Here is a 144,179-nt window from a genome sequence, read left to right on the forward strand (position 1 = left end):
ATGCTCATCCCATTCCTAGAGCTGATGAGCTAATAGACAAATTAGGGGCTGCCAAATTCTTAAGTACCTTTGACTTAACAGCAGGGTACTGGCAAATCAAAATGGCCCCTGGAGCAAAAGAAAAGACAGCATTCTCCACACCTGATGGGCATTATCAGTTCACTGTTATGCCCTTTGGTTTAAAGAATGCCCCTGCCACCTTCCAAAGGTTGGTGAATCAAGTCCTTGCTGGGTTGGAATCCTTTAGTGCAGCTTATCTTGATGATATTGCTGTCTTCAGCTCCACCTGGAAGGATCACCTGGTCCACCTGAAGAAGGTTTTGAAGTCTCTGCAATCTGCAGGCCTCTCTATCAAGGCATCCAAATGCCAGATAGGGCAGGGAACTGTGGTTTACTTGGGACACCTTGTAGGTGGAGGCCAAGTTCAGCCACTCCAGCCTAAGATCCAGACTATTCTGGACTGGGCAGCTCCAAAAACCCAGACTCAAGTCAGGGCATTCCTTGGCTTGACTGGGTACTATAGGAGGTTTGTGAAGGGATATGGATCCATTGTGACAGCCCTCACAGAACTCACCTCCAAGAAAATGCCCAAGAAAGTAAACTGGACTGTAGAATGCCAACAGGCCTTTGACACCCTGAAGCAAGCTATCTGCACAGCACCAGTTCTAAAAGCTCCAGATTACTCCAAGCAAATCATTGTGCAAACAGATGCCTCTGAACATGGGATAGGGGCAGTTTTGTCCCCAACAAATGATGATGGCCTTGACCAGCCTGTTGCTTTCATTAGCAGGAGGTTACTCCCCAGGGAGCAGCGTTGGAGTGCCATTGAGAGGGAGGCCTTTGCTGTGGTTTGGTCCCTGAAGAAGTTGAGACCATACCTCTTTGGTACTCACTTCCTAGTTCAGACTGACCACAGACCTCTCAGATGGCTGATGCAAATGAAAGGTGAAAATCCAAAACTGTTGAGGTGGTTCATCTCCCTACAGGGAATGGACTTTATAGTGGAACACAGACCTGGGACTGCCCATGCCAATGCAGATGGCCTTTCCAGGTTCTTCCACTTAGAAAATGAAGACTCTCTTGGGAAAGGTTAGTCTCATCCTCTTTCGTTTGGGGGGGGGGGGGTTGTGTAAGGAAATGCCTCCTTGGCATGGTTACCCCCTGACTTTTGTGTAAGGAAATGCCTCCTTGGCATGGTTACCCCCTGACTTTTTGCCTTTGCTGATGCTATGTTTTGAATTGAAAGTGTGCTGAGGCCTGCTAACCAGGCCCCAGCACCAGTGTTCTTTCCCTAACCTGTACTTTTGATTCCACAATTGGCACACCCTGGCATCCAGATAAGTCCCTTGTAAGTGGTACCCCTGGTACCAAGGGCCCTGATGCCAAGGAAGGTCTCTAAGGGCTGCAACATGTCTTATGCCACCCTGGAGACCCCTCACTCAGCACAGACACACTGCTTGCCAGCTTGTGTGTGCTGGTAAGAACAAAACGAGTAAGTCGACATGGCACTCCCCTCAGGGTGCCATGTCAGCCTCTCACTGCCTATGCAGGTATAGATAAGTCACCCCTCTAGTAGGCCTTACAGCCCTAAGGCAGGGTGCACTATACCATAGGTGAGGGCACAAGTGCATGAGCACTGTGCCCCTACAGTGTCTAAGCAATAACTTAGACATTGTAAGTGCAGGGTAGCCATAAGAGTATATGGTCTGGGAGTCTGTTTTACACGAACTCCACAGCACCATAATGGCTACACTGAAAACTGGGAAGTTTGGTATCAAACTTCTCAGCACAATAAATGCACACTGATGCCAGTGTACATTTTATTGTAAACTACACCCCAGAGGGCACCTTAGAGGTGCCCCCTGAAACCTTAACCGTCTATCTGTGTAGGCTGACTGGTTTCAGCAGCCTGCCACACTAGAGACATGTTGCTGGCCCCAAGGGGAGAGTGCCTTTGTCACTCTGAGGCCAGTAACAAAGCCTGCACTGGGTGGAGATGCTAACACCTCCCCCAGGCAGGAGCTGTAACACCTGGCGGTGAGCCTCAAAGGCTCACCCCTTTGTCACAGCACCGCAGGACACTCCAGCTTAGTGGAGTTGCCCGCCTCCTCCGGCCATGGCCCCCACTTTTGGCGGCAAGGCTGGAGGAAACAAAGAAAACAACAAGGAGGAGTCACTGGCCAGTCAGGACAGCCCCTAAGGTGTCCTGAGCTGAGGTGACTCTAACTTTTAGAAATCCTCCATCTTGCAGATGGAGGATTCCCCCAATAGGATTAGGGATGTGACCCCCTCCCCTTGGGAGGAGGCACAAAGAGGGTGTACTCACCCTCAGGGCTAGTAGCCATTGGCTACTAACCCCCCAGACCTAAACACGCCCTTAAATTTAGTATTTAAGGGCTTCCCTGAACCTAAGAATTTAGATTCCTGCAACTTACCTGAAGAAGAAGGACTGCTGAGCTGAAAAACCCCTGCAGAGGAAGAACAGAAGACACCAACTGCTTTGGCTCCAGACTTACCGGCCTGTCTCCTGCCTTCCAAAGAAACCTGCTCCAGCGACGCTTTCCAAGGGACCAGCGACCTCTGAATCCTCTGAGGACTGCCCAGCTTCAAGAAAGACTAGAAACTCCTGAGGACAGCGGCACTGCTCCAAAAGAACTGCAACTTTGTTACAAGGAGCAGATTTAAAGACCCCTGCAACTCCCCGCAAGAAGCGTGAAACTTGCAACACTGCACCCGGCGACCCCGACTCGACTGGTGGAGAACAACCAACTCAGGGAGGACCCTCCGGCGACTCTACGACTGTGAGTAACCAAAGTTGTCCCCCCTGAGCCCCCACAGCGACGCCTGCAGAGGGAATCCCCAGGCTCCCCCTGACCGCGACTGTCTGAACTCCATTTCCCGACAGCTGGAAAAGACCCTGCACCCGCAGCCCCCAGCCCCTAAAGAAACGGAACTTCTGTGCAGGAGTGACCCCCAGGAGGCCCTCTCCCTTGCCCAGGTGGTGGCTACCCCGAGGAGCCCCCCCCTTGCCTGCCTGCATCGCTGAAGAGACCCCTTGGTCTCCCATTGAAAACTAAAGGAAACCCGACGCTTGTTTGCACACTGCACCAGGCCGCCCCCGCGCTGCTGAGGTTGTACTTTCTGTGTGGACTTGTGTCCCCCCCGGTGCCCTACAAAACCCCCCTGGTCTGCCCTCCGAAGACGCGGGTACTTACCTGCTGGCAGACTGGAACCGGGGCACCCCCTTCTCTCCATTATAGCCTATGTGTTTTGGGCACCTCTTTGACCATTGCACCTGACCGGCCCTGAGCTGCTGGTGTGATAACTTTGGGGTTGCTCTGAACCCCCAACGGTGGGCTACCTTAGGCCAAAAACTGAAACCTGTAAGTGACTTACTTACCTGTTAAAACTAACATTATTTTACCTCCCCCAGAAACTGTGAAAATTGCACTGTGTCCACTTTTAAAACAGCTTATTGTGTTTTATGTGAAAAGTATACATGCTAATGAAATGATTCAAAGTTCCTAAAGTACTTACCTGCAATACCTTTCAAATGAGATATTACATGTAGAATTTGAACCTGTGGTTCTTAAAATAAACTAAGGAAAGATATTTTTCTATAACAAAACCTATTGGCTGGATTTGTGTCTGAGTGTGTGTTCCTCATTTATTGCCTGTGTGTATGTACAACAAATGCTTAACACTACTCCTTGGATAAGCCTACTGCTCGACCACACTACCACAAAATAGAGCATTAGTATTATCTCTTTTTGCCACTATCTTACCCCTAAGGGGAACCCTTGGACTCTGTGCATACTATTCCTTACTTTGAAATAGTGCATACAGAGCCAACTTCCTACATTGGTGGCAGCGGTGGGATACAAGACTTTGCATTTGCTGGACTACTCAGCCAATACCTGATCATACGACAAACTCCAAAAATTGTCATTAGAAATTGATTTTTGCAATTTGAAATTTTTCTAAATTCTTTAAAGTCCTGCTAGTGCCTTGTGTTAGTCCCTGTTAGCATTTCTTTTACAGTTTAAAAGTTTGTTAAAAGTTTGAATTAGATTCTAGAACTAGTTTTAGTTTCTTAAAAAGTATTCCAACTTTTAGAAGCATAATGTCTAATACAGATGTGAATGTGGTGGAACTCGACACCACACCTTACCTCCATCTACAGATGAGAGAGCTAAGGTCACTCTGTAAAATCAAGAAAATAACAATGGGCTCTAGACCTACCAAACAACAGCTCCAGGAGCTGTTGGCAGAGTATGAAAGAGCCAACCCCTCTGTGGATGGCAACACAGAGGATGAGGATAGTGACTTGGAGGAAGATTCCCCCCTACCAGTCCTATCTAGGGAGGGCAGGGCCTCTCAAGCCCTGACTCCACAAATACTAGTCAGAGATGCTAGTTCCCTCACAGGAGGGACCAATTTCTCTGAAATCACTGAGGATAACTCCAGTGAAGAGGACATCCAGTTAGCCAGGATGGCCAAAAGATTGGCTTTGGAAAGACAAATCCTAGCCATAGAAAGGGAAAGACAAGAGATGGGCCTAGGACCCATCAATGGTGGCAGCAACATAAATAGGGTCAGAGATTCTCCTGACATGTTGAAAATCCCTAAAGGGATTGTAACTAAATATGAAGATGGTGATGACATCACCAAATGGTTCACAGCTTTTGAGAGGGCTTGTGTAGCCAGAAAAGTGAACAAATCTCACTGGGGTGCTCTCCTTTGGGAAATGTTCACAGGAAAGTGTAGGGATAGACTCCTCACACTCTCTGGAAAAGATGCAGAATCTTATGACCTCATGAAGGGTACCCTGATTGAGGGCTTTGGATTCTCCACTGAGGAGTATAGGATTAGATTCAGGGGGGCTCAAAAATCCTCGAGCCAGACCTGGGTTGACTTTGTAGACTACTCAGTAAAAACACTAGATGGTTGGATTCAAGGCAGTGGTGTAAGTAATTATGATGGGCTGTACAATTTATTTGTGAAAGAACACCTATTAAGTAATTGTTTCAATGATAAACTGCATCAGCATCTGGTAGACCTAGGACCAATTTCTCCCCAAGAATTGGGAAAGAAGGCGGACCATTGGGTCAAGACTAGGGTGTCCAAAACTTCCACAGGGGGTGACCAAAAGAAAGGGGTCACAAAACCTCCCCGGGGGAAAGGTGGTGAGACAGCCAAAAACAAAAATAGTAAAGAGTCTTCTACAGGCCCCCAAAATCCTGCACAGGAGGGTGGGCCCAGAGCCTCTTCACAAAACAATTCTGGGTACAAGGGTAAAAACTTTGATCCCAAAAAGGCCTGGTGTCGTAGCTGTAGTCAGTCTGGACACCAAACTGGAGACAAGGCCTGTCCCAAGAAAGATACCACTTCTAACTCCCATCCAGCTAAAACTGGAATGGCCAGTCTCCAAGTGGGATCAACAGTGTGCCCAGAGCAAATCAGGTGTCACACTGAAGCTACATTAGTCTCTGAGGGTGGGGTGGATTTAGCCACACTGGCTGCCTGGCCCCCTAACATGCAAAAATACAGGCAGCAGCTCTTAATTAATGGGACAAGTGTAGAGGGCCTGAGGGATACAGGTGCCAGTGTCACTATGGTGACAGAGAAACTGGTTTCCCCTGGCCAATACCTGGCTGGACAAACTTATCCAGTCACCAACGCTGACAATCAGACTAAAGTACATCCCATGGCAATGGTAACTTTAGAGTGGGGAGGGGTCAATGGCCTGAAACAGGTGGTGGTCTCCTCAAATATCCCAGTAGACTGTTTGCTTGGAAATGACCTGGAGTCCTCAGCATGGGCTGAGGTAGAACTGAAAACCCATGCAGCCATGCTGGGTATCCCTGAACTGGTGTGTGTCAAGACAAGGGCACAGTGCAAGGCTCAGGGTGAAAAAGTAGAGCTGGAGTCTGGAAGAAAGGCCCAGCCTACCAAGAGGAAAGGAAAGTCAGCTGGGAAACCAGCTGCAACACAGCAAGAAAAAGAGAACCTCGCTTCTCAGGAAGAAGTTCTGCCCTCTGAGGGAACTGAGCCTATGGAGCTGGAACCTTATCAGGTTGAGCTCTTAGGCCCAGGGGGACCCTCAAGGGAAGAGTTGTGTAAGGGACAAGAAACCTGTCCCTCTCTTGAAGGCCTTAGGCAGCAAGCTGCTGAAGAGTCCAATGGCAAGAAAAATGGAACACATAGGGTCTATTGGGAAGATGGACTCCTGTACACTGAGGCAAGAGATCCCAAACCTGGTGCCACTAGGAGAGTGGTAGTGCCTCAGGGTTTCAGAGAGTTTATTCTGACCTTAGCCCATGATATTCCCCTTGCTGGGCATTTGGGACAAACCAAGACGTGGGAGAGGTTAGTCAACCACTTCTACTGGCCCAATATGTCCCAGAAGGTTAAGGGGTTTTGCCTCTCCTGCCCCACCTGTCAAGCCAGTGGTAAGACAGGTGGACATCCAAAGGCCCCCCTTATTCCACTTCCAGTGGTGGGGGTCCCCTTTGAAAGAGTGGGTGTGGACATAGTTGGTCCACTAGAACCTCCCACAGCCTCAGGAAATATGTACATCCTAGTAGTAGTGGATCATGCTACTAGGTATCCTGAAGCTATTCCCCTTAGGTCGACTACTGCCCCTGCAGTAGCCAAGGCCCTCATTGGTATCTTTACCAGAGTGGGTTTCCCTAAGGAGGTGGTGTCTGACAGAGGTACCAACTTCATGTCAGCATACCTAAAACACATGTGGAATGAGTGTGGGGTGACTTATAAATTCACTACACCATATCATCCACAAACTAATGGCCTTGTTGAGAGATTCAACAAGACATTAAAGGGCATGATCATGGGGCTCCCAGAAAAACTCAAAAGGAGATGGGATGTCCTCCTGCCATGTCTGCTTTTCGCTTACAGAGAGGTGCCTCAGAAGGGAGTAGGATTCTCACCCTTTGAACTTCTGTTTGGCCACCCTGTAAGGGGACCACTTGCTCTTGTTAAAGAAGGCTGGGAGAGACCTCTTCATGAGCCTAAACAAGACATAGTGGACTATGTACTTGGCCTTCGCTCAAGGATGGCAGAGTACATGGAAAAGGCAAGTAAAAACCTTGAGGCCAGCCAACAACTCCAGAAATTGTGGTATGACCAAAAGGCTGCACTGGTTGAATTTCAACCAGGGCAGAAAGTCTGGGTTCTGGAGCCTGTGGCTCCCAGGGCACTTCAGGACAAATGGAGTGGCCCTTACCCAGTACTAGAAAGGAAGAGTCAGGTCACCTATCTGGTGGACCTGGGCACAAGCAGGAGCCCCAAGAGGGTGATCCATGTGAACCGCCTTAAGCTCTTCCATGACAGGGCTGATGTAAATCTGTTGATGGTAACAGATGAGGACCAGGAAGCTGAGAGTGAACCTCTCCCTGATCTCCTCTCATCAGACCCTAAAGATGGCTCAGTGGATGGAGTGATCTACTCAGACACCCTCTCTAGCCAACAGCAGTCTGACTGTAGGAAGGTCCTGCAGCAGTTTGCTGAACTCTTTTCCCTAACCCCTGGTCAGACACACCTGTGTACCCATGATGTGGACACAGGAGACAGCATGCCTGTCAAAAACAAAATATTTAGACAGTCTGACCAAGTTAAGGAAAGCATCAAGGTGGAAGTCCACAAGATGCTGGAATTGGGAGTAATTGAGTACTCTGACAGCCCCTGGGCTAGCCCAGTGGTCTTAGTCCCCAAACCTCACACCAAAGAAGGAAAGAGAGAGATGAGGTTTTGTGTGGACTATAGAGGTCTCAACTCTGTCACCAAGACCGATGCTCATCCCATTCCTAGAGCTGATGAGCTAATAGACAAATTAGGGGCTGCCAAATTCTTAAGTACCTTTGACTTAACAGCAGGGTACTGGCAAATCAAAATGGCCCCTGGAGCAAAAGAAAAGACAGCATTCTCCACACCTGATGGGCATTATCAGTTCACTGTTATGCCCTTTGGTTTAAAGAATGCCCCTGCCACCTTCCAAAGGTTGGTGAATCAAGTCCTTGCTGGGTTGGAATCCTTTAGTGCAGCTTATCTTGATGATATTGCTGTCTTCAGCTCCACCTGGCAGGATCACCTGGTCCACCTGAAGAAGGTTTTGAAGGCTCTGCAATCTGCAGGCCTCTCTATCAAGGCATCCAAATGCCAGATAGGGCAGGGAACTGTGGTTTACTTGGGACACCTTGTAGGTGGAGGCCAAGTTCAGCCACTCCAGCCTAAGATCCAGACTATTCTGGACTGGGCAGCTCCAAAAACCCAGACTCAAGTCAGGGCATTCCTTGGCTTGACTGGGTACTATAGGAGGTTTGTGAAGGGATATGGATCCATTGTGACAGCCCTCACAGAACTCACCTCCAAGAAAATGCCCAAGAAAGTAAACTGGACTGTAGAATGCCAACAGGCCTTTGACACCCTGAAGCAAGCTATGTGCACAGCACCAGTTCTAAAAGCTCCAGATTACTCCAAGCAAATCATTGTGCAAACAGATGCCTCTGAACATGGGATAGGGGCAGTTTTGTCCCAAACAAATGATGATGGCCTTGACCAGCCTGTTGCTTTCATTAGCAGGAGGTTACTCCCCAGGGAGCAGCGTTGGAGTGCCATTGAGAGGGAGGCCTTTGCTGTGGTTTGGTCCCTGAAGAAGTTGAGACCATACCTCTTTGGTACTCACTTCCTAGTTCAGACTGACCACAGACCTCTCAGATGGCTGATGCAAATGAAAGGTGAAAATCCAAAACTGTTGAGGTGGTCCATCTCCCTACAGGGAATGGACTTTATAGTGGAACACAGACCTGGGACTGCCCATGCCAATGCAGATGGCCTTTCCAGGTTCTTCCACTTAGAAAATGAAGACTCTCTTGGGAAAGGTTAGTCTCATCCTCTTTCGTTTGGGGGGGGGGTTGTGTAAGGAAATGCCTCCTTGGCATGGTTACCCCCTGACTTTTGTGTAAGGAAATGCCTCCTTGGCATGGTTACCCCCTGACTTTTTGCCTTTGCTGATGCTATGTTTTGAATTGAAAGTGTGCTGAGGCCTGCTAACCAGGCCCCAGCACCAGTGTTCTTTCCCTAACCTGTACTTTTGATTCCACAATTGGCACACCCTGGCATCCAGATAAGTCCCTTGTAAGTGGTACCCCTGGTACCAAGGGCCCTGATGCCAAGGAAGGTCTCTAAGGGCTGCAACATGTCTTATGCCACCCTGGAGACCCCTCACTCAGCACAGACACACTGCTTGCCAGCTTGTGTGTGCTGGTGAGAACAAAACGAGTAAGTCGACATGGCACTCCCCTCAGGGTGCCATGTCAGCCTCTCACTGCCTATGCAGGTATAGATAAGTCACCCCTCTAGTAGGCCTTACAGCCCTAAGGCAGGGTGCACTATACCATAGGTGAGGGCACAAGTGCATGAGCACTGTGCCCCTACAGTGTCTAAGCAATACCTTAGACATTGTAAGTGCAGGGTAGCCATAAGAGTATATGGTCTGGGAGTCTGTTTTACACGAACTCCACAGCACCATAATGGCTACACTGAAAACTGGGAAGTTTGGTATCAAACTTCTCAGCACAATAAATGCACACTGATGCCAGTGTACATTTTATTGTAAACTACACCCCAGAGGGCACCTTAGAGGTGCCCCCTGAAACCTTAACCGTCTATCTGTGTAGGCTGACTGGTTTCAGCAGCCTGCCACACTAGAGACATGTTGCTGGCCCCATGGGGAGAGTGCCTTTGTCACTCTGAGGCCAGTAACAAAGCCTGCACTGGGTGGAGATGCTAACACCTCCCCCAGGCAGGAGCTGTAACACCTGGCGGTGAGCCTCAAAGGCTCACCCCTTTGTCACAGCACCGCAGGACACTCCAGCTTAGTGGAGTTGCCCGCCCCCTCCGGCCATGGCCCCCACTTTTGGCGGCAAGGCTGGAGGAAACAAAGAAAACAACAAGGAGGAGTCACTGGCCAGTCAGGACAGCCCCTAAGGTGTCCTGAGCTGAGGTGACTCTAACTTTTAGAAATCCTCCATCTTGCAGATGGAGGATTCCCCCAATAGGATTAGGAATGTGACCCCCTCCCCTTGGGAGGAGGCACAAAGAGGGTGTACTCACCCTCAGGGCTAGTAGCCATTGGCTACTAACCCCCCAGACCTAAACACGCCCTTAAATTTAGTATTTAAGGGCTTCCCTGAACCTAAGAATTTAGATTCCTGCAACTTACCTGAAGAAGAAGGACTGCTGAGCTGAAAAACCCCGGCAGAGGAAGAACAGAAGACACCAACTGCTTTGGCTCCAGACTTACCGGCCTGTCTCCTGCCTTCCAAAGAAACCTGCTCCAGCGACGATTTCCAAGGGACCAGCGACCTCTGAATCCTCTGAGGACTGCCCAGCTTCAAGAAAGACTAGAAACTCCCGAGGACAGCGGCACTGCTCCAAAAGAACTGCAACTTTGTTACAAGGAGCAGATTTAAAGACCCCTGCAACTCCCCGCAAGAAGCGTGAAACTTGCAACACTGCACCCGGCGACCCCGACTCGACTGGTGGAGAACAACCAACTCAGGGAGGACCCTCCGGCGACTCTACGACTGTGAGTAACCAAAGTTGTCCCCCCTGAGCCCCCACAGCGACGCCTGCAGAGGGAATCCCCAGGCTCCCCCTGACCGCGACTGTCTGAACTCCATTTCCCGACAGCTGGAAAAGACCCTGCACCCGCAGCCCCCAGCCCCTAAAGAAACGGAACTTCTGTGCAGGAGTGACCCCCAGGAGGCCCTCTCCCTTGCCCAGGTGGTGGCTACCCCGAGGAGCCCCCCCCCCCCTTGCCTGCCTGCATCGCTGAAGAGACCCCTTGGTCTCCCATTGAAAACTAAAGGAAACCCGACGCTTGTTTGCACACTGCACCCGGCCGCCCCCGCGCTGCTGAGGGTGTACTTTCTGTGTGGACTTGTGTCCCCCCCGGTGCCATACAAAACCCCCCTGGTCTGCCCTCCGAAGACGCGGGTACTTACCTGCTGGCAGACTGGAACTGGGGCACCCCCTTCTCTCCATTATAGCCTATGTGTTTTGGGCACCTCTTTGACCATTGCACCTGACCGGCCCTGAGCTGCTGGTGTGATAACTTTGGGGTTGCTCTGAACCCCCAACGGTGGGCTACCTTGGACCAAAAACTGAAACCTGTAAGTGACTTACTTACCTGTTAAAACTAACATTATTTTACCTCCCCCAGAAACTGTGAAAATTGCACTGTGTCCACTTTTAAAACAGCTTATTGTGTTTTATGTGAAAAGTATACATGCTAATGAAATCATTCAAAGTTCCTAAAGTACTTACCTGCAATACCTTTCAAATGAGATATTACATGTTGAATTTGAACCTGTGGTTCTTAAAATAAACTAAGAAAAGATATTTTTCTATAACAAAACCTATTGGCTGGATTTGTCTCTGAGTGTGTGTTCCTCATTTATTGCCTGTGTGTATGTACAACAAATGCTTAACACTACTCCTTGGATAAGCCTACTGCTCGACCACACTACCACAAAATAGAGCATTAGTATTATCTCTTTTTGCCACTATCTTACCCCTAAGGGGAACCCTTGGACTCTGTGCATACTATTCCTTACTTTGAAATAGTGCATACAGAGCCAACTTCCTACACCCGGCAACTCTGCTTCCTGTTGAAAACACTGAGATTAACAATACAGAGGAAGTGGAGCAGGACTGTCTTGAGGTAACAGAACTGTGCACCAAACCCAGACCTGACATTAAAGATACGCAGTTAAAAGAAAATGACTGCATTATGTTTGTTGATGGATCATGTTTGAGAGACTCAGTTGGAATACTGAGAACTGCATATGCTGTGTGTACAATCACTGGTATTTTAGAAGCCTCCTGGCTTGAAAGGGTGTATTCTGCACAAGTGGCAGAATTAATTGCCCTTACTAAGGCATGCCACGCAGCTGAAAATCTGAAAGTCACTATCTATACTGACAGCAGATACGGATTTGGCATTGTACATGATTTTGGCCTATTGTGGTCACAGAGGGGTATCATGACCTCTTCTGGTTCACCAGTGAAAAATGGTGAACAGATTAAGGACTTGTTGCATGCGATTCAGTTACCTCTTGAAATTGCCGTGGTGAAATGCAATGCTCAGGCTAAGTCACAGGACTTTGGGGGTTATTCCAACTTTGGAGGAGGTGTTAATCCGTCCCAAAAGTGACGGAAAAGTGACGGATTTACCACCAGCCATATTACGAGTCCATTATATCCTATGGAACTCGGCTGGTGTTATATCCGTCACTTTACCGTCACTTTTGGGACGGATTAACACCTCCTCCAAAGTTGGAATAACCCCCTTAGTGTCAATGGGAAACGGCTATGCAGATCAAGTCGCAAGGTTTTGCGCATTGAACTGTATATCGTTCAAAGATCAGTGAGAATTGTTACCGCAAACTGAAAATGAAACATGTTTGAATTTTGCATTAAGAGTAGTTGATACATTAGATGATCTAAAATCACTGCAGGGTTGTGCAAGCAGGGACGAAAAACGCTCCTGGCAAAGAATGCAGTGTGTACAGAGAGCTGACGACTTGTGGGTCTCAGAGGAGGGAAAACTGGTTTTGCCAAACAGTCTTTTGTCACAATTTGCAAGGCTTTATCATGGACAGGCACATCTTGGGAGAGATGCAATGATCAGGTTATTCAAAATTGACTGGTTTAATCTGAAATTCAGAGAAGCCGCAGAGGTTACCTGTCACAGGTGCATCATCTGTCAAAAAATGAATGCAGGAAAAGGAACTGTGGTGACTTTGAGCCACATAGGGAGAGCTGGAGGTCCATTTAGGAAGATGCATATGGATTTCATTGAGATGCCTGTATGTGGAGGCTTGAGGTATATGTTGGTGATTGTGTGTGTTTTCAGTCACTGGATTGAAGCTTACTCTACACGTAGGAATGACAGTCTCACAGTAGCAAAGCTGTTGCTTAGGGAGTTAATACCACGGTTCGGATTTCCGGTCTCTTTAGAATCAGATAGGGGCAGACACTTCGACAATGAGGTGATAAAGCTCTTGTGTGCTGCATTAGACATTGAACAGAAGCTGCATTGTAGCTACCGCCCTGAAGCATCAGGATTAGTGGAACAGATGAATGGTACCTTGAAGTCGAGGATGGCAAAAATGTGTGCAGCTACCAATATGAAATGGCCAGATGCATTACTAGTGCTAATGTCAATGAGAAAAACACCTGATAAGAAGACAGGACTATGACCCCATGAGATACTCATGGGCAGAGCTATGAGGTTGCCCGCAGTACCTGCAAATGCTCTTGTGAATATCACGGATGATATGGTGTTGGACTACTGCAAGGGTCTGGCTGATGTGGTCCGCTCTTTTTCCCACCAGGTGGAGGCTAACACATTGCCACCGATCAGTGATCCAGGTCATACTCTGCAAGCCGGTGACTGGGTGGTTGTCAAGAAGCATGTAAGGAAGTCGTTCTAGGAGCCGCGCTGGAAGGGGCCATATCAAGTAATACTGACAACAACCACTGCTGTGAAATGTGCAGGCGTTCCAAACTGGATACATGCCAGTCACACAAAGAAGGTGACATGTCCAACTGATGAGGAACTGGAAGTGCCCGAAATAACAGCTCCAGAGAGGGGAGTCTCAGGGCCGGAGAGTATTCAAAGGAAAACTGAGACTGTAGTAGAGCCCACTGAGGACGGCCTAGTCCCTCAAACAGTAAACGAGTTCAAGAGAGGTGACGGTGAGCATATCTCACTAGAGGCAGCAGGAGAACCGCAACATGGAGAGGTTCTCCCAGAAGTAGACGAATAAGGGTTAGAGCTTGAACCGTTACAGACCCAGAAGTCGAGGGGGAGAGAGCAGAAGGAGGTCAAAACACACAGACACCCCCTGAGCCAATTGCAGGTCCGTCAAGAGAAAACACAATAGCACAAGAGGAGGGTGCTGTTCAGCGTCCTGAAAGGCCAAGCAGGAAGAAAACGCATAAAGGTGATAACTGCCCAAAGAAGTTGCAAGGGAAAAGATCGTTCCAGGTGAAACAATAGAGGAAGAAATCGACACAACCAGAAAAGAGGATCTAAGTGAAGGAGAGCTGCAGAGTGAACGCAGGCTGAAAAGAAAGTTGCAAATAGAAGGTACGCAGGTCCTGAATGGGCATATGCAACGACATCTGAATGGCAGCAAGAATTCTTAGCATTTTGCTTTGATTGAGAAGTACCAGGCCAATATTACGGTACCTGAATTCAAACAGAAAAAGAGACTGTGTTAAAATTTAGATTGAAAATTGAAAGCTGAAAGCTGAGAAAAGAGATTTATAAATTACCGGATGTGACATTGATAACCTGAATTGACTTTGAGAACCGATAATGACAAGCTGCTAACCTGATTTGACAAAAGGGTCCTGGGGTGAGTGAAACGCTGTAAATACACGCTGAGAGAAAGAAAGACTTTGCATTGAAAAAAAAATAAAGAGCTTTAAATCGTCCTCAAGTTGATTGTTTGTATTGACTTGTTCTGCTGTCTGATTCTTTACAGATCATGGCTTACGCTAGAGGCAGTAGCAAAAGGGGTAAAGTGTGTGGTTGGTTAAGTGTTATATTGGGTATTGTGTGTGCAACAATAATTGTAGGTGTGATAGTGGGAATGCCATGGTTGAATAAGAAAGTGACTAACAATGCTTCAAAACCTGAGACTGCTACATTAACACCGTGGGAAAAATTCAAGCAAGATACAAAATATTTGCATGAGGGAACTAATTCAAAGGGGGAACTCTCTACTAATGTCTTCTATCGCTTACTGAATGAGTATGTTGATACTTACTATGGATGAGAGGAACTGTTATGTGTGCACAAAGATTCCTTTGTCAGTACAAGAGGGGGTCACTTATCATAGTCTGCCTTTAACCTACGGTATAAGTTGTAGTTTGCTACTAACAAGATTCTATGACCAGGAACATGTGCAATATTTTTATTCAAATTTAGATGTAGTGTTTTCCTTTGTGCCTGTGATTGAGTTTCTGAATAAGTTAGCTAAAGATCATAGTATAAAATTAGTTAGAGGTTTCTTTGAGCCGACACTGACATTCGGGACAGCTTATGCACACCGCAACAATCTGACCTGCTTATTAACACCTGTAGAGAAAAGCTTTTTAGATCACACTGATGATAGACGCAAAGCATTGAAAGAAAGATTAGAAAAGGGATTAGAAAAATGCACATATGCAAATGATTATGCTTACACCGCAATAAAAACGCAGGGCAAATTAGTTATAGATGCATTACATGTAGGAAGGCTTTGTATATATAGGCCAAAATCTGATCATGACACTTTATTTGTGGGAACGAGTGAATGCAGGCATGTGTTTTTGTTTCAGAGTAAGTGGACATTCATGTTAAATGGACAGGATCCAGCGATCCCTGGGATCTATTATATATGTGGACTTAAAGCTTATTACGGTCTCCCTAAGGGATGGTATGGGACATGTTATTTGGGGATAGTTTTCCCCAAGATTTACCAGATTGATGACTTAAAGCAAATACCTAAAATGTCTGAATTACAACATGCTAGACAAAAACGAGAGACAGCGGCTGCTGTCGTTGGTGACATATTTGGAGCCATAATTCCTTCAGTAGGGGTTATCTTAAACTCCATAAAGATTCAAAAGTTGTCTGCTATTGTGGATAACATGCTGACAAACTTCACAGGGGCTATACTCCTGATGGATACTGAACTTGCTGCGGAAAGAGCTATGACTCTTCAAAATCAGCTTGCGTTAGACATTCTTTTAGCAAAGAGCGGCGGAGTCTGCAAGATGCTTAACGAGCACCATTGTTGCTCGTTCATTCTGGACAACAGCAAAAAGATTAGAGGTATGCTTACTAACCTAACTAGAGATAGTGCAGATTTAAAAGATTTGAAAGAACCTGGAGTTTGGGAGAAAATTGGAAAAGGAATTGCCAGAGTAGGGAGCTGGTTTAGTAACATTTGGAACGGGGTTCTCGCAAAAATATTAGGAGGTCTATTAATTGTTTTGATTTGTTTATTGGGTTTATGGGGAGCATGCAAAATTAATGAAAGAATTAGAAGAAATTGGACGAAACGAAATAAAAGAAACGAAAAAAATGAAAGGGAGAAAATGTTTAATGGAATTTGGGAAAGTTCACACAAGGGGCAAGATGTTGAAATGCGCATTATGCGCAAAGTGAAAATTTTAAAGTGAAAGGTTGAAAGGGAAAGGTTTGTGTGATGACGAACGTCATCAGAGGAGGGACTGAGAGAGCGTGGCTTATATAATCTATATTAACATGAAATGTTTATGAACTAATGTGTAATAATGCCGCATAGAAACTGTATTTTGCTAAAACATGCACTTGAAATGTGACCACGGGGAGTGGCTGCTAATTTATACGGAGACTAATGAAAATGTCTAATGTTTATGAATTATTGCATTTAAATGGTTTTATACTAATTATTAATGATTGTGTTATTAAAGTTTGCTAAATAAATGTTATAGGCCATAGTTAGTATGAGTCGAGGCCTAGCTTCCTGGCTTTCATATTAAATGTGTTTTTCTAACATGCAGTGTGCTGACTCGCAAAAGGACATGAACTCTTGTTTTTCCTTCAAGCTAGAAGCTGAATGTAACTATAGTAGATCCGTTCTCATGAAATTCATATTGCTTGTAGAAATGTAATAACTAAAATGCAACAGTGTAGATTAGTATAATGTACAAGGTCGTTCAAACCGGTACATACAATGGAGCTACTGACCAAAAGATGTGCAAAATATTACAGAAGGATGAAATCATACCGGACGTGCTACCTCTGAAGACGTCAATCATATGGACCAATAAAATGCTTGTGAACTGTTGTGGGGTGACAAATTTGATGAGCTAATTCAAAGTTAATTGGGTAGAGATAGTGGGGTGCAGCCCCTTAGCCAATTAGATTTTAGGGGAATGCACAATGAAAAAGGGATAAAAACCCATGACACGGGGAGCCATTTAGGTGGGTTAGGGAGATGTTATTGATTTGATCCAGAAACTCTGTTTAGTGACTTATATGGTTTTACTTAAACCATCCTTTTCCTTAGATTGCCCAGTTACACTTTACCTCCTTATGAGGGAAGTGCCCCTATTTTCCCCGAGAGCTGAATCGTTGGCTGATGGTGAATAGACTGATGTCCTGAAGACGAAGACTGAGCCTGAGTGCTGACCTAAACCTTGGAGGGTAACTATGACAATGAAATTGTGATTTGTCTGTTTGCTTTTCCTTTCTAGGTACCAACTACTTACTTTTGACAGTGACCATAGCTAGATGTTTTTGAAATTTGTGTTCTAAATTGTTTTGCATGAAGCCCAACATGCCAATGCTAATCAGTGGTTAGGACAGGGGTTCACTAAACTGACGCAAATAGACAAACAACTGAATCCATGCTTTGTTGAACTGACGCGTTGATGACACTCTGCTAAAATCAATCTATGTTGACACTGTGATATGTTTTATTAATTGCTTACCTTGCTTTGATAAAGTCTTATTCGAGTTGCCAAATTATGACAATGTTGTTGAGTGTTTGGTTTTGAGATTAACACACCTGCTTTTAGAATTGTAATTAATAGGGAATAAAACTCATAAAAATTCTACTAAACTGGTGTGGTTATTCATGACTGCAAGGTCATGGTGGTGTCTCGAGTTGATTAATGTCTTTGACTAAAGTGAAATGCATTGTGGTAATAAATATTGATGACATTATTGACGTACTGATTGACATACTGATTAGCTATCTCGTCCTAAGGTGTCTCTCAACTGGGTCAAAAGATTCATTGGCCTAAAACGAGTCCTGATGTGTAATAAGTTATCATAAAGGGACGCGTTAGCAAAAGCAACACAAGGGCTTGGGGAAAGGAACACAGACAGTATGTGGGGGAGAAGCAAATGGGCTAATAAATACAAGACGCGAGCAGAAGCAGTCAGGTACCAGAACAACATTAAGTATAGGGAGGAGGTCTGCACAAGGGAGACAGCTCAAAAACGATCACATTGTAATGGAGTGCTTCACACAACAACAAAAACAATAGTGCTTGAAAAGCAAGCAGTGGAAGCAACAATGTCAGTCAGTCAGGGACTGTAAACAGGCAAAGCTCCATGTGTGGGACAAACACAAGGTTGACAAGCTAGTACACCAGTAAGATGCAGGTGAGTGTGAATGACAAGAAAAGCCAACTAATGGTACGCAATGACCTTGGGCCACTTGACAACTATGCAAAGGTAATGGAATATGTATCTTACAAGCTGGCTTATGTGCAGAGTGTACCTTCAGTCTTTTTTTTATTTATTTTTTAGCGAACAGCAATTTGCAAGCAGGGGTTTTAGAACACATACAAACAACTTTAATAAGCCCCATAATCATAAGCTCTTGACTACAAAATAAGGGAAGAATGAGGTTCAGTGATTACTTAAGACGCATGACAGCTATGTTGACCCAGCTGCAGGGTGGCGTATGGATATTTATTTTGGAATATGTGTCGGGTGGGAGATAATATGACAAAACAATTGCTGTGGGAGGATAGCTTCTTTCAGGGGCGCTGTGCACTGTAATATGTCTGAATATACTGGAGCGTGTGTATTTCTGTGGTTCTGATAGCTTTCCCTCCCACTTCCTCCCACAGCTGCAGGCATCATTTCGAAGCGAGGAAGTGAAAGCGCTGCGCACCCTCCATCCGGCCCAGAGAACAGCTACAGCACAGGAAGAAGAAGGAACCACTCCGAAGGATGGTAAGTGTCTTTTATTCAGAGGGAGACAACCCGGGCCTCCATCTACAAATCTGTAAAGTCCGAACAGGCGCATTTTGTGACCAAAAGATAAAGGTTGTTGCCCCCCCCCCCCCCCCTCAAAACGCGGGCATTTTGCAACTTCCCTGTGAAAGGCGCTGTGCGGCAAAAATGGACGCGATAATAATGGCGATTGTTTATTGCCAGAAAGGTGGTCTGCGCGGAGACCCATTGCCTAGGGACCGGTCAAGCTGCCGTGCCACGCAGCTCGCAGGTGTGCTGTTCCGCTCTGTTCGCTGACCTTCCGGTCCGGCCGTTTAACCGGGAGAAGTGTCGTTGTCAAAAGAGCCCCCCCCCAACTTGACGAACGCTGGGACAAGGCGGGCGTGTCCCGTGAGCAGAGTGGAAATACCCCAACTGCCCGTCTCACCCCTCCGCCCCAACGGGCTGAGGGTGCAGGAAAAGGGACAGCAGCCCCTTTAACTGTACATTACTGGAAGTTTCCAATAGCGGCAGTTGGTTTACATGGTGCGGTTTGACATTTTGTTTTCTTTCCTATCGTAATGTTCTTAGGTCCACGCGTGAGGGACAATCCAGTCCAGTCTTTTGCTTGCATTCTGGGGTTTGTAGTCTTGTCTTTACTGACTCATGGAACCTGGGGTACGTATCTATGAGGTCGCATTCACCCTTTTACTTCTCACAGAGAGTGGCCCAGCCCTTCAGTAGAGGTGGGTGGGGTGATTGGAACGGCAGGGCCACTTTTCTTGCACGAGTGTTCTTTCCAAGGAAACCGTCACTTTTAAAAAACCCGAAAATAAATAAGTTCTCTCATGACACAACGCCATCCACTGTTGCATTCCGGGAAATGGCCCTCGACATTCCGTAGATGGATGCAAGACAAATCATAAACTCGTCTCAACGCCTTGAAGCTCCTGTTTCCTGTTAAATGACATACCCTGCAAACAAACGTCAATGCTCTGAGGAAATGCGGGGTATTTTAGGGTCGGAAATTTCAAATATACTTTCCTTTCGAATACTTTTGACCACGTGGCGTACATTCTGACCTGTCCCTGGAAGAGTGGGTGTCTAGAGGTACTAGGTCATTTGTTTCCTGGTGCCCTTATTGTTTCTTTATGTGTTTTTTAGGTTTCCTGTAAGGCAGCGCATGTGTGTTATTTTACAGTGGACTTATTGCCCTCCCATTGCTTACCATTGGTTGGCTTCAGTGTCACTCTCATTTGCTGGGTTCTCATTAGTTAACTATGTGGGCTTTCCTGCATTTGTTTGTCCCGTCCACTGATCATGGGTGCATTATTGTTGCCTCCCACTGCTCACCTTTTCTGGTTCTATATTTTTCTTTTTGCCTAAGCACTCTGACAGCATTTGTTTTCCCGCTCTCTTCCTCGTGTCCCCCCAACACCTGCACTCCTTTTAGTCCTCTCTCACCCATGTGTTTTCTCCCCCAGCTTCATATTATTCTTTTGGCAATTTTGATCTCTCCACCTGCGCCCCTTTGTTACTTCTGACCCTCCTCCATTTTCTCCCACATCCTGTTTCGCTTCCCCCAAAGGCATCAAACATCTTTGGCTGATAATCTCATGCCTTATTTAGTGGCAGTGCATTTTGACTTTTTTTCGTCACAGCCCACAATGCAAGCACACTGTCCGCATTTAGAAACATGATTCATGACAAACACAGAAACAAGACTTTGGGGTAGGGGGGCGAGGGGGTCAGATGACTAGAAAATATAGAAACCCACAGCGATATATTGAAAAAGGCCTACATGTCGACAATGCATTTGAAATTACTATAATTTCACATAATTTAATGTTACTTATCACGTTTCAAAATGTATCTTGGGAAAATATTAGATTAGTAAGAACAAAGGTAATGGCACTCCGTTTCAAGTGTACGACCAAGTAATCATTATGTGTATGTCCTGGGGTCAAGATATTAGAAGTTCATAAACCAGCAATTTGACATAAATATACAGATAAAATTGGATATTCACTGTTAATGTATGAGACTATGCATATTAAAAAAAAAAGCCTAGTGGCTTCTCATGTCAGGGTTTCTTCCCAAATTGCCTCCATTTGTTAATTTGACAATACCAAAACACCAACCAAATACCCATCTATTATTTAACATTCCAAGAAACAGGGTGCATTTACATTTTCTTGCTTTGTTTTTAACATAACCGAGAAGGCCAATATGGAGCACTTTGAATGAACCAGGCAATTATGAAGTCAGTTCTGGTCTCAACTGGGGCCAGAAAAGTTCTTTAAGTATTTGGAATTATACGGTCTGATTTTTCTTTCTTTTCTTATAGATTTTGCCTGCACAGCACTTCCAAAATTTCTTGTTAAAACCCCTCCCCCCCCCAAAAAAAAACTAAAAAGCGCTTTGAGTCCACCCACTACTTACTTCTTACCATTGGTTGACTTCCACGTCACTTTTGTTTCTTTGCTTCTTATTGCCTCTGGATTCCCCTTGTAGCTTCATTAGTGTCCCTAGCATGGACCAAGTAGAGTTTCCTATCTGCAGCCAGTGTCCATCCACTGGCTGCAGGCTCTGCAACACACTTTTTTTTTTTACTTTTGTACATGCATACTTAGAGAGTGCATGTGTCTGCAATGCCTCTTTGTCACCCCATCCTCCTCCCGCTGTTGCTGCTCCCTCCCTTGTGTTACTTTCCCCCACCCTCCTGCAGTCTGTTGTCTTTCCTCACCCTCCGCCATCCTCCTGCTGTTATATTGCCTCACCCGCTCTCTTCCTGCTCTGTTCCCTTTTGCCTCCCTCCTTCCTATCTGTTCTCTTTCCCCACTTTGCCTTTCTCCTACTCTTTCTCCAACCCTGCCCTCCCGCCCTCCTTCTGCTGTCTGCCCCCACCCTCCCGCCCTCCTTCTGCCGTCTGCCCCCACCCTCCCACCCTCCTTCTGCCGTCTGCCCCCACCCTCCCACCCTCCTTCTGCCGTCTGCCCCCACCCTCCCACCCTCCTTCTGCCGTCTGCCCCCACCCTCCCGCCCTCCTTCTGCCGTCTGCTGTCTTTCCCCACCCTCCCGCCCTCCTTCTGCCGTCTGCTGTCTTTCCCCACCCTCCCGCCCTCCTTCTGCTGTCTTTCCCCACCCTCCCGCCCTCCTTCTGCCGTCTGCTGTCTTTCCCCACCCTCCCGCCCTCCTTCTGCCGTCTGCTGTCTTTCCCCACCCTCCCGCCATCCTTCTGCCGTCTTTCCCCACCCTCCCGCCCTCCTTCTGCCGTCTGATGTCTTTCCCCACCCACCCACCCTCCTTCTGCCGTCTGATGTCGTTCCCCACCCACCCTCCTTCTGCCGTCTGATGTCTTTCCCCACCCACCCACCCTCCTTCTGCCGTCTGATGTCTTTCCCCACCCACCCACCCTCCTTCTGCCGTCTGATGTCTTTCCCCACCCACCCACCCTCCTTCTGCCGTCTGATGTCTTTCCCCACCCACCCACCTTCCTTCTGCCGTCTGATGTCTTTCCCCACCCACCCACCCACCCTCCTTCTGCCGTCTGATGTCTTTCCCCACCCACCCACCCACCGCCGTCTGATGTCTTTCCCCACCCACCCACCCACCCTCCGCCGTCTGATGTCTTTCCCCACCCACCCACCCACCCTCCGCCGTCTGATGTCTTTCCCCACCCACCCTCCTTCTGCCGTCTGATGTCTTTCCCCACCCACCCACCTTCTGCCGTCTGATGTCTTTCCCCACCCACCCACCCGCCCTCCTTCTGATATCTTTCCCCACCCTCCCGCCCTCCTCCTGCCGTCTGTTCCCACCCTCCCGCCCTCCTCCTGCCGTCTGTTGCCCTCCTCCTGCCGTCTTTCCCCACCCTCCCGCCCTCCTCCTGCCGTCTTTCCCCACCCTCCCGCCCTCCTCCTGCCGTCTTTCCCCACCCTCCCGCCCTCCTCCTGCCGTCTTTCCCCGCCCTCCTCCTGCCGTCTTTCCCCGCCCTCCTCCTGCCGTCTGTTCCCCACCCTCCCGCCCTCCTCCTGCCGTCTGTTCCCCACCCTCCCGCCCTCCTCCTGCCGTCTGTTCCCCACCCTCCCGCCCTCCTCCTGCCGTCTGTTCCCCACCCTCCCGCCCTCCTCCTGCCGTCTGTTCCCCACCCTCCCGCCCTCCTCCTGCCGTCTGTTCCCCACCCTCCCGCCCTCCTCCTGCCGTCTGTTCCCCACCCTCCCGCCCTCCTCCTGCCGTCTGTTCCCCACCCTCCCGCCCTCCTCCTGCCGTCTGTTCCCACCCTCCCGCCCGCCTTCTGCCGTCTTTCCCCACCCTCCCGCCCTCCTTCTGCCGTCTGTCTTTCCCCACCCGCCCTCCTTCTGCCGGCACTTCCAAAATTTCTTGTTAAAACCCCTCCCCCCCCCAAAAAAAACTAAAAAGCGCTTTGAGTCCACCCACTACTTACTTCTTACCATTGGTTGACTTCCACGTCACTTTTGTTTCTTTGCTTCTTATTGCCTCTGGATTCCCCTTGTAGCTTCATTAGTGTCCCTAGCATGGACCAAGTAGAGTTTCCTATCTGCAGCCAGTGTCCATCCACTGGCTGCAGGCTCTGCAACACACTTTTTTTTTTTTACTTTTGTACATGCATACTTAGAGAGTGCATGTGTCTGCAATGCCTCTTTGTCACCCCATCCTCCTCCCGCTGTTGCTGCTCCCTCCCTTGTGTTACTTTCCCCCACCCTCCTGCAGTCTGTTGTCTTTCCTCACCCTCCGCCATCCTCCTGCTGTTATATTGCCTCACCCGCTCTCTTCCTGCCGTCTGTTCCCACCCTCCCGCCCTCCTCCTGCCGTCTTTCCCCACCCTCCCGCCCTCCTCCTGCCGTCTTTCCCCGCCCTCCTCCTGCCGTCTGTTCCCCACCCTCCCGCCCTCCTCCTGCCGTCTGTTCCCCACCCTCCCGCCCTCCTCCTGCCGTCTGTTCCCCACCCTCCCGCCCTCCTCCTGCCGTCTGTTCCCCACCCTCCCGCCCTCCTCCTGCCGTCTGTTCCCCACCCTCCCGCCCTCCTCCTGCCGTCTGTTCCCCACCCTCCCTCCTCCTGCCGTCTGTTCCCCACCCTCCCGCCCTCCTCCTGCCGTCTGTTCCCCACCCTCCCGCCCTCCTCCTGCCGTCTGTTCCCCACCCTCCCGCCCTCCTCCTGCCGTCTGTTCCCACCCTCCCGCCCTCCTCCTGCCGTCTGTTCCCACCCTCCCGCCCTCCTTCTGCCGTCTGTTCCCACCCTCCCGCCCTCCTTCTGCCGTCTTTCCCCACCCTCCCGCCCTCCTTCTGCCGTCTTTCCCCACCCTCCCGCCCTCCTTCTGCCGTCTGTCTTTCCCCACCCACCCACCCGCCCTCCTTCTGCCGTCTGTCTTTCCCCACCCACCTGCCCTCCTTCTGCCGGCACTTCCAAAATTTCTTGTTAAAACCCCTCGCCCCCAAAAAAAACTAAAAAGCGCTTTGAGTCCACCCACTACTTACTTCTTACCATTGGTTGACTTCCACGTCACTTTTGTTTCTTTGCTTCTTATTGCCTCTGGATTCCCCTTGTAGCTTCATTAGTGTCCCTAGCATGGACCAAGTAGAGTTTCCTATCTGCAGCCAGTGTCCATCCACTGGCTGCAGGCTCTGCAACACACTTTTTTTTTTTTTTACTTTTGTACATGCATACTTAGAGAGTGCATGTGTCTGCAATGCCTCTTTGTCACCCCATCCTCCTCCCGCTGTTGCTGCTCCCTCCCTTGTGTTACTTTCCCCCACCCTCCTGCAGTCTGTTGTCTTTCCTCACCCTCCGCCATCCTCCTGCTGTTATATTGCCTCACCCGCTCTCTTCCTGCCGTCTGTTCCCACCCTCCCGCCCTCCTCCTGCCGTCTTTCCCCACCCTCCCGCCCTCCTCCTGCCGTCTTTCCCCGCCCTCCTCCTGCCGTCTTTCCCCACCCTCCCGCCCTCCTCCTGCCGTCTTTCCCCACCCTCCCGCCCTCCTCCTGCCGTCTGTTCCCACCCTCCCGCCCTCCTTCTGCCGTCTGTTCCCACCCTCCCGCCCTCCTTCTGCCGTCTGTTCCCACCCTCCCGCCCTCCTTCTGCCGTCTGTTCCCACCCTCCCGCCCTCCTTCTGCCGTCTGTTCCCACCCTCCCGCCCTCCTTCTGCCGTCTGTTCCCACCCTCCCGCCCTCCTTCTGCCGTCTGTTCCCGCCCTCCTTCTGCCGTCTGTTCCCACCCTCCCGCCCTCCTTCTGCCGTCTTTCCCCACCCTCCCGCCCTCCTTCTGCCGTCTTTCCCCACGCTCCCGCCCTCCCCTCCCGCCCTCCTTCTGCCGTATGTCTTTCCCCACCCACCCTCCCGCCCTCCTTCTGCCGTCTGATGTCTTTCCCCACCCACCCTCCCGCCCTCCTTCTGCCGTCTGATGTCTTTCCCCACCCACCCTCCCGCCCTCCTTCTGCCGTCTGATGTCTTTCCCCACCCACCCACCCTCCTTCTGCCGTCTGATGTCTTTCCCCACCCACCCGCCCTCCTTCTGCCGTCTGATGTCTTTACCCACCCACCCGCCCTCCTTCTGCCGTCTGATGTCTTTACCCACCCTCCCGCCCTCCTTCTGCCATCTGTTGTCTTTCCCTACCCTCCCGCCTTCCTTCTTCCGTCTGTTGTCTTTCCTCACCCTCTCGCCCTCCTTCTGCCGTCAGTTGTCTTTCCCCGCCCTCCTTCTGCCGTCTGATGTCTTTCCCCACCCGCCCTCCTTCTGTTGTCTTTCCCCACCCGCCCTCCTTCTGCCTTCTGTTGTCTTTCCCTACCCTCCCGCCTTCCTTCTTCCGTCTGTTGTCTTTCCTCACCCTCCCGCCTTCCTTCTGCCGTCAGTTGTCTTTCCCCGCCCTTCTTTTGCCGTCTTTCTTTCCCCACCCTTCTTTTGCCGTCTGTTGTCTTCCCCCCTCTAGCCCTTCTCCTGCTGTCTGTTGTCTTTCCTGCCTTCCTGTGATGTCTTTCCCACCTCCTGTTGTCTTTACCCTCCTGCTGTCTGTAGTCTTTCCCCGCCCCCACCCTCCTCTTGCTCTCTGTTGTCTTTTCCCAACCACTTCCTCATGCTGTCTGTTGACTTTCTCTACCCTCCTCCCATTGTCTTTTCCATCTGCCCTCCTCCTGTTGTCAGCCTTCCTCTTGTTGTCTGTCCCCACCTATCCACTCACCCGCCCTCCACCTGTTGTCTTTCCCCCACCCACACGCCCTCCTCCTGTTGTCTTTAACCCCCCCTCCTCCTGTTGTCTTTGACCACCCGCTCTCCTCCTGTTGTCTTTCCCCACTCACCCACCTGCCCTCCTCCTGTTGTTTTATCCACTCGTCCTCCTCCTGTTGTTTTATCCACCCGCCCACTCTGTCTTTATCCATCCACCCTGTTTTTGTTGTCTTTCCCCACCCACCACCCTCCTCTTGCCTTTCCCCACACACCGACCTCCTCCCACCCACCCTCCTTCTCTTGTCTTTCCCCACACACCCGTCCTCCTCCGGTTGTCTTTATCCTCCCACCGTCCTCCTCCCGTCGTCTTTATCCTCCCAACTGTCCTCCTCCTGTTGTCTTTACCCACCTGCCCATCCTCCTCCTCCTGTTGTCTTCACCCACCTGCCTGTCCTCATCCTATTAGCCGTTGTCTTTTTCCACCCCTGTCCTTTCCCTGCTGTCCATTGTCTTTCCTCACTGCTTCACCCCCTACTGTCCCTTTTCTTTCCCCACCACTGTATCCCCGCTGTCCCTTGTTTTACCACACGCCTGCCATCCTATTGTCTTTCCTAAACCCCCGACTTCCCTCCCTTTGTCTTTATCTAACCTCGACTGTTGTCTAGAATCAGACGTTATATTTCCCCACCCCTACTCCCCCTCTCTGTTGCCTTTCCCCACCTCTACTCTCCTCCCGCTGTCCTTTGTGTTTTCCCACCCTCCTCCTGCTATTTCACTACCCCATCCCACTCCTGCAGTTTGTTGTATTTCCCACTACCTTCCCTCCCTTCCCTCTTGACCCCGTTACCCCTCCAAAACCCCTGTTCTGTTTTTAGACTGATTGTACAGCAGCATGGGCTACTCTGTAACATGGCTTAATGGGGAAAAAGCGCTATGAAGCTGTCAATGCTGCTGGCCACGTCAAAGCACTTTGTGTTTTTTTTTTTTTTTTTTTTCTTTTTTACTTTAAGCCTCATTGCACTGTTGTGCAACATGTAAAAAAACGGCAATGCCGATAGATCTTGCATAGGTGAATCCTATTGGCCGTGAAAATTTTGTTGTTTTTATTTTGGGGGGGGAGGGGTTTTGAAGAGTTTGGCAGTCTGGTTTTGAGGAAAGGCATAACAGGTTTTGAAAGAACTGAGGGTGGGAAGTAAGTGCCCTCAGGGTGAGAGAAGGCTAGGGCTTGAACTCTTGCCCTGATGTCAGTAAACTGGATATACAGTTTTAGTTTTTGGTGGAAACAGTAGGACTGTTAATTTTGTGATATTGGTCACTGGTCGATATTGAAACACAGCAATTTAGCAAGAGGGTGTGATGCTGAGGATTGAACGCTGAAGAAATAAATTTTTGTACTTTGGGCAGGAGGGTTTCCTTGGAGTAGAGAAGGATGAATTATGTTTTTGCTGGATTAGCTTCAATAAGGGCAAGTAATCATTTTTAGGAAGGATTTCAGAGCTGTAATAATGGCTGGAGTAAATACTTTAAGCGCTTTTGTATCTTTAGCATATATGTTAATCTATATTTACCTCAGGAGCTTTTGAATTTTAGGATGAGCCTGCCAAACTGCACAAGTTTACAGCCTGTTCATTGCTTACTATTGGTTGGCTTTATTGTCCCTTTCATTTCCTTCCTTCTTACTAAATGGCTTTCCATGTCCATCTTGGTCTATCAGCTGGAGCATAGCCTCTTTACATCCTCTTGACAGCATGACTCGGTTGTGTTTCGTAGAGTAGAATAGAATTAGTGAAGATGAAATGACGGAATCCCGAGGGATTCCAAAGTTTACAGGAAGGGTAGGAGATCTGAAAGTACCCAATCTATTTAACTGATCTGTAAGAGAGGCGAGATGCAAACCAATTCAGAATTGGCCCTTAATTCTCATTCTGATATGTAGAGTATATATCTTAATGTATATGTATAATAATTTATTGTACAGATAATAAAATCCAATACAAATAAGCAAAGCAAAAAACAATAACAATCGAAAATAAGTACCCTCAAAAGCTTAGTTCAAACTAAAAGCACACCATAAATTGTGCATGCAACATATTAAAAGACAAACCACCCAACCCGGAGCCCCGCATAAAACACAAGACAATATACATAGGCACAGCCATAAAATGCATGGTGCATAAAATAATAATTGCACTAAACGTCAACTTATACTGTTAGAGTACCTCATCCTAACCAATAACGGACAAATGGCAAGAGCGTGGAAGGATTCCAACTAAACGTGTTCATTGCTCGCAGTGCCATTAAATTTAGATCGTGCGATTTTCATAAATTTGGTCAGTAACACATTTAACATTTGATTGCCTGGGTCCAGAGACTGGATAATTGCCAGTCGTCAGGAGCGGATTCCCAATTCATTCCATTTACTCTGGAGCAAAAGTCTCCGCTCCTTTAACAGAGCTGGACACAGGCAAACCACGTGGTCAATGGTTTCATCTGCATTGCTGCAGCCTCTACATGTCACACTGTCCCCAGGGGGTAGCAGCCATTGGGACAGGTGTTTTTAAAAAAAACAATCACCCATCCTTAGGGCCAAAAAGGCCTTTTTCAACCAAAACCCGGATGTGCAAGAGAAAAAACTGGAAGACATACCCGGCTTTAAAGAGCCAATTACTGCCCAGGCATGCTTCCGATGGACAAGAAGAGAACGGTCTGAGTGATAAGAGTACAGTTGAATAAGCCTTTTAATCTCTGATTTAAACAAGGAGTAGGGGGATTGTTTTCCCAAAGATCCCCAGCATCCAATCGCCGTTTACATTCAACCAAAATTTGGGAATAAATGCACTTTGGTTTTAGCCCACTAATTTCTTGCCACAGGACTGCCTCCAGGTGGCCGTCTGAGGCCTGACGCAGTTTATAACACAGCTTCAGGAAAGCGCCAGCATCAACTGCCACCAAATCCAGAAGCCTGAACTCCAGCCGTACCTGCGCAGGTTATGCCAGGTGCGGAACATGAAAGACTCTTTTATAAATTTTGTTAACCAACCTATTTAATAGGCACGAGCCTTTGCCCAACAGAATTTCTTGACCGTAAGCCAACAAAGGGGTAATCTTTGCTCTCATGACTTCAATTAGGGGCAGAAGTGTTGGCCCCTTTAAAACCTTAGCTAATTTGGAAAAGGCCACCTGCAAGGCCACAGCTTTAAGTTCGATTTCCTTCTTATGTTTAACAAAACTGCCCCTGGAGTCAAAATGTATCCCTAGGTATTTGTAGGACTGGTTGGAAACAATTTTATGGTTTTTATAGTACCAGCTAAAGCCCGAGTGTTTTTTCCTCCCAAAGGGGACCACTTTTGTTTTCAACAAGTTAACTTCTAATAGGTTTGCGGAAGTATACATCGCGAGTTGGTAAGCAACCGTTGAAGGCCGATCTTAGTACAACTAAACAAGGCTAGATCGTCAGCATAAAGCAGGTGACTAAACCTGAAGCCACCAATTTGCATCTAATTACATGGATGCGGACTGGACTGTGGGCCACACCACAAGGCAGATGATGGGCCGCATAAGCAGCTAATGCGCTGCTGAGCCACCTGTTAGCTCAGTGCACAGCCTCCTGGCACTGCACAGCCACTTGTACTCCATGATGGGGAGCGGCATCCCCCGCTATATCTTTGATGCCTGGGGCGAGGCTCTGTGCCACTCGTTGGCCGGATCTGAGGGCCTACAGCAACTCTTAAAGACGCAGTCTGTGGGATGAGGGCACGTGCACAGCCTTAGGGTGCGGCTGTGTGGTCCATCCATAATCATCGCCCTGCCCTCACAGCCTCTTCGTAGGAATGCGGAGCCCCTTTGGGCCCTCAGTGCAGAGATCGGGACCTTGAGGTGACCTCGCGTAGAGGTGGCCCTCGCCAGAAGCCCTCGTAGTTCCCATCCACTGCCCCAGGACTATCATTATCGACCCTGATGCTGAGAATCACAGCAGCACACGCCTAGGAGTAGCCCACCCAACAGAGGACTTTCACATCACCCTGCAACCCCCCTTGTGCGCTCTCTACCTCCTGCTTCTTTGGGCCATGACCGATGCCAGGTGCCGTATTCGATAGATTTAACAGGTTTGGCTCCCACGATGATACAAGCTACGGTTACATAGATTGCTTGGGCCTCCCCGCCTATTACTGTACTCACCTCAGTGGCCCTCTACTCCGGCTAGAGAATAAGTGGCTCTGTGTGGCCTCAGGTGTCCATATTGGGGCACAGCCCATGGACAGGCCTCCTCTACCACCGTACTGCCTCCAGTCCACTTCACACAAAGCCCAAACTATCTTGAGCAGTGGTCACGCTAGAGCAAGCCACCAAGCTACCTTGGGCACTGTCTGTGCTCACCTGCAGGGGGGCCCGCAGTACTCCTGGGAATATGCTGCCCCGCTTTCCTGGAGCTTGCAGCAGCACACAAGTGGCTTACAGTAACACTCGATGCCTGCGCTGATGCACACTACATCACTGGGCGTCTAGTGTCTGTGTCGGGACATGGCCTAGCTGTCACTATCGTTGAGGGATGCCCCCACTTCAACCCACAGAGTACAATTTCTGCTGTAGCCCCCTCACCCCCAACCAGAGGCACCCCACATAACAGTGGTGGGGGCCCCCTTGTTGACAACCTGGACAGCCTCTCTATTTGACACCTGCTGCCACCCCACATACAACACGCTGCCCTTTGTGCCTGAATCGGAGTGCAGTGCACCACCGGATTCCTCTTGCCGCAGATGATTCCTCTGCTTCCTCACCAAATGACCTTTGCATAGGAGGGCGATCACACCTGTGGTTGCTTAGGGGTCACTACCTCTACTGAGCAACCTTTCATGCCCTATACTGTACTGGTCAATATAGTCGGCACACGTTGTGTAATGGATCGGCCACTAGCCCTTTCATCTGGATATCACACACATCTTGCCTGTGTGTCATCTCTCATACCTCCCATTCGGCGCCTCACGGTCCTCGTCCTTCCTCCTTTCCAATTGAGCAACTTAACACGGGTACGCCGTGACACTGTGGGATCCTCCCCTTCGTGCTGAAAACAGTGGGTCACCTCAAAGCCGCCATGTCCGTGGGGGGACAGGTCCTGCCCAACCCTTCTTCTACGGTGCCAGTTTCCCCATAGCTGGAAGCTCAGGGTGGTCCTCGAACCGGAGCCGAGTTTCCTTAGAGACGATCATTGGAAACTCACCAACCAAATGGCTGACAGCGAGGGGAAAAAACTTGAAACGCTACAGTCTCGTACAACAGGCAATCAGCCTGCCATCTGAAACCTACAGGAATGAGTCCACACACCTGAGGAGAGAGCTTATGATACCAAAGGTTGCGTCCGTAGAAGCAATATCCAGATTCTTGGCGTACCTGAGGAACTGAAAGGTAAAGATCCTTTTAACATTCCTTGAAACTTGGTTCCGATCATTCTTGCCTGCCTCTGACCTTACTACTTTCTTTTGGTTGGAAAGAGCTCGTGTCCCAGCACGCCTCCCCTTTACAGAGATCCCATCTCAACCCATGATGGCAAAACTTCTCCATTTCTACCCATACTTCTAGAGAATAAGTGCATTATGCTTTTTCCAGATGCCACTTTGACAGTTCAATCCAGTGTACTACCTCCTTGGAGGTCAAGAGATGCCTTAGACAGATGGGGGGGGTCCATTATTTCTTGATATTTCCAGCGCATATCAAAATTTTGCACCAAGTTGAGTCACATTTCTTCACTTATCCAAAGGAAGTTTGGGACTGGATTGACAAGCACTCTGACACTTCCTCGCCTAAACAACCCAGCGGATCTTCCACAGTCCCTAGACTAGGCTGGAAACGACACTCTCACACAAAACAATTCCTTCCCCCATCCCCACGATCACTGCCTCTTAAGGCCCAAGCACTGGAACAGATAATAGAGAACTGCAGACAGGCCCTCAAGGCTTTCTCCTCTGACCAGACCACCCCTTCTGCAGGTGACCACCCATCCTGCAGGTGACTCTCCAGACAGCAGAAACCAATATATGACCAGGTTGAGGGTTCTTGCATCATTCCACCCTATCAATAGTCCACTCACTCGACACACAAATATTCAACCTATTCCCACAGCAGTCCGACAGATAGCTGAGCCATACTGTCACAATATGCTCACGCAGCTGGAACCAGGCCGCTCAACATGTTGATACACTAGGTGGATTGTGCGCCCATCCTCCACCACCTCTCACCATGGCCACCTTCCACTCATTACAAGTTGTTATTACGGACACCCAGTTTGGGCATACCACCTGTTACAGTAGGCTCTACTTCATGTTTGAACATCTACTCCTGTATGTTCCATAATTTTTGTTCGCACACTAAGGAGGCAGACAAACTTGACTAACCACCTCTGCTCTAGATAAGGCGGTTCGATCGCAGGGCAGGGTTCACTATTATCCCCCTATCCCAGAGTAGGGCACACTTCCATCGTATAAGCAATAGCACAATTGATCACCACTATATTCTTCACACTCGGTCAGAGGCATGCACACAATGCGAAAGTGTTACTCCATATACTTCTATCTCAAATGATAGCAACCACAGATTATTTTTTCTTCAAGCGATGCACACTACTTCAGCAAGACTGCTTGCCTCCAGCCTCCAAAAACGCTGTTGCGGGTCAGTATAAGCTATTTCATACTCTGCATATGCAAGGGGCACCATGGTATGGGTTTGTCCTTTCCATGCCTCGCACACCATTATAGACAGGAGGGGTCAATACATACTACTAGAGGGTCACCTCAACAGCCTTCTCACCCTCTTTGGAAGTATCTATGCCCCAAGTCTGACCAGGGCACATTCTTGACAGTGCTTTGAGATGTTGGCCCAAAAAACCAATGTACGATGGATCTTAGGGTGCGATTAGAACTTTGCCCTAGATCTGCAGCTAGATCGCTCCCACCCCCCACTTCCACGCTCCCTCCCCTATACCCAGATGGGTTGTTTTACCAATTGGGGTTGTGGAGAGGCCCCCACTCTTTCTCCTGTATTTACTTCTTCCACTTGGTTCCCAGTGACAAATTCGTTTGCCTTGACCGTGTGCTAGGCTCCCACACTCTATTACCTTCGTTCCATGCTGCAGACTACCTCGGCTGCGTAGTGTCTGACCACGATTTCCTTATCTTGGATGTGCATTGGGGTATCCCTCATCTCCAACCCCTGCATGGTGTCTACCCCAAGACTGCTTGGAGGACCACACTTTCTGATATACTCAAGAAGTACATCTACACAATTACTTCACTAAGACCAAAGGTATTGTTTCTAACAAATTCCTTGAATGGGATGCTTTTAAAGTGGTAACGTGCAGTATTTGTATTCTGGTAATACTGAGTCCCGGGAGAACACTTGTTAGGGAAATCACTGAGGCAGAAGAGCATCTGCCCCCCCTTAGAAAGCCAAGCCAAACACACTGCTTCCTGTCAACCTCCGTTGGCCGGGGCCAAACTCCAACATGCAGCCCTTCTGAAGTGCTTACGACGCTTTAACCCTACCACGCCTGCGGCTAAAACGCATATGGAAGGCGATAAAGCTGTTCACCTTCTTGCTGGGCTGATTCGCCAAGAATAGAGGGAGGCCCCCAGCCTTGAATTATCCTTTTGGGGTGCGATTCTATGTACACAGTGCAACATTCTCCTGGAATTCTACAGGTATTATTCCCACATTTATAAAACAACTCTTCCTGATGTGGAAAGGGCTGGAGACTCATTTCTCACTCGCCTCTCCTTCCCACATCTCACCACATCCCTCCACGACACTTTAGATGCTGTGATAGCTAGCAAAGGTTAAACAGGCGATCCAGGACCTAGCCAGGAACAAGGCACCCAGCCTTGATGGTCTCCTCATAGAATACTACAGCATCTATGCTCGTAGTTTGGAACCTGACTGGCTGACGTACAATGAGACCTTGAAACTGGCTGAGTTACAGGCCTCCCTTTGAGAGTCCCTTCTGGTCTCTCTTCCCAAACCGAATCAGGATCCTACCTTTGTGTCTTCCTACCGCCCAATCCCTCTTCTGGGGGCGGACTACAAAATAATGGGCCAGATCCTATCCACAAGATATGCCCAGTCCCTTCCGGAACATATTCACCCGGATCAAAACAGGTTTGTCCCAAGGCACAGTACTTCTCACAATCTTTGGCGTCTGTTTCATGTTCAGGATCAGGTATAGAGGCAGTTCCCTTTCGATGTGTGCCTCATTTTGGACCTGGAGAAGGCGTTCGAGTATGTGGACTGGAGCTACCTGTTTCAGGCCCTGATGTGGATGGGCATTGTTGGATGCCTCCTAGCACACAAATGGCTCCTGTATATAAACCTCCTGTTGCTGGTCTGGATGGGCAACCACACGAGCGTCACACCCAGCAGCGATGCCCCCTCTCGCCCTTGCTTTTTGTGATGGCTATGGATTCCCCAGCTATCCGCCTCTGTCAGGATGGTGGCCACTGGAGGATCGCTCTCGCAGACCAGATACTGGCAGCATCATTGTATGCTGCTGACTGCTTACTGTTTATCCATGATGCTCGGGAAGACCTCACCCTCATTCAAGACGTATTTCAGGCATTTACCCAATCATTCAGCTTCACAGTCAACTTTCGTAAATCCTTTGTTTTCCTGCTCCACTCAGATTTGGCCCCACTGGACATCACCCCTTGCCTTTCAGAACTCACTGGTCAGATACTTCGATATCTGTCCCTACCAATCGCCAACTGACCTCTTTGTTGGCAATCTACGACCCATCGTGGTGCTATTGAAATCTCTGGTGTCCTTCTGGAAGAGACTTACGCTGGCAATGACGGGGAAGATCGCATAGTCATAGATGGTAATCTACCACATCTTTTGGATTATTTCGCTAACCTTCCGGGGGTACCACCCTGTAGTTTATGTTGAGAGCTCAGCTTACTTCTCATTGAACTCTTATGGGGAAATGGTTGTGGCTGGATAGCATTGAGGAAGCTCCAGTTACCTACCGGATAAGGTGGACTGGGAGCTTTTTCATTTGAAGCCTACTTCCTGGTGGCACAGCTTCAATGGTTATCTAGATGGGTAGCCTACTTCCTGGTGGCACAGCTTCAATGGTTAACTAGATAGCTAGCAAATTGGAATTTCAGGGAGACCTGCCACCACTCCCCACCCCTTACCACCACCACTGTCTGCGGCTTTCACAGGTGTCGGTAGCCCCACATGCTCATTATAGGTCCAAGTTGCCCACAAATGCATCACCTGAAGCCACTTTCTCACCCAACATGTCCTGTACACTCCGGGGTTTCTCTTTACAGGGTCTCTTGCACTATCCAGGCTTAAATACTCATAAACTGCCACTTAACTGCATTCTTAGAAAAGGCTGAGGTGCTTAATGCACGACAATCAGGATTCCGCCCAAAATACTCCACAGAGACTGTTCTTCTGGAAGTTTCAGACTCTCTCAAACCTACCATGGATGCTGGGATGAATGTGGTGTTAATTCTATTGGATCTCTCTGCCGCATTTGATACCATCTCTAATGACATCCTGCTCCAGCATATTAAAGAATGTGGTGTTGATGGGCTGGCCCTTGCATGGTTACGTTCTTACTTAACTGATCATAGGCAAAAAGTAATGCTAAGTCTGTATGTCTTACCTGAAACAGCAGTCATATCTGTGGTGCCACAGGGATATTCTCTCTCTCTCCATATATATATATCCCAAATTACACTTAGTTCGTCATTTGGGATTAAGACCACCTCTTACGCAGATGACATCGTCTGCACACGCGTTGCTGGGCTAGCCCTACCCCTACTGCTGGCTAAGCAGATGCTCACTATGCAGTGGAGGGCCCTGTTCCCTCCACCCCTTACGGCTTGGCAGGGTGTAGTATGTAAATCGGGGACTGCTGAGGGAACTGCCCCTCGTTATGAAGAAGCACACCACATTCGCAAAAAACCCATATCCCTGGAGTGGGATAAGCTATTAACACAATTCCTCAACCTCACGCCCCAGGATGATCTCACTCTGTGATCCCTCCATCCTGACGCCCTATTCTTCAGAACTCACTTTGAATGACCCCTTTATTACTCCGAACTGCATATGCTCACCCCCTCGTTCCACTCTCCCCTTGCTTCATCAACTTCCCACATACCATAGATCTGTCCAACCTCCCGTCCTGCCTTTGCAACCCCTTCAGTAACATACACATTACTACTAGCCCTACCTGCTATTTGCCAATACATAATGGACTATGGCTGCCTCCAAACCTATTACTCTCCCAAGTTCTTGTTTTACGGGTTACACACGGCATTAGCCATTTCCCTTTTTCATGTAACCGATATTGCATCATTGCCTGCAGTATGCTATGTACAGGTTATGTTGCACTGTTAAGCATCATTGCATATCTTTGTAATTTCCAGAATACAGATTCACTGCACCAGTGTATTCATGCGTCTTGTAAAACTCTTAATAAAAACATAAAAAAAAATAGAGAACTGTGATCCCACACAGAATAAATCAGAGGTAACCCTGTTTACTGCCAGGAAACTAAATATAGTTGTACATGTCCAGGGTACCTTTTTTATTTCAAAAGTGTTTTATTGGGATTTTATACAATAGGAAAATTAATTAACCTAAATGAAAAGAAACAATACACTGTATGGCACCATCAAATCAACAGTAGCTTAGGGTATAGCATGAGGAGTCGGTCCACATTTATAAACGTAGAGGGTAGAGATACGTGTATTTGTTTGCAGTGGTGAGGTTAATCAGTGGATATATTGTGACTGAGTGGTTTTTGATGTTTTGGTGAATGATTAAGGTGTCTCAGTTGTAGATGAATGAGTCTGAGTAAAAGAGCACAGACGAGAGAAGAAGGCGACGGGGTGAAAAATAGGGAGAACATGGGGAGGGTTTGGGTAGGGAGTGGAGGAGGTGGGAGAGTGGTGAGAGGATGAGGAGGGTGGGACAATGAGTGAGTGAATGCATGAATGATCGAGTGATCAGATGAACATGGTTACATAGACGAGTGAGGCATAAAGTTGTCTAGTTTGCACCAGAGTTTACCAGTCTTTATTGGTGTTGTCATCAAGCATACATTTAGTGAGTTACAGACAGTTCTGCTAAAATTGGATACATTCTCACCATGTGTGGGGGGGATAGTTGGATGAGTCTTTCCATTCTTTGAGGATAACTTTAAGGACAGTTGTGACTAGAATGTCCCTTAGGAGACAGTCTTCTTTGTTTAATGCCTGTTTGATGTCAGTGGGGAGGATGCCCAGTGTAATAGAGACTAAAGAAGGAATCCATTTTGTATAAGGTATTTGAGATATTGTATTACTGATGTCCTGCCAGAACTTTTTGGTGGAGGTGCACTCCATTAGCATGTGTTTTAAGTCTCCTGTTTCCTTCTCACAGCTCCAGCTTTTATCGGAGGCCTAGTTTATAAAGTTTTGGCCGGAGTCCAGTGGGCCATATTGGCAATCCAGTATCTGCTTTGTGCTAGCGATGGAGCTATCATGTTGGAAGTGAGGATAATCCAGATACATGGCCAGTCTAGTGAGACCTTTGGAGTTGTTGGAGTCTGATAGTAGAGTTCCCCACTTGTCTTGTGTTGGTTTATTTAGTGAGGTTTTTTGTGGGGGATAGGAGGGAGTATAGTTTGGAAGCTAAGTGACCGCCTCTGGTACGTTTTTCTAATGTGTGAGTTAGGTCGAGGTTGGCTATAAGTAATTTTATTTTAAGAAAATGGTAAAAGTCTAGGTCATTTAGGTCAAATTTGTCTTTAATTTGAGAGAATGGTATGGGTTCTGAGGGGGTGCCGGTATCTCTCACTAGCAGAATATCTTTTTTTCTGCCCATTTCTCTATATACATCAGTCTCCCTCCTAGTTTTAAGTTTTCATTGTGTCATAGCGAGTCTAGACATGAGAGTTTAATTTTGTTGGGTAGTTTGTTGTCAGATTTTCAGAGTGCCTATGCTGTGCTGGGTATAATGTTTACAGAGTAGTGTGTTTAATTTATTTGATGGTTAGAAATGAAGTGAGGGATAAGGGTTTAGTAAGGGCGAATTTAATAGTGAGCCATGGCAGCGAGGGGTTGGTGGTGGTTAGGAGCCATTGGCTCCCCTGTTTCGCTAGGAAAGCATGTTGGTATCTCCGGTAGTTGGTTAAGTTTAGGTCGCCAAGTTTTTAGGAAGTCACTGTTTCTTTTGGGCAATTCTGGCCTTTTTAGACTTCCAGAGGAACTCGGTAAGTACAGTGTCTATTTTGGTAAAAAAGGTGTCTCAGAGGTATATGGGGGACATGCTGATTAAAAAGTTAATGAGGCGGGGAATCATCATTTTGGTCGATTCTATTCTACCCCCACCAAGTAATGAACCTGGTTGACTATTTGCCTAAGCTATCTTTAATGTTATCTAGGGTTTTTTTTCTGGATGAGATCGATGGAGTCTTTAAGGTTATGGGTGAACCATATGCCCAGGTACTTTATCTTATCTGGGGCCCATTTGAGTCCATAGGGCTGTTGTGTTAACTGTTGCAGTACACATGAAAGTAAGAACCTCTGTCTTTTCCTTGTTGAGGCAGTAGCCTGACATCTTAGAGTAGCCGTTGATGGTGGATATGATGTGCGGCAAGGCAGAGTCTGCCTAGGTGGTAAAAAGGAGAATGTCATTCGCGTAGGCGGCTAGTTTTTGTTGGCCTGATGAGAAAGGGATTCCGGGGATGAATAGATTTTCTCTGATCAATGTAAAGAGGGGTTCTAGCGTTAGTAGAAATAGTAGGGGGGGGGAAGAGGGCATCCTTTTCTGGTTCTTTGTTGGAGTTAAAAGGGATTAGACAACTTTCCATTGATGTTTATTCTAGCTCTCGGTTCTTTGTATAGAGCAAGGATAATTTTTGAGATAGCACTGCCAAAGTTGAAAGAGGTGAGTGAGGCTTAGAGTTTGGTTGGTGCAGGAATTTGCCCTCTTTAATCACATGGCTAAAAAGTCATATTATCCACGCTGAATCTCCCTTTGATAATTTCTTATTGAGAGGGATGTATTATGTTTTGGAGAATGGGCTCTATTCCGAGGGTTAGGATCTTTGTGTATATTTTGCAGTCTGTGTTTATGAGGGATATGGGTCAGTAGTTCTTGGGATTGGATGGGTGTTTCCCTTTTCTGGGTATAAAATTATGGTTGCCTCTGCAGCTGAGCCCTCAACAGAGCCAGTGTAGGAGAAGTGGGCAAATAAGTCTTCTAAGAGAGTGGTTAGGGAGGTACCCCAAGTTTGAAGCAATGATGCCGGGAAGCTGTCTGGGCCCGGGGCCTTCCTGGCTTTCATTGTTTTGATCGCATTAATGATTTCTTTGCAAGAAATAAGCTGTTCTAGTGATTCTTTTGTTGACTCATCAATCTTAGTTACTTTAATTTTGTTGAGGTAGTTTAAGCATATGTGATAAGATGTGGTATTACTTTTGGAGTAGAGGGTATAGTAATTAGGATGTCCTCGTTTGGCGATGTGACGCCATGTTCGTTGGTTATAGAGGGTATGCTCGTCTTCTGACGGGTCGGTTTTAAATAAGACTCCAGCATTTTGCCAGCTTTATTATGTCCACAGAAATTGATGCCTTTGTATTTTTGGACTATTAGGTGGGCCGTGATACTCAGAATCATGTTGTATTCATACTTGAGTGTAATTAGATTAATTGAGTTTTAGTATATAGAGAAAGTGTAGTATTTGTAGTGAGTGGGGTGGGTGTTAGTTGGTGACACATGTCATTATTTGTGCTGAGTTAAGTTTTTATGTCAACAGATAGGGTTGTGAAAAATGGTACCTAATGTGCTTCATAATTATGGATTACAATGTGCAGTTTGTAATAACTTCTCCACTTACTGTCATAGAATTGACATAATACCAACATATTGTCAAAAGAGCTAACAGAGTCTTGAGTTATCAGTAAGGTGTCTAACTAGAACCAACATATTATCAACCTAGTACCAGCATAATGTTCACATAGTGCCAGCATATTCTCAACATAGATTCATCACATATCGAAGTGAGTCGTATTGCAGATAGTGTGGGCAAACGTTAGAGATTTATGTCTTGTCCAACATGTGGATCAAAACGCAGTTTTGTTGGCAATTGGACAACAGCTAAGTACCCATTGGATGGTACTATATTGGTATGATACTATCAGCGTGAGGCTGGTATCAATATTAATGTCAATATGAGATTTGAATAATCTAAATTATGTTGAAAGTGAAAAGATAAAACATTGCAAAACATTTGTCACTGGGTTGAAGGCAATTATGAAACCTCTGATTTAACAAGAGCAGGTTGAAGGTCATTCTAGAGGTACAGTACCAGTTATTAACCCCTTAGCTGCTGGGCCTTCTCTCTCCCCCCCCCCCCCCCCCCCTCCCAAGTGCTGAGCCCTTTTTCGGCTATTTGGGGTACATTGCGCTTAGGTCTTAACTTTTTGCCCACATAAGCTATCCATGCCAAATTTGCGTCCTTTTTTTCCAACATCCTAGGGATTCTAAAGGTACCCAGAGTTTTTAGGTTCCCCTGGAGAATACCATGATATTAGGCAAAATAAAGCTAAAAGATTTTTTTTTTCTTCAGAAAAATGGGGAAAAAAGGGCTGCAGAAAAAAGCATGTGTTTTTTTTTTCCCCTTGAAGATGGCATCAATATAGAGCTTGTGGTACTAAAATCACCATCTTCCCAGCTTTCAAGAACAGTCAGACTTTAATCAGAAAACCACGTTTTTCAACACATTTTTGGCATTTTGCTGGGACATACCCCATTTTTACTATTTTTTTGTGTGCTTTTAGCCTCCTTCCAGTTAGTGACAGAAATGGGTGTGAAACCAATGCTGGATCCTGGACAGCTAAACATTTCTGAAAAGTAGACAAAATTCTGAATGCAGCAAGGGGTTAGATCCTACAAGGTTTTCCTACAGAAAATAACCGCTGAAATAAAATTATATTGAAATTGAGGTGGAAAAAAACAGCCATTTTTCTCCACGTTTTACTCTGTAACTTTTTCCTGCGATGTTAGATTTTCAAAAGTAATATACCGTTCCGTTTGCTGGACTCTTCTGGTTGCGGGGATATATTGGGCTTGTAGGTTTATCAAGAACCCTAGGTACCCAGAGCCAATAAAGGAGCTGCATCTTGCAATAGGTTTTCATTGTATACCGGGTGTACAGCAATTTATTTGGTGAAATATAAAGAGTGAAAAATAGGTAATCAAGGAAAACTTTGTATTTCCAAAATGGGCACATGATAAGGTGTTGAAAAGCAGTGGTTATTTGCACATCTCTAAATTCCGGGGTGCCCATACTAGCATGTGAATTACAGGGCATTTATCAAATAGATGTCTTTTAAACACTGTCTTACATTTGGAAGGAAAAAATGTTGAGAAAGACCATGGGCAATAACACTTGTTCTGCTCTTCTGTGTTCCCCCAATGCTCCCGATTAAAAATGGTACCTCACTTGCATGAGTAGGCCTAATGCCTGCGACAGGAAACGCATCATGGACACATCACATTTTTACATTGAAATCTGACATGTTTTTTGGAAAGTGCAGGCCTCTAGCTCAGCCGGCACCTAGGGAAACCTAGCAAATCTATACAGTTTTGAAAACGAGACATCCAGGGGAATTCAGAATAGGGTGACTTGGGGGGGCTCTCACCAGGTTCTGTTACCCAGAATCCTTTGCAAACCTCACAATTTGGCAAAAAAAAATACTTTTTCCTCCCATTTCGGTGATGGAAAGTTTTGGAATCTGAGAGGAGCCACCATTTCCCTTCCACTCAGCATTCCCCCAAGTTTCCCAATAAAAATGGTACCTCACTTGTGTGGATAGGCCTAGTGCCCGTGTCAGGAATAGATTACACAATGGTCAATGTTGGTCCTTACATGAGGGCAACTGTTGACCCTGGGGTGATTCATTCCTGATGCAGGCAGTAGGTACAGGCAGTAAAGTGGGGTAGTGTTTTTATCAGGATAGGTGGGGAAACACTGGGTGGTAGGATTTTTGTGGATCCCAGCATATTCCTGTAGTTTGTGTGACAGAAATGCAAGAAAAAAAATGAGTTTTTATTGAACATTTCACCTTTGCAGAGGGTGTTTTGGGTACGAAAACGTTGGGGAATCCACACAAGTCACACCTCTGTGGACTCCCCCGGGTGTCTAGTTTCCAGAAATGTCTGGATTTGGTAGGTTTCCCTATATGGCCTCTGAGCCCAGAACCTAAACTGCAGGTTCCTGCCTTTTAAAACTAGGTTGTTTTGTGATACATCATTTTGAAGTCTCCACAATATGATTTGGGCGGTGGAATTTGGGCCTGAACTAAATTGGGGAGCTCCCACGAGAGCACTCTCTCTGTGCTTGCCTCCGCATGCACCTGCTCTCTGGTTTGGGCTATCCCGCTACTGTCCTGCTGCACAGACTGTGCTTGCGAAGGGACAGCAGGACTGTCCTCATCACCTCCCTCATAATCACTGGTAGAGGAGTTATCGACTGGGAGTCCTCCACCTGAAAAATCACTCCCAGAGTCTGCACCATTGTCCTATCCCTCAGATGCTGTCTCAGTATCTGCTGTCTGTCTCTGATCCTACGTCAGAGCTGTCCTCTATAACCGGAGTGAGGGCTTGAGCAGCAGTCATCCAACGAGATGCCATCTCTGCTACTGGCTAAACTCTTGCTCTAAAATACTAGCCTACGTAGACAGTCACAAAATTGCCTGGGAATGTGTGTGTGATACGTAACAGTAGAGGTGACCTTACCTTCGCTTCTTCCCTCAATCAGCATGTTCTCTCAAGACACTCAAAAAAAGACACACTATTACTCTACCTTGTCTCATACCAATTGTCACAGTCTTTAGCGCCCAGTCCAGCAATCATTATTGGTGCTCCCACTCCTGTTGCCTCCTCCTCCGATTCCCTCACCACCACCCAGCAAAATTGCCCTTCATCTCTCCATAGCCCCCCTCGCACATACATTTCATTTGAATTAAAGTGCAGGTAATGGCTGGCTTTACTAATCTACTCCGATATTTACATAAAATACAGATTTGATCTTTGCATTAGGTACATAAACCTTCTGCGCTATTCTATGGCATCAAAACTGCCATTAGACAAAAGTCAGATCCTTTTGTAGCAGAAATGTAATCACAAGACTTGACTATTTTATTGCTGCCTAAAAGCTACAGTTGAAATGCGTCAGTTGAAGTATGTGAATTACTTTGAAGACGCAAGCTGCAACTGCAAGAGAACTGGTGGCGAAGATATATATATATATATATATATATATATATATATATATATATATATATATAAAGAGATCACTTTATATGTGGGTGTGGTTGTCCTGGGGGCCGATCGCAGCCCCCAGGAAAACCACATACGTGTTGACAAAAGTGTTTGCTATATATATATATATATATATATATATTTTTTTTTTTTTTAAAGCTGTGTGGTTTCCTTGGGGGCCACAGTGGCCTCAAGGGAAATCATGCAACTATTAAAAAAAAAAAAAAAAAAAAATGCCCCTACAGTGGTTGCCCTGTTCATGGGCCACCCCCTGTCAATTCAGTTTTTAAAAAATGTATTTTTTCATTTTTTTAAAGCCCTGGGGGGGGGTGCGATCGGCGAGACATGGACGATCTGTGTCTCCCAGGGGTTTTCTAAATTTAAAAAAAAAAGTCCTCTGGTGCGACGCACTGAAGGATTTTTTTTAACGCCCTCCCGGATGTCGGCCACTGGTCGTGACCCGCACCAGGGAGGTAGTGGCCGACACCTGCACCCAAGAGTTTAAAGAAGGGAAGAGGGTTAGCAGTAGATTGTTATGTTTATTGTTAGGTTATTAGTAGGTTAGTAGGCGCTAGTTCAGTGGTTACCAACCTTTTGACTTCTGTGGATCCCCACTTTATGATTACTGGAAACTGGGGGCCCCCATTGAATCATTACTAGAGTCCAGGGACCCCCCCACTAAGTCATTACTGAAAGCTTGGGACCTAATCTGTTAATATTCTTTAATTTTCTAAGCAGTCCCAGACCCCCTGAGGAGGCTTCGCAGACCACAGGGGTCCCCAGACCACAGGTTGGGAACCACTGTTTAGTTTAGTTAAAGTTTTGTAGGTTGCTGACCACTTTATTTAGTCTGTCTCGATTTGAAGAAGTGGAAGCAACTCAAACAAATATTTCGGCCTGTTATAGTTACAATGGAAGAATGAGATTGTACGCCAATGTGTCTTACCCCGTGGGTAGATCAGAGTTCTGCAACGTTATGGGAAGAACGTGAATTGGGTTTTGTTTATGCCGTGTGTGGGCAGCCTTGATTATTGTATGTTACTAAGTGAGTAGAAAGTTAGTAGGAAGAATTTGTGTTAAGTGTTAGCCATTCCTTCTGAGTTTTTAAAGACGCAATTTGCAGGTCTTGGATTTCAGCAACATAGGAGCCCAGTTTCTGAGGGTGTTAAAAAATGATGGTTTTGCCATTGTAAGTTGGTTTTATTCGTGCAGGACCAATAAACAAAAATGATATTGACAGAAATTTCAGCGCTTTCCTTTGGGAAAGGAATGACTTTTGTTTCTTGATAGTATCTTTGGAGTAATCTTGAGAGATCCCATTAGAGGCACCTTGCCACTTAATTCTCTGTATTTTCTTAATCTGTGTGAGGATGGCTTCAGTATGTGAGTAGCGAAGGGGCTGGAAAATGTGGGCTCTTGGAGCTTCGCTGTTTATATTGAGTACTTGGGGGGGATCCATTTTTCAATGAAGGTTGCACAGGAAAGAACTTGGTTTTCGCTACCTTCAGGAAGCACAAAAATGTGCAAGTTGCCCCTTCTATTTCTATCTTTTGAGCTTGGTGATCTTCCTTTCCAGTAGAGCCAGTCTTGCAGTGGTGGTTGATAATGTTTTATAAGAGTTGTGTTTGTGGTCTTTCAGGAGGTTTATCCGTGATTCTATTTCAGAGATTCTGCCACCCAGTTGTATAATTTCTTGTTTCAAAGATGCAAGGTCCCTCGCTACAGATTCTGTGGTAGATTTTGTTGATTGAGCAAGCATGTTTAGCGTGTCGAGTTTCTGCATAGTTAGGTCTAGAGTTGCAGGGTTCTCAGATTTTGATTTTATAGGGGAGTCTGGGGACGGAGGGTCCTGCTTGTGTCTCTTTTGTGCTGGTGTGGTGTCCTTCAGATCTCCCCTTGCTTCTTTGGGGTCGTGGAGTGCGGACCTTACTGTATACCTCGCGTTGAGTGTACCTAGTGGGATTTCGGTAGTCCTTGAGATGTTTTACGGAGGTGCAGAATGTTGGGAGGTAGAGTGAGATGCAGAAGTCTGTATCCTTCCTGGGTTAGTAACACTTAAATAATTTTATATTCTGCTGCAATGCAGATTGTTGAATAGCAAGGTACAGCACTTTGGAGTGTAAGGGATTATTCTCAGCCCCCTCCTGTCTGCAATTTGGGTTGCTGTTGAGGTGGAGAAATTCAGGATTCCAGTGTATGTAGGTTAGAAGTAAGAAAGTTCTGGAGCATGCTTTAGAGAGAGCTATATTAAATAGAGGTGGCCATCTTAGGGTCAGGCTTAGGATGGGAGGGCCCGTGCCATATTTACTCTGATCGGTAAGTTAATTTTATATGTTATAGGCTCCTACCCCTATAAGAGCATTGTACAGTAGTGCCACTAAGTGCTCACCTCTAGGGGTAGGATGTTCATAGAGTCGCTGAGGTAGTTGAGTAGAGATTCATCCATGTGGAGTCCTTGTGTTGGCCATTTTAGGGTCAGGCAGCTTCTGGAGCCCTTGTGTATAAAAGAGGTTTCTCTCAAAAAAAAATGTCACCAAAAGTGGGTTGCTGAAAGCACCACACCTTCCTATATGACCTGCGCAGTTAAAGCGTCCTTGGAGGAGGTGTATCAGCAGAGCAGGCCACTTTTGTCCCTCAGCACGGCAGAGCTCTCGGATTATGTGACCATTTCCCTTGGGCGGTAGCCGCCCCCCCAGGTAACTTTATTAACCTTCACCGCATTTGTCAAAATAATTTAAGCAAATGCCTTATTTGCAGGCCCGATTTCTAAATCACAGTAAGATTACTCTCCAAATGCCTTGGGCCTGTGTGCTTTCTTCATGAATAACACCTGCTGTGCTTTCTGCACCTTTCCACTTCTGAAACTCAAAATAAAAGCCTTATACTAAGCATAGGACATTCAATGAGACCCGCGTTCTTCTAGTGCCATACCTCGCAAGGGGCTGGCCAGGTAGTGCCTACTTTTAATGCGGCCTTCTACTGTATATAAAAAAACAGTGCTCCATCCGGCCCTGCATTGGTAGCAATTACCAACCATTGGCATTCTAATACGTTTACTTTTTTCTGACGTCATCTGGAGTTTTTGGCACCTACTGTGACATCATTCACCTGATGGCCATCTAAAATCCAGACAGGCCTCCACTCGGAGCGAGGCATTTCATATTCATTTGCCACAGGCAGACTGTGAACCAAGATGTTTCCCTGCAGTGAGTTGCTTTATTTATTTTCTAGTTATTTATCTTGGAGCAGGGTTGCGTCATGACATTCCAAATGTCGTAATGCAAACCTGTTCTGTTTTGTCATAGAATGTTTGCCTCTTGTTGCCAGGTGAGAGTCAGTTTCCAACTGGCCTCTCATCTGGATGGCAGAGACGGCCATGGTTCTATTATTGCCTTTGCTTAAGAAAATAAACATGGTCATTCCTGACATCTCTTGTGCGGAGTTCTTCTTCAATGCTAATACCCCCTACTACATGCCCTTTTCTACTTTCTGACTTTTTTAATTTTAGAAGCTCGATTGCCTGTTTTTCCATCTAGTAAAGGTGTTTTACAATGTTGGCATCTTATAATCTCCACTCCAGTTTTGTGCTGCATTCCATCCGCTCCCAGGTTGCACCAAACGTATTTCTCCATATTTTTTAAAGGTCTTCATCACCATGAGATGTGATTCACTACTGTGCATCTGTCTATAACGGACCCACAAGTGATTGTCCATCTAGGATATTTTGGGGATAATTTTGCCTTACCCATGACATTCTACCTCTGCTGCAATCCTGGTACTGTGTATTATGTTACTTAGGAAATCGGCACCAAACCCTTCTCTCAATTTAAACGTTTGCCACATATTTTTCCAGGACATTGTTTGTCTAAGGTGTAGGTAAAGATAACCCCTCTCAACAATTCTGTTATCACAGGGGAGGTAGTTGATTGCCATTTTTTACCTAATCAATGTGAAAATAAAATCTTTTTAGTGTAGCAGAATTCACAATGGAGTATAATTAAGTGCTTAAGGATACTTGCAATAGTGTCCCCATGTCTTGGCAAGCATCTTTCACAATTCAAATAGGACAGTCTCCTCTTCCCTTCATCCCCTGAACATAACGAGTCTTGCAATACCGATACCTTCCATGCTTTGGTTCCTTGAATCACTCATTATTCCGTAACCTCAACATCTTGTTGATTCTAATTTTGACTGGTGTACCATGGGGATAGATGTATATATTTAAACATTGATACGTTTGCCAATTTTCTGAACCAGAGTGTCCCAAGGTTGTAGGCCAGTATTATTTATGTATTTGGGGGTTTTTGTAAAGTGTGGATACCACTCTAGATGATTTTTATTTTTTTGTTCCAGCATCTATTCTCCAATTATTGCACAAACTCAAGTCTCGTACAATGTTCTTAAGTCAGTTTGAGTATTTCAGTGAGTTTATATGGTCTTGCTTAGTCGCTCTATCCAGCTCAATCTCGGGTGGCATATTGTAATCGCCCCTCATAATACCAAATTGCTTTTTTAACAAGTGCAATAAGACATTTTCAGAGGTTACTTTCGCAGGAATGGGAATACAGTGGGCATTTAGGCATTGCAGGCTCTCAGAGCTCTTTGTGACCCTCAAACAGCAAGAGATGTACTCCTGCTTCTGAGCAGAAGTAAATAATTCCAGAACTGAACAAACTCAAACTTAGTGTGAGTGCCGCAACAGTGGCAGGAGTATACACCACTGCTAGTAGCCAGTTTGGATTTTAGAAAGTAAATGCTTATTCTCAAACTGTTGGCTCACATTGAGTCATCTTGAGAATGTCTGGGCCATTGGGGAGAAAAGGTTGAAAAGGGTCGGTGTGTCAAAAGGGCAAGGATGGCACAGCTTTCTATACCCAGTGGGACAACTTCAGTCGCAGATTCTCATCATCCTGTCCTAACTCACCTACAACATCTTGATTTTGAGTATGAGAGACCTACTAATATAAGTTTATTATATGGTTTTGGGAGAACAGTAGAGTGTAGTAGAGGGAACAAAGAACATTTACATTATTTAAAAAAAATGATTGCACTTGATGTCATTGTTTATTATGTCCATGCACGCAGAATTAGTATGGTGCCATTTATATGTATTTTCAGTATATAAAATCTGATTTCCTAATTTTTCATTATATTTGTATTAGGTCAAAACGTTTTCTTACCGCCACCCATGCTTATGACACAATGTAAGAGTTGGAGTGATTAGGCTAAATAGACTACTTTAATTCTGTTTCAGATGTGAGCAGCTCATGATGACAGAAAAATGCACAAATTACTTTGCCTCACTTTTCTGAATAACGTGTAATTCTTCTGATGTCAGGATTTGCTCCTCCTTGGAAAGTGTGATTTTGAATTTGTAGAGTAAACCCCCCCCCTTTGACTAATCAGCCTCTTAATTTACTCTGGTTGGGCACGTAAGACACAGTTTGTGCGCACATAAATCATTGATAATGATGATGTTTGAGAATTGTGCACATTTTGTGCGTAAGCAGAGTGCAAGGTTTTACCCTCAGCTTATCCACTATGTGTCCGAACATGATTTTGTGAGTCTGATGCTTAGTGCAGTGGAATTTGCAAACGTTGTGCGCACAAAAAGAAAATGATATATATGTTGTTTGTAACCATGAAGCCCATAAAAAACCGATAGTGCAGAAATCATGTCTCTGGTTATGTCACATAGGAAGTCCTACATGCAAGTGTCCAGTGCAGGGTAATTCATGACACAGGTACAAAGGGAGCTGTCATGCTGCGAGGAATATACATGTACTTTTCCATATGATTAATGGTCTCTGCGTTTTTTTCCCAGTCGGACTCTCTGGTTGTGTGCGAAGTGGATCCTGAGTTGAAGGAGAAGCTGAAGAAGTTTCGCTTCCGCAAAGAGACTAACAATGCTGCTATCTTAAGTGAGTTCAACCTATCATGCCACCGACATGACTGAACCCTGAGCTTGTTAGGGGGATGTATTGCCCTGTATGCTGCTCCCTTAAGCACCCATCGCACCTCCTTGTATCCCTTTGAAGAGACCCTTTGGTGCATAGGAGTATTTTTGGGATGTACAGACTCCGATATAAGTTCAGCTGGAGGCTGGTGTTTCTTGCAGACCATTCGGACTATGACAGTTACTTAATAACTACAGATTGTCTGAACCCACAGAGAACACCCTTCTACTTAATGTACCCCAGTCCTAGGGGGACATTCTCCCTTTCTAGACCGCCCTTACTCCCTGTGTTCTGGACCTAGAAAGCTGGGGCCGAAGCTCCTATGTAGGTATTGATATTGTTCAGAGAGATCCATTACCCATATTGTAGATGTGCACAGTGCCGGGGTAGACCTTTATTCTGTTGCAAGTCCATGCATTTCTGGTACAAATCTCCTGACCTCACTAGTGCAGAGACAGAACATCTGTGTTATAGTTCCAGATATCTGTCAACGCAATCCACCCCCAATTTAGATTTCATTCCATGGACGTAGTATCAGTATACATGTGTACTGTGCTGGCACATGACTGTTCTTGCACATCATAACACCATTCTAGGTTCCCAATGATCATGTACTGCCTACAGCTCCTTTTACTGGGTCATGACCTTTTAGTATTGGATATAGTTCCCTTTATTCAGCAGTCTCACAGCTCCTATTGAAGGTTTTAATCTGTTCTTTGATTGATTCCCCAGTGAAAATTGACAAGGACAAACAGCTTGTGATTTTGGAGGAAGAGTATGAGGTCAGTCTTTCAGCCCTCTTCCCTCCCTCCGAACCTCTTCCACCACCGTTTCGTCATGTATTCCTTTTCAATTGTTACTCCCTGTTTCTTTTCTTCCTCATTACCATGTAAATCCTTCCACTTCCTTCATCTCTTTTCACTAACCCTCAGTGAGCTGTACCTGTTGCCTGCAAGGGGCTGTAACTGCTAACTTTAAGGGAGCTGCATAATTTTCTTGCAGGGTGCTGCACTGGTGGTTTGTTGCTGTTTGTGCCAGAGATGTGTTGGAAACCACACTATTTGCCTGCAGAGAGCTGTTCAGGTTGTTTGCACGAGGTTTGGTAGGTTGCCTCTAGGGAGTTGCAGTCCTACCTCTTTCTGCAAGGATCACCTAGATCACCTTGTGCTTGGTGCATGTGGCTATGTTTTTCTATTGCATTGTATCTCCAGATGGTCAAGTGTCCTCTATCCTGCAATTGAGACTGACCTTTAAATGTTTGTTGTTTGTCAACGAGTGGTTTGCTACCTTGGCACTCCATTTTGGAAGGGGCTCTCTGTCTCTTTCTTCAGATTTATATTGCTCATAGTCTCTTGTCCTTCTTACTGTAGTTCCTGACATCAAGCAGAACAATCCCAGACAACCTCTGATCTCTCAGTCCTATTTGTTTAGTTAGATCATTTGAATTTTGTATGGCACACCTCTGGCATGGCCACTGGCTCCGGATGCTGTGTGCTGCCTGAAAGGTATAGTTTTTCATGTCTCCAGGAGCGAAGTGTCTCTCTGTCTTCTTAGATGTTGTGTTGCTCAAAAGCCGTTATGTCCTATCCCTGACTACCAATTTGTGATTGCAAGAAATGAGTGCCTTTAGAGGCAGTCATGGAATCCATTTCAGCTTGTCATTCTCAGACAAAACAAGCATTTGCAATGCAGTGGGTCTTGCGTTTGCTTGAGTTAGACCTATTAGTGTTGTAAATTCTAAACCAGACTTTTCTTGCCGTATAAATTGAAAATGAAAAGTAAAACAGTTGACGTAAGCAAGCCAATTCAAAGCGCCACAGCTACCATGAGCTTGAGCGCGAATGGGAGATACAAAAGTAAAAAGAAGTTCGCTCGTAGTCAAACGCATTGGCACACGTGCAATTATCCATGTAACGGGGTCGATGGCCAAGACGGTAACAAAACCGCCCCAAGGATTGTTTCAGGTTTATTTGTAGTGAATGCAGAATGCCTTTCTGCAGGCAGCATAAAGGCCAATGCTCTACTCCAGCCTGTACTTTTGATTGCCTCCACAAATATTCCCACGTGATGCAGGAATATAATTGGACTAATTTGCAGGAACAACTCCAGGTACTATCAGCTAGACCTTACCACCAAGCTGATTTGATCTTTCCTAGACCGCAAGGAGTCAAAATAGACTATGATAGTTTAACTTGGATAACGTTTTAGTTGCTAAAACTGAATCAGTGGTTTGTGCACTCTTGATTTCACACATAAGATCCTCAATCTTAACAATTCAGATTTAGCCAGTTCTTCTTCACCTTGATCCGAATTGTCTTCTTAATAACCTGCAGCTTCCTCAGATGTACAATGGATGTCTATTTGAGCACGTGTAGAGGATCTGCATATGTTAGAAATCGCAGCCATAGGCCATAAAGCCTCTTGTGTAGTGGCAGTGTATACTCAGTCTATGCTGATGACACATTTGGATCTCTGGGAACCCAGTACTTGACTTTCAGTCAGTTGCGGCATGGGAGGGGGATGGGGATGAACATAAGAAAAAACATAATAAGTTTAAAAAAAAACAAAAAAACCTTACCTTCATCCCCACCGCACCACCGCTCTTCAGGTCTCCTACTGTCCACTACAGGCAGGCACAGGCTCCCAGTCTGCCCTGTGGCCAATCCTAACGCTACTCTCATGCTGCTGGAAGCATGAGAGCAATGTCCGGATTGGCCTGAGCGCCCTGGCTTTGCACTCCCAGACAGACTGGGAGCCTGTGCATTCTGTCTCCAACCCTGCAATGCAGCTTGGGTTGGAGACAGCTCAGTGTGCATGTGGGTTTGGCCGTCCTGAGACGGCCGGCCAAACTCACGTGCGCACTGAGGGTAGTGCACACCACTCCCTCTCCCTGCCTGTCATCTCACATGATCCCATCCCTATGAAAAATAAAATGATGATAAACACAGTTTATTATTGTTTTTTTTCTTCTTCACGTTTTGAAGCAGCCCGGTGAGGTGAATCGAGGAAGAGGGGTGGGGAACGCTCCTCCACTATAGCAGAGGAGCTGCGGCTGTTTTCAATTAGCCTCATTGAAGTCCATCAGTGTACCCTGAAAGAGATGATATCTTCCAATGGAGGAAAGCGAGAAGTGCTTTAGACAATGAAAACTAACATTACCAGGCACATATGGACTCTGGCTCTTATTCCTGTATAATAATACTTTCAATACGCCACCACATCAAACCACTGTCATTGTCCCAGTAACCATATGGATTACAGGAAGGCAATACCCCTCTGATGCAGAGGGATCATATTCCTAAAGTCCTCGCTCTAGACTTAAAAGGCATAAAATCTTAGGGCCTGTATTTAGAGTTTGGCGGAGGGTTACTCCACCAACCTCTAAATCAGGCCCTTAGCCAAAGATGAATGCAGTTAGTAAGAGAAATGTGCTCCCTTCTATTACCAGATCCAGATGTAAGTTAGGTCAATATAAGCAGAAAAGATAAAGATCCTCCAGAGCGATAGGCGCTTGGAATGCTTGTTTCAGGTCAGAAAGCAGCTTTCCAAAACCCATACCCACCGATTTACAACATTATTGTTGAAGGGGATGCAATATTTGTCCCATTGAATGCTTATTATACAGATTATTTTATATGGTCATCAGAATGAGTATGGATTTAGTGTGCATTGTGTTAAGGAAGAAGTTCTGAAGTCATAGTCTCCTTTAAGATCTGAGACTTCTTAACCCATTTTCAAATGAGAATTTCAGTATGGCAGTGCCGAAAACTGTTCTCATTGAACTTGGAGCCACAATTCACTGTCGTTTATCTGTGACACCTAAGCCATAGATAGAATTTCACTTTCCGTCTGTGTAGAGCCCAAAACATCTTTGGTTTGTGCCATTTATAAATATGGTCACGCAAAGGTGCTTTTGGCTGACTCCATTTAGTGTTGAATGTGTAAATGGTCATGGATGCTTGGGTACTGTTGTGGTTCATAATAGAAACCTAAGAGAGTGAGTTTGAGACAGACAGCACTGGGGGACTCTCCTGGTATGTTGACCCCTTCATGAGTTGGGAATGTTGAATAACTGTGATGATGAATGCGCCCTAACACGATTTGGGAGTTCCTTCCGGAGAACCATCCCGTAAGGAACAAAATAACCACTCATCGATGCCTTATAGTGGAGAGAAGTAAAACCAACTTTCTGACAGTTCTCTGTACTTCCTGATCTAGGAAATAGTGAATAATCAAACTGTCAAAAGAAGGGATAAAAGGCCACAAACTTCCTTACTCGATGTACAGTATCTGTGAATATGACACCCACAAATCAAGCAAACCTACAGTGGACTATATTCCTAAGGTATGGCATAAAAGGGTAGGTGACTTAAGCCAGTAAATATAAGCAAGCCACTAATCGTAGTTGTCCCAGCATCAACTGAAGCTGACTTTTGCAAATTCAGGCTAATCCTTTTTGCACGTGGTGTCGCTTTGTAGGTATAGTTTGAATCAAAACATTAACATTTTCCATTTAGGTGTCCAGAGACGGGATTAATTTGAGACCTGCTTTTGATTAACAGGAGTGTGAATTACTTTAATTCTTTCCTACCCTTATGATTACACATTTTGTGCCATATATATTGCATAAAAACAGATGCAGAATTTTTGTGATTATGTCAACCTAGGTGACAGATATATGTAATTTATTTGTGGTACTGCACTGACTGCTCCAGGCAGATATCCTATTGATAAAAGTAAATAATGATTTTGAGTCACAGGCTAGCATCTGTGAACCTGTTAGTTATTGAATAATGGAGTGTATTTATTTCAATCCTATTGTGCTTGACTGGAAATCTTGCAGGGCAAGTTAATTACACCACAATATCTTTTGTTCACAACTACATTCGTTTCTGTATACAGTATATCTCGGAAACACTCTTTCTATCAATAATATACCTCACCAGCTCCTACTGTACCTTCAGAATATACCACATCAAGGTCTTCGTTGCATATATATTCAAGTCCATAACTGGAGCATCATTATATGCAGGTATAAACTTTGAGGCTTCTTCCACTCCAGGATTTTGGCCAATAAAATATTCTTCAATTGATTGAAAAAGAAGTTTCCTCCAAACAAAAGATGAGTTTAGCTGTTTTTACGGCTGATATTAAGCTTGTGAACTTCTGTTTCTTTTCTAGAAGAATGCCTTCATTATCCTTAAAATGTCAGTAAGGTTTATGAGTGAAAATCTAGCCTGGTCCATTGGCGTCTAGTTATTTTCACTTTATAAAACTGAGCTTAAAATTCACTTGAGACTTGCCACCAAAGATGCTATTGGATTTTGATGTAAATGAACAGAGTGCACTTTCTGTATTCTCCAGATTCTCTAGTATTACACATTGGATGCCTAAAACAATATGCTCCATTGTGTAGAACTCTTGTATGCAGCAACTTGTTTGCATTCTTTGGAATTGTGATATAACACCTCTGTCGGAAGCACATCACAAGATGGATTGTTGTCTCCATCCAGTACCTTATTTAATGTCTCTAAGGCAGAGACTTGGTGATCTATTCTTATGTTCTGCAAGCACTACTCTTTAGAACTTTATGCAGGGAGATACTCAACGAGTTTGCCAGGCTGTGTTGAAGGATGATTGCAAATCTTTATCTTTTACCATTTGAGTAGGGACTGCCTGGTAATCCTGTGGATTCCTGCAAGAGACTCATTACCTTTAGCCATGATTCTCCAGTGCTCCCGTCTGTTACAGATTCAGACGCAGTTCTCCTGATCACCCTGTGGGGTGTAAGGTTTTAAGTCTTTGCTTGTACATGTTTATGTGGATTCTGAAAACTGCCAAATAGGCACCTCCTTATGGCTTTTAGGCTGGCGTTCAGCGTTTGGGCTTTTTCTGGTTGGGCGGTAAATGATCAACTGCAACATTAAAAGAAACGTGTAGCATTCTACAGCTGGCCTCTAAAAATCTACTTGATCACTTGCGAGTCATAATTTATCAGATCGAGCTATTTTTAGGACCTACTCAACCATTCTGGTGAGTTGACAAAGAATATGATATTCTGTTCAGTCAAAGTGAAAGAGCTACAAAGACTACTGTAAATCTTTTTATATTGACACATTTGCTTTGTGTTCAGAGACAGGTCAAAAGTCAGTTAGTCTTCTTCCAATTACCTTTCCTTCTTTGACTCCGGGTCCCAGGATTTTGTAAAGTGAAATATCTGACCTTCTGTACAAAGAGTGTGAAATGGAAGGTAGTAGGGTGTCAAATTGTTCGTAATACACATTTAAATAACTAACAAGTCAACTGTAAAAACATTTCGAAATATATTTCAGTAGTTGTGAAAAGCCCATTTTTTGTACTTCTGAGTGATGAAAAAATAGGATGAAAACAAGTCAGAGCACTTTATTTGGTGATGTGCAAATATTAAATATGTTTTCTGAAACCCATTTGTCACTGATTATTGATAACACATTGTATATTTCTACCAGTAGAGCTGCAAGTTAGTGGAAAAGCTTTCGGCCATTTCTTGGAAATGTACTGTCTGTAAATGACAGTGCGCTACCAGAGCATGCCTTAGAACTATATTTATTAAAAGTGAGTGTTGGAACATAAACTGAAAAACGCTACTGCCCCTGCCCTGACGGCAAAGCAATTATTAAACAAAAAGACCCTATATGTGGGCTGGATTCTTAAGACCTCATTTATTTGGAAGTCATACAGGGCAGCAAGTCACCTTGTTGCACTGCACTGCATGACAGGGAAAGGGCAGGAATGTGCACTATTTAAGGCAATACGTCACTTTCCTGTCCTTTCCATATGCAAGGGTGCCTGGATTGAATGCACCATTGTTTTTGTGTAGAAAGGGATACTTTCCTGCACAAAAACAATTCCCGGGAGTCTTATTCCTCTTTCTTTGTGTGCAGCAGAATGCAGCATGCACAGGAAGATGAAGAAACAAGGAGAAATAGAGAGATTTAACTTTGTTACGCATCCTCTGGGAAGGTGTAAGATTTTGGCACATCCCCAGGTTTACAAGATATTGTAAATCTGGGGATGCATCAAAATCCATGAGAGATGTGTGGGAACAGCCATGCAATGGCCATAGAGCTCCTTCCCAGGGCAGAGTAACGCAGCGATTAGTGCTGCAATGGGTTACTTCAGATTATAGCCACTCAGAACCACGCAAAGTGACATTGCGTTGCTTCAAAAACCTGTCTTAAGGTTTTCATCAATCTTGCATCACATTGCGTGGTGCAAGAGCGATGCAAACAGCCTCAGAAATAGGCGCCACATTATACATGGAGCAGCAGAAATGCTGAAATCACCCATTTGAAGGTGCACTCATTTAAGAGAATGAAGAAAAAGACAACTGTAAAATAAAATATTTGCCTAGGATCGCACAATTTGAGACCCGGTTACGGGTCAAGTACATTACAGTTAATTCGAGTAGATTATTCAAGTTATTCAACCTGCAGGTCTAGTAACAATTTTATACTTTTTCGAGGCAAACTGTGCAATGCAACAAAAAAACTAAACAAAATGTACATCTAGGAAAGGACCAACGCTGAAGACCAAGGGTTAAACTCTGGCATGCTGTATAAATAGAGGACAAAATCAGACAGTAAAGCTCCTTTGCTGTGATGTCATTGACTCACCTCATGGCTATGGTGTTTCAGACACACAATATTTAAGTGCTAGTCTCTTTAGCTCATTCTATCGTTCTCGACCGAATCGTTCTCAACCCCTACATCCAGCATGCCATTTCCTCACGCTTTATTATGTCATACATTTTTTCCTAAAATTTCCTGTTCTGTTTGTCTCAAAATCCTCAGAGAAGTGTGTGTGCTGCTTCCCCCTGCTGTTCACAACATGCACTGTTCTAGCCCAATGACCTGCGCTCTCTGCTGATGCACCTCATTTTTTGTCATATTGGCATCCACTTACAGATGTGCGAATGCATGTGCCTTCTGGCTTCTAGAACCCATCACACTTTGCAATTTCTCTGTTAGGACCCCTACAAGCACTGTCTTCAAGCCTTTTCTCAGGCCTGCAACACTCGTTGTATTTCAGCAGACAAACCTGCATGCACAGCTTTCCAAAGAAGTTTTCCCTTTTGCCCCATTTCAGGTGTGCACATCAGTACACCCTCCCAGATACCCCCTTCCCTTCCTTTGTTTAGTACTGGGGCCCCACTATGTATCCTTATATCCGATGGTAGACTCAGCTACTAACAGCTGGGCTGTATGTGGAATAGTAGCATATAGGCATTCAGACGTCACTGTGTGTTTGTTTGTATGTGTATACTATATCTGTTCTTTTTACTCCCCCCTCCCACACCCCTTAGTTTCATTTACAGTTTTCTCCCAATCCTGCCTTTTGCTTGCTACTTACCGTCATGCCCTCTTTTCATTCCACGTGTCTTGTCCTTTTAGGCCACCCGTACCCTCTCACTTCTCTTCTTGTTGGTCTAGGTTGTGCCTTTCCATCAGTGTAAAAGATAGCCTCCTGAGGCGGCAATAGTCATTCGAGGCCAACCTCCGGAACAGCGCCCCCTTCAACTCAGGCTCCAAGTGTTCATGACATCTTTGCGGAGCTTCACTCTCACCTAACCGCCGCAGCCTGTGGACGCTTTACTGCTGTAAAGCTGTCTGACCCACTGACTGTCACTTAAATGATAAGCAGGCCCTCCACGGAAGTGTTTTAAAGCATTTGAAGTGGTGTGTGCACTGTACAAAAGGCCTGTGTAAAATAAAAAAACAAGTATACCTGTACACTCTAGGTATTGTAAGGTTAACTAACTGACCGCATTAATCATTAAAGAGACGGGAAGTGTTGAGGTGCTTGGGATCGGCAGGAAGAAAGGAGAACCGGAGAGAGGGGTAGCAGCAGTCATGCTCTCGAAAAAACATGTAGCGAACGGCATGAAGAAAGGTTGTGCTTTGTTATTACATATCGCAGTGGCAGTGGGCAGGAGGGAAGTACATTCAAGACCAAGTGTGGAGTCGGGTGCTGTTCAGCGAGAGAACGACTAAGAAGTACCAGGACAAAGTTGGCGAGAGGAGCGGCAAGATTGTGTTTCTTTATGCTTGAAGTGTTGCATAGCTTTTGTGAGTGCCGTTTCCGCCACATTAAATGGCTTTCTGACAGTATATATCTGAAAGGTTCATTATACATTTTGGAGCAAGTAGCATATTCATGGATGATTCCATGGGCTGTGCTTCTGTTTGTGACTGTTAAGGTTCCGTTATAGTGGGCATTAGGCAATGGTTGATGTGGAGAATATTAAGTAGCCTCAGTCTTTCTTCCATGTTACCATGTCCCCAGTCAGCAGTTGTCTGGGAGAACAGTGGTGTTGGTGGTCTCATATGGTTTGCCACCTGGCTGCAGATTCTGGTACTGAATGGACTCGATCTAATGCACACCAGTGACATTCAAAAAGAACAGATGATGAAGGGAATGCTGAACAATGTCAAACAGTCACCCCCAGTCAGAGATCTTGGCCTAAATCCATAGTTTTTTTGTACATCATGTCATCCGAGTTTGGACCCAGTCATATGCAAATCAGACTTCATCCTGCTGGCCAAGGCAACAGTCCTTCTCGAACTGCCAGGCCAGGTCCTCCCTGGACCGGTAACAAACATCCTGGGACCGGTTTCAGGTATCGCTCCTCAACAGCCAGGCTAGCTTGAATCCACACAATGAGCCTGAGACCCAGGATCAAGGCTGATTTGCATATGGCTGGGTCCAAACTGCAATTACGTGGTGAGCAAAAATAAACGATGGATTTACGCCCAGATCTGTGAATAGGGGTGAATGTTTGACAGTGTTCAGCATCCAGTCCATCATCTTTTCTTTTTGTACCCATAACTTTCAGCATTCAGAGGCTACCTGAGATGTTGGTGGTCTGGTTATATTTTCCTTGTCTGGCTGGGGGAGCTTCAATGTTTGGGATGGTGGACTCCAAGGTGTCTGTCCTCATGCTTCTTGACTATTTGTTGGCTGATTGTACGCGGGTCGACTATCCCAATGACTCTGGATTGTTTGTAAAGAAAAGTTTGCTTTTATAGATTGCCTGATCCTTTGCCCCAGCAGGCCTTGCGTGTGATGAATATGATTGAATTCGATTTTAGCTCCCACTGGCAGACAGAGTATTTTTAAGGCTGTTTGATGCATTAATACCTTGTTAAGTTTGGGTTCAGTGTACATGTCTGGTTGTGAACCCATGGAACTCTGGATTTTTGTGTGGGAGGTGGAATGGGCAGTGATGAAGCTGTGCGAGCATCAAAAGTTTTTGTTTGTTACACTGGATGGCTTGTTTGAAGACACAGCAGAATGTTTCTGAGCAAGAAGGCTTAATTTAATTATTAGGCCAACTAATAATGACACCCATAGTTTTAACCTTCTGGTTTGGGGTTGTGGTTGAGGAAGTCTTGCGTGATGAGTTATAATGGAGAGATGGATATTCCCTCGTTCCAACCCTCTACAGCAGTCATTGGTGTGGTACAAGATGGGTATTTTGTTTTCATCCAAAAGAATGTATGGTCTACTCCAGGCACTTTCTCTCTTTACACATTTACATCGTTTTCTTATTGTCTGCTTGTCCTTCATTTGCTCAAACTTCGCCCTCCTCTTCCTTTCTTATATCATTTTTATTTTTTTATTTTATTATTCCATTTATTTCATCCACTCTGTTCAGAGCCTCAATGTTAACACTGCAGTTTTTCTTCTGAAAGCGCCTCTCTGCATCTACATGTGCCATTGTTAACACACTCCCTTCTTCTCCCTCAGCTGCTGCCACTTTCCTTCTAGCCGCTGTCGCCTTCCCCCTCTAAATTTGCTATTTTTCCTCCTGTTGCTGTGTTCTTTTCAACCCTGCTGCTACCACCTTCCCTGATCGCGTATCGTCTCGGCCTAGTTACTGCCACTTTATCCCTTTCTCTGCCTTCATGCAACTGTCATCCTCCCACCATGGCTACCACCCCTACTTTCTCCTCCCCACTTTACCTCCACAGCCACCGTAGCTGCTATGACTTCCTCCGGAAGCGCCATTTCCCAGCCGTTCTCCTGTCCTTTCGCTGCAACCTCCAGCTTTGCCTCCACTGGTCATCTCCTTGAGTAGCTCCACGCCACAGCCCTGCACTGCTGGACAGGATACCTTTCTCGGAAATTTGCCGAGGTCCGTCAGAAAGAGAATTTAATCTTTTTTCATGTCTGTTTTCTTCTCCTTTCCGAAAACAAAGATGTTTCACGTGTCACTGTTTTAATCTTGAAGTAGCTCTGGAATGATTTCTGTCTGGGTCAACTGTTTATTTTCAACAAAAATAAGTCACAATAGCTCACTCTTTTTATTCCTACAATCGCACTCATTTATTCCTTCTCATCTTTGTGCATTTCATTAACATTCTTTTACTCGTGCATTTTTTCCCTTTTGTCTGGATTTTCCATTTTGTCTCTAGTACTCATTGTTCTGTTGCATTTTTTTCGCAGTACCTTAATATTTTTCCACTCTTTGTTTTAGGATATCTCCCCAGAGGAGCTGAAAAACGAACTGCCAGAACGACAGCCCAGATATCCTTAAGTTGTTTATGTAAATCTGTGTGCTCACTACAGAGTCCAGTGGGTACAATACTATGATACTGCGGGATGGACAGGATATTTTACAGATAAACCGCATGTATACAGTGCACTGGCTTTATTTGCTGTTCGATTCTAGGGAAAAAGGGATGCATTACCCTGGGACGATAGGGAGCAAAATGTGTGATACCCTAGCACTCCTTGACATAAGAGGTGCAGGACCTGATAACCTTGAACACCAAGGACAAGCAATACTCTTGAATAGCAGACTTATAGAAAACCTCTGCTTTGGGGCAGCAGGTCATGATCCTATGGAATACCAGGGCAGTCGAGTGCATGGTACCCTGGGCATTTGTATGTAGACTCTTGGGATGCACTGAGGTGTTTGGTTTCTAGTGGCTGTGGTTTCTAAAGGTATAATGGTACTTCAGGCGAGACCATGAGTGCTTTACCATGAAAGTGCTAAGGGCTTTACTAGCGATCTGTAAGAAATCTGGTCAACTTCCACAAACCCCAAAACTCCACATTCTTTAGTTTTCCAAGCATATAGCTGTGATTGTGTTCTATGCACGCTCTAGGTCAGAAATCTGGACAGCATCGCAACTCAGATGCTTGGAGGGGGAACACTGTTTTGGGAATATAAGCTATATGGTCAGTGTATCGTGCACTGTGTAGGATCCTAAGCTGCAGTGGTATAAAATACCGTGGGATGGCAGGCCACAGGCAAATACTATTGCCTGGAAAGGCAATTCTTAGGCGTTACTGTAAGGAGGAAGGCAGAACATGTAAGGACACTGTGGAAGAACCCGAGTCACACACCATGCCAGTACATTGATTTCTGGAATAGTACAATGCAGCATCTGTGCTTTCATTCCAGGAGTGTATACTGCTTCAGGCTTCTTGGTGGAAAAGTTGATGAAGTATCTGGTGTAGCTTCCTTGACTGCATTTTTTTACATTTCTAGTTTACAGTTATAAATATGATCACAGCGATGGCCGTGTATCTTACCCTCTCTGCTTCATCTTCTCCAGTCCTGTGGGTAAGTCAGTCTTGTTCTGTTCCCTCTAACACTGTATTTCTGTGGCTGTGTTACCGAGTGATATGTGAGAGTTTAAGATGTTTCAGCATGGATAGGAAAAACTGCGGTGGAACAAAAAAAAATGATTATTAGTGATGAAAAACGTACTAGGTCTACTATCATTGAAGAGCACAGGTCATGAGACATTACTGATGATGGTCTTGAGTTTGAATACAGTCCTGAAGGCTTGGGCTCTTTTCAAGGCTTTATTGACCTTACTAGGTATTCAAAACCAGAAGCATTGTGCTGGCAAATGTCAAAGCTCTGTGATGGCCCAGGAGGTTTTCTTTACCGGGCCCGGTGTAGTCCAGCTCCCTGATTCTCTCATGTTCAGTGTTCTGTTGAATTTTTGTGGTGCTCGGGCATTCTTTGTAGATCTGGAGTTCTCTGAGCCACTTGAACTTTGGATTCCCCTGGGTATTTCAGTGGTCCTCTTGAGTTCTACAAGTATTCAAAGCCTATTGTAATCTGGAGGGCAGCAAATACATTATTGTTTAAATACATTGCCTCTTAAAAGCTTCCTTGCTGTAGAGTTCAGCATTTCTTTAAATCTACAACATGTTTTCACACTCATGTATCACAGTTTGCAGTGTTAGCACATGCCCCCAGTTCTTTTACTGTTGTATTTCTGTTTACCGCATTGTCCCTACAACTTCATATACCATCGCCTTCATAGACTCTCTGAGCAAATTCCCCATTTCCTGTAAACATGTTTAAAGATCTACGGTTCGACTATAGTGCGTACTATTAAGAACTGCAGTTTTGCTGATTACAAAGCATCTTGTTTCATGATGCCACTTAGCATGTTTCTCTTGTGCTCTTTTTCTGACGTGATCATGCTTAGGTACACGTCTTCTCATGTGCTTGCTTTTCTTGTTTTCTATTCATAGAACTCAGAATCTTAATAAGAGTAGATGATCTTGGCATTGTTTTTTTGTGACTACTACTTGTGTAAAATTGTGGATTCCTCCCAAACAAAGGATTGCCCTGTCCGTGGAATTTTTCTGATCCTTGCAGAAAATCTGTCTGGTGATCAAACTGCACCCAGTCTACTCCATGCACTTATACACCTAAACAAGAAAGGTGTGATTACATAATAATGACCGTTTGTATTCTATAAAAGTGCTAATTAACAATAACAGTCTCATCAGGCAAATGGCTCTTCTTTTCAACCACAAACGAGTTTTGCATTTAGTTGTGCCCAACAATTGTTCAGAGTTGTCAATGTATGCAAGATTTCATAGGCTGGTGAATGTACAAAAGAAGAACTATTGTACCTACGAAATTAAAGCAATGTACAAATAGCCAAATGAAACCTGTGAATCTGCCTCCTCATAAAGCCCCTCAGGTACCTCACCAGTTTCCCAGCGGGTCTTCATTTACACACCCAGTCTGGCTTAGTTTTCTCATATTCTTGTTTCCTCTAATCCTACTGTTCACTCTAACATATTTCAAATTCCGTGAATAGCAGCCTTATCAATGCTATTTCTCATTTTTGGATGTTTCCCTCTCCTAGGGCATGATTTCTGGTAACCCCAGTTTGTCAAGCCTTTTCTTTCCTAAAAATCCAAACCTGGATGGTGAAAATCAAGACGGATTTCATCCACGTACTGACCTTCTAAGCCCACTTGGATCCCAACACCAGCTCTCTTCTCTCTTAAAAGCAGGGGTCCCTCTTTGAACATAACACTCCTGAAAGGATCCTTTAGGTACACCACCATTTCTGGATCTTTCAGAGTGTTTGATGTTAGTCCCCAAGCCTTTCAATGAACCCCCTCGAAGATCTCGTTTGGGACACTTGCCTCACTGGCCCTCAGTATGCTTACCACACCCAACTCTGTCATAAGGTGCTAGCCTTTGCTTTGTTGCATTGCCCTGAGGTAAGATTTGAGTGTCATTGAGGACTGAGTGGTGCACTGAGTGCTAATACTCCACCTATCAAAATCATTGATTCTAACAGCCTCTTCTTTGTTTCCTCTTGTGGCTTTCTTTATCTTGTATCGTTTTTTTAATTAATTTTAACAAAGCATACTGAGAATATTTTATTTCGAAAATTCTTACTTAAGCAGTAAACAAAACCATTTCCCCTACCTGCCACTCTGTAACCCCCTCCTCAACGGCCAACTTCTTCCACTGTGCTCATTCTACACTACTGATTCCAAAAAAGATGAAAGCTTGAGTAAATTACAGAGATGGACATGATGGAAAGAAAAATAAAATAATTGAATTGTAACTCCCCTTGAGAGGTATTTTAGTATTAGTATCTTTTTGTCTTTTTACACTGAAACAACTCTGGTTACCCCAGTTAGGTGGACAGGGTCATGGTGGATGAAAGAGTGGCTCCACTGCATACATATTCACTTCGTAAAAGAAGGGAGAGCTATCCTCACACATCTCCATGGCGGAAAAAGTTTTTTTGTTTAAAAAAAAAAAAACAACCAAAAAAAAAACCAAACAAAAAAACAAGTATGGATCACAGATAAACAAGCCTTTGCAGTAGGTCTCTCCTTGGCTTTTCCAATGATTTTAGCCCTGCTTAAAGCATCCCAATGCTGAGGTGCATGGCTGGAGGGCTATTATTGAGGCACACTTTCACGTGAAACTCACTTTAGGAAACTTTCTATTTAGGCAGAAAATGTTGCCACTGACTAAATCAGCCAAACTATTAGAATATGGGCAGTTAGTGATCTGTAGTGAGCCTCTTAGATAGATACACTACAGCCAGTAGCCAACTATATAGGAACACACATTCTTTTTATTGATATAAACCATTATCATGGCATGAAATATCTTTTGTGATAAACAATAGCAAATGCAATTGTGAAAGAACTGCCCCCCAAGTGACAAAAGGACACCACAAAAGAAGAACAAAAAACATGAAATTGCTGGTCTTTCTCCAATCTCTGGTGTATCTCACAGAAAAAGCCTATTTAAAAATCTCAGCACATTTGTCCGTACAGTAATTTTTCTTCATTTAAAACATAAAAGGTAAGGTCTGTCTTTTAGATTGTTAACGACGTTCCGACCTTAAAGAAGGATACTGGGGTCTCATCAGGAAAAACAGTGACCTGGGAAACTAATAAGAAAAGAGATATTGTAGAATGGAAAGGTGCCATGAGTTTTGTGAAGGGTAAAAACAAATTGGAGATTTACGTACTGATTGTTCTTAGAATCTCAATTGAAAAGGAATACAGGACCACATCTTGGCTTCGTACATAAATATCTGACAAAATATAGAATACCAGCTATGGTCAGGACAGATATGTGTATGTACACCGTGGAAGAGAACCTTTCTCCCCAGTGCTTAATTTGTAAATAAAAAGGTGCCGGTGCCCAAAGCCCTCCTCTTAAACAAGCGGCTGCTGCAGTTAAATGTGTGAACACGTAATACTGAGGCAGCGTAATCTTAAAGCCATCTCGGGCCTCTTTAATCCATATAAAGCCACTCCCTGCTCCTTCAGCTCACTCTAGCAGCTTTCTCCTTTCTCTCTTTGTGACGCTTTTTCATGTTTCCCTTCCTCCGTCGGTCCATATCTCTGTTTTGCTTGCAGCAAATGCTTGAGGCAGAAGAATAAGACCTGACCCTCAAAAATAAGTGCCGGTGCTCAGCACCGGAAACAACAAGCACAAATTAAGCACTGTTTCTCCCACTGGGGTATAGCTTACCCAAATGCTGTGACATCGAATCCATTTCTCTATGGTACTCAAATTAGCCTGCAATGACCAAAAAGCCAAGTGTCAACCAAGTGCTAAAAAATAAGGAGTAAACTAAATAAGGAGGGCTCAAGAGGCAAGATTACCTTTTGTTTAAAAATTTGGCCTTTACATAACTTGAAAGATTTCCACGATGAGGAATGTTTTCCAGCAGTGCCTCCCATCAGAGAAAATGAGGAAGAGCATTGTTGCTTTTCTCTTTAAATCAACACTGATAAGAGCAAGCGCAACGTTCGCGCTTGCCCAAGGGCAATTTCAGCACAGCTGAGAGGAATCTAAAACGAGCATTTGCAATGCAGCGGGTCTTGCAACACGTCGAGTAAGAGCTATTAGCGTTGTAAACTCCTAACTGGACTTTTCTTGCCACATTAAATGAAAAAAAAAAAAAAAAGCGATTGCGCTGTGTTTTACACAGCGCGATCATGCTGCGAAATAAAGAGAAAACGTAGTCCAGAAACCATATGGAAAACATGGAGCCTCGTATGTTTCCAGTAATTTATTGGTGCTCTTGAGGAAGGCTAAACACCGGAAAAGACATGACGTATGCATGATTTTAAAAGGCAAGCCCGCGAACAAATGAAAGTGACTGACATAACATGGGCGTGGTTAAAATCCCCCTAAAGAGAGATTAGAAGAGGGGCGGAGTGCTTTGTGCTCGCCCCTAAACAGATCACGCTCCGACCTGCGCACTGTTAATTAAGAAAGAGTCCTAATCAATTGTGTTGTGGAGGAAAGGAGCAGCAAAAGTGTGAGGGGGGTGGAAAATATTTATTAGCTCACACTTCGTATTTGGTATAAACATATTGGAAAACAAGATTTTTTTTTTTTTTTTTTTTTTTTTTTAAATATATAGGAATGTTCCGTTCCATGCTAGGAATCAAACCCTAGGTGTCCGACCTAATAAAGAAGCAGCAAGAGAGAGCCTACCCACATTGGCTACTGCATTTGCTAGCATTTGATACAGAATACTAGTGAAAAATGGACACATCTCCTTGTGTTTGTGAAGGGCTCAAAAAAACTGCAAAATTGCTGCTCTTCTTAAACACAAGTAATATTGACCATGGGAGGTGGATAAACAGACTGCTGCTTATTGTGGCATCTGACTTTATATGGGAAAGGCTTAATTATAGGAACACATTTTTGAAAGGAGGAATGGTCCATGCAAAAAATTTGAACCCTGTGTACCAGCGGCTCATGAGAACAGGTTAACATAATTGAGCTAAACCTGAGGCGACAGAGGAGAGCCTCGCTGTATTGGCATCAATATATTCCCTCAATGGAATATACACAAATGGAAACAGATAGGAACATAAGAATGAACAGCACCCTTTGTTGTGTAAAGGGCTGAGAGTTCAAAGGAACGAATATGCTGCTCATAAAAAATATACTTAATGTTGAACATAGTAGGTAGACAAACAATCCGCTACTGTCTTTGTATTGAAAGGCGGAATGGCTTATAACATAATGTATGTACGGGCCAGACCATTTGTTATTGGCAAGGCAGAATGTGCTGAACCCAATATTATCTGAGTGACTGAAGGGTGGGATACCAGTCAGACGTATAAAGGATAGTGGTGTGAGGGAGGACTGGAAACACTGCAATCACGGTACATCTATAACTCCAGATATAATTAGAGAAAGGGCAACAAAAAGACATATCGTTGTGTAAAGTACTGAAGCTGAAGGGAACGTAATTGTTTAAAAAAAAAAAAAATTATTGACTGGTTTGGATAAGTAAATTAAAAAAAAATAAAAACCAGATAATTAGGACTGTAACTTTTCTTTTGAAGTGTGGATGGGAGTAACACAGAGGGCTGATGTGGAGGGGCTAGCAACACATAGGTCCTGGGTTATGGGAAGCAACACGGAGGGCACAGATGGAGGAAAGCAATGTGGAGGGCATGGGTGGGAGGAAGCAACATGGGGATGGAAGCAGCATGGAGATGCAACAGCTCAGGGAGGAGGACGCAAGTGTAGGTGGCAACACAGAAGGCGGAGAGGAGAAACAGTTGGTGAGAAAGAAGGATAATGTGGACGAGGGAAATAATGTGGAGGGTGGGGATGGGGAGGAGAAGCAAGAGTAGGAGGTTGCAGGTGGGGGAAACAATACAGAATGAGGTGGGGAGGAGATTCAACGGATGAAAGCAACATGGAGTCGGTGGGGGAGAAGCACACAGGGGATATACAACAACGAGTGCAGGGTGGGAGAAGTACATGAGAGAGACCTCTGGAAAACACGTTGAAGTCAAGAATGGTGCTCACCCTAAAAGAAAAAGAGTGATTGAAAACCAAGCAGAGAAGCTAACCAATCTAAAAACAATATAAAGAGGCTGTGCCCCATGGGCGGGACAAACACAAGATTGACAAGCTGAGTCACAAATAAAAAGCAAGTTAATGAGAGTAAGAGGAAAGCCAGCCAGTGGTAAGAAATCAGCAGGCTCCATGCCTATGTATGTTCTTGGTAAGCCCATAATGTCTTGCAACAGACAGAGAATGCTGTATCTGTTAAATTTAACCTACAAATAATAAAGCTCATACCTTGGAACATGAGTGGTGTTGAGTTATTGAAGGACATGGAAAAATAACTTAACCTATAAACCAGTCTGATTGAAAATAATTTATTGATTCACAAAAACTTCAAGCATCAAAGCCTGTAACAGTCTGAAGAAGTTATTGAGTTTCCTCCCAGACCATTCTATTATATGTCTGTCCATTTTCTTTGGACTCTGTGGCGCTGGCAGGTTGGAAACATCTGCCTTACAGCTATCAACACCTTTTGTGGAAGCTACAGAAAAGGACTGGGAGCCAGCTGGAAGCAGATGTTACATACATCCACTGAACAGTTAGGCTCGCACTAATCTCATCTTCTTGAGCTCTGACCTGGAGTGAGCCGAGAATAGAGACAGCCTGTTATGGCTGCTGGAACCAGTGGCAGCATGAAGATAGTCACCCCTGTTCTCCAAGTGCCCTGTATTGTGTACCCACGCAGGGCATAGGGCTGGGGTTTGAGACTTTGAGCAAGAAATACCAATGCTGAAGCTGATGCTAACCTAGACCCTGACGTGTGGAATGAGATAACTAGCTCTCTTCACGCGCAGATTCTCATATACTTTTCATTTTCATGTTTCCTTTGCTTTTAGTGTACTGTTGCTGTTTCCACTGATGTGCAATTGTTAAAATTCCCCTTGTTCTAAGTACTAATAGTCAATGACTAGGTGGAGGTTATAGTCTTGGTCATGACTGGCTGCTAAGGATACCTTAGGCTTGTGAAATAATGGTTGAAGAGAAGCATTGCTTTTGCGTATAGAGAAGTTAAGGTTTTTGTTGTATTCCCCACACCCCTAAACTGCTCCCTCTAGTCAAAGTCCACCATTATTCCCTTTTTGATGCAGGCCATTATTCCTCCCTAAGGCCTCCTGTTAAACTTCGTGAAAATTAACTCAAGGGGCTTTGGAAAGAAGATGGTGTGGGAGGTGCAGTACAGAAAGGTTGTGCGAGTGGCCTGATGAAAACTTCATTCAAGCTCTAAATACTACCATTCAGTGTTACAGAATGCCACTGTATTTGGTTACCCTCACAACTTAATTGTTGTTGTATATGTTTTGGAACATTTTTAGGTAACTGTTAGAAATGGGGTTTTTGGTTGGCAGTCAGGTTGCCCTCTGTCCAAGCAAGAACCCTCACTCTAGTCAGGGTAAGTCACACACAATCCAAAATCAGCCTGTGCTCACCCTCCGGTAGCTTGGCACGAGCAGTCAGGCTTAACTTAGAAGGCAATGTGTAAAGCATTTGTGCAATAAATCATACAACACCATAGCATCACACCACAAAAATACACCACAGAGTGTTTAGAAAAATATATAATATTTATCTGGGTATCTTCAGGTCAAAACGATCAAAGTTGCAATATGAATTTGTAAAGATATCACTGAAAAGTGATATAAAGTGTCTTAAGTCTTTAGAAAGTAAACAAAGTCTCTTTCAAACACAAAGTACCTGGTTTCTGGTGGAAAATCTCCTCAGAGGGCCACAGGAGAAGAGGTATGTGGAAAACTGGTATGTGCGTCGATTTCTCCTCAGCACACACGGACTTGCGTCGTTATTTTCCACGCGGGGAGTCGTGCGTCATTTTCCGGCGCGCGGACAGTCTCTTACTGTGGTTTGCTGGGAGTACCAGATGTCCCGGGTCCGTGCATGGATTTTCCTGCTTGTTTTCTGGCTGCGCGTCGTTCTGCGGGGCTGCGCGTCGAAGTTTCGATCTCACGGCAGGCGTCGCGTCGATTTCTCCTGCGGAGTCGGGCGGCGTCCTTGCGAGGCCGTGCGTCAAAGTTTTGATCTCACGGCAGGCGTCGCGTCGATTTCTCCTGGGAAGTCGGGCGGCGTTGTCCTTGCGAGGCCATGCGGCAAAGTTTCGGTCGTCCCGAAGGCATCGCGTCGATCAGCGTCGGTGTGCGGCGTTTTTCTTGCCGCGGAACAAGCTGTGCGTCAAAAAGTTCGGCGCACGGAGCGTCCAAGAGGAAGAGAGAAGTCTTTTTGGTCCTGAGACTTCAGGGAACAGGAGGCAAGCTCTATCCAAGCCCTTGGAGAGCACTTTTACAGCCAGACAAGAGTTCAGCAAGGCAGCAGGCCAACAGCAAGGCAGCAGTCCTTTGTAGAAAAGCAGACAGGTGAGTCCTTTGAGCAGCCAGGCAGTTCAGCAAGGCAGCAGGCCAACAGCAAGGCAGCAGTCCTTTGTAGAAAAGCAGACAGGTGAGTCCTTTGAGCAGCCAGACAGTTCTTCTTGGCAGGATGTAGTTTCTGGTTCAGGTTTCTTCTCCAGCAAGTGTCTGATGAGGTAGGGCAGAGGCCCTGTTTTATACTAAGTTGTGCCTTTGAAGTGGGGGTGACTTCAAAGAGTGTCTAAGAAATGCACCAAGCCCCCTTTCAGTTCAATCCTGTCTGCCGGAGTCCCAGTAGGGGGTGTGGCAGTCCTTTGTGTGAGGGCAGGCCCTCCACCCTCCCAGCCCAGGAAGACCCATTCAAAATGCAGATGTATGCAAGTGAGGCTGAGTACCCTGTGTTTGGGGTGTGTCTGAGTGAATGCACAAGGAGCTGTCAACTAAACCTATCCAGACGTGGATTGAAGGGCACAACAAGATTTTAGTGCAAAGAAATGCTCACTTTCTAAAAGTGGCATTTCTAGAATAGTAATATTAAATCCGACTTCACCAGTCAGCAGGATTTTATATTACCATTCTGGCCATACTAAATATGACCTTCCTGCTCCTTTCAGATCAGCAGCTGCCACTTCAACAATGTATGAGAGCAGCCCCAATGTTAGCCTATGAAGGGAGCAGGCCTCACAGTAGTGTAAAAACGAATTTAGGAGTTTTACACTACCAGGACATATAACCACACAAGTACATGTCCTGCCTTTTACCCACACAGCACCCTGCTCTAGGGGTTACCTAGGGCACACATTAGGGGTGACTTATGTATAGAAAAAGGGGAGTTCTAGGCTTGGCAAGTACCTTTTAAATGCCAAGTCGAAGTGGCAGTGAAACTGCACACACAGGCCTTGCAATGGGAGGCCTGAGACAAGGTTAAGGGGCTACTGAGGTGGGTGGCACAACCAGTGCTGCAGGCCCACTAGTAGCATTTAATCTACCTGCCCTAGGCACATGTAGTGCACTCTACCAGGGACTTACAAGTAAATTAAATTGTCAATCATGGATAAACCAATCAGTAGTACAATTTACACAGAGAGCATATGCACTTTAGCACTGGTTAGCAGTGGTAAAATGCCCAGAGGTCAAAAGCCAACAACAACAGGTCAGAAAAAATAGGAGGAAGGAGGCAAAAAGTTTGGGGATGTCCCTGTCAAAAAGCCAGGTCCAACAGTAACACTGGAAATTCTCCAGTTACTGGCTCAAATTTTCCACCTTCCCCAATGCAGTTGCACGTGGCACCTGCATGTAACCTATGGGGAGAAAATCCACGAGAGCTCTTTAGTTGACAAAATACCTTTAGGTCACAGAAAGCTTCCTGTGAACCCCACCGAAAATCCAAACTCCACCCATTCTCACAGTACCCTCCTGCACCATTGCCCTCTTTCTACATGTCACACCATGATCTCCACAGGCAGTGCGCTATGAATTCAACTCTAAACGGCGCGAATATTGCCATGAGAGCATTCTATAACTGTTTTGCTGCTTCCATTACTAAATATATTTGAAGATACCATGATGTTGTGTCACAGTTATGTTATCTTCTGAAACATCCCACTTATGTGGCTCATATCATCCCTCTCCTCCCTCCCACCCCGTTTGTGTCCACCCTGAATCCGTTATTTCATATTCAGAGAAATTGTTGATTTCCCTTTTGTGCAGTATTGCTGATCCCGAGTGAATAGCCGCTACATTGCATTTCCTTCATTCCTCTACATTTCTTAAAAATACAGATGGCTGTGAAAAGCAACCCCGTATTTTTCCTAGCAGAAATGGAACTCCCTTCCCCAACACAGAAATGAGGCTGTTATCCACAGAAACTTTGCAGCAAAAGAGCCAACAATAGAACTTCCTAGTAACTTTATACTGCAGACCTCCACTTCCTTTTTCTAAGTTTTCTTTTCAAATATGCACGACTCCTTAAACAAGTATTTGTAAAGCCGGTTGGTCTTAGCCAAGACAGCTGTTGGCTTTGCATGCGCACAAGCAGGTTGCCATCTTGGAATGGTCATATACCCAATTTAAGATAGAGAAGTGAATGCCAAAAAAGTAAAAACAGTTAAAAAAATCAAATGGTGGCAAGAACATTCTGTGAGATGGGGTAAAGGGCCTGGGGAGTAAGGGTGTAGGAGGAAAGGGAGACAAAGGGAGAGGAAATGGTCCCTCCAGTGGACAAAAGAGGTCTAAAGTCAGCTGTGTAAGGATACTAATCCAATCAAACCATGCGAAACCGAAATGCTCTTGGAGAGGAGCGGGTGGACAAACACAAGAATACGGAAGAAAGCCATTGAATCTGTAGCAGGTAAGGGAAGCAGACAGCAAAGCTATCCAATCATGATCAAGGGGCTGATCCAAAGCCCATAACTATATTATGTTGATTGGAAGAATGGGACTTGCCAACTGACAGCTAAAGCTGTCTGTAACGGAGACTTAAAAAGGAGGCGAGGTTATTTTTCTTTTAATCTTCATTATGTTTGATGTAGACTCCCATCCACTGTCCCTGAGGCACAGCTTTGTTTCCGTGCTTGTAACCACTCCCTAAATGGCTTAACATTGTAAATCATGTTGCTGAGCATGGGTGGACCACCTGTTACTAAGGAAGATGTCCTAGTCTGGAGAGTGTTTACTAAATGTATGCAAGTTTGCTGCCCTTGCAAGAATCAATCCATGCAATTTCAATATGATTATAATAGTAAGCGACCAATGGCCATTCTCATAGAAATATCGATCAAGGCCTGCTCAAAGAAATAATTTGTTTGATTGTCAAAAAATTGCATGGGCCAGAAAATCTTGCGGCAAAGGTATCTGCTCATTCAGAATGTTCAGTTCATCTTAGAGTATATCACAATAAGGAGATGCTCCAGATTAAGAAAAGGCTCAATAGCTTCTAAGTGCAGATTTAAGATTGCTTTACTTCATAGATAACATGTCTATAAAAAAAGGTCTCCCTGTCCAACTTTGTGAATTGTCTGAAAATATGCTCAAAGCACTAACAAATGCTACTGCATACAAAGCCTTTTTAGCATTTGCGCTACCATAAATACCATGCACTTGCACAGCGACTAACTGATCTTTTATTAATAAAATAACTCTAATTTACGGGCATTCCAGTTTTGCACACCACTATCTTTTTTTCGCACTGTCTAATATGTATACCTCAGTGTGACCTCCCTGGTTCTGCCGCCGGTTTATACACGTGTTATACACAGATCTACATTAACCCCTGTCCCCCTTGCCTTTTGCCACACTTCTGTTTCATTCAAAACCATATTTATTTCTTACGCAAACACATGCAGATACCGTTAGACACACATCATAAATTGCTCCCTCATAATCTGAATTTACCTCATAGCCCATATTCACAGTCCCCGCTCCCTTCCTAGCCGATTCCTCCTGCAGAATAATTATACTTTGACTTTCTTTCCTTTTCTAGGCTGCAAGCCAGAGCAGCAGATGATGTACGCTGGCAGCAAGAACCGGCTGGTCCAGACAGCAGAGTTAACAAAGGTACATCCAGGGTTACTTTATCGGTTTCCAAGAATCTTCACAAACTCCGGCCATTGCATTAATTTGGAACCCTTCTGTCTGTCTGGTTTTTGCTTAAGTTATTGTCCTCTCTCTTTGTTTCTTCTTGCGTTTCACTCCCGTTTTCTTTTTCTACTACGCTTTTTGCTCTCTCTCTTGCCATATTTTACTTTACCCCCTCTTAGACTAAATGCACTATGCTAATACTTTTGAGGTGTAACATAAGGAAAACAGTGTTCTTGTTGCTTTGTTGCAGGAGAAAATCAAATGGGCACTGGATATGTGGTGTTACCCTCTCGGTATCGAACCCAGTTTAATATGACGACAAATCTTGTAAATTATTGGTGGGTAGGATTGCCAAATACGACCTTTTTGACGGAGCTAGAATTAGAAGTGAGTTTTTCACTTCTATCTTTTTGGTGTCGCTAGTTACACCTGTTTTGCGGGCTAGATAGAACCAATGAACGCTTTACACTTGGAGCTACCAGAGATGTGAAATTTGACTTCCGAGAACAGCAAAATATACCCTCCTCTTGTAACTTTTTGATCTTCCTGGGCTGTCTCCTTCACTATGAGGGACCTTAAGGAAGTTCCCATTTTTCCTATAACTTAACCATGAAATAGCTGGATTGATTCCCATGAGAGTGCATTTTCCTCTCTGTTGCGCTCCCCACTCGCAAATCCCAAAGAATGCGGCGCACACTTCAAGGGAATCTCAGTTGCTGCCTTTCTGATGACTGCGTGTATCCTCAGTGACCTGACCTGAATACCACTGAGTTTCAAATCTCTCTTTATTAAGCTCGGGCCATTTCCTTCTGGCATGTGAATTTACTTTCCTGTTTAACATTGCTCCCGATCTCTCCCGTGCCATCAAAACCGTCATCATTGGAAACTGAAGTGGCCAAGTCTTGAATTACTGTATCATCCAGTCTATCAACCTAATGCCATCTGGAAGGTGCTGTTTAATTTGAAGGCACATACATTTCAGAGGGTCTTTCTGTAGCCAGTGAATGAAACGTTTTGTATTTGGCCCCAGCGCGTTTAGACTTTGGACGACTTCATTTTCCACATATTGCACTGTCTCATAAACAGACCACAAGCAGTTCTTGTGTGCATTTAATTCTTCCCCTTCTTAATGTGATTTAGCACCTTATAGATATGTCTTTGCATTCTTATTCTTTTTCAACGGTACTTCTGTGCACAACGGGAATAGACACCTTTGAAATACAATAGATATGGTTGGCCTTCTTATCTGCGCCTCACCAATAGAAAGTATCTGCAAATGGCTAAGTCAGTGTGCGTACCAGCACTCTGTTTTGTTTCCGGAGTGTTACTGCCATGGTATCTCATAACCAGCATGCCCTCTCCATTCACCCCAAAGGGCTGGAAAAACAGTATTGAAGCTGGCATATACCCTGTCCACTTCATCTGCCTCAGTGTGAATGGATCAGTCACTTTATTAATTTTCGTACTTTATGCTGTCTTTCAGCCCCTTTCTTTGAAGAGCAACTTCAACTCAGAATTGCAGTATATGTTTTCCCTTTCACATGCCATCCAGTATTTGAAAATCTCAAAGTGGAAGACTATCTGAATCCACCCCAAATCTTGGCCGCTCACGTAGGGAAGGGCAGTCCGTTCACGTTCTTAAGTATTTGATGGGAGCAGTGCAGGTGAACGGCTGCTGAACTACCCTTTGGCCTTGTGATACTTTCGCGGAAATGTCCTTTGTGAATATGAGATTGAGGCTTTATCCCACTTGATGCAATAAGATGGCGCACGGTGAATAGAATAAAACTACCATTGCGTACATTTGAGAGATCCATGTGCATTTGCAGTACCTCAGATTATATTTTCTTTTCTTCTTAATAAACCTTTTTATTGTTTATCAACAAGAACAATGTAACCGATGAAAGACATTGCACTAGAATGGATAATTACGTAGATAGAAAACACACAGTGAGTCCAAATCAACAGAGCCCTCCATGGCCAAGGGTGGCATTTGCAGACTTAAATGAATAACAAAATCATCAATTTGCCTTATCCCCTGTTGAAGAGTCATAGTAATTGAGTCCGATCCTCTGATACACACTTAATTGCTGCCACACCCCCAATCTATGTAAATAGCCTTTTGATCCATCCCCCAGCCATTTATCTTTTGTGGGAGCTTCTTTTTCCCTCCATCTCCTGGCAGTGTCTCGCTTGGCAGTTAGGAGCCGCTCTCCCCCACCAGAACTGGGCCGCCATTGGTGAAACCCAGTCTCTGATGCCAAGCAGAGCCATCTTGGGAGCCAATGAAATACGCTGACCAAGGACCTCCCTGAAGATCTCATGTATTCTCTCCCCAGTACTGTATAATTGTTGGACATACCCAGATTACATGCTCAAGTGTGGTGTCGAGGTGCCTGATTCTAAGGTAGACTGGGAGCTCACCTAAGTCGCCCTCCCATCTCGGTCACAATTTGCCAAATATACTAGGTACACTGACGATCAAGGCTGTATATATTCTTGATACACCCTTGTTCCCGAGGGTTCAATCGTAAATTTAGTTTTGAGTGGATTAAATACAGGCACCTGTGTTAGCTTCTCTTTATAGGCCCCAATTGCATGGTGGACTTGAAGATGCTGGTGTAACAGTGACTTTGAGAGTTTAAATTCGTTTGAGAGTTTTTCAAAACATTTAATATGGGTTGATGTCCGTATGTGCCTCAACTTGCAGAGTCCTTTGAGGTTCCAGGCTTTTAAGACCACTGGACACGACATCAGGGCAACCACGATCCACACCAGAGAGGGTTTAATTTGTAAGGTACCTTCAGCAATAGGGGCGTTATTGCTCCTTGCGCCAGAACTGCAGAGGCAAAGTCGTACCTAAGGGAAGCGCAATTGGAAGTGGAAAGCCAAACAGTAGGTAATGTATTGCACAGGACTCTAACAGTTCCAATTACAGCCTTACCTTTGGATCACGTCTTTCCCCAAAAAGCTCATCATTAAATGTAACCAGTTGCAAAGCCAGTGCTTAATTTGAGTCAGTGGCTGCTGATGGGGCCTACCAGCACACATTTTTGGGACCGGTTTGGAACCGGTGCTTAGTTTTCCTCATCTGACATTTCCCGAGAGCAGGGGAGGGGGGGGAGGGAGGAAGAGGGGTAGGGGGACAAATGAAGGGGAAAGAGAAAGACGGAAAACTGTCACAGAGGGGGAAGACAGGGACGAGCACTGGTGAGAGAAAGTGACAGCGAATGTCTGGTAGTCGATTACAGAAGCATGATGTGAATTTCAGACCAGGCAGCTTTGGTATTTGTTGTGCTGACATGTAATGGCGCCGGCTGTGAGCTTTTAGGTAGAGCTTCGGCCATCAGCACTCATTCTTTTATAAATCAAGCACAGTGTGCAGCCCAGTAGTATGCCCGAAGGTCTGAGGTCCTAAGCGCCCCATCATACTCAAGTTCTGTCCATTTTATCATGGAAAACCTCGGCAGCTTCCCCCTGCCACAAGAACGCATGTTACGGGCACTATGAAGGTTGGCGGGGAAATTCTGCAATGTATAAAAAAATCGTCTCAGGGAAACAAACTTAAAGAGAGTGTTCTGTGACCTAGGATGATCAATGGCGGGGTGGACCAGCTCTACAGCTTCATCATATTTAATCTGATGAACTTCGCCGTGTTCAAATCCCAGTCTCTGGGCATCCCATAATCCACATCCCTAGGTACTTAAAATGGTCACTCACTACCTTGAGTGACGGGCATTGAATAGTAGAGGTGGGTGAGCCAGCAAATTAAGAGGAGAACTGAGCCAAGTGTCAGGCTCGGACCTTAGAGCCTTTGCATGAGCCGAGCCCTGAAAATATTTGCTGTGTAACTCATACAACAAACATCATATAAACTATGATAAAGTATTTTCAATTTTTTTTTTTTTTTAAAGTGTGTTTCTTTAACACGTGGAAGCTTTGACATTAATAGGGCACATTATAGCACTGCAGTAAGAAGTACTCCATAAGAATGTACTACTGTTAGTCTGAAGTCACCTATTTGAAAGTTCTTTCCTAGGCGATACTAAAGAAAAAAGAGTTTTAGCGAAATAAAATATTTGCCTAAAATCACACAATTTAAGCTGCGGTTCATCTAGTTAGTCTTCATCTAGGTTCATTTTGTACATCTCAGCCAGTAAATGGGTACCTATTTGTCTTTCCTTTTGTTAAGGCTTTGTTTTTTTTACCTCGTAGTGCATTTTTATGCAATTTTTGAAATGTAGCGCAAACTCAAACCAAAGGTATTGGAGCTCTTTACGTGAGCACCAGTTAAATTACATTACACAAGGTCACATGCATTGTTTATAGGCATGAGGAAATTAAATGATTTGCCGAGAATCATAGGATGTTGATCTGATGCAGAGACTCGAATTTGGTCCCCCAGCAACACACTCTGCAGCTTTGGCCATGATACCAGGTCCTGGATAGAGGGCAGAAGGTAGGCAGAAGCCATATGAAACCATGGCTTGTTCTGGGCTCAGAGTTCCAAAAGATCCTTGAGTAGAGCCAGGCTTCTTGCTTGAGCCTGGCTCAAGCTTTCAGTGGCTCGCCACATCTAATGGAGAGCCACCAAGGGGGCTCACCACACTGGAAAATATATTGGCCCATTTACCTTCAGGATCTGTCCTATTTGAAGCAGGTAAGCACTGGGGTGCTGGACATATAATACAAAGGAATGAATGAATTATATGATTTGTAAATTGCACAACTTCTCCAAACAGTGGCCATGTACTAAAAATCAGAGGGGTAAGGAGAGTAGGGGCGCCATTGGATTAAGACACAAATAGATGAGTTTTAAGGGACTTAGGAAAGGCTAGCTCCTGAAGAATTCTGCACAACGAAAGAAGAAGCTGATTCTAAGCAGCACCAGCTGGCACAGAAAAGGAGCGGCCTCCACATCTTGAACTGTGAAATCTGTGGCTGGAGCGAAGCATGGCAGAAGCAGGGCGCAGATCTCTTCTAGGCACATAGTGACACAAGAGGTTGTCTGCATACAGAGAGAGCCTGTCCTCCGTCTTCCTAGCGGCAACCACACAATGGGACATCACATCTAATCCAGTGGGAAAGGAGGCTCCATTACTATGACAGACTAAAGAGGGGAAAGTGGACATCGCTGATGAGTGCCATGCTATATGTGAAAAGATGAGGAAAGTATCCTGTTGACTATGACCCTTGCACATGGGCTTGTATAGAGGTCTGTACAAATTTCTGAAAATAATAGCCAAAAGCTGTCCTCTGCAGCAACAAACGGAGGAAGGGCAAGTCCCCTGTATTGATGGCTTTTTTTTTTTGTTTTGTTTTGGTCTACCTGTATGAGGTATGCCTCTCCCTTAAGCTCATGTGCTCAGGCTAGTGCAAATTCAAGCATGAAACTGTTCTGGGCTGCAATGACAAGCAAATGTATGACCTTGGATAGTTTAGTCACCAGATTCCAGGCCAGGATCTTCATGTCTGTATTGAGGGAGATTGGGTGATAAGAGATACATTCCCTGGTTTCCATTCTTTCAAATCATTGCATTGTTGGCCTACCTAACAAGTCCTTTTGAAGAAGGGAATGCTATGAGAAGAGAGGCGAATTTCTTTAAAAAAAAAAAATCTCTGGTGGGAATTCATAAGGGCTTGGCTTTTTGCCTGAGGGCAGTTTTGCATGCTGAATCTCTTCTGGGGTGATGGGAAGATCCAGTTCTAGACTGTCTGCCACTGCAATAGCAGGAAAGGGGATGTCGTTCAGTTTCGGGAAGTCCAGCTCCACTGTTGGGGGTGGGGACATTCTAGCATATAAGTGCCAGTAGTAATGTGTGATGACCAGCGCACCGCCTTGTTTGTAAAAGATGGAACTATCCACTCCTTCAACTCCTGCTTCGCCAGCCAGTTTACCATTTTATCTTGCCCTCACCCAGTTTAGTTTCTGCTCTGTATAAATAGTCATTCTGTACAGGCCAGTTCAACAGTCTGCCTCTGCATAGATTGGATTTGTTCAAGCTGTCTAAGGACCTCCTCTGTGGGAGAGTGCAACTCAAGGTCGCAGATATTATGTTCCAGGGAAATCCCCTTCTTTCCTTTAATCTATGACACTGCTTTACCTCTGATCACTGCCTTATAGACCTCTCAACATCAAAATGGAGGAAACTGGCACTTATACTGAGCAGTGGCCTCCCTGAGTAGATCTGAGAAACTATCATCCTGGCGCCATCATGCATTCAGTGTCCAGAGACCTCCTGAGCCTTTGTCCACGCTGTGGACCCCCAAATCAGGAGCTTCTTACCAAACGTTGTACCTCGGTGCTTTATTAAAAATACTGAGCTAAAATAATTTATTTAACGATTGGAGAGTGTTGGTGCAAAGATACACTTCACGATGTTACTGTTCTCTCTGGTAGTTTACCCCCCACTTCAAGTCATTATTTTATCCTTAAATTACTTCACATCTTTTCTAAATAAAAGATTAAAGGGTTGAGTACCTGCCTAGGTCTGACCGCATAGACTAATGCAGCACTTAATGACACTGTTGAAAGCCGGACACGATCCATCAAGGCAGTAATGAGGCTTGTCCTCTCTGCCCCCACATATGTTAGCACACAGCAGTAAAGGCAAAAGCAGTGGTCCAGCATGCCAGTCCTTACTGAAGTCCTGGCCTGCTAGCTACTGCACAACAAAAGGTAACTCTGTATGCCGAAGGACGTAACTGGTTTCATATACTCAAAAAATGTTTTTATTGCCAATCTACTGTTGGATGCTCTGCTCCTGCCAATCCTGAATCTCTTTTTGTTAATGTAATTTTGCTGAATAACTTTATTCTACAGTGTGAAGCAGATTGATCTGCAGCAGGAAGCATCTAATCTGTTTTAACTTTTAAACATTAGCATACCCGCCACATTCTTCTGCAGTGCAATTGAAGCGCCACCATTCAGGATTCTGCTGACCATTTCCACCATAAATGGCTGCAGTACGTCTGAGCTATCCTAGGCTCTGTCTTCTTCTGGTGCTGCCTTACTCTTTTTATTTAGAGTTCATGGCTGTTATTTCCCCAGAATAAACAGGGGCAGTAGTATTAATAAACAGCGTTAGAAGACGCATCTTGGATATCATCAGTTTACTTCCTTTCTATCATTTTATTTCAATTAAAGTAGAATGTGAAGCAGAGTTTGTCGGAAAAAAACGTGCTTGACAAGTTTCTCGTTAATGCTTCAGCCAGGCTTCCACATTAAGATCGTGCTCAATGCTTGCACCGAACTCCATTGTTTATATCCCCCCTTACCTCCCCCCGTCCCCATCATCCAAGCATTTGTATTGTCCAGCCCTCCCTTTAATAGTTTTTGTTTCTTTCTGAACCACTTACCTTCTTGCACGTGGCAACTCTCTTTCCCTCTGAAGGCTATTCATGGTCTACATTGTGCCTGTTAGTAGTATGTACAAAATGCTATTGCTTTGTTTTCCAAAAATGAGCATTTTCGAACCTTGTTTATTCAAACTACAGACTTTGAAGTATTATTTAAATAGAACACTTTAGAATATTCCGCTCTACACTTAGCTTCTTTGTTGCCTTCCATTGTTCAGAGGACCAACTCTGAAGGTCTCTCAATCTCTGTCCCTCCCCAGGTGTTTGAAATCCGGAATACCGATGACCTGACAGAATCCTGGCTGAAGGAGAAGCTGTCTTTCTTCCGCTGAGCGACTGGAAGTCAGATTACAGATGCACTGATTTGGAAAACGAGACGTACTCTGGGATGTTTTGCAGTCAGAGTAGTTTTAAACCATCTCTAATAAATAACTGGATGTATTGGATTTTGTGTTGTATTTGCTCGTGATTAAGTCTTGGTCCTGGGCAATCGCATTCAGGGAATATGGACACTTCCAAAAGGCAGAATCTGTTTTCTGAGAAATTTGAGGTTTCTGATGGTGGATTTCTTTATTAAAATTTTATTGCATCAGGATGATATTTGCAGAGTAAGAACTCACAGAAAAGGAAGTACATTTAAATAAAGTTTGATTACATTAACTTTAATTAAATTAAATATCTGTTTATCGTTACAATTTTGTCTACAGTACTTACTAACAGTGTAAATGTTTCTTAGAATGTAATGATATATAGTAAATTCCACATTGGGGGTCACTTATTAAAACAATAAATACCCCCTGTTCCTGGAGGTAGACTGCTCCGTGCAAAATGCATCAGCCACCATAATCCACTACAATCTTTCCGTGGGAGGAGTTTACTTTTTCCACTGTTTCACAATTGTGGATTTCTCCAGTGTTCATCATTAACTATTTCAGTCAATAAACATTCTGGTTCATTAGTAACTGTGACATTAATATGTTTTATCAGGTGTGTGCTCAGTAAACCGTTAGGTGTGGGAGTGTGAAGTGAATGTGATATGTGCCAACCTTATCCTGCTGGCAAACGCCAGCACCTCAGAAATGGTAGACTACTTCAAAATTCATTACATTTTATTCGGGTATAATATAGATTGTATATCATTATAAAGTGTTGCACCTTAAGGTTAGTTGGCATCGAAATCGGTGCAATGTAATAATTCCCTTACTTTTCCTGAATCAATATATTTTTGCACTTCCTCTTTCCATTTTTTTTAACAAATGATAAGATTGTTGGGCAGTTCTTTTTATAAAGCTGTACACTTTTGGCTAGTTATCCTTTGCATGAGGAAGGCCTTTGTTATGGGATCAACCTAACTAGTTAATTAAAGTTACTTCTCAATTAAGCAAATTGTCCCTTGACTGGAGAAGTAAAGTTTGTGCAAAGATTTTCCACCCCACGCCCATTTTCAGGCCACTGAAAGTCCCCAATTGTAGATGCCTGATTACCTAGTCTTGAAAGGGTTAACCAAGAATTTGACCAATGGGTGGTATTCTACTCCCCTGTCTAATCTGATCAGGGCTGCATCAGGGCATATCTTTAGGAGGGGACATTTGTATGGGGTGGAACACGCCCGCTATTTTTTGGAGTCGGGTCCTGTCATCGATTCACTGTAGTTGGGTGCATAGAGTGTTCACCTGTGCAGCGGCATGTGATGTGCTACTACTGACAACGTACAGAGTGGTAAATTTGCATTTCAACAGGCACCTGTCCCACTGACTATCACCTAACAGTCTAACCAGTAGTGGTGGACTAGGGAGTGTTACATGCTAGTAGTTGTTTGGAGCAACCTTGAAATGTCACAAACCACTGTTATGCTGGCCTTATGAAAACCATGGGGGTGTATGGTTCCAGTGCGTGCAGATGGTAAACTCCATCGCCTCACCAGTGTGCAATTCGGTGTTTTTAGGGGCTGCTACTACTTAATGTGAACCATTTATACAATATAATTCAGAAACTGAATTGTGCTTGGAATCAACCTATGAAGGATAAAAGACAAAGTCGACTATCCCAGAATTAAAAAATCACTTTTACAGGGTACTCGCGGATGTCTGTAGCAGGAATAGAATACTGCAATCCACCTTCTGTGCAGAGAAACGTAGTGCCATTTATTTTACAGGTAGAGAGCAGTGACAACAACATGGTATTAAGCTCCATTAGCAAGTGCATGCAAAATACACATTTTAACACTTGCTTCTGAATGAACAAGGACTTTCATGGGTGTTAAGGGCTGTTTTACATAAAGTGCTTGAGCACCATAAATGTAGAAACTGCATTGCCATTGAAATCGAGTATATTCCACACTGCTCATGCATTTTGCAATACCTAATGATGATGAGAAAGTATTGGTTGTCTGATTTTCATGAAGAAAACACGTGCAAGGGCAGGACGCCTCCCTAGAAAGCCACATATACATGCAACTATTTTACAGTATCAATGAGACACTGGGGCACAGTTACAAAGACACTGAGAATGGAAGAAACGGATGGATACTGTCACAGAGAAACCTGGTCTCTAGGTCAAGGACACAGAACTCCGAGAAACCAGGGCATAGACTCAACAAGACACTGATGTAGGTGTGGAAAAATAGGCATTGTAACGGGGAAATATAGATGGTAAGACACGGAGATACGAATGTATATACTGTCTTATTGAGCCAAGGACAGTGGACAAGGAGACACGGATGCTGGGAGAGGGAAAGAACCATGGATAACGTGATAGCAAGACAAAGACTGGGACACAGAAAGGCAGCCAGACACAAAAATGGAAAGAGAAACACTGGACCAGGGAAACCTGGATTGGAGGCGAGGGAGGAAAAAGGCACTGAGACACAAACTCAGGGGCAGGAAGACATGGACTCTAGGGCAGGAAGATACAAACACTGGGACATGAAGAAAGAGACATAGAGGCAGGAAGAGGCACTCTTGGCCTTTGTATACAAAGACATGAATGCAGGGACACAAAAGCTCAGACAGTGGGATAGGGAGACACAGGAGTCATGGATGATAGGACAAGAAAGGGTACTCAGACTCTGGCACAAGTCTTGAGACAAACCATAGTACATCTGGGCTGGGACACAGAGTCATTAAGTGAGGACATCAAGATAGGAAGAGAGGCACTGAAGCAGAGAAACTAAGCCAGTGAAAGGGATGCACAAGCATCAGGACAGAGATGCTGGCACTGGAAAATAGACATAAACACCAGGACAAGGATATATGAACAACTTAACCGGTAGATACCACTAAAGTCTAAATGAAGCTTGGCTATGCTTGGAGGGTGAATGATACAAAGGAGGGAGACACACACCAAATAAGGGAGAGTTTTGATTGGTCGGCTTTTTTGGACAGTAGTATTTCATGGTATGGAGTGCTTTAAATAATGGGTGTCTGTAGTACACACCAGAGTTCAGTTTACTGACAGCGGAAGACTTAAATGGGGTGAAAACTTGTGACAAGATGCTGATTTCAACGTAACGTACTGCACTATTATGTCAACATAATGAAAGAGTTGCTGGGACATGCACATTGGGTCTCTCTATGCAATCAAAAAGTAATTTTACACATTTGTGTATCTGCTAAGTGGCAGATGTGTTCATGCACTTTAGGCTTAGCAACACACTGTATCCTCTGCTTTGCAGTTTTACATTTCATTTTGGCACTGTACATGGCCTTGGTAATCCCTGAATTGTCTCTTCATATGTTATGTGGAGGGTGGACTAGGTAGCTATACAGTCATCAATACATTGAAGCAGCGTGAAAAGTGTCGTTCACTTCTCTATGCCTTAGGTGATCTGTATTTCTCCTTCACCAGTTGCCAAGGGTAGGAAAACACCCTCTTTAAGGGATGGGTCCCCCAACTTTTTGCCTTATGTCAGTGTGTTTTGACTGTTTACTGGGATCCTGCTAACCAAGACCCCAGTAACTGTGCGCTCTCTCTTGATTTGGTTGTCCCTAACTTTACACCCCACAATTGGCATACTGTTCCCCCCCATATAAGTTCCTGGTCTATGGTACCTAGGTACCCAGGGCATTGGGACACCAGGGTTTCCCCATGGGCTGCAACATGTATTATGCCACCAATACAAGCCCATGCAAAATGTGTCTGCAGGCCTGCCATTGCAGCCTGCATGAAAGGGTGCATGCACCCTTTTCACTACAGGCCACTGCACCAGGCCACTGAAAATCACCCCTATGGCAGGCCTTCCCAGCCCAGAAGGGCATGAGCAGAGGTGCCACTCACGAACTAAAGCTACATTTTCCTGTAGTTCGTGAGTGCGGGATAGCCCTTTTACTCATGTACTGGACATAGGACACTACCTATGCCCAGCTACACAATGGTAACTCTGAACTTGGGCATGTTTGGTATCAAACATGATGGAATCATACCCCAATTCTGTTGCCATATTGGTTGTATGATTTCTGCACTCTGGAGGCTCCTTAGAGGAACCCCAGCTTTGCTCTTACCAGTTTGAAGAGTTTTCCAGAGCAGCCCACGCTGCTGCCATCCTACAGATGAGTTTCTGCCCTCCTAATGCTTGAACAGCTCAAGTCCAGGAAAGCAGAATGAAGAATTTCCTTTGGTAGAGGAAGGCAACACCCTCTCCCTTTGGAAATAGGTGTTACATGGCTTGGGAGGGGTATCCACCCCAAGCCACTGGTATGCTTTGAAGGGCACATTTGGTGCCCTCCATGCATAAACCAGCCTACACAGGTTGAGGGACCACCAGTCCCTGCTCTGACGCGAAACTGGACAATGGAAAGAAGAGTGACCACTCCCCTGTCCATCACCACCACAGGGGTTGTGGCCAGGGCTTATCCAGGTGGCCACTTGATTCTGCTGACTTGATTCCAAGGTGGGCAGAGGCCTCTTGGAGCATCTAAGTGGCCAGGTCAGGCAGGTGGTGTCACAGCACCCTCCTGATAGGTGGTCATCTTGCTAGGTGACCAGTTCCTACTTCTAGGGTCTCCCTCCTCAGATTCGACTTGCAAGATTCCAGCAGGACGTCTCTGCACTGTTTACTTTGACTTCTAGCCACTGGAACCGCCACTGGACTTCACAAGAACCTACAATCTGCAGATCCAGTGACGACTTCGCTCTGCAACAATGTTTCTTCAGCTCCTTCCAGCAACTGTGACATTTCCCCGGCTGTGCATCCTCTGAGGGTAACAAGTCTTCAGTCTGCCCCAAGAAGCAAGAAGGAATCACCCTTGGAGTGAAGGAGTCACTCCCCTACATCCTCAGGCACCAACTACAATTACGGCCGGCTGCGTAGGTCCTCTCTCCTGCAACTCTGCGTGTATCCTGCAACACAGGTGGTGTTCCTGAGTGGTCCCCTTGGTCCCCTCTACCCGCTGTCCAACTTTGGAGGTGGTGAGTCTTTGCCTTTCCTTGCTGGACAGTACCACTCTGCACAGCGACTCTTGCAGCTACCAAGGCTTGTTGGCTCTTCTTCTGAGGGATCTTCACACTCCGTGTAGCCCCGGCACCCACCACTCTTCACCGTAACGCGTGGTCTCCTGCCTGCTGCTCCAGCGGCATGGGGCTCCATTCCAGGTGTGCTGAGTGGGCCTCACTGCAACACCTGTGCCTGCTGCCCGTGAGTGGCCTGTGGAGGCTGCATCCACGACTTCTTGCTCTCCTAACAGCTGGGGGACGCCTGGGACTCCTCTCCGTGGGTTGAGTCCCCACTGACCTTCCTGGTCCCTGGCAGCTCTGCAAACCTTGTTCTGCAACTCTTACCTTTGCCAAGGCTTTTTGGTGCTTTTTCCACACCACTGATGGACTGCAACTCTTCTTCTGACGTGGGACACCGACTGCATCACTTATGGAACTCTTCCTCCTCTCCTGTGCTGCATAGCTGACTCCTGGTCTTCACCATCATCCAGGCCCTGCATCTCCAGAAGGGGAGGTAGTGACTTCTGCCCCAACCGGACATTCCAACTTGAACTGGACTTGGTCCCCTTCATTTGTAGATCCTCTTCTGTCTGGATCCATCTTCTGTTTCTTGCAGTCTTGCTTGGGTCTTGCACAGTCCTTTACCAAAGTTTCTCTGTGGGTTTGGGAAAAAACAGGTACCTTACCTCTTCTCTCCTTGTCGCTGGGTGGGGTGGGGGTCACTGGTACTTACCTTTTGGGGTTCCTAGTTCCTCCAGTTCCCCTCTACAGATTCAACTTACCTGGGTGGGGGTCCATCATTTGTATTCCATTTTTTTAGTATATGGTTTGGGCTCCCCCTAGGGTCACTATTGTATATTGTATTTTCACTGTGTTCTATTGCTTTCTGTTCTCATTCCTGATAACTAAGGTGTATATAATAGTGTGTTTTACTCACCTGCTAACAGAGTATTGCCTATATAGTATTTGAGTATCAGTGTCACTAAAAAAAAGTACCTTTACTTTTGTAACACTGCGTGGTTCTTTCATGGGTGTAAGCGCTGTGTGACTACAAGTGGTATTGCATGAGCTTTGCATGTCTCCTAGATAAGCCTTGGCTGCTCATCCTCAGCTACCTCTAGAGACCCTGACTTCCTAGACCCTGACTACACCTCACTAAGAGTGGATACATGGACCTGGTATAGGGTGATAACACCATAGGTGCTCACCACACACTAGGCCAGCTTCATACACGAAGCATACTTAATGACCAGGTACAAATTATTTTTCCCAGTCGTCCATAGCTGACAAGTCATACTCTGAAATAGTCCTAACTTTTTGTAGTCAACACCAGCACGTTGCAGAATGTGGTTTGTTCATTTTAGGGATGCTTGTGCTGTTAAAGGGAACCTAGCAGTTCCACAGTACAGTCTGCTAGGGTTAAAACACGAGGCTGAGGTTTCACACATGACCAGTGTCAGATCTAGCTTCAGTAGGCATCAGTCCAGAATATTTTTAGTTGGGTCATTGTGCACTTTATGACAACATGTTTGTGTTTACATATAGAATGTGTCAGTTCTTTATGAATGCCTGGTGCTGGGGCTATGTTACATTTTTCTACAGCAGGTACTACTACCGGCCTGCTATTACAATAACTACCATTACAATAGACATTCAGAAAATAACTAATTGTTGTGACTCGAGTGCATTTGTTCCTCTTCTCGTTCACTCACCACTGCCAAGCGGTCCCATGATATGTGCTAGTAATGCACGCTTGTTGCCAGCAACCTTTTCTCAGCGTAGGATTTTGTATTCAATATTAGAATTAAACAGGATGTAGAGTGCTGGTGGCTTAAAAATCAGCACTGGTTTATTGTATTGACCATGACATGGGGCCATTTGGTAGCTGTATGGGTCACTGCTTTTGTCACTACGATCAGTGACCCTGAGAGGTGAGATGGCAGAGCTGTAAAGAAACTCCTCCGGGGTGTGGAATTATTATGTACTAATACTGCTTAAGTTGTGCTGGAGGATTATAGGGCTGGAGCCATTAAAAACATGGTCCCTTGTGGCTTTTTGGGAAATCTGAGAGCTACATCACCCTAAAAATATTGACTACATACGTCCCTGGCTGCACCCGACCACCATACTGCCCCCTCTTTTAAGCCTTCTACAAGTACCACCTCTTCAACCTCTTACTTCCCTGATCCTGCCTTCCTAAAATTAATAGGTTTCTTCGATCTTCTAACTGCCCCTACTTCTAATTTTCCTACAAGTAATAACTCTTCTCGAACCCTGGCAACCCTTGACAGATTCGTCTTAAACAAACAATGTGCTCGCCAATCTCCCTTTCTGTTCCCACTAGAGTTCTTTTTTTTCTGAGTTGCTCTGAGGCAGAGGTTGAAGTAGTGCTTAATTTGAGCTGGTGGTTTCCAGTGCTCTCCGCCGGCACTTCATTGTCAACACAGGTGCTTGTGAATGTCTAATTTAGAAATGAGCACAACAGCAGTTGTTGATAAATTCAACATATATTAAAAATAACTATTAGCTGCAGCCCAAGCCATTCTTACAGCTTTGGGGGCCTGGAATAGTCTGAGTTGGTACGGTCACAGGCGTCGCTGGCAGGGGAATGTATTGTGCAGGCTGCAGGGGCCTCCTGACGAGGGCCCTGGCACTTCTCTGTTTACAAATTAAGCTCTGCGTGGAAGTCAATAGGATCTTTGGGGCACGATGTGCCCATACTTTTTTACTTTATCATCGACAGCTCTCCTACTTTTTGTTAAAAGGCAACCTTCCTGGGACAGTTGAGATGCATCAGCTTCGGTGAAAGGGAAGGAGCCTCCTGTGCTGTGAAGATGAGGGAGGGACAGGCACCTAAATACCAAGAGACACACCTTCTTGCCAGGGTGCTGCTGCCTGAAAGAAACGTAAATGTGTTCAATTGGTTAATCTGAAAATGTAATGACTGCTTGGAAGCCGGTATTGGCTATAAATGATGGAGTCACATCAAGTGTTGCGATGACAAAAATGTATTCTTTTTTTTAAAGGCATTGGAATGGTGTTTCCAGCTGAGCCATGGAGTGCATGCTTTTAATGCACGGTTATAACAATTGTTTGCACAAGGTACAGTCTCCGTATTACTAAAATCTATGTTTTGGAAGCACTTTCTTTCATCTTAAACCTAAATCTTTTGCACCTTTTTTGGCAGCCTGTAATACTGTGTGTAATGTAAGTTTAAAAATAATGACACGTATATGCACAGTGCTTTCTGACACAATGCACAGTGCTTTCTGGCACAGGCTGGGACGTCTTAGCAGTAAAATACAGGAGTCACTGCTCCCCACTGCAACAATCAGGATTCAATTCTGTGACGTGCAGGGATTACTTTAACCCAGTGGTTCCCAAACTGTGCACCGCGGCTCCTTGGTGCGCCGTCAAAATTAGCCAGGGGCGCCGCACACAGTCTGGAAACCACTCGGAGGTGCTTTTAATCGGTAGCTTTTCACCGTGGTTTTGGAAACAAAACCCCCTGCATTAATTATTGTGACCAGCGGAGGGCGCCAGAGTACCATTAATAATATCCCTATGACAAAAGAAAATAAATAGTTTAAAATAAATGGTTTTCAGGAACCTGAACGAGAGAATTAAGAAGTCAAACTGTAAATAGTGTAGGTACAGGTACAGGCTGGGATTACGTTCCCCCACCCGCCAAAAAAAAGTAACATAATGGGGAGCCGTGGCCAACACGGCCAATAGGTCAAAGGAGCCGGGGATTGAAAAAGTTTGGGAACCACTGCTTTAACCAGTAGAGGTTTCCAAACTTGAAATAGTGCATTTCCCACTGATTAGTTTAACTTGCATTTATTTTAGCCTTATAGCCCACTGCCAAAGGCTATCCTGTTTGTTACAAGCCCTGACCCAGAGTTATATGCCCGAGCCGCAGTCGAGGCTGCAGGCCTACAACATCTGTAAGAAGCATAATGCATCACAACGCTTTTAAACCTTGTTATTTCTCTACAAAAGTAATGAAAAACAAGGGGGTTAGCCAAACAGATGCAGCACAATAAAGTTCCAATTTGATAACATTCTTAAGATAAATAATTTCAAGATTCCCCATGGCAGACATAATGTACAGTGCAAGGTGGCACAAGCAATGAGTCAGACAGTCATGCTTCCCCTTTGGGATATGTTAAAAACAAGCATTGCTTCTTCCTCCTAGCCCCTACTACTGTGTACCAATGGGTTGTCTTTGTTTGTGCATAAGTGGACTGGGACACTTTGTCAAATATTTTTTTTAATGGAAGGTCGAAACCTAATACATTCATTGGCTTCCCATAACTCCAGTCGTTTTCTTGCTCTTAATGAATGTGGACAATTCCTTGGGACTCCTCTCGAATTCTTTTGCTCAGTACTTCAGAACGTGTTTTTCTAATAGTTGCCTGCGTCCTCAATTGGTTCCATATCTCCAACATATGCCTTTATGATGCAGGTCGTACCGAATGAGGTTCCTGTAGATCTAATGTCTTCTTATCCGACCCCAAACATTATCCCCCGAATTCGGAATGCACCTTAAAGCGTATCTAACAAGGTTACGTCATTCTCAGGTTGGAAGGTATAGCCAGATGAAGTCATTCCTCAGTTAGCACATAGCCAAATTCATGCATTTCATCCCGCCCCAGTTAGCCCTAGCCATATTCTGTAATGCCGGCGTTGGGACAATTAGGCGTCATTGTGAGTGTCCCGGGATCGGGATCAAGAATGTAATAGTAATTACTGCATTCCCTGTAATTTCCCCCAAGAGAATTTCGGCGTGCCACATCTGCTGAAATCCACTTAGACTAAACCCCGGGAATGCAGAAAGCACCCACATCTGTATGAAATTCCACATTTGGGTGGGAAACCTCATGATGCCGTTGATATCTTATTTAAATATCGATCCGGGCGATATTGGTTAATATTGTGGCTGATAATCATCGCATCCCCAACCAGGCCACCCATGGCAAGGGCCCAGTAGCACTGGCCAAAATAATCAATACCTGCCAATTTACAGGTGTCCATCCAATATAATTCAAAGTCTTATAATCCAGTAGTTTTAACTGAAACTGTTAAACTCTTCAGTGAATAAACTTTAGACTAAAATTGCCGGTAGGATGCATATAATAAACTCATTAAAAATGCAGCAAAAATGTTGAAGCAGCAGTATCACACGACTACGTATCAGAGACGGGAGTGGCCCTGTTAACCCTCCTTGTTAGCAGTTTTAATTAGGGTGTTGCTGAGTCTGTTCTGTCTAACTCTGCAGATAAAAGTTTATAAAAACAAAGGGAAAACCATTATAGGGAGATGCAAAGCCAGCCACAATAAGAGAGGCCCAGATGGAGAAATGATGAGAAAAGGCAGAAAGGAAGAGTGAAGTTAAGGATAAATGAAAATAAGGAAGAAACCATGAAAAGGAACGGTCAAAAGTATGGGTACAAGAGTGAAAGATTTGATGGATGGAAAGGTAAAATGATATTTGCATCGATGGGTGAAAACAAGAATTGATGGGATGATAAAAAGCTGGATGAATGTGTGGATGGATGGAAACCTACATGGAAGAGTTAAAGGTGGATTGATAAACGGAGTGTGAAATGTTGGATGAATGAAAAAGAATGGATGGCTAAATGAATGGATGCATTGTTGCAAATGGGAGTGAAAGAGTGGATGGAAGACTAACGAGTAAATGGTGGATAGGATGTAAACAAAGGATAGATGTAACGGTGAAAGGATTGATGGAAGCGTCGAAAGATGGGTAAAATATGGATGAATGGATGGATGTTGAATGAATGGCATAAAAGATGGACAGTTGGGTGGACGGACCTCTTCTAGGGTGTATAGGACTTAGCTGCTAACTCACCTGGTCACATTTGAAGTGCAGATCCAAGTGGGGGGTATTTTACTCTTCTTGCCACTCCCCCGAAAGCCAGCCACACATTGGCATACCAAAACAAATTCTGAAAAATACGAATTGTACAAAAATGTAAAGAACATTGCTCTTTGTAGCTAAATCCGAAAACTCCTCATTCCATATGTCAATTTTATGCAAGAGCTGGTGTCAATGTTGTTGCATTGTTGGTTTCAAACAGCTTTGCACTTTCTCTAAAATGTGATGCTTTCATCATGAGGACCCTCAGAATCTTTGTTGGTCACTGGTGATGTTATGTCTATGGAAATCGATTCTGGTCAGTTAGGGGTTTGTTTTTCTGTTGATTCCTTGGCAGTCTTTCGCCCTTGTCTGATCCATTAAAATGCTACAGATTCCCCTGTGTTCCAACTCTTTAATTCTGTATCATAACACACAATTGATAAATAAGTAGCAGTTATGAAAGGATCAATCAAGAAGTTTAATCTAGTATGGTAATACTGTTTTTTTTTTTCCCCAAAGGGCTTCATAGCTCTGAATGCTGCTTCAGAAAACATCCATGCCCTTCTCGGCAAAGGAGAATCCACCACCCTCATCCTGCTCGAATTGTCTGCCAATTTCGGCATGGTTTCCCACCACACAATCATCTACCTCCTGTGCCAGATAGGATTAACCAGCGATGCACTCAAATGGATGGCATCCTTCATCACAGGGCACACCCAGAACATCTCCCCCCCCCTTCACATTACAAACCAACCATAACATCTGCTGCGTTCCCCAGAGCTTGTCCATTAGCCCCACACTCTTCAACATCTACATGACGCCTCTCGCTGACCGTCAGATCTCACTACATCAACATCATCTCCTACCCTCACGACACTCAGCTTGTCCTATATCTCTCCGCCAACCCCACTTTAACCAAGTCAAATTTCCACAACTGCATGAAGTGTCTCAGTGTGGATGAAGAACTACCTAAAGCTGAACACAGACAAGACAGAAGTTCTCATCTTCGACAAACACTCCACCCTCTGGAATGATTCCCGGTGGCTGGTGGAACTCTGCCCCACCCTCCATGCCAAATGTCCACACCCGCAACCTTGGCATCATCCTAGACAGCGAACTCTCCATGAGACGTCAGGTCAACTTCGCCACCTCAGCCTGCTTCCACACGCTTCGCATGCTCAGAAACATTTTCAAGTGGCTCCCCATCAACAGAAGGACAGTTACTCATGCTCTGTTTACCAGCTGGATTGACAATGGCTATGCACTCTATGCAGGTACCAACACTGAATTTGTGCAAAGGCTCCAAACAATACAGAACGCCGTGGCCAGACTGATTCTTGACCTGCCCGAGAGAGACCACATCTCCCTGCACCTGAAATACCTCCACTGGCTCCCGGTCCAGAAGAGATGCCACTTCAAGCTCCTCCCCCATGCCTACAAAGCCCTCCATGAACAAGGACCTGCCTACCTGAACCAGCACCTGCAATTCCACAACGCCCTGCAGGAACCCCGGCTCCGCACACCAGGTCCTCACACAGATCCCTCGCACTTTCCGCTGCCGGGCCAGATGTTGAACCTTCTCCTTTTTCAATGCCAAGGCCTGGAACACTCTCCCCCTCCACCTACGTACCTCCCACTTGCTGACCAAATTCAGAAAGGGGCTCAAAACATGGCTTTTCAATTGAGACCAGTTTCAAGCACCTGGATACCCTCGCAGGTGACAAACCGAGCTTTACAAATACTTGATTGATTGAGTTTCATATTTTTAAATCTGTGCTATTCATGACTTTATTTATTTCTCTGGCAGAGCAGCGGAAGTCAGTCAATCATTTGGGAAATGACACAACGATCTGCCATATTGAATATACCTTCAGGCATTTTTGCTTAGCTCTTACATGAGTCACATAATCTTCAGTTCAGTTTAATTGACATAATCATTTGGTTTAAAAACAAATCCATAAAGGAGTTCAGTACACTAAAATCACACAGTGATAAAAACATTTTAGTATTAATTACCTCACATATATTACTCACTTAAGGTTTGCTAAGTATTCATAATATACCTCCTGTAATTTCCTTATTTTAAACACTTGTTGCACAAAGCTAACCACAGCTGCACATATAGCCACAGAGCGTAACTGCTCTAAACAGAAGTGCAGGTCTGCGCTGTCTAACATTTAACTTCTTTAAAAAAGTCCTAAAAAATAATGTCCTTGGGACCTTATAATATTTGTAAAAAAAAAAAAAAAGAGAGATATAAAATGAAGAGTACCCTGCATAGAGGAGCCGTCACATGGACAAAAAGGAAAATCCATAACCAATGACCTATACTAGAAAGGAAATGAGACAATGGATTGCATTCAGTAGAAAGTGTATTAAAAAAAATCTTTGTTGTGGTTCGTTATCTTTTAGGATAGGGCTGCATAGCGTTCTTAAGTAACAGCATGGAGCGTGAAATAACTTAGTTTTTTAAAACTTGTTCTGAGCCCTACTGTCCTCACAAAATGCATTAAATAAGTTATTTTTTTACTTTAAAGCTGAAAGTTTCAGAGTCCACAAATATTCCAGGTTTACCCAGGCTTCCACTTAATTTTGTTGATATATCCCGCCCGAAGACTAGTTAAGGCACAAGCAAGTGAATAACACTCTCGTAAAACGTACTTATTGAAAATTGCATCAGGCTTCGTCCAGATTGAATGGCACAATATGAGTGGTTCGAAGTCTAATCGTATCCTCTAGGGAAGTCATACCCAGCTCCCCATATTTGTGGGTGGGCCAGACGTTTTATTAAAAAGGCTTTTCCTAACCTTTGTAAATTCCTTAAGTTAGTGTAGCCTCACCAACCTGCACCATCACTGGCAATACTTGCTCAAATAAATGGAACTCACCTCCTAAGTGTTTTCATACCCAGCTACATGTGAATCTAAAATCTCCCTCTGTAGCTTTATCGAACTGCTGTTTTGTAATATTTCTCAAATTACCCCATTTTCTGAGCGAATCAATTTGAGTTCCCACATAAGAGAAAGCGCCTACTGTGCTGATCTGGACATCATGGGCAGTATGAGGTAGAAACTTGACTGGGCTATTATCCCAACTCATAGTAAACAGTTTGCTTAAATTCATTTTAAGATCGAATTGGCGCATAGAAAGCATAAAACACTCTAGAAGCTTTTGAGGTTCTTTTGTCATTCTGGCCCTCAGAACAGCTTCATCCGCAAATAATAAAACCGGAATTGGTCGGGCTCCAATCTCTGGCAAACCTTCCCTTTAGCAACTACAAACATCTCTAAATCATTAATATAAAATGTAAATAAAAATGAAACAAGCACACGGCCCTGCTTAGCACCTCTTCTAATTTTAAAGGAATCTGAGCACTCGCCATTAGAGCCAAAGCAAACTTAGCCGTATCATCTGTGCACAATTGGCTCAAAAGACACACTATTGCTTCACCTGAACAGGTGTTCTTATAATGGACCATGGCTTTGGATGATCAATGCAAGTGAATTCGCTTCTAAGGTCCATAAATGCCAAGTGAACAGACACTTTCTTGTCTACAGGATGGTTGATAATTAACAAATTCAAATTTCGAAATTGTTCATCGTACCTTGGCCACTCCGAAAGCCAAACTGCGTATCCGGCAAGATAGACTTTTCCTCCATCCAACTTTCTAGTCCACTCCATAAAAATCACCCCATCACCTTTACTGAATTCATCAATGATATATGGCAATTACATTTAGGCTCCATTCTATTCCCTTTTAAAATCAGAATATTAATTAATTGAAACTGAGTATCTGGTCGACCCTTGATGCTGCCCTAAAGATGTTAATTTGCAGCGGTGTCCTAAGCTGAGTATTGTCCTTATAAATGTCCATCAGGACACCATCTGGTCCCAGGGCTTTACTGGACCGACTTTTATTGCTAGAAGAACCTCAGACATTTAAAAAGAAATAGCACAATTCCAAGGACCATGAAAAGATTCTCTGTCTGTTATTGGTGAACTCGCCTGATGTGTCTGAAGATAGTTATCACTAATATAGTTTACCCACTCTGAAGCATGAATTCTAGTGCTTTCACTGACGGAGCTGAGGTATCCCTGAAATAAGAAGAATTGATTACTTTCTAGAATATAGTATTATCTTTGTTTTCACTATCTAATACAAAGGACCAGATGTACTAAGAACTGGTCGCAAAATACTGGTCACAAATTGCGACCTGTATATTTGTGAAGTGTTATAATTTGCAAAATAATCAATGTACTAATAGGTCGGTTCGCATATTACTGATTCCTATTGGGTTGCGCTATAATCTACCTCATGAGTAGTAAAGAGGTATGTCGCATATTGAGTCCCACTAAGAATCACAACCATTTCAGAAATTATGGCCTGCTGAGGTCACCAGGCCACCATGTCTGTGATTGTTTTTAAATCAAGCAATGTTTTTTAAATTAAAAATAAAATAAAAGTGTAAGTTTAATTTTTTAAGTGCCCACTCCCTACTCTTGAAAAATATTTTTGTCAGCATTCACAAAGGGTAAGGGGGCCTATGGAGACCCCTTCAGTTTTAGAATGGTTTCTACTTCCTTTGAGGAGGTAGTGAAAAATTAATGTCTTATGACCGGAATTTGGTTGCAAATCATTAATATGTACCATTCAGTGAATTGGGATGTTTTGCGTCCCCAAAAATACTTTGTACATATGGCTTGAACTTCTCCCGGGCCTCTTGTTATAAAAGAGCCCTGCAAGCCAGGAACGTTATAATTTTGTATACATTTGTGACTTCTGCCCTATTTCTAGTGTTCTGCATAGGGCAGCCCACACATTTTTATGTTCTCACGCGCTGGCATGATCCAACAAGCCAACCTATATCCCCTCTGATCTTCATATCTTTTGGTAAAGGAAACAAAGAGGTTTTATCCATTAAACTTGTACGTAAGTGTAAAACTTTTTTTTAACAAATATTCTGTAGAACACCCCCAGTTCCTGATGTTGTGGTGCCATCTAGTGTTTCAATTGAGGTACTTAAGTATTATTAAGATTATCAACTGTCTTCACAATGGTATATGAAGGGAACAGAAGTTATTATTGACTAAGCCATTGGCTATGAAATGGTGGACCTTGGATTTCTTCTACTGTATAGGCTGAAAATGGGTATGTGCATGTGGAAAAGCCTTGCCATGAATCCAATCCTTCCTCTCCCACCACAGCCAAGCAATTTTGATTGGGTCTCTGGAGTCATTCTCATGAGCAGAGCCATGTAACATATCTCCTTCCTGCATACTGTTGACCTTCCACACGTGCCCTTCATACAGGATAACATTATAAGAATTTATGCTTACTTTCGGTCTGGAGGCAGTTACAAATATCATTCAATCTCTCATTTGAATAGTAATATAACATCCAACTTAATGGTAAAGCAGGATTTCATTTTACTAATTTGAAAGTTTCACTTTTAGAAAATTGCCACTTCTTTGCAAAAGCAAAAAGTTCCTTTCTTCCAGTGTCCAGAGCCACTAGACCCTTGATAGCTCTCCCAGAATGGTTTGTGTATACTTTCCAGACAGTGGACAAATAGCCTTGGCTGTGGAGAGAGGTATTCCTCTCCTGGGCAGGATGCCTGGGGGCTGTACCCAGCCTCTGCCTGAGCTTCTCATGGTGTTCTGGGGGATGTACCAGCCCCTTCCTGACATCAAAGAGTGCCTATCCTGTCACTGGTAGATGCAACCCACACCTGGTCCTGCCTTTCATTTGTCTCTCTAGTCAGACTGGCACCAAACTTAATAAGAGTTGAGGAACTGACCAGAACTGGTTTAGAGGGTGGACAAAGTCTTGCCCCCCCCACCCACAGGCTGACACTGGGCGTAAAAGTGGACCCTACAGACCTCCTCTTGGAACATTCCTGGACCTTTGTGGATCAGAAGATGGACTGCCCTTCTATCTGTAAAACCTGATGGAAGACTGGACCTGCATGCCGTGAACCCAGGACCCCAGATGTGAGTCTAAGGGTCTGTAGGCTGACCTCTGGGTTGAACTACAGTGTCGCAACAAGCTTCCAAGGGCTCTCTCCCTGCAACTGCCCAGCTAAGCAGTATCAATTGGACCTGCCCTGGGACCCTGTTGCTAGCCTCTGCTGAAGAGAGAGACCTAAGCCCCAAATGGTGCCCCTCAGGTCCCGGACCCTTGGTTGGTGCCAGAATTTACTCCTCCTACCCAAACTAGCAACTTTTCCTCATGAGAATCAGCAGACCAGGTCTTCCATTGAGCCAAAGCCACTGATGTCGAATCACCAGTAAGATTCAACTTACTGGTTTGCAATGCTTAAGGACAGCTGACTTCCAGAAACTTTTCTGAGTCCAAACGTTGAGCGTTACATCAGGACTGATGCTGAGCAGCACCCAGTCACCGTCATGGGCACAGGATTTTGACTTCGTTCACACAAAGCTTTCTTGCCTTTGATGACGAAAGCACCAAGCCCCAGCTCTTCAGCAACCTATCATCATTGAGTCATGTTTTGGATGCAGCTTGAAGCTTGCCCCGGTAATAACCTGTTGGTGACCAGTTTTTGCTTTTTTGTTACAGAAAGGTTTCAAAGTCAAACGTTAAACTTTCTCCTGGGGCAAACTTGGTCGTTGTGTCCGGCTTGGGCTCCATTGCAGCCAACCTGAACATTTTACGTTGAACCAGTCCAACACGACGAGTTAACTGCACCTGGCACTCAGTACTTTTTGGCGATATTTTCAATTTTCAATTCAACTTTTAAAATTCATATGCCCAATTCTACCTATTGAACTTTTGTCATTTTAGAGTCATACATTTCCCATTTTTCAAAAATTATTTGGGGTTCTTTGTGTTGTGTTTTCACTTTTAAACTGCTTGAGTACTGTAAAAATAATTTGAGTAATATAAAAATACTTTGTGCCAATTTACCACAGGTTTATTTAGTGACTTTTTGTGGTTCATAATGTCAGGGATTGCGCTTATTGTTTGAAGTGGGTTTTCACCCCCTACAAATTATACTCCCCTCTCATACAACCAACAATACTATGTTATGTTCTGGCTAAAATTAAACTTGGAACACATCAAACAGATTACGCCGCTTGACAAATTGCTGAAGCTGTTTAAAGAACAACTTAAAAAAAATAATTTTCCAAGAAACGACAAAAGGGAAATTGAACAGAAATCGTTGAGGTCTGGCAGCTCAGGTGCTATTATTATTATTTTTTTTAAAAAGGGGGTTTAAACTGCATTTTTTACACGCAGTGAGGAAATCTATCTGTTGTGAGACACAGTTAAAAAAAATCTAGCAGTTAGGTTTTCAGCGGAGGAACAGGGATTTTCGTGAATTTTGCTGAACACGAGTCTGGGGAAGGGATTTGGATGAGAGCTTGTAATGACATCAGTAAGGTTGGCTTCAAAAGTAGTTGTAACAGAATGTAAGGTCGCCAGGGTTTGGGTGCTGTGAGATATTGTAGGAAGGCTATCAGGCATCATGATTTTTGTACCTGAATGTTATCACATATTAACTTGATCTTATTGAAGAAGAATTGAGCAAGATCGTCACACAGTTTTTGGGTGTGCTGCAGGGTAACTAAGGAAACTGAAGGCGATTGCAGTTCGAATAACATATGGAACAGCTCTTTTTGGGGGTTGGGAGCAATGAGTGTAGAAATAGATTGTCTCGGCTTCCCTGAATGTGATTTTTTAGGGGGCAGTTATATTCTCATCTTTTCCAGGATCATATTCTCTGCGCCAAAGTCTTTCAGATCCGTTCACTTCCAGTTTGAGGTATTTAAGTTCATCTGAGAACAAAGGATTTTGTTTAGCTCTGGGTTTTGGATATTGTTTGGGTGCCTGAGGGGCAGGCATTGGCCTAAAGCAGATAAAATGCCTTTGTTTAAGTTGTCAAGGATGTAAGTAGGGCTGGCTGTATAGGCTGCATATCTGACTTATGTAGTCATTTAAAGTTATTGACTATGTATATTATCTCTAGGCTTTAGTGCTGTTTTGCCATAAATACTATTTTATAGTGACCCCGATGAGGATGGCGAATCCTACAGAAATTTTTATTTTTTATTAAAGGTCTGTACCCCCATGGTGTTAATATTATTAGGCAGCAAGTGGAATGCTAAACAGGTTGATACAAGGATGAGAGAGACGATTGACTCCCTCAATATCTCAGAGTGTCTGCATGGTTTTTAAACCTTACCTTAAGAAACACCAATAGTTTACATCTTTTAAGTACACATCACTTATTGCTAAAAAGTGGGCTATCTTGCATAGACTATGAAAAGAAAAACATCTGTGATACTTTCTGTTTCTGCTTAGCTTCTGTAGTAGTGAAATGAGAGTGAGCAAGGCGGGAGGTTGTTTGGAGGAATCTGAGTCCATAGAACTAAGGGGCATATTTACTAGAAGTGGCGTAGAGCAGCCTATTCGCCAAAATTGGCAGTGCCACGCTGTGTCACTTCTAAAACGCAGGGATGCGTCCTATTTAAAAGAATACAGTGCATCCCTGCGTTTCTCCCTGCACCGGCGCTAAATTAGCTGCTGAACACCATCGTAGCCACCATTGTGCAATGAAGTAAGGATGGGTGCGTTACGGGGGAGATTGTTTTAGATAGAGTAAAAAACAAGGAGAAATGAAAGCATTTGTCCTTGTTGCACCATGCTAACACCACCCATGTGGGGCGTTAGTTTTTGGCGCTGCCTCTCATTTATGAAATCTCGTAAATCTGGGGCAGCATTGAAATGCAATGGGTGTTGCTGTGGAACGCCCACAACACCCATTGCACGCCCTTTACATACAAAGTGCTGCGTGTTAAGGGGCCGTATTTACAAGGTGGCATTAGCCACAAAAAGTGGCTTAACGCCGCCTTGTAAATACGGCTCAGTGTACATCGCCACCGGAGAGTCACAAAAAGTGACGCTCTGGTGTTGCTTCTGAATATGCCCCTTTGCATTTGTATTGCAGCATTTATTCAGTGCTTATTACCCCTTTGTTGGGCTCAGTAGCATTTGCCTACGTAGGTAGCACGCTACACACAGTAAATTGTGTGGCTGGAAGGATGTTTTGATCCCATGTAGGAAGTCTTTCCATATCATGTATGATGACCAATGAAGTGTGGTTGTTGTGTGATGGGACACAGCAGCATGCAGTGTGGCAGATTAAGAAAGTGAGGGGCAGATGCGCAGTTTTATGGTTTTCAGAGTACTGGTACCTTTGAACAGCTTTGCGTTTTTTCATCTTTAACACGCAAACAACGTCAGGGCAGATGGTGTTTCAGGTCGTTTGCCTTGTGCAGAATATGTAAAATTAGATGCTGATTTCTTTTCTTTCATTGTTTGCTATAAAGAATTTAAGTGTTTCTTGCTAATTTGAATTTTGCGTAATATTTCTTACCTTGTGATTTTAATGCTTGGGCGCCCTCCGGTGTCTATGTTTTAGTACTGTTGTGCCTGAACCCCTCTCGGAGATGTGAACACAGGGTAGGTAAGAACACATAAATATCGATGACCTTTTTATTTTTCCATAGCTTTTTTTACGTTTTGAGTCTTGATTAGGCTTAAATGATGCCAAAATAACGAACCGTTGAATAAGAGAAAAAGGCTGTTATATTAAATTTGCTTGCAGGTGACTTATTAATTAGCAGTAAGGCGAATAAAAGATGATTGTGAGGCGCTTTGCTCAGTCCTGGATGTCATTATTATGGACGTCAATTCACCAAAATGCCAGGGGTAGTGGAAGTGACGTCACACGCCGTTTCATCTTTACTTTCACTCACACACATGCTTACATATACACTCTTTAACTCATACACACACACACACTCTTTTACATAAGCACACTCTCACCCGCAATCATGCACAGAACATACATTTAAAAGTGTTTTTTACTTATCTCAGCAACCAAGGAAAGTCATATTCCAGCGCACTGAACTTCATTTTTTATTACACTAATAGTGAATAATGACAAGCTGCTTCTGTGCTCCTGGCATTGATTTTGCCACCCCTGACACCAGGGGTATCAAAGGCAGTGCCAGGGGTCACAACGAGCAAGCCAGAGGCCGCAGCTGTGACACCTGGCAACCCCTAAATGACATCCATGGTCCTTATAATGTCTCCCTTAGACAGTCCATGCACTATCCCTTTGAGCCCTTTTGTTGTATATAAGTGGCTGAGGGACCACCTACGCGTACCATTGGTTGGCTTTATTGTCACTTTCATTTGCTTGCTTCCAGTTGGTCAGCTGCTGTAGGCTTCCTTTCTTTCCATGTGTTTGTCCTTCCCATGGAGCACGAACGCACTACTTGTGTCATTCCACTGATCATTTAGTTAAGTGCTACTATTTCTCAGTGTTTTAGCACTCTACCAGAGTGTCTTTTTCATTTGACTCTATTCTTTACTTCTCCTCCCTCTGTGTTGTTCCCCTGCCCGTCTACTTGCCTCCACCCATCCTCCATTGTCCATGTTGTTTGCAAACCCCTGCCTTTCCTTCCTTCAGTTTTTTGTGGCGAATTGCCTCCAGTTGCCCTCCTTCCATTCTATCATTGTCCTTGTTGGTTTGCCCCTACCACCCTCCCTCCCTCTGTTAGCTGTCTGTGTTGGCTTGTCCCTACCCCCATCCCTTCCACTGTTCATTGTCTGTGTTGGCTTGCCCCCTCATGACCTCCCCCGCTAGCTCCTCCCTCCTTTTGTTTGTTGTTTGTGTTGGCTTGCCGCCCCCACCCTCCCTCCTTCCATCAGTCTGTTGTCCATGCTGACCTACCCTCCTCACCCTCCCTCCTTCCAGTCATTGTCCTTGTTGGCTTGCCCCTAAATGGCCTCCCTCTGTCTTTCAGTTCAATGTCTGTGTTGACTTGACCCCTCCCGCTCTTCTTACGTTCATTGTTAGGGTGCTCCTACCTATCCTCCCTTCTTTGCCTATGTTGGCTCCTGCATCTGCCATAACAAATATAAGCTAATTTTCCCTAACTCTCTGTCCTCTGTGTTGCCTCCCCTACCTGCCCTCAGTGTTTAATTCTGCCCCTTGTTCCTTTTTCTTAACTTTCAGTTATGCTGCACAGCACCAGCACCTCTGTACAAGATATTGCTAAAAACATTGACAAAGCCAACACCTCATGTAGACAAGACCTTTTGGCTTAGCCAGTGCTTGTTTTTTAACCTGTCAGAAGGGCATATCCTCAAGGAGTGGGAGGTATGCGCTTCCCTGCCAATAATTTAAATCTCAGGATTCTAGTCAGCTACACTCCGGGGGAAAGACTGTGGCCTTCTGAATGGGTCTGCCAAATTTGGAACTGAGAAGCGAGCTTCAAGTCCTGGTGTCCACTCAACATCTTGTGTTCTGGGCACATCACTTAATCACCCCGTGCCAAAAAATTAATTCGACCTTGTGAAATGTAACTGGTACTTATGTAAAGAGCTCTAATGGCCTTAGGCCCCGTTCACGCTGTATCAAGCTACAAAAAAACATCTAGGGTTTCCCTATCCAGTGTGCAGTGTTTGTATCAGCTTAAAATTGCAGTCACCATTACTCACATGATAAATGTGAGCCCCTCTGATTCTTTCAGTTGTTTGTATATTCCAGCTCCTTCAATGTACCACAGAGGAGGGAAAATAAACAAGCATTTTCAATGCAACGGGTCTCGCATTTGCTCAAGTTACAGCTATTAGCGTTGTAAATTTAAAAAACTGCAGCACGATCGCACTATGTAAAATGCAGCGCGATCGCACTGTGTGGAAAATAAACAGATAAAGTAGTCCGGACCCCAGACTGAAAACATCGAGCCTCGTATGTTTTTAGTAGTTTACTGGTGCTATGTATGTGGGCTAAACACCGGAAAAGGCATGATGTATGCATGCCATTCACAATTGAAAGCAAGCGGATTTTAAAAGGGAGCCCATGAACCAATGTAAGTGACTGATGTGACATGGGGTGGGTGGAAGCCCAAAGAGAGGTTACAGATTGGACGGAGTGCTTTGGGCTCGCTCATACAAAGAAAGGAAAACCCTTTGAAAACCTATGGTTTCTTGTTCTTCAGTAGTGAAAAGATTTTTTCCTTTGGTTATTTTTCAGTAGACTACTTGGAGGACAGCCCGAACAAGCCAATAGGTCTGGAATGAATTTGCTGAGGCAGATAGCATTATAACATTTAGAGGGAGACAAACAGGAAGAATTTGCAGGAACACACAGAGAGCTCCTCAATTTTAAACACAATTCTCAAACAGTTTCAATGCAAGCACCTCAGCGAAGGTGGAATGTTACACCCAAATAGCCTTTAGCATTATGTTGACATGAATACTTCACTGGGTTGAGCGAGGACTTGACTGACAAAGGCCGAAGGCAATGCTGAAAGAGGCAGATAAAAGAAAGCCAGTGCTTGAACGGAGTTGACCTAAAACACCCACTATTATTGCACAAAGAAAGGCAACACTGGTGTAAATGTTGCACATCCCTGTCTTCAGAGAATTGTAGTAGACAATATCACTGGTGCTCAAAATGCTATTTCCACATCTGTTGTAACAATGTGTCACAGCTAGACTCCCGAAACGTTGATCATAGCACATACAACTTGTAGAATTATTTGATAGCGGAGCACTCTAAATGTAAATTTTTGTTCAAGTCTTACTACAAGCCCCCTCTCAATTGGAACAACATTCTCTCATTTTACAATGTTAAGTCAGAAAGTTATCCAAAACTTTATATAGTATAGTAGGTTTATTTTGTACTTCTTCTCAGTACCATTCAGACCAATGATTACAGATGTGACAATGATGATGTTTCATAGCTACTTCAGCTGACATGTGTTTTGTACCCAACAAGGGACTTTCGCAAAGCTGAGGTAGTAGTACATACAACAAGAAGAAAACATAAATCAAACATATTTATGAGATCATATTGTTTATAAAAACTGAACATAAGTAGAATAGGCCTGTTACAGCGTGTGAGAAAGAAGGTGCAAATGCAAAACCTTCATATTACACCAGACCAACACCACAAGAAATGGCGTATATTGTGCAAAGAAGCAGAGATAGAAAAACTATTACCAACACATAACACAGTGTTAATCACCCCATAACATCCATGCTAATGCATAAACCCAAGCTTAAATGATCAAATTATAATACATACAAAGCCATAGCTGGTAAATAGTCTGGTTATAGAGAACCCAACAACCATAAGTACATGAGATACAGGGACCTAAATAATGATTACCTTTATCTGTAAGTTTCAACAATAAATCAATAAAGGTAGACCAAGTCTTTTAGTTCCTTAAAGGCCTGTAGGGCAACAGCAAATAAAGACAAACAAGGGGGCCTAGATTAAAAAGATCAAAAGGCTACCAAAGAACCCACTTTTCATAGTTCTAAAAAACAAATCTAGCAAAATGAAACCTATTTCAAGATCAAATTACTACACCCACAAACCATGTCCTTATATAATCCAAAGGGAAGCATGAAAGAAATGTCGCAAGGTAATAGATGAGATGGGTTTGTCGAAAGCCTGCTTAATTCAAAACGGCTCCTAAACATAATAAGTAGTCTGATGTCACCCACGAGAATAGAGTCCATAAAGTGGCCATAAAGTTATATAAAGACATGCATTGATATGGACCAGGTAAATCATGATCGCCCTGCAGAAATAATTATACATACAAGAGCACACAAACATCACAATTCAAAAAGAATAATTCTGAATGCTGAACATATACAAGAAAAGATGAAACTGACACTAGCAATAAATTCCTCATAAACCCTATTTCTAGTCATATTATGATTAAAAAAATATTTCAAGAGTTACTATGGACCATGATATGTCCTAGGGAGGACCTGTCAAAAAACACTGAATCATAGTCAATCACTGCAGGTCCCGCTTGCTGGTAATCATCCATACACTGTGACCTCTCCCTGAATCATTATAAACATTATAAAACAACATGAACAGGCCCATAATCTGGTCCACTATGTACACAATATCCTTTTGAACCGATATGTGAAAAATTCCACTATGAACATTAAGATGTATACTTCAAACCATCCAGAGGTCATATTGGTCATTATGACGGACCCCAAGGATTGTGTGCAATTTTAAGTGTGTACCATTGCATACACTATTATTTTCTCAAAGGTGTTCTGACCAAACAACTTCCCACACATATAGTAGGCGATGTGAGGGTTTTGTAAAACAATGTGAATGAGTACCAATGTCACATCTATCTAAAACATCAAAAGTCTCAAGTTATTCACCGAGTTGTAAACACGGGGTGCCGCTCTAGTAAATATTTGAAAATGGTGGCCTCACCCTCATCAATGGAAAATGTTCTGGCACATGCTGCAAGAATTTTTGATTCTATTAATAACACAGAGGCAAGGATTCTTCTTTCTCCAGCTTCACTACTACAAATAGCAGCCAACCCAAAACAGAAAAAATACAATAATAACTACATTTCCCAAGAGGCTTTGATACACGTCTTCTCTACATTGCCACCAATAGTATTCACTCTTCCCTAACAAAACAGAGAGACACCAATTTGACTGCCTCTTTCTTTGTGAAATAAACAGTTTAACCAAGTGGCAAAGAGGTCCAGGCGAAGCCAGGTTCCGAAGACCATCAGACACTAATCAAGAGTAAGGACTTCAAGAGAAGGCATTCTTACTTCTGATCTGAGCCTGAAAGTAAATCAATAAACTATGAATCGACAGCCACAAATATTCTTAAAACAATATTCAGGTTGGGTAAAATATTACAAAACATTCATGAAGCCTCATCTTAACAATAACAGTTGTGGGATAATAATCACCTCTGTGTCCTTAGTAGAATAAAAAATTCTTGTGGCATATGGTAGAAAATTTTCCATTCTATGGCAGGACCGGAGGCTCCAATTATGCTGGTTGAAATCTGACCAACCACAACAGTAGAAGCATGCTCAATAGGTTTATAATACAAGATTTTAAATACAGAGCCAGACAACCAGTCAGTAGCTCTTAAAATGTCCTCTTACCCAGAACCTTACAAAATAGTCTTAGAGGCCTCCAAGCAGAATAAGCACCATAACTGACACATCAAAGCTGGCACCTGCCATGACCCAGCATACCCAACGAGCCAAGGTTGCAGCTGAAACTGGCTTGAAAGGTTGTTGGAGCTCTAAAAGCAGAGGTCCCGAGGGGTCTGACTTTCAAGCTAAGGTGCGTTCTTCATATACTTTCAATCTCTTGACCACACATAATTTTTCATTATGAGGAAAAGCAGGATAATCAGTTGACCTAGACATGGGCCCTCATTATGAACACAGGGGTAAACACAGTCGACTGCCGTGGTGACGGCGAACAGTAGACTGCCATTGGCGGTGAACAGAAACCCGCCATATAATGATGCAAAAATCAGAAACTGACAAAAATCTCCCTGCCACCAGTCACTGCCAGGACCTTGTCGGTGGAAATGCTGGACCTCCCATCGCACCACTGCCGAGCACACAAACTCCCCGTCCTCCAAATAATGAATCACAAATCACGTGGCGGTCAGTGGAAGCCGAACGACCATTGGCTGTACAGACCGCCATGGGCGGCAAGTGGACACAATAGTAAGAAATGCATACATTGGCAAGAATGAAACCCACACACCTGACACACATCCACAACACTATACAACACTCACAGACACACCTCACAATCCTTTGCAACAAAATTAGGCCAACTAATACAGAGAACCCCAGAAGCAGAAACCGAACGCCACAATACAAGATACATACACCCAACCACACAAGAGCACCCTCACCTAGATCCACACAAGACACCATTCACAACACACACCATGGCACCCCCAAACACCCACGCTTCACAGAAAGGGAGCTAAGGACCATGGTGGACGAGATATTGAAGGTCGAGCCACAATTATTCAGGGCTGCTGACAATAGTGAACAAGGTCAATGCAGTGGGACACCATCCACGCACCAGGGACAACATCCGCAGGAGATGGAACGACCTGCGTGGGAAGGTCGGGACCATGGCATCCATGCACCACATTGCAGTCCAGAAGACTGGGGGAGGACATCCACCAAAACCACCGACTACACTGACTGGGAGGAAAAGGTACTGGCCATCCTGCACCCTGAGGGACTCACTGGACTCACTGGAGGAATGGACTCGGGTAAGCCATCTACATTTACCCCATATCCATCACACCTGTAATGCGTGCACCGCCCCACCCCTCCAACACCCACCAGGACCACTACCCCACCCAGGCCACAATCACTACATCCAGTCCCCCTGCATGCCCACAAACCCACGAACAGGCCCACATCCCTCCCCCTGTGCACAGCCACCCACCCCTGCAAGGAATCACAGTGGCCTAGATCACCCACAATGCACCTCCACATCCAAAGCAAAATGCAATGCTAACCTCACAAAAGCACCCTGCATGGCCCCAAAGTGTGAAAACCTGCACAAAACTGCCCAGTCCTGTCCACCCCAACCGATTATGCAATTGTAACAGACATGTCCATTCACCCCAACAGGCACCACCACCCATGCCACCCATGCCACCCTGGTGGACAGGACAAGGAGTGGCAGTGCCCCACAGGGAGACAGAAGCACCTCCCAGGACACTGGGGATGGAACCCTGGACATTGACAATCACCCTGGCCCCTCACACAGTCCTGGACTGTCATCATCCAGCAGCCCCACCCAGGACACCACTGACACCCCTACCACCCAGCCAACAACATCAGCCCAGGGCAACCGTCCCCACACCTGTGTATCCAGGCCACAGACTAGTGGAACACATGGACAGAGGCCACAGTCACCCCCTACCAACAGGCAGGAAGACGATGGCCCCAGTACAAGTGGTACCGCCAGACCTGTGCAGGGTACACAGGCACGGGAGCTAGGCCCAGTGGGAGGGCATCAGTGGCCCAGGGGAGAGGCCACAGGATTGATGCAGAAGCCCAAGATGTGATCTCTGAGGTCCTGGGAGCATATCACCATACCCAGGACACATTGGGCCAGATAGTATCCACCCTGGAGCAGAGTCAAAGGATGCAGCTAGCACAACACCAAGAGGCCATGGAGCAGTGGAAACTGCACAATGCCACAATGGCCAGCATAGCAGGTGTGCCGCTGCACCTTGTCCCAACACAGCCTGAGGCCCACACAGACCAGGGAGCCCCTACTACAGGCCAGGCTACAGACAACAACAGCATCAGCAGCAACTGCATATGTTCCACCCTCTCAGGACACACAGGGGACATCCATCTCAACCCGTACAGGCCAACACCAGGCACCCAAACAGACGCTCAGGCCCAGATATGGCACTGGAACACCTGCCAAGACCAAGGCCCCCGCTCAAAGACGTGACTCTGGCAATAACTGTCCTCCAAGTGTCCCACTGAATCAACGACCAAACCATGTGAAAAGAACAACAAACTCTTGTAAACAGAGATGGACCTACCACTACTGCTAACAAATGATGCAACCATGTTGCCATATTGTACAACCACCAGTAGCCCACTCCCATCACTGTACTCTGCACAATTTAATCCCTGCACCAAATAAAACACCAGTTCACCTATTACAATGTCCCCTGTCATTATGTTTAAACAAAGTGAAGTATGGATGCAACTGTAAGATAACTAATTTGTTATTATCTGAGTAGCAGGAAATGCACCACACACATAACATGTTGTTGTGCCTACAGATGTGTTGAACTATTATGCTATAATGTTACCTGTCCTATGCAGACCTGGTCACGGTGGCAATGACTATTGACCCAACACCCCCTAGATGAAAAGGCACACTGACAGTATGCTGCACAGACAGCAATTTCATCCAATAGTCCCACATAGTTACTGGAAGTAGAGTTGTATCAGTTGGGTCCTGGAATTTACATCTTCCCCCTCCTCATCATCACCATCACTCTGATCCCCTCCCTGAGGAAGCTGGTCTGGATATACAGCACCCTCCTCCTCCAAGAGGGGGATAGAATTCCTCACAGCCACGTTGTGCAGCATGCAGCAGGCCACCACTATTTTACACACCTTTTCAGGCCCATAGGCCAGGGAACCGCCGGAGATATGTAGGCAACAAAATCTACCCTTCAGGAGACCTACTGTGCGCTCTATCACCCTCCTAGTACGTCCATGGGCCTCATTGTAATTTCTCTCTGCATCTGTTCCAGGATTCCTCACTGGTGTCAGGAGCAAACACAAGTTGGGGTAGCCAGAATCACCTAGAAAATGGTGCAAAACAGGATTGTCAAAGAAAACCCTCAGAGGCAGACAGCCTGGCTGTCTGCTATGTGGCAATAAGTGTCAGAAACACCTACCTATGATCCATCCTCTGTCCTCTTGTAGTTGTTCCATCTTGTGTGGCACACTACTGTTCCTTAGCACAAAGGAATAATGGGCTGATCCAGGGAACATGGCATTCACATGTGAGATGTACTGGTCTGCAGTACACACCAATTGAATGTTCATGGAATGAAAGTTCTTCCTATTTCGGAACACCTCTTCACTGACTCTTGGGGGGATGATAGCAATGTGGGTGCCAACGATGGCACCTATCACATGGGGTATGTTGGCAAAGGCATAGAAGTCTGACTTTATGGCAGGGAGGTCAGCACTTTGGGAAAGCCTCACATAGGACTGCAGGTGTCTTACAAATGCATTCAGGAATCTGGACATTATAATGCTAAACATTGGCTGTGAAAAACCTGCACCCATGCCCACTGTCACTTGAAATTAGCCCGTGGCCAGGACATGGAGTGCAGAGAGCACCTGCACTTTAGTGGGGATGGCATGATGTTTACGAATAGCCGGTCTCAGTGCTGGATCCAGTAATACACAAAGTTCATCAATAGTAGCACGAGTCAGTCTGTAATTGATAATGATGTGACGATCCACCATGGTATGCAAATCAACAAGATTTCTGTACACCGATGGGGCCCTCCCTCGCCACAAGGGTCTGTACCTAGGAGGAGTTGAAAACACGTGTGAGGAACACACATACATCTGCACACATTGTTTCTCATTCAGCACTGCTGGCATGATTGTCGATGACACAAATGTGTGTGTGACATTACAGCAACATGACCACAATGATATATCAGGACTGGTCAAGTGAGGTAATTTATATTGTTTCATGACTATGGGTGTTTAGGGGGACAGTAGGGCCTGCATTGTGCTGATGAGGGTTTTACAACTGCGGAGTTAAGGCCAAAATCTCCGCTCCTTGTAATCCAGAAGTATCGCGGTGGAAGTCACCTCATACCGCAGCGGTTGACGTAATAGCGTAAGGCGGTGTTTACCGGCGTGCGCAAATTCATTGGTTAACATGGTTGTCAATGGCCATTCTTAGCGTATCATGACTGCCGCCGGCGGTGATGGTGCACACCGCCGCGGTGCGTACGCCAACTCGTCACCCCAACTTCTCTTGATTCCCTCATCTCATGCATGCAGGTACTCCACTGAGTGTACTGCTGTGTCCTGCCTCTGGTCATGGAAATGGCACATGTTGCAGGGGAAAGGGCCCCGGCCTTCACCAACGAGGAATTGGAGAAGCTCGTGGACGGGGTCCTGCCCCTGTACGCTAAGCTCTACAGTCGGCCAGAGGTACAGGTGAGTAGGAGGATTGGGGGGCATGGATGTGTGTAATGGTGGTTGATGGCTGCATACATTTGTGCACGTGTGACACTGTATAGTCCAGGGTTCCTGACATGCTGCGTAGGTGTGTGCTGTTAGGCTGTTTGAAATGTCCGTCCCATAGTGGACGTATAGCCAGCTGTATATTATTAGCCATTGTCGGACCTCAGTGTTACTTTTTCTGTGTGTTCCTTATAGGTAAGCGCCCACCAGAAGAGGAGACTTTGGCATGCCATCGCCAAGGAGGTATGGACACTGGGGGTCTAGAACTGGTGGAGCACCCACTGCAGGAAGAGGTGGGAGGACCTGCAGCGCTGGGAGAGGAAGATCTGTGAGGCCCAGCTGGGGAAGTCCTCCCCTTATGCAACGCATCCTGGCGGTGGCGTACCCGGACCTGGATGGGCCCTTGAAGGCTGCACAGCAGTCACAAGAGGGTGATACATATACCATATTTTGGCTCCTTGATGGATGTGTGTGTGTGCATTCGTATTTATGCTGTCTAGTGGCATGGACTCTGACTGATGGCCATCTACATAATGGCCCCCGTGGGGAGTAGGGGTGTAAGGGTCAAGTCTGCAGTACGTCAGGTTCTTAAGTTCTGTGGGGAATGGCTGTAGAGCAGGGTTCTGGCCACTAGTCAGGGGCATAGCCATGAGTATAGCGGTAGGTGCTGCCTGGTGGAATATTTTCTGGGTGGGTGTATGTGTGAACCTCTTATGTACCTCGATTCAGCTATTTACAAGTGTCTCTCTGTTTTGTCTCCCCATTCCTGTTCTCTTGTGTTGTCTGTGTACATCAGCATCATCTAGCGAGGGAGCTGAAGCACCCGCGAGTGGGGAGGCAGCGGCCCACGGATCCTCAGAGGCAGAGTCGTCCGACGCCGAGGGGACCAGTGGGTTGGAGGGCGAGGGGAGTACCATAGGGGAGGCAACTACCACTGGAGGTAGTGACTCCGATACCTCCTCCAATGGGAGCTCCCTGGCAGTGGTGGACCCTAGTGGGCCCACCCCTAGTGTGTCATGTTCCGACACCCCTCATACCATCACCGCCCTCCCAGTTGCTCCCCACCAAGTTGCCCGTGCCCGCTCACCCAGAAGGGTGGGGGTCTCTATCGTCCCAGGCATCTCATCCCCTGTCCCAGTCAGCCCTGCTGCCCTCAGGGAGGAGGCTATTGACATCCTGAGAACCATCTCTGCAGGGCAACAACCATTGTCAATGCCATCCAGGGGCTAGCATCAGAGGTGCAGCAGACCAATGCCTATCTGGATGGCATTCACGGTGCCGTGTCTGGCCTACAGAGATCTTTTAAGGCTCTGGCCTTCTCTTTGACGGCAGCCATTGTCCCTGGTCATTCAGTCCCCCCTCCAACCACTTCTACTCCTTCCAGAATCCCACTCCCTTCACCCATATAAAGCACACATTCTGACACGAAGGCACACACCTCAACACACAAGAAGCACACTTCAAAACACAAGCATCACACCTCCCACCACAAGCATACACATAGCCAACATACATATGCACACACACCAACATCCACTTCCCCCAGTGTGTCTGCCTCTTCTGCCTCCCTGTCTGTCCCCTGTACATGCACATCACAAGCACTGCACCCTCATTCAATGTTGCTTACCCTATTCCTGTAGTCACCACAATAGCACACATTCATTCATGCACCCCAGACACCACACCTGCACTCACCAGAACAACTTTAGTTGACACATGCAGCACACTCACCAGACTTGCAGACACCCATACAACATCCATTTACACTGGCAGCCTGTCTTGTCCCACTGTGTCCACCCCCCTCCTCCCAAGACACTCAAACGCACCAAAACACCCACCCATCACACATCCACCACACCTCAGCATACTGTCCAGCCACCTGCACCCATGTCACGACCACTCCCTCTACCTCCACTCCCACGCCTTCCTCCAGGTCGACCCCAAATGCACCTAAGAACTTTTTCCTATACTGTGTTGACCTATTTGAAGCCACTGGCCCACCCCGTCTCGTCCCTAAACGTGCTCACCTCCTTGCCCTGTCCACTCCTACGTCACAGCCCACCCCTATCTGCCCTTCCTATTCCCGTGCTACCTCCCCTGTAAGGAAGAGGCCCGTGCGGCCCAGGAACATCTGCCGCACCCCAGGCCAAGTCCGCTCCATCAGCTGCTGTCACAAAACCTAAGCCCCTCCACCTTCCAAACGGAAATCTAAGCCCTCCTCCCAGTCGTAAGTCGCCCCCCCACCACCCCCTGCCCCTGTTCCTTGAGGTGCCTGGATGCTCCATTGTTGCCCTTATGAGGTGGAGTACCGTTGCACTTGTGGGAGTCAAGTTGGGGCCGTTGGGGCCCATCGGACTTCTTTACCTATGGACTGCCCATTGGCCCTATATGCACTTCTGTTGCTCTGTGAGCAGAATAAAGGTTCATGCGTGGCCTGTGTTGTTTAAGGCACACTCTGGATCCGTGGTCTCTCGTTTCATTGTTTGAGGGTGTTTGGCACATGTATGTACTTTGGGCAAGTTGGATTTGCCTTGTGTCGGGTAAGTACCTCTTGCTGGGGGGGATATGGCTTGTGCTGCTGTGAAGGGTTGTGGGAGCGTTGCAGGGTGGGTGGAGTGGGTAGGTATGTAACTGTGCTTTTCTTCCCTTGTTAAGTAGGTTGCAGGACTTACCGTTGTTGTCTTCGTCGGTGGTCTTGGTTGTGGAGGTATATGGCAAGGAGCAGGTCTGGCATGATCTGCAACTCTCTCTCCATGTCTGCTTCGGCGTGTTGTGTGAGCCTACGGTGAGTGTTTCCTTATATTTGGTTCATTTCCGCCTGGCTTTGCGTGGCGGTGGTTCCTGTCCCAGAACTGACGGCGGTCTAGTGCTTCATTATTTGATGGGCGGGTAGGGCCTTTCCGTCGGCCTGTGGGAAGGCTCTGCTGTCATTGTCGGCACTCCTCTGCTGGCAGTGAGTGGTTTTCAGGATGCATGTGTTTCAGTTGGTTCATTATTTGGAAGTTCGGACCGCACGTCTGTTGGCGGTTGTTACCGCCGGCGGTGCGGTGTTTATCGCCTTGTTCATAATGAGGGCCATTGTCTTTGTCCTTTTTGAAATGACAAATGAAACACCTTCCAGTGGGAACAACCTACCTGCTAAGTCAATGGCTCTGACATCAAGGGGCATATTTATACTCCGTTTGTGCCGAATTTTCGTCGTTTTTTTCGACGCAAATTCAACGCAAAACTAACTCCATATTTATACTTTGGCGTTAGACGCGTCTAGCGCCAAAGTTCATGGAGTTAGCGTAATTTTTTTGCGTGAACACCTTCCTTGCGTTAATGAGATGCAAGGTAGGCGTTCCCGTCTTAAAAAATGACTCCCAGGCATGTGCGTGGTATTTATACTCCTGGGCAAAAATGACGCCCGGCAGTGGGCGGGGCAAAAAACCCCGCATTTGCACCTCTTTTTAACGCCTGGGTCAGGGCAGGCGTTAAGGGACCTGTGGGCTCAGAATGAGCCCAGAGGTGCCCTCCCCTGCCCCCAGGGACACCCCCTGCCACCCTTGCCTGCCCCAGGAGGACACCCAAGGATGGAGGGACCCATCCCAGGGAAGAAAAGGTAAGTTGTGGTAAGTATTTTTTTAAAAAATATTTGTGGCATAGGGGGGGCTGATTTGTGCCCCCCTACATGCCACTATGCCCAATGACCATGCCCAGGGGACAGAAGTCACCTGGGCATGGCCATTGGGCAAGGGGGCATGACTCCTGTCTTTGCTAAGACAGGAGTCATGTTAATGGCGTCTGGGCGCCCCCAAAAAATGGCACAAATCGGGTTAAGACGATTTTTTTGCCTCAGCCTGACTTGCCCCATTTTGGGACGCCCAAACGCCATTTTTCCCTACGCCGGCGCTGCCTGGTGTACGTCGTTTTTTTTCACGCACACCTGGCAGCGCCGGTCGGCGCTAATTTTTTTGGCGCAAAACTGCATTAGCGCAGTTTGCGTCACAAAGTATAAATATTGCCCCAGACACTCTTCGACAAGAAATCACACATAAGAGCATAGTAAGTTTGGCTGAAATCTGTTTCATGGACAAATCCACATTATGAGGCCAGGAATCAAAAAGAGATAGAAAGATAGAACACAATCCATATCCCACATTTGCAAATATCTTAGTCTCAGAGAATTTGCAACCCTATTAGCAATTTACAAATAAGAGAATGCATGCTTACCGGTTTACCATCAATATGCTCATGACCAGTAGATAACACAGACCTGAAATTGTTTACTGACCTGTAACATAGCTCAGACTCAGCATTCTCAGAAAGGAAATTGAGAATGTCTTTTGCTGGGATCCTATGGGATCCAACTCCCATTGAAGACACCAACCTACACACCTCTCCCATGCAGAAGAATATAATTTGTGGGTGGAGGCAGCCCAAGCCTGTTGTATATAGCTGGCAGTTGCCGCTGAAATGCCTTTGCCTTGTCGATGTCTCCTGACATTTTCCAGGCCATGAGAGCTAATTGACCTTTAAGGAGATGAGGATGAAGAAAACCTATTGGATCCAAAAGAAGATCCGGGAAGAGAGGAAGAAGAATTGGAAGCGAAAATGGCATCTCTAGAAGTAATGGGAACCAAGGTGGAGTTTTCCAGACAGGGGTTAACAGAACTACAGTTGCCAATTGTCACCAGACCTGGGCTGCCACTCTGGGGATCATGGCAAAGGGCAGAAAAGTATAATTCACTTCACAGCTCCAGTTCTGTAGAAACACATCTGTGGCGAGGGCAGTCGGATCCGGTCTCCAACTGAAAAAATACTTTCAACTGTCAATTCAGATGAGAGGCAAATAGATCCACTTGACAAGGACCCAGAGAATCCATGATCAGCTGGAAAACACAAGGATGGAGCTTCCAGTCGCTGTAGTCTGCCAGAAATCTGGAATTCCAATCTGCCACCTTGTTGTTTTTGCCTGGAAGATATTCTGCTAGAACTGTGATCTTCTGAGTCAAGCTGAAGTACCAAAAACCAAAAGGCAAAACCTGATACCCCCCATTTATTGATATAACAGACTGCTGACACATTGTCCATGCGAAGGAGAATACAGCAGTTGCTCTTCTTAGGAGAGAGGGATTTTATTGCAAAGGAAACTGATAGAAGCTCCAGACAATTAATGTGAAGACCTAGCTCTTCTGATGACCAGTGATTGCTGTTAGTAAATTCCCTACCTTGCTCCCAAGCCCCAAAGACTGGTGTAAAACTCAATTACGATATCTGAAACAGCCCTGAAAATGGCTCTGCCATTCCACGCTCCCATGTGAAGAAGAAACAGCTGAAGTTCTACTTGTGCTGCAAGAGTTAAGGGAACTAGACAATCGTAGGTCAAACCTTTCTGGAGAAAATTGATTTTTAGTCATTGAAGGGCTCTCTCATGCAAAGGTCTCAGGAATATAGCTTGAACAAAAGAGGCTAGAAGAGCCATTATCCGAGCTAAGGGTCTCAAAGACACCATCTGCTTGGAAAGAATTGTCTTCAATTCCTTCTTGATGGTTTTTATCTTTAAAGGAGGGAGAAGCAGTTGGACCTTGACCAAATCCACTTGAAAACCTAAGAATTCTATCTGTTGAGATGAAATCATCATGGATTTCTTGTAATTGATGATGAATCCCAAGCTTTGCAGTAAGGTCACAGCCCAAGACAGATGAAGCAGAAGTAGCTCTTTGTCTTGGGCCATCAAAATCATGTTGTCCAGATAGACAATCATCCGAACCCCCATCTTGCTCAAAGCTTCGATCACAGGTTGGTTTCATGAGTTTCGTGAACACCCAAGGGGCGGATGAGATACCAAATGGAAGAGATAGATACTCATACCATTGATTCCGCCACTGGAACTGCAAGAAGCACTTGTGAGGGAGAAAAATGGGAACTGTGAGCTAGACATTCTTGAGATCAAGACACATCATCCAATCTTTCTCTTGAAGTAAGTCTTGCAACAGATAAATACCCTCCATTTTGAAATGGCACTAAACCACCTAAGGGTTGAATTCCCAGCGATTGAGCACCAGTTTTTGACCACCACTTAGTTTTTGAACCAGAAAGACATAGCTGCAAAAACCCTCAGGATGTGAAAGGACGGGAGCAATGGCATGTTTTGACATAAAATCCTGAATTTCTATGTCTGTAAAACTATGTCTGTTGGGAAAAAAGTGGGGGAACCAGAGAAGCGAGTTGAACAGGAGATTGCAACAGTTCTATACAGTGTCTAGAACCGAATAATCTGTCAAAATTCTTGCCCAATTGTGTGCAAAATGACGTAATCTGCCCCCAAAGGACTGCCAGAAAGAGGGAGAGAAATTGTTACCTGCAGATTGGTTGTTGGAGTATTGATGTCCTCAGTTTACACCTCTATTGTACCAGCCTCTGAAGCCCCTTGACCTGGAGGGGACGATATCAGTCTTGGAGGGATCTTGCCAGGAGCGTCTGTGGCAGTCGCCAAATCCTCGATGAGGACCTTGCTGGAAGAAGTGGCCAAACGAACGTCCTCTGCTATGGCCGGCCAGGCAAAAAGGGGGTTGAACACTTACCTTAATGATAGTTGGACTTTAATTAATGAAGCAAAGGTGTTAACAAATTTTCCAATGTCTTTGACAAACTTGTTGCCGAAGGGTTGACCCTCCACAAGCAGGCTGGCTTCTGAAGTGGTCAATTCTACCAATTGTGGGTCAATCCTCATCAGAATTGTTTTACGTAGCTTAGAGGTCAGGGCACAGTTGGTGTTGCCCAACAAATGGCACATTGTGTCCACCCTGCCAGGACATCTGGATTGATAGGGGGGCCTGTGTCTTGGGCAGAGAGTGGCAATTCTATTACTTCAGCTAGGGGGCCCGATACATCTAGAAGCTTATCTTGACACACCCTTAAGGCCCTGTCAATGCCTTTTTTGGGATCTTTGACAATTTTGTTTCAGGAAAGTAAGCATGTTAGGATTGGTGTCAGGAGTTTGTGCTGTCTTATGTGGAAGGTCTGGCCTAGGGCATTAAACTCTGAGTTTGGACCGCATCTCCTTCTCAAAACTCTTACAGAGGTGTTGTTTCTTATATTCTCCAACAGCACGGACCGGAACTCAAACAGATGATCTGGGGTGAATTATGTTAGAAGTTTCAAAGGAAAGGGATTGGAACTGAGAGATTTTGAACGGGTTGAGGAGCATTCATGTTTCTTAGGATGTTTGCTGCTCTCAGATAAGGAGGGGGGGAATAATAATCAGTGTCAGGAGATGAAAGCGGAGTGGGCGTGCTTGGGCATTTCTTAGTACTATAGGTATGCTCTCCTAAAACCTCTTGGGACAGTTTAAACATGACTTCAGCATGGGGCCACCGGGACTCAGGAATCAGGACTGGAGGGGTCTGGGACAAACCAGAGGGTGGGATGGAAGAGGGATCAGAAGAGCGGCCAGACATCTCATCAAGGTGCTGAATAATAGGTTGAAGAACAGAAGTCAGTGCCTTATCAAGAGAGCGTTGAAATGAATGGTCAACCACCTCTTCTAGCCCATCATCATAGTTATAGTCCTCACCGTCATTAGGCCTACAGGGTTCGAGGCCTTGTTCATATGGCTCATAATCTGACATGTTTGAAACATAGAAGTTTCTCATTTTAAAGTCCCCAGAGGGAAGCGAAGGTCCTTGGGCCTGAATAATAGTAGGAAAGGACCTTAGAAACTTTATTATTACAGCCCTGGAGAACTCTGCCAAGCAGGCGTCAATGAGAGCAGGGAACTGGTAATGGGCCACAATTTTTTTTTTTATTCAATTTTTCAAACACAAAAAAAAAACATACATTAATACAAACAAGTCCCTCGACGAGAAAAATCAGAGAGAGAAAAGAAAAATTGCAAACCATACAGCTTCAACGATATCCCACATCACAAGGAGCTCTCTGCTAAAGTCTCTCCCAATATGCTACAATATCAAGGGATCCATCTTCAGACATCCTCCACACCGGCGAAGCGAAGAGATCCGCAGCCCCGATGCAGGAGAAAACCTTGCTCACCAAAGGTCATAACATAGCATAGTCGAGGGGGAAGAGCTACAGGAAAAACAAACTACTAAAAAGGCAGGTGGAGCACACAGCCATATCGTGTAGGCTTATCTTACAACATAGTAGCACACATAATCCGTAGGGGGATGAACCTCGCGAATGGGAGCCACCAATCACGCCGCACACTCCTTCCGGGCAGCCAAGTATTCATTCAGAGGGGCCCAAATATCCTTGGGACGGGACCTCTCTGGCATAAGTCCCCAAAAGACCGACAGCTGATCATGACAGAAAGCCGCATCCCGCAGCCATTCAGATCTACGTGGCGCTCTCCCCCGACCCCAACACATAGCAACCCTGCGCTTAGCCAACAGCATGAGTAGGCCTACCAGATGCCTATGCGGCCCCTGAATCTCATCCACACATCCCAACAGTGCAACCTTAGGGGAGAGAGGCAGCTCCAGCTCAACCATTTCAGTAATCGACTGCCATACCTCCACCCAGAAATTCTATACTTCCGCACACTCCCACGCCAGATGTAAAAAACCCGCATCCTGAGTCCCGCAGCGAGCGCAGCGTGCATCCGTCAGCAGCCCCATGGAGTGAAGTCTCTTGACCGTATAATATAGTCGATGCAAAAACTTAAAGTGCCACACGGAGTCACTCTCAGGCGCCAGATGAGGCATATAGCGAGTCGGGTTCAGCCAGTAGTACGCAAAATGCGCCTGAGCACATTGGTAATATAACTCCAGGTCCGGAGCCGCCAGCCCGCCCAGCTCAAATGGCAACGTCATTTTCTCCCAAGAAATACGCGGCAGACGCCCCGCCCACGTCAAGCGAATGAGCGCAGATCTGAGGCACCGGAAGTAACCCCCACCAAGCGGAAGGGGAAGATTCACGAACAGATACAAAAATTTAGGGAGAACCACCATCTTCGCAATGGCGATGCGCCCGATTAGCGAAAGCGGTAGAGTACTCCAGACCTCCACCTTTTCCTCCAGCCATGCCAGCGCTGCCCCATAGTTAGCAAGACGTAACGCATCCTCGTCACAGCACAGGTGTATGCCCAAATAGCGCACTGGGCCCTCTGCCCAAACCAGAGGATACCGAGAATCAAATCTTTCCACGCTGGAAGTCAGGGGCAGGACCATCGACTTCGACCAATTGATAGTGACACCAGAAAAATTCCCAAAGCACATAATTTCATCTAGTAAAATATCTAGATTCTGCCCTGGGTTTCGCACGTATAACGCAATATCATCCGCGTACAGAGATATCAAGACAGGACGTTGCCGAAACTGTAAGCCACTGCTGCTATATTTCTGCTGCAGTCCCGGCGCCAACGGCTCCATAGCTGCCGCAAAAAGAAGCGGAGACAGCGGGCACCCCTGGCGTGTACCCCGCGAAACAGGAAATGGAGCCGATACACATCCGTTAAGGCGCAACCTGGCGGTGGGCAGAGTGTACAACAGTCTAATCCAGCTCACAAAGCGCGCGCTGAGTCCCACTCGGCCCAAAAGCGCAAACATATATTCCCAGGCCAGGGAATCGAAAGCCTTGGCTGCATCAAGAAACACCGCAGCTACATCATCGCTAGCCTCCAATGAGCCCGCCACCGCGAAGAAGGTGTGCAAATTATGACACGTAGATCTCCCAGGAACAAAACCTTACTGATCCGGAAGCACCAACCTGGAAAGAAGTGGCTGCAAGCGCGTCACTATCATCTTTGCAAGAATTTTATTATCAATGTTTATCATGGAGAGTGGGCGGTACGAATCACATCGGGTCGGGTCCTTACCAGGCTTCAAAACTGTTATTATTAAAGCCTCCCGAAGGGAGGCTGGGAGCGACCCAGTCTCTAGGGACTCTGCATACACCTCCAGCAAACACGGAGCAAGGATATCCACATATTCTTTATAAAACGCAGGGGTCAGTCCATCGACACCTGGAGACTTATCACCAGGTAGACTTAGAATCGCCGCTGCCACCTCCTCCACTGTAAACGGCATATCCAGATACGCCCTGTGCGCCTCCTCAAACCACACCAGCGCAATATTCTCAAAATACTCCTGCACATCCGCCTCCCTCAGGCCCACCGGGGCCGCATATAGCTGCGTGAAATATTCTGTAAACACTTGCATCACCCCACTCGATCCGGTCACCTTGCCGCCCTCAGCGTCAGTCACCTAGGTAACATAATTACTGGCCCAGGGTCTACGCAGTAACCCCGCTAGCGTTCTCCCGGCTTTCTCGCCCTCCCCGTACCTACGAGCCTGTGCATGTCTCCCAAAGAAACAAACTTCTCTTAGGGAGGCCTCCTCATGCAAGGACACCTCACGCCTAATCTCCGCAAGGACCTCACTTGACCATGTCGCTGCCAAGCGTCGTTCCAGCTCTCCAAGCCTCCTTTCAATATCGGCCATCTCCCGTCTTAAGGCTTTCACAATACCATGCTGCTTTGAGAGGCACACTCCACGAATAACCACTTTAAATGCCTCCCAAAGGGTGCCGGGAGACCCCACCGATCCTCGGTTCTCAGCAAAAAACAGCCGAATCGCCTCCCGTACTTCCTCCCGAAAGACCTTGTCTCGGAGCGCACCACTGGGCAATCGCCACATAACCTTCGATTGCAGCTCACTGAGTATCGCCAATTCTAATAGCACCGGCGAGTGGTCTGATAGCGTACGGGGGAGATGGTCTACTGCTCTAGTTCAAGCCTCCACATCTCTGGTGCCCAGCCATCGATCAATACGAGACCAACTGCTATGAACGTAGTTCAAGCAGGGACCCTCTCGCACGCCTGCATGCCTCTGCCTCCACAAGTCCACCAGAGCTCCGATATTCATCACTGCCGCCAGAGATCTCGCCGAAGAAACATGCTGCACCCTGGCCACACTCTCGCGGTCCAACTTAGCATCTAGGACCACATTAAAATCCCCGCCCCAGATCACAGCTCCGGCACCCAACGACTCCACAAGGCGCCACACCTCCAGGAAAAACTCCGGGTCATCAACATTCGGCCCATACACAGCCACAAGTCGACAAGCCCTGTCCAGTAACGTTACGCTCAGTAGCACATATCTGCCGTTGGGATCAATAATAATTTCGCGCGTACGCCACTGCAATCCTTTACGGATAATAATTGCTACCCCGCGCGCATAGCTAGAATATGTAGAGCAATGAGCCTCCCCAACCCAACCAACCTTCAGTCTGCCCACCGCAGCCGCCATTAGATGCGTCTCCTGCAACATACAGATGTCAATACCATGTCGCTTAACATATGCAGTCACCAGCCGAATCTTCCGCTTATCTTTGAGCCCCCGCACATTCCATGTCAAGCATCTAACAACGGAAGTAGCATCACCCCTCATCCAGAACTACAGCCATCCAACACTGCACGTAAACACACCTCTCCACCTGCCTAGAACTTAACGAAAAAGTAACCTGAAACATTCCCAAATTGGCCCAAGCCCCCCACCACCCACACAGGCCCCCCAAACGGACCCTCACAATGACCCACCCTCCCAACCCCAAAGCCCACCCCCTAAACTTAAAGCAAGCAATAACCGGACTCATCCTAGGGGCAGAAGCCTGCCTAACAGCTCTCCACCCAGAACATTCTAGGGAAGAGGGGCCCTTGGGCCAAGCAGCAGCTACACATCAGGGGCCCGATCACGGAGCAGACCCGTGCGCACCCGCCGCCCCAAACAGAACAGTATCCCAAACAAGCCGGTTAGTCATTGTCGCTAAGGGCGGCATCCTCTGCACCCGCCCCCCCAGATCCCGCAGCCCCCGGTTGTCTTGGTAATCGTCTAGCAAACTTAGCCGCCTGCTTTGGATCCGAGAAATACAGCACCTTGCCCTCGTGCCGCACCCTCAGTCTGGCCGGGTATAATAGGGCAAACCCAACTCCAGCCTGGCTCAGCAGACGTTTCGACGGCAGAAAGGCCCGCCTCTGGGCCTGTACACCTGGGGTGTAATCAGGGAAGAAGTTTATTTCGGAATTCTTATATACTAGAGGCCTTCTCTCCCTTGCCAAATGGAGGACAGCGTCCCGGTCCCTGTAGTTCAATAGACGCGCAATAATTGGACGTGGCGGTGTTCCTGGCGGGGGCCGAGGCCCCAAGGATCGATGTGCCCTCTCAATCACCAGCATCCGTGAGAGCTCGCCAGCAAACAACTCCTGCAACATACTCTCCACAAAGTCTTCCATACGACCCATATCGGTTGCCTCCAGCAGCCCCACAATGCATATGTTATTGCGCCGGGACCGAGCCTCCAAGCCCTCATTTTTATTCCGTATCACCTCTAGGAGACGCTCCATTTGCGCAATCTGTTCTCTGTCACCTCTGTGCGCATCTTCCATTTCAGACGTACGTGACTCCAGAACCTCAAACCTGGCATCATGGTCATCAACCCGAGCTCTAATGCGATCAAGCCGTTCCGTCACATGGTCCAGCTTAGCATCAATGCCTGCCAAGCTGGTCTTTAGTTCCAAGAACATGGACCGCACAGACATCTCTGAATTCTCTTCTTCAATCTCGGCGTCTCCAGGCTGGGAGGTGGGGGGATCACTTTGCTGTCCTCCACCCGCGAATGTAAGTTTAGCTTGCCGCTTATCTGCCTTGCCCATCATTCAATACGACACGTGTGATCTCAGCTAGCGCCAATTCTGGGAAAAGGAACGAAGACGGCAGGCCCACACCTCCGAAAATCACTCAACCGGCAGCTCAGCTCTCCTCGCAGGGCCACTAGACAGCTTCCAGGCCTTCTCGGCCCGCCGCCTAGCTCCCTCCAGACCAGGCCAGACTCCTTTGCAGGGTACTCCGCCGACACCGCCAACAGCACGGGGATCTGCACAGCACGAGAGGGGGGAGGAAAGGTCACCAGGCAGGCTCCACATTCAAGAGCCAGGGTATTCCGCAGCCCCAAACCTCCAGGAGATCCCACAAGGGTACTCCGCTGTACCAGCCCGGGCCTCCGCCCCCCGTCTCACCGCCTGCACCAGTGTCCACCCGATCCTCCCAGCCGGTATAGTTCAGGGCCTCCAGTACAATATACAGTCCTCCTCCAGCAGAAACCACAGGGGAGCACCGCAGGACCAAGCCGCAGCCCTCTCTAGCCGTCCCTTCACCAAGGCAAAGAGTCCCAGGCCGTCACCCCCTCCAGCCGTCTCCTCGTCCCGGGGCCAGGCAGCTCTCCACTTCCGGCACGCTCTCCGCACGCCTCGGGACCGTCTAGGCCCGGTCCCCGCAGCAGCACACACCAGCCGGGAGACCGATGACCACGAGGCCCAGGCAAGTCCTCCAGCCGCAGGGCGGTAGGGACCCAGGGGGGTCCAGTAGCAGTAGCTGCGATACACACCAGGGAAGGGGGGGGCGCGGCTCGATGTAGCCGCGGAACAGGCCCCCCGGCACTCTCTCGCGCTCCCGGCACTTCTCTCTGGCCGGAAGCGGCCTCAGCGCTTCCTCTCTCCCCGCGCGTAATCAACGTTAGCGCGCGCGGGTAACAGTCGCCGTCGGGTCCGTTCACGCGGAACTAGTCTTCCGCGTCTGTCTCGGCCGCTCCCCGGCCCGCAAAAAAGTCGCTGGGGTCTCCGGGCAACATCCCCCGGGTCCGCGCCCGCCGTAGCCTCCTGTAGGATAAGTTAAATAAGATCAATAGCCCGAGGCCCGGCAGAGCCTCACGCTGTGTCGGCCATCTTGCCCGACGGCCAGGCCACACCCTCGTAAGGGGCCACAAATTAATTATCAGAGAGAGTCCCAAAACTTATGCTTTCTGAAAGGAATAAATCACCAATTAATAATAAGCTTAAGAAAAGCCCAATAAATATTGAAGTTGCTTGCAATGATTTACCCCAGTTGTTGCAGCCCAGGGGAGGCAGCACCAGTGTGATGTTCCTGAGAGCTTACTGAGTGTGAAAGAAAGACGTGATGGCAAACTCCAGGGAGGAACGTGAAAATAGCCCAATTAGGCTATACATGTGTCTTCACTCCCTAACAAGTGTTGCCGCCTACGTGGCAGTGCTAGAGCACGTAAAGACCCAAGGGACAAAAGGACAAGGAAAGGAAACCTAAGCACAATACGTACTCACAACTAATAGAAAAGGTGCACGGAGTGAAAAGTTAGAGATGGGAGAAGTATGAAAAATGAACATATAGCGTGCGCAGCAGTGTGACAAATATCCACAAAACAGCAACAAGTTGATGCACAATCCAATCAAAAGCAATAACGAGCTGGAAACTATCTTGTACACAAATAATAAATAATCAGCAAACCTAGTGATAAAATCTCGAATGCAACTAACCAATAAACAAAACTTAACAATATAATGAGGAGGACTTAATATGGAAAAACATAGAAAGTATGGCATCTATTTTAGGATATCCTCATTCCTCACTCCTCATCCCTAGTTCTCATTCCAGCTTCTCATCCATCATCCGTACTTCTCATCCATCAAACATCATCCCTACTTCTCATCCATCATCCCTGCTTCTCTTCTATCATCCCTACTTCTCATCCATCATCCCTACTTCTCATCCATCATATATCATCCCTACTTCTCATCCATCATCCCTACTTCTCATCCATCATCCCTACTCCTCATCCATCATCCCGACTCCTTATTCCTCATCCCTCAGTCATACCACCACATTTTCAGTTTTGTGAAACACACCTTCACACTGATTGGTTGGGAACAGCCAATCAGAGTTATGAGAGAGAGCTGCATTCTATTTCACTGAAAAACAGCCTTCTCATCTTGTGGGGGATGAAGAGGGAGGAGAGGAAATGCAACAGTGTGTTTGTTTCCAGTGAATTCAATGCTGCACAATATTTCATTTTTTTTAACTAAGCGTTTTTCTTTTTACACAGGCCTCTGCAGAAAGCTCTGCTGGTTTGGGAAATACAAGGAGCCCTAGTTTGGGCCATAAATCAAGGGTTGGAGAAAGGGTTATAGAGGTAATCTACAGTTCAACCGAAAAGCTTTCTGGTTTCAGTTTCATATGTAGAAAGAAAATGTTTAAAATCAACTCTGGTGACAGTGCAATCCAATTCATCCAAACCTTTTCTGGTTTCATTTTTATCTGTAACAAATAAAATGTTTAAATCCGAACCTGCTTTTTATTTGTACAAAATAAAATGTTTAAACCTGAGGCTGCTTTTATCTCTGAGAGCTGTTTTTTTTCTTTTCTGAAAGCAGACAGATTTTTAATGAACTGTAGATGAACTGTAAAACCCTTTCTCCAAGAGCTGATTTATGGCCCATGCTGTGGGCTCCTTGTATTTCCCAAACCAGCAGAGGCCTCTGTAAACAGAAAAACACTTAGTTAAATCAAATGAAATGTACAGCCTTGAATTCACTGGAAACAAACACACAGTTGCATTTCCTCACCTCTGTCTTCACCCAACACATGCAATGAGAAGGCTGTTTTTGAGTGAAATAGAATGCAGGCCTCTCTCATAACTCTGATTGGCTGTTGCCAGCCAATCATTGTGAAGGTATGTTTCACAAAACTGAAAATGTGTTGGTATGACTGAGGGATGAGGAATGAGGAGTAGGGATGATGGATGAGGAGTAGGGATGATGGCTGAGGCATGTGAAGTAGGAATGATGGAAGATGGATGAGAAGTAGGTATGAGAAGCAGGGATGAGGGGTGAGAAGTAGGAATGGTGGAAGAGAAATAGGGATGAGAAGCAGAAATGAGGGATGAGAATGCTGCCAAAAGTCCTCTCAGGTTTCTGTACCACTCACTGGCACGCAGGTGCTTCAACCAGAGCTCGTCAACTCACTGGCTCAAGGGAGTCTTCTTAAACAGGGAACGGATGGAAGCATCCTGTGTCACACCCCAGCATGCAGTCAGCCCGATTACATCATGGTAAATGCAGTACAAGTTCGTTTTTACTCCATAAAGTAGTCGGTAGTTTTTCACCTTAGTAGGAATTCTGCCTCACCAATGGGGATGTTGGGGCATTATTTCTCAGTGATTGCATGTGTTCTTGTTTATGTTCTTTAAGGGGACAGATCGTACTTCCCAAATATATAGCCCTACATGTACATAACAGCAGATAGTCAACAAGTTTTGTATTGCAATTTATGAATGTCTCAATCTTAAATGTTTTACTTTCATTAAAACTGTAACAGTATGTTTTATGTATTGCAAGAAAACACATGCTACAGGTACTAAACTTGAAAAAACCTTTAGATGTCATGGGTAGCTATGTATTGGTCTCCACAGTAATAGGTGGTAAGTAACTGTTACATACTATGTCCCTAATTGTTGTACCTCTGTTGTGAACCATTTTAGATTTAGATGGAATGATACGTGTCAATGTCTTGTCTGTACTCAAGATGTATCAATGCTTAAACAAGATCTTATATATCATGTTGCTGTCATGGCTATAAGATATAAAGAAAGGAATCAGGGTATGTCCCGCTTAAATGGTTTGTTTTGCTTCCTCATCAGAATGACTTCAGGTACTTTTGAGATTTCCTCCTGGCTACTGTTATGACTGCTTTGGAATAACCCTTTTGTAGGAATTTACCCGTTAATGCATCCAACTCCTCACAAACTTCTGTCTCACTACAATTTCTTTTTACCCCTGACATTTCACCATTAGGTATCGCTGACAATTGGACATCAGGGTGGGCACTAGCGGTATGTAGCAAGGCATTACATGCTGTGGGCTTATGATAAATTTTTATATGGTCCTTATTTTCCAGAATATACATTTCAATATCCAGAAAACAAATGGACTGTTTGTTAAATTCATAAGTCATCTGTATATTGTAATGATTCATATTGAGGTAAATACAAAACTCCAACAGTAATAATTCAGACCCTGTCCAAATTAAGAGTACATCGTCAATATATCTTCCCCAGAAGAAAATGTGTTCTGTCAAATGTTGAGGGCTATCCTGCCATGTGTGTCTCAGTTAAAAAAAAACATATAGAAATCTGCATACGAGGGTGCAAAACATGAGGCCACAGCTCCTCCCTGGGCCTGTCGGAACCATTGTACTTCAAAAGTGAAGACATTGTTGTCCAGTACAAATCAACATGTCAATATGTTCCATATAAGAGGCTGATCTGATAGAAAGACAATGTTGTATCACCTCCAAACCCTTACTCTTGGGTACACATGTGTATAGTGAATTCACATCTAATGTGACCTGTGTCATTTCAGATGAGCACTGTCCATTTTCCAATTTGTTCACTATATCTTTTCGTGTCCTGTAGAAAAGATGGGTGATTTTCCGCAAATGGTTGTAGACATCCATCTTTATATTCAGATAATCTTTCTGTCGGTGATTCAATTCCTAATATATTGGGTCTTCCTGGTGGCAACACCCTGTCCTTATGGAGTTTTGGTAGTGTATATATACATGGTGCCGTTAGATTGGGATTAAATATATAGCTACATTCTGGATCCGTAATCAGACACAGTTCCTGCCACTTTTGTAGTGAAACCATCAAGCGTGTTGTAATCCCCTCAATGGGGTTGCCTTCAAGTTTCACATATGCCGCTGTGTCAGCCAATTGTCTATTAATTTCATCCACATGATCCTGTCTATTCATGATGACTGCATTGCTGCCCTTATCGACTCCCTTTATGATTAGGGACTTATTGGAGCCCAGATCTCTCAGGGCTGCTCTTTCTTTTGCTGTTATATTTTGTGGTACATGTGGATGTGCTTTTCCACATCTTTCCTCAAAGTCGTAAAAATCTTTTGTTACCAGTTTACCAAAAGTGTCAATGACATTATCTCCTGGTAGCATTAGCCTAAAAGTAGGCTTCGGTTCAAGTGCACTTTCAAATGTCACATCCTATATGACATTCAGATCCTGTAATAATTGTTGGTTGTTGAGGCGTCACCTTCCTTTGCACTAAGGGATAACAGTAGCTGAATATCTTGTATATCTTTGATGGTGTACTCACTCACTTGCAAAGTTATTACAAGAGTTGAATGTGGATCCTGTATTTCCAAAAATAATTTGCTGAGTTGTAATTGTATCATGAATCTAAGCAGGGCTACATGTATCTGAGTCATATCACAATGGTTCAAAGTATAAAAACCTAGACCCGTGCTCAATAATTTTATTTTATGTTGTGAAAGCACACGATTAGATAGACTGATAATTGATATGGTGCGATCAGAATTGCTATTGGTAGCTGCTCCCCCTCTGAAAGGACATTGTCCCTAATGTTTTGATTCTTGGCTCTGGCCCTCATTAGTACTCCAGATGCCCCTTTGGGTTCTGTTCCTCCTCTTTCCCCTTCTTGTGGTTTTGGAGATGTCTGTTTGCAAATTATTTCTTGTTTCCCAAACTGAATCTTTTTATCGCCAGTGAAAAATGAGAAGATGCAGTATCATTTACATTGGAGCCTGTACTGGTTGTGCCACTAAGTGAACCAGATGTAACAGATCTCAGGCTCACTTTCCGAGTCATGCTGGCCAGTAATCGTTTTGGTATTAGTGGCTTTTATTGAAATGCCATCATATTTTTAGGCGAAAGTATAGATCCGCCCATTTTTATAACCACTGTCATCCCTAGATTGTTTGATCAATTTTTATTCTTAATGTATGTTTGATGTTTATGTAATATTTCCTTAAGTACCTTGTCATTATTTTCCTTGACATGAGGGAGATTCAGTGCCAGAATTTCTTGCTCAAGATATTTAATCTCTTTGAGAAGACTTTCCTGTTTCTCTTCCTCATGTTCTATCAAAATCAATATCATGCCCTTAGATGCTTCAAATAGTAACTGTTTCCAATAGGACATATATTTTGGTGAAAAGTCATCAAACGAAGTTTAAATGACAACTCTTATCCCCCTTGTCACCTTTCTATCTGCAATGTATTTCTTGAGTACAGTAGCATCCACCAATGGGACAATTTCTGTTTCCTCAATTTTTCCAAACCAACATACTTCATTTTTAGACCCTCTGGTTGCTTTATTTCTTTTTCCGTAATGGGTCCTTTATCACCCATACCTGAGCACATTTCCTGAAATATCTTGTCTCTATCATCACCAACAGGATCCATTTGTCACCTGTCACCCAACAAAGGTATTAGGAACAATGTAGTATTTCGCTCAGGGAGTTCAGACTGACAATCAAACTATTATTGTACAAAGAAAAGCAACAGTGGTGGAAATGTTGCACATCCCTGTCTTCAGGGCACTGTAGTAGACAATATCAGTGGTGCTCAAAAGGCTATTGTCACATCAATTGCCACAATGTGCCACAGCTGGGACCCCGAAAGATTCATCATAGCACAAACCACTTTTATACAACTACTCTCATATTGAACAATATTCTCTCATTTTACAATGTTAAGTCAGAAAGTCATCCAAATCTTAATATAATATAGCAGGTATACTTTTTACTTCTTCTCAGTATAATTCAGACCAGTGATTAAAGATGTTACAATGATGATGTTTCGTAGATACTGCAGCCGACACGTGTTCTGTCCCGAACATGGGACTTTCTCATACAAGAAGAAGAAAACACAAATCAAAACCTTTTATTAGATCATATTGTTTATAAAAATATAATATAAGTAGTAATTTGTCTGTTACACAATGTGAAAAAGAAGGTGCAAATGTAAAACCATCATATTACACCAAACCGACAACACAAGAAATGCTGTATATTGTGCCTAAGGAGCAGAGACACAAGAACTATTGCCAACACATAACACACTACCAGCCACCCCGTGATATCCATGCAAAGACATAAACCCAAAAAGAAATACTCAAATCATATTACATTGGTAGCCATAGCTAGTAAATAGTCTGATTATAGAGAACCCAACACCATAAATATATCAGATGCAGAGACCTAAACAATGGTTACCTATATCTGTAAGTCTCAACAATAAATCGATAAAGGTAGTCCAGGTCTTTTCATTCCTAAAGGTCTATAGGCCTTATTACTACTTATTTTGAAAAAGTAAAAATAAGTAAAAAGTATACCTACTATATTATATGAAGTTTTGGATGACTTTCTCACTTAACATTGTAAAATGAGAAACTATTGTTCCGTATGAGACTTGCTGTATCAACTATGGTTAGGGGGCTTGGAGTAAGAATTGAACAATTAGTTTGCATTTAGAGGGTTCTGCTATTAAATATGTTAAAAACACACTCTATGTATGTTGTTACCAATATGTCTGTTTGAAATTTGCAAAACCTAAAAACAACGGTCCCCTTTTCACCATAACTTTTGTTTTTTAGGAAGAGCACAGAGTGGTGGAGAAGAGACACGTGAAGTGGGAGAGAAATGAACACTACACAACATCTATCAGAAGCAAGGGTTGATGGCCCATTTATCTGGTCCACCACTACCGCAGCCAGTAAATGGTAGTGTCAAAGGATGTGGTATTTACCAGTTGCAGTATTACCTCCACACGCTCAATGACATATGTTTTACCCCTGTTCTTAGGTGCAAAATTTGGAATACTGCATATCCCTGAACTAATTCAACTAAGTTGTGCACAACATAGATTGTGTTCTATTTGTAATCCAGAATTGGGAGCAGATTCCTATATGCACCTAATTGAGGTTATCACAGCTGACAGGCTGAAGGATCTGGTAGGCGAAATTAGGGAATGTCCTAAGAGCACTCTATACAGTGTACATATTTTCAAGATTTCCCTCTTCAACATGTCAGTTTTACCTTTCAGATATGTATTTGGCAAAGGTTTATGATGTGATTCGTAGGACTACAAGACACAGAATGCAAAGTAAAACTTGGACTGAATGAGGTAAAATAGTTAGCCCTAGGGCTCTTGCTTTTTATCTCCCCTAGCAAGAAACGGATTTTTTATTACCATATTCAAGTGCACTTATTTTTAAATTAAAACCTGAAAATCTCGGCTTTGACATGTTGGTAGTACATAATGTGTTGCTGACAAATCGTTGAATATTCCTGTGCTGTAGATAATAAATTTGGGGAATCTAGAAGCTAACGGCACAGCACACATAAAGTGGGTGCACTCAACAAAACCGTACATATTATATATTTCAGATGTATTTCTTTGGCTTATTGTCCCTCTGTTATGGGCTTGTAAATAAAGTAGTAAAAATAAAATCTTTATTTTTTAGACACATCTATAAAACAGTTTACTCACATACAATAAAACCCCTGACCTCTCCCAAACCCCCAACCCTTTTTACATTCATTTAAAAATCCTTTAAAAACAAACAACTCTTACCCCCCAGACTTGTTCACCCTTTGAAAGTATGACTTAAAATCTCTGATGGCTGCCCTCCTCCCATACCTCAGCATAAAGTTCAACCCATATTGACCAATGTTAATCTCTATTATAATTCTAAACCAGACTTGTTTTTTTTTTTTAAATTACTAATTCAAAAGCCATATCAAAGAACTCCATGTTCAAGAAAAGTGCAAATGCCTCATTACAATGATGAATGTCATATTGTAAGAAAAACGGCTTTAAAATCTGAAGCTGTATCTTACAAAAGTGAAGGCAGTGTAATAAAACATGACCATTTCGGTTTGTCACCCGTAACCCACGATGAGTCAAGAAATGCATTACATTTCTCTACTTTTAAATACAGGAAAGTATTTTTGCTACATAATTGAGGTCTGTTAACCTAGATTCTATCTTGCAGGCCTTTCTCAATTCCTCCTTCAATAAGTAGGATGCCTCTGTAACTCTAAATTTGCCCACCTTCGCTCGATTTTCACTAATCTATTTCTAACTAGCACAACCCATTTGAGTTTGCTTCTTAAGATTTCCAGAGCCCAAAAGCTTGATACTTTTTGATCTACCGAGGTCCAGAGCTCATCCGAGAAGCACAGAGTAGCCTTTGAGGCTTGGAAATTCCATGCCTGCAAGTTCCCTTCCAAGCCTATTGCCGGGCACATATTGCTTTTGGGCAGCCCTAAACGTTTTTTTAGGCATTTACCCTTACACTTCTCCCAGCTGGTCGCTGTGCTTAAAGTCAATAATTCTTCCCCATATAGGCATTGAGTTGGGACCATAACATTATAAGCAGTAAATACAGAAGACAAAGATGGACCACTGTATACATTTTTTAATTTTACTAAATCTCCATTAGTTCACGTGGCTCTACCATGTCTTTATGCGGGGTCCAATGCAAATTATTATTAGACAGCATCCCTAAATATTTGTATGAGGTTACCACCTCCGCCGATCATTGCCTAGCACCCACTTGTACTCTTTTGTTGTTTTCACAAAATTGCTTGTTTTTGCTTTCTCCAAGTTAACCTTTAATTTGTTAGCGACACATTATGAATTGAAGCTATTCCGCTTCCTCTGAACGCACCTTGGGTCAGATCCAAAATGACCAGGTCGTCCACATAGAGAAGGCACGATATGTGCCTACCCCCCATTTTCTGCAAGAAAAATTTTGTGTTATCAAATCTTCTAAAAATAAAGAAAACAATGTGGGTGCCAGAACGCAGCCCTACCTTAGACCTTTACCCAGCGGGATTCTTGTAGACAGAGTCACTTTTAATTCCAATTTTACCTGGGCCCAATTTTGACAACGCAATTCCTGGAGAATTGCAAGTAAATTACTGGGGATAGTCAGATGACATAGCTTATCCCACAGAATGGTGCAGTTCACCAGTGTGAAGTCTTCACTAAAATCCTGAAACAACAAAGAGGTTCCCTTTAGTTCCCATTGCCTTCTGCCAGAGAGCTCACCGACTAAAGCAATGATCTATTGTAGAGTGCTCACGTTTGAAACCTCCTTATGCCATTGGGATCAGTTTCTCATTCTCCAGCCAATCTTTCAGGGGCCCTAAGATTACCTTAGAATACAAATTAGCACCTACATCGAGCAGACTTATTAAACAATAATTTCTTGGGTCATCCTTTTTCTTGTGGATGGGCTTAATTATTGCCCTTCCAACTTAGCGGGAAGCTACCCATCTTTGTTACAAAAAAAAAGCCCACCACTTAGAGTTAGATTTAATAATAATAGCGGGTACATTCTCCAGTCCTGCTGCCTTTGTTAGTTTTAACGAGGCTATTACTTTCAATAGGGAGACCTCAGAGGAAAGCTTCAATAAATCCTCCTCCGGAGCAGGCCACCCTCCTTTCTGATTTTCCCCTCCAGACTTATAAATGTTACTAAGGGAGTCAACCCAGGCATTTTCCAGGACCACACACCTTATAGGTTGCTTTGATTTGCTGCATCCTCTCTGGACTAACTGGCAAAACATTTTCGTATCTTTGCCCCGTAGGGTACATATCATCTAATCCAAATTTGCCTGATAAAAACTTTTTTTCTTTCTTTTAATCAGTGCAGCAGATTTCTTTTTTATCTCACTATACCTTTTCTTTTCTCTAGAACCATTGATGGTTTAGCCTTCCTTGGGCATTCATTTAGACCCAAACATTCTTGATCAAACCAGGACCATATTGATGTCTAACATGGGCTTTCCTTTTCAACCTGTAAATTACACTACCTGACCATTGGGACCAGGCTATTAACTGCCTCTTTAATAGTTTCAGAATGCCTATTCAGGACACGGGTAGCAGATGCCCCACCAACCTCAAAATCTTTGATCTTCTTTAGAAGTATAATATACCTACAGTCAATTCTGGTAGTTAGACGTTTAGGGAAGGATATCTCCACAGGTATCACCTTCTCCCTCTGCCCCAGCCCCGAATGGAGCAATGCTTGTAGGCCCCAATGGTCACTGCCTGTATTTCTTACTACCTTGAAGCCTTTACAGGCCTCAAAACACCAGGCCTGAATAAATATGTAATCAATAGGGCGTCTCTGATTTCCGTGGACACACGTTTGAGATGCCGGCACATCGTCCCCAAGGCGACCGTTTAGGCACACAAAGCCTAACTCAGTTAGACACACTATTAGATGAAGATCAGACTTCAATTGGGTGCACTGTGGGAAGATGGCATAGGATATTCCATAGCTTTCCCACATGTCACTATAGCAAACCTGCTTCTGAACTGGCAACAAACTGTGATTGAAATCACCCATTAAGAAAATGGATGGAGACTCTGGAATATCTAACAACGATGCCAAATTTCACAAAAACAAATTACACACTTCTATTCTATCCACCCCTGGGTTCATAAACACATTTACAATTATCATCTCTTTTATTGCATAGCGCCATCCTGCAATTGGAGATGGTAGACCAAAATCCAATCGCACTTAGTCTGAATTATGCTTGCCCCTTTAATACATTTAGTTGACACCAGTCAGTAACCTGCCTATTAGAATCCCTGATCCCACATCTGCTGCCTGCTTTGCATACTGCCTTAAATCACTTAAGTTAGCTAATTCCTTCACCAGCCAAGTCTCCAGAAAAAAGATAATCATATTTTCCTACCAAATTTGTGTAAGATCTATTGTTCTTCTTAGATGGTCCATCCCATGAACATTCGAAGAGAAAATACCTAGGCTGGTTGGAGGGCACTCTACTTAATCCACCTTCTCTTCCCCTCTAGGAAGAGACGCTCTCCCGATCAACACCCAGATGCACAAACCTGTTGTGTAGTGGGAAAGAGTCCACCTCCCCAGCTCTTGAGTGGGTAGCTATTCTATTCTCTAAGTTACCATGCATGTATCTCTCTCAAGGAGAGGGGGGAGAGAAGCCCTCTAGTCCAATTACCTTAATTACTTTTTGCGGGGTTAGGCCGGCATGATGTTCTAATAATGGCATGCCAAGCTGCGGGGATGCAACCTCTCCTTCAGGCACAACTCATAACTCTAGGCCCATAAGCTCAGCCACATCTTCTATTACCAAGTCGACAAAAACAGGAGAGGTAAAAGGGACTTTTGTTATTTCCTTCCGTGATACTGAGTCTCTAAAGGCCACAGGGGCTATATCGCTTGATACTATCTCCTCCATACTTTTACAGAAAGCAAACACGTCCAGAAGGTTAGACCTATTCATGTGCTTCCATTTATTTACTTCTTCCCCTTGCACATGATTTTAAAACATATAGGGGCATATTTATACTCCGTTTGCGCCGGAATTGCATCGTTTTTTTTGACGCAATTTCGACGCAAAACTAACTCCATATTTATACTTTGGCGTTAGACGCGTCTAGCGCCAAAGTCCATGGAGTTTGCGTCATTTTTTAGCGTGGACACCTACTTTGCGTTAATGAGATGCAAGGTAGGCGTTCACGTCTAAAAAATCGACTCCGAGGCATGTGCGTCGGATTTATACTCCCGGGCAAAATTCACGCCCGGGAGTGGGCGGGTCAAAAAAATGACGTACGGCCGATTTTGCGCCGTTTTTTAGCGCCTGCAAAAGGCAGGTGTTAAGGGACCAGTGGGCTCTGAAGGAGCCCAGAGGTGCCCTCCCATGCCCCCAGGGACACCCCCTGTCACCCTTGCCCACCCCAGGAGGACACCCAAGGCTGGAGGGACCCATCCCAGGGACATTAAGGTAAGTTCAGGTAAGTGTTTTTTTTGTTTTTTTTTTGTGGCATAGGGGGGCCTGATTTGTGCCCCCCTACATGCCACTATGCCCAATGACCATGCCCAGGGGACAGAAGTCCCCTGGGCATGGCCATTGGGCAAGGGGGCATGACTCCTGTCTTTGCTAAGACAGGAGTCATTTCTATGGGGGTTGGGAGTGAAAATAAATGGCGCAAATCGGGTTGAGGCGAAAAAATTGCCTCAACCTGACTTGCCCCATTTCTTGACGCCCAAGCCCCATATCCCCCTACGCCGGCGCTGCCTGGTGTACGTCGTTTTTTTCCACGCACACCAGGCAGCGCCGGCGGCTAACGCCGGCTAACGTCATTGATTAAATATGGCGCCCGCATGGCGCTTCAGAATGGCGTTAGCCGGCGCTAATTTTTTTGACGCAAAACTGCGTTAGCGCAGTTTTGCGTCAAAAACTATAAATATGGCCCATATACTTTTTCTAGGAGCAGTGCTTGAGATCTGTAACAGTTCCTGATCTGAAATCTAGCCCCCTTGACTATTGAACATAAAATAAAGAGGGTTCTTATGTCTTAGACTTTTTCCTTGTCTAAAGAAAGATTTCTATGACACCTATCTACTGGGCATCCCACTTTCTTTACTTTGTTTTGCCATTTACTGTGATCTTAGCCCTACTGTTGTTTTCCAAGGCTTTGGGGCTTAACTTCCTTAGGAATGGGTGCTTATCTAACTGCTTCTCATTCCTTTCTCCAACAAGCTTCCCACCTTCTTTTACCCTCCTAATTCTTCCTTCCTTCTTTGCTACTTTGGGAGATTTGACCACCATATTCAAAGAGTGGTACTTCCTGACCTCATTTGGTGTCCTACTTGGTCCTTTACCCCTACGTGGCCCTTTCCCTGGCTTCTGACGACAAAGTTGCCAGTTCCCAAACCACCTATGATACCGCCTTTTTACCACCATAGGCCTTCTCGAGAAATACACAGAAGGGTTTTCTTGTTCCCTCCACCGTCTAATGCCACCTCACCTGGCATAACAGGTGGGCCGGCCACTGGTCTGGAATGGGAGGGCATACAGGCATTGATTGTTTCAGCTCAGCGGTAATTTCCTGTTGGGTACAGTCATCAGTTCTCTGCCACTCATTTGCAGCAAGACAGGTCTTTTGCTTTAGCAATAAAACATCAAATATTGGGAGGGGCCGAATAGTGTCTTCAATTACCGTGAGTGAGGCGTAGTTCTCTTGTTTTACCTCTTGGGCTGGCTTCCCTGACCGATCCATCATATCAGTAATAACTTCCTGAATCCTGCCAGTTTGAGGTAACTGCCCACCACTCCCACCTCCTCCACTGCCCCATGGCACCCAACTCTACCCATGAGCATTCAAAGCTTAGCTCAGATGACCAGAACATACAAGAAGAGGATAGTCGGATGGATCTGATGAAAGGCTCAAACTTATCCACGGCTTCCTCCTCTCGGGCTTTCAGTACAAAACCCCCTGTTGACCTCCTAGAGGGGATACCACAGGAGCTGAATCCCAGAGACCTGAGGGACAAAGGAGCATATTTGTAGGCCTCTAGCGCCACCTTGCGCCACATTAACATCATTTATTTTGACGTTAGTGTGGCCCAACGAGCCCAAAATCCCTGCGCTGAATTTATAGTGGTGCAATTCATGCATTGTGCCACTCATTAACCCTTTGCACTACATTATGCCTGCGCCAGGCATAATGTATGCAGAGGGGGCGTTACCCCATTAGGGGAGCCGGTAAAATGGTGCAAGGAAATCTGTGGGATATCCTTGCACCATTTATTACGGCACTTTTAACGCCTGCTCAAGAGCAGGTGTTAAAAGGGGGCTTCCATTCTTTAGAATGGGCCCCTAGGTACTCTGCAAGAGTAGCACCAAAATATTGGCTGTACATCAATAGCGTCATAGAAAATTACACTATTGCCCCCTACACTGCACCATGCAGTATTATAAATACGGTGCACACATGGTGGCGGTAGGAGAATGTTAAGGGGCACTTGGTGCAGCACAACTTTCCATAAATCTGCCCCCATGTTCTTAAAATGTTTGCCAATAAAGTCCTTTATTGAGGCAGTCAAGGCATTTGCTGAGGACTGCATGGTCACACTCCCTTGAGATTGATCTGTTTAGAGGCTTACTTGCTCCCCTTCCATTTGCAGGCCTCATTCCTGACTTGGTAAGTGCCTCATAGCAGCTGCTTATCCCTTTGTACCCCACGCACTTCACATATTTTTAGTAGAAGCCTTTACTCCTCTTTTCTTTTGAGGATTGTTAGAAATTGGGTCTCTAGTTGGCAGAGGTATACACTCTTGCCCACGTAGGGAGTCAGGGTAAGTCACAACACAAACCAAATTATCCTGTGCTCACGCTCCGGTAGCTTGGCACAGAGCAGTCAAGCTTAACTTAGAAGGCAATGTATAAAGTATTTGTGCAATAACTCATACAATAATACAGTGAAAACACCACAAAAATACAACGCACAGGTTTAGAAAATAGATATAATTTATCTGAATAAAATGAAGTCAAAACGATACAAATCCAATGTACACAAGTAAAGTATGAATTTTTAAAGATTAAATCCCACTAAAGCGCTTATAAACAATAGCTCCGACAGGTGCTAGTCACGGAGTCACACGGATCCCCAGGCACAGTACGTTTGTAAATGAAGTAGCAATGATGTCGCACAGAGTCCTGGAGGTGAGGCATCGCTGGAGCTGGGAAGGCGTCAGCTCCGCCGAGGTGAGGCATCGGTTCTGTACTGGGAGGCAGGGGAGGCGAGGGGTCAGTTCTGTCTGGCTGCAGGAGGAGCTGGTGTGGCAATGGGCAGTGGACGTCGGTTCCTAGTGACCCGGCTGGGTCGACGGATCCAGTCGGCCAAGATGTGATGTGCTGACTTCGCAGTGTTGTGATCGCACTACAGGACATCAGAAGCATCCCAGCGATGTCAGACTTCCGTTGCAGGCCACAGTCGTTGCATGCAGTGAGGACCACGGAGCTGCAGCAGGAAGCGGTGCAGCGTCAGGCAGTGCTGTCAGGGCTGGAGACGTTGAAGTCGGTCTGGAGTCGCTGAAGTTGGTAAACTAGCTAGAAGGTAGTAGGTGAAGTCTTTGTTGGCCCTGAGACTTCAGAACAGGAGACAAGCTCAATATAAGCCCTTGGAGAGCACTTTTGGGAAAGGCAGAGTCCTACTAGCAAAGTCAGAGACCAGCAGGGCAGCAGGGCAACAAGCAGGGCAGCAGTCCTTCTCAGCAAAGCAGTCCAGATGAGTCTTTTGGGCAGCCAGGCAATTCCTCTGACAGAGTGCAGGCGTAGATCCAGAAGTGTCTGATTTGGTGGGGTCAGGGACCCAGTATATATACCCAAAAATGCCTTTGAAGTGGGGGAGACTTCAAAGAGTGGTTTTGAAGTGCACAAGTTCTCCTTTCAGCCCATTTCTGTCTGCCAGGATCCCTGTGGGGGGTTATTAGTCCTTTGTGTGAGGGCAGGCCACTGGCCTTTGAAATGTAAGAGAGACCCCCTCCACCCTTCCTGCCCAGGGAGACACGTTCAGTATGCAGATGAATGCAGATGTGATTGAGTGTTGTGTGTTTATGGCTGTCTAGGTGGAATGCACAAGGGGAGCTGTCAACCAGCACAGACCAGATGTGGATTGGAGACAGGCTGTAAGGCACAGATGACAGTAAGTGCAGAGACCTGCCCATTTTTTAAAAGTGGCATTTCTAATATAGTAGTATTAAATCCAACTTCTCCAGTAAGCAGGATTTTCTATTATCGTTTTGGCCATACCAAACATGACAGGGCCACTCCTTCCAAATCAGAATCTACCACTCAAAAGTATATGAGGGCAGTTCTAATGCTAGTCTATGAGAGGAGCAGGCCTTACATTAGTGGAAAACAAATTTATGAGTTTTTCACTACCAGGACATGTAGAACACATAGGCCCTCATTATGACCTCGGTGGTCTTCATTGAAGACCGCCGAGGTCCCACCGGACCAAAGACCGCCAGTGACCTACCATTGATGAGTCCAAAACCCCCTCATTCAGTTGTGGGTGCTGGCTGGGTGTGTGTGGTACAACATAGAAGTTATTGCTGCTGAGTCTACAGTTAAGCTGTTATCATTGTCCATTTGGAAAGCAGAGGGATCCTGTTTTCACCTTCTTTTTTGGAATGCGATGAAATGTGCACAAGCTCACCCCAGTGCGTGTCGAGTCCCAGCACACATCCAGGCTGATGGAGAAAGGACACCTGATCACTGCATACGCATCAAAACAGACGTGCTCCAAGATTGTGATGTTCCTCCTGACATCCAATCAGCATTGGCATGTGTGGGCTCTATTTTGGATTGGGCCCATAACGGTGATACACACACCAGAGTGTCATTCTGTCTTCCTGACGTGTTCCAGAATTGTGATGCACCCTTGCTCCCCCAACTAAATGGTTGGCAGTTAAATTTATGGGAGAGATCACCACAAGAGAAACCATTGTTATGTTGAAGGACATTGTAAGTGATGAAGGAGTTCACGTAATGGCTAATGGGGCACAACTGATTTCAAATGAAATGCAAAGTTTCTTGGGATCGCTTGAGATTAGACACAATCGTACCTCATTGTACCACCCTCAGTGTAATGGAATTTTGAAGCGGGTGAACAGGATGGTTAGGGGGATGCCCGGAGGATGGCAGAAGCAAGTAGACAAAATGTAGGAAATATGATCACAGAGATATGGGGGCTTATCATACGAGTGATCGTGGAGTGATAGGCAAAACTCCATTTGAGATGATGAGGAGAGGTTGCCAGGAACAAAGTTGGTCCCAGGTTGGATTAAAGAGGTTGCAGAACAAGGTCAAATGAAAAAATTGGAGACGAATCCAGTGGAGAGAGTTAATGTTCCAGGATGTATTAAAGAAGGGGACTTGGTGAAGAATTTTTATGGTCAGAAAGGCACAGGCTTGACGAAATTCAGAGGTCCATTCAAAGTTATACATGTTCATCAGTTTTTTGTAGTCTTGGACAAAAATGAAAAATAGAACATTAGACGAGTAGTCTTATATCGGAGAGATGGTCAATGCAACATAGACAGCATGAAGCAAGGAAGTAATACATGCTGATGTCAGATGCTGAATTGAGTAATTCTACGCAAATATCAGAGAACACTGGTGTGGTTGCCTGGGATAGATTGGATCTGGGGTTGAAAACTTCTAATCTATCAAACTAAACTATGGAGGGAGTAAGAGGTGGAAGAAATCACCGTCCTCCAGCGTACATGTTATTAGCTTGTAAGTTTCATTATGTTTACTTTTCTGGAACTAGGAACATGGTTGTGCTCTGTGTTCCAATCTCGGAGCCAGCATTCCAGGAATGCAAGTTAGTAGCAGGCTGGCTAAAGGATAGCCATGCTCTGGTTGTAGGGCAATATCTTAACCTACTTGCCTGCAACTGTGAAGTTCTTCAAGTGCAAGACCCTCCCTTTCATTTTCATCTCCCATAGCATCACCACGTATTTCTATATTTTGCAGTTTATCTGTGTAAGAAGTGGGTTATTAGTTGAGGGGAGTAAGTAACCACCTCAAATTAAAATTACAATCCTTATCAGGGTGAACCCTCAAAGTCACTAAATTCACCTGAGCTCAAAACCCTGATAGCAATGGCATTGAGCAGATAGGCTTAAATTAGGGCACTGTGTAAAGTATTTATGTGGTACTAAAACAAGAATGAAGCCGAAACGAAAAACAATATGAATGCCAAAACTAATTAGAAAAAAGAAAATAAAATTTATTAAAGAAATGACACCCAAATGACAAAAAATAAATAAGGGGAAGCTGAGGTATGAATTTTTAACGTTTTACATAGAAATAGTGGCAAGAAGCATGTTGGGATGGAAATGTCCTTTGCATGGTGATGGATGTACATCTTTGCCTTGAGGGCCCCAACTGCACTGATGTCTGGATTTATAATGCTGATTATATAGGGGCATACAAGGATCATGCATGTGTGCCATGACGTAGGCCTGTCTCATTGATTGTGGTCTTGTTGGACGGGGTGGGGGGACACTCAAAGAGCGACCCTCATAGTGGTGAAATCCTACTGCTTTACCAGAAGTTAACCAACATGAGCGCGTGTGAATGGTGAATGTATACCATGTATTGATCAGTAGGAATAAACAGCTCCTTAATACCCGTGTCAATAAAGTGAGGCTCACAGGCTTGTTCATTAAAGAGTTCCGCTGCTCTTTGCATAACTCACTTTTGGCCTAAATAGGTTTTGGTCTGAAGTGCTGCTCAGTGCATGTGTGGTGTATATATGCTTGTGCAAGTGTGCTTGCGAATGGTAAAATAAAGGAATAAGGCTGTACTGTACAGTGCGTGCATGCCATATCCATATGATGGGTGTATGTGTGCCTAGGAGTGGAACAATATGTGAAGGATGTAGTGCTGTGCAGTGCATGTATTCTATATACATGTACTAGGTGTATATGTGCTTGCGTATGGTATATTACATGAAGGTTGTAGTGCCACACTGTGCGTGTAATCTGTTTGCATGTGTGCCTG

General features: G+C 45.1%; 1 protein-coding gene across 1 annotated transcript; it reads left to right on the top strand.

The window, feature by feature from the left end:
- The first annotated feature begins 18,681 nt into the window (after positions 1 to 18,681).
- On the top strand, positions 18,682 to 82,166 carry GMFG (glia maturation factor gamma). Its single transcript, XM_069206929.1, has 7 exons — positions 18,682 to 18,817; positions 49,110 to 49,206; positions 49,975 to 50,024; positions 60,761 to 60,810; positions 61,773 to 61,855; positions 73,748 to 73,821; positions 81,465 to 82,166. Exons 1-7 carry the CDS (start codon positions 18,815 to 18,817, stop codon positions 81,534 to 81,536), a joined length of 429 nt encoding a protein of 142 aa, XP_069063030.1. The 5' UTR covers positions 18,682 to 18,814; the 3' UTR covers positions 81,537 to 82,166.
- The last annotated feature ends 62,013 nt before the right edge of the window (positions 82,167 to 144,179 follow it).

This window comes from Pleurodeles waltl, chromosome 9 (genome assembly GCF_031143425.1).
Source record: "Pleurodeles waltl isolate 20211129_DDA chromosome 9, aPleWal1.hap1.20221129, whole genome shotgun sequence".
Taxonomy (NCBI): Eukaryota; Metazoa; Chordata; class Amphibia; order Caudata; family Salamandridae; genus Pleurodeles; species Pleurodeles waltl.

Coding starts and splice junctions, on each gene's coding strand:
- GMFG (XM_069206929.1), top strand. Junction 49,207..49,974: donor TAACAATGCTGCTATCTTAA/GTGAGTTCAACC, acceptor TTGATTCCCCAG/TGAAAATTGACAAGGACAAA. Junction 60,811..61,772: donor CTGCCAGAACGACAGCCCAG/ATATCCTTAAGT, acceptor GCATTTTTTTAC/ATTTCTAGTTTACAGTTATA.